Raw genomic sequence first — 144,179 nt, 5'->3', positions numbered from 1 at the left:
AATGAGATTCTTGAAACTCCCTACAAAAACAAAGCAGATTCAGTTCAATTCAGCAACCAAAGACAAAGCAGAACAACATAGCACTGAAGATTTCCAAACCAAGAAAACTTGTGTTCAAATCCCAAATCTGATATGTAATGGCTGTGGGATCCTCCTGAATGACTCTGGTAGCCTCCCAGAGTACACCTTCTACATTGAAAAGAGTTTCCTCACTGAGGAGTGACCTACACCAAAGAGATCAGAGGTCCTGATGCTACTTGCTGGAGGTTCATTGTGCTCGGTAGGTACAGGAGATAGCTTTTTAATCTCTTCTCCAACACTTTTTGGAGAAAATAGTCAAAGGCCAAAGGACATGCCCAATCCATGGATCCAGAAGGAATTAATTAGATAGTGAAGAGTAATAAATGGCTATTCATTAGCCCTGCAAATCTTATCATTTTTAGAAGCTTATGTCTCAGTTTGTCACAGTAAAGCAATAGTTATGCTACTACATCCTGTTTTAAGTCTATCAATGAATGCTTGCAAGTCTTTTGTATTTAGCATTTCTTTTACAGAAAAGAAATAGATAGCTACCCTATATGCCTGATCTACAGTATACTTTGAGTAACTTTTCTCTTCTCTCCTTCAGCAGACCCTATTCATGAGCCAAAATCAAAATTTTAAGTAATTTCCCTGAGTCTTTGTGAAGATGGTAAAGAGCCAAAGAGTACAAGAAATAGAGTCTACCCTTTTTTAGGTGGTTAGAACTCTCTAAAACTAAACATAATTTATGCATGTATAGATCCAGAGCTGAGAGAGGCCCCTTAATGAAGAGAAAAGAGAAATGTCCCAGGTCCAGGGACCTATCAATTATTCATATTGTTATGGCATATTGTATAGAAAGATCATTTCAACACCATTTCATTGCCCCCATGATCTATTGGTATGCTAGAAGGAGCAATGGGGACTCTTGAAAGATTCCAGTGACCCATTAGCTCATTTTGGAAGCCAGATATATCAAATAGTAGACATTTTACTTCATTCAAAATTTATCCTGCCACTTTAACCCCCTTTGAAAATACAACAATGTCAGTTTTCTACTGAACTTATTTATTTCAAGGATCTATGGGGCAGCGAGATGGCACAGTGGATAGACTGAAGTCAGGAAGACCAGAGTTCAAATCTAGTCTCAGACACTTAATACTTCTAGCTGTGTGGCTATGGGCAAGTCACTTCACTTCAATTGCATCAGCAAAATAAAAAATTAAAAAAGAAAAAAAGGATCTATGATTTCACTAGTTCCCCATTTAGGCAAATCACAACTTCTGTAACTTAGTAGCCTATTTTCAAGAGCTTCCATTCTCAGAAAACTCATTACCCTAAGGCCATTTTCAGAAAACTCATTACCATACTCAGAAAACTCTTTTTTTTTTGCTGATCTTTATCTTGGAATTTCACTCAGAAAACAGACATGCAGTCCATCACCAGGTCGGCATTCAGACCCTTTCCAGCCAGGTAGGACCTCCTCTCTACTTTCATGAACTCTTGAAAAGGAAAGATCAACTCTGTGCCATGATGAGTCAGTGGAAGAGAGCTTTAGTGGAAGTTGCTACTGAACATAGTGGAAAATTGCTTTATCAGTCTTCCTACACATGGGTTATAGATTCAGTCATGTCAACAGCTACCTCCTGCTTCAGCTCGAAGATGAACTCTGATGAAAAAGTCAGAGAAAGAGCTGAACAAGAGGTTGCAGAGATGCAGATAGGAATGGGACTTCCACTTTATCTTTGCATTTAAGTTACTAATAATGTGTTACCTCTTTGTAGAGTAGTTTATATGATTATGGGATGCCAAGAATGACATCAACGTCTATTAAAAACCTAATGTTTCACCTTTGCAATTATAAACATTAACATTGCTTAGTTTCCAGATATAAACTCAGAGTCATTCCCAGGTTGAATGTAGTTTTTTCCAAGAAAGTTGGTGTTTCTGTAATGAAATTTACCTAATTAATCTTTTTAAAGAAGAAAGGAATTCAAAGACGACTGTTAACAAAATCCCCAGTTTTTCTCATGTATGCAGTGTGCCAGCACTGTCTACGTTCATTTTGGTAGAGACTACACATTCCAAATAAATCTTGGCTAAGCTTTATAGACAGTTTCTCTGCATGGTTGGGCTTGCTAGCAGTCTAAGTTAGTCACATAAAAACTTCCCTAGAGGCCCTGAGTACACACCACCCTCCCTCCCCAAATTCTATGGTTCATCCATTCTGGCCTACCTGCTTTTCCTCACAGATGACACTCCTTTTGCCTTGGCACTGACTTTCCCCTCAGCCTGAAATACACTCCCTCCTCCCTTCTACCTCTTGGAATTCCTGGTTTCCTTCAACTGAATAGTCAAGTTCCACCTTCTACATGATATCCTTTCTACTCCCCTTAATGATAGACCCCCTCCTTTCCAAAATTTTCTTGTAGTCTTTTTGTATATATTTATATGTACTCCATTCAAATGTAAACTCCTTAAGCATAGAGTATTTTATTTGGTCTTTGTATCCTGAGTTTAGCATGTTGCTTAAAATGTACTAGGAAAGTCACAAAGATCTATTGATTGATTGCTTATAATCACCATGGACCCCAATCAAGAGAATGACTGAATGTGGAAAACATATTGACTATACCTTTTTGAATCCCACAATGACTTTCTTTTCATTAGAACTATGGGGAAAAGACAATGCATTAGGATCTAGAAGAGCCAAGCTCTTTAGAATGGCTTTTAAAATGCATCAAAAAAAAGTAATGATAAAGAAAACCAAAGAAAAGAGTTATAAAGTCCTCTATATATTACAGAATTACACAAAAAGTCTTCCAGAATCCTGCAGAAACTGAGAGGAGACTCAAGTAGATAAGTGAACAGTAAAACACAAACTCAGAGCAGGGAACAGGGCCAGATGAGCACAATAGTCTCTCAATGACCTGTGGCCAGGCAGGCTAGAGGGAGATATAGTAGGAGACTGAGTCATACCAAAGCTTGGAAAATGCATGTCAATCCCAAACCCCATTCTTTGCTCTCTCAGAGCCCTGCAATTCTTTCAGCCCTCAGGCCCTTCTCAGGCCATTACCCCTATATTGGCCCTTCCTAGTCTTAGTGAAGCAGCTAAACTCTATACTGTCACCTCCTCTATAAGTCCTTCCCTCTAGTTCTGTCACAAATCTTACTGTGATTTACTCCCATCATCTCTAACTTTGTTCTACTCACATGCTGCTGAATGAAGTTAGAGAAACTCACAAGACCGTATTTTCTGGATCTAATACAAATTTATGTTACATAATCTCAACTGGGCCCTCACTATGGCAGGGCAATCCTATTATACCTCCTTAATGTACTCACTTTCCCAATCATCACAATGATTTTTCCAAATATTTTCTTCTCTTCAAACTTCCCCATGGCTCCCCCTTTCTCCACTCTCTCAGATGAAAACCTTGCCTCACATAATTCAGTGAAAAAAATAGTAAAGCCATTCACCAAGAACCCCTCTTCTCTCCTCCACATCCCACATCAATCAGATACTTTCCTACTACTATCTCTGTCTCACAGAAAGAGATGACCATTTTTCTGGCAAGCTCTTCCACACACACAAATGATTCCATTCCATCCCATCCTCTCAGCAGATTGCCTACTCTACCATTATTCTCACTTATCTGCAATCTCTACCTACTGAATGTTTCTCTACTGCCTACAAACATGCCCATATCTCCCCCATCCTCAAAAAACTCTTACTTGATCCTTCCATTCCTGCTCACCATATCTCTCCTTTCTTTTGTGGCTACTCCTTGAAAAGGCTGCCTGTAATTGGTATTTTTATTCTTTCCTCTCTCTTTTTTTCTTAACTCTCTATACTCTGGCTTCCAACTTCATCATTCAATTGAAATTATTCTCTCCAAAGTTCTTAATGATATCTTAATTGCAAAATCTATTGGCCTTTTCTCAATCCTCATCATTCTTAAAAACTTTGACATTGTCAATTGCCCTCTTTTCCCTGATTCTCTCTTCTATCTAAGTTTTTGTGGTACTTCTTTCTCCCATTTTTCTTCCTCCCTGTCTGATTGCTCCTTTTCAATCTCTTTTGCTGGTTTTCATACAGATCATGCCTACTAATCAAATGTATCCCACCAAACTCAGATCCTTTGAAATCTGATAGATTCTAAAACATATCATTTTTTTTCTCAAAATTATTTCACCTGGTAATCTCACAGATTCAGTTATCATCTCTATACTAATGAGTCTCAGTTCTACTTATCCAGACTCAAATTTCCAATTGACTAGCAGAAATCTTGAACTAAATGTTCCATGTATATCTTAAACTCAACATGCCCAAAACTGAACTTATCTTTCTCGTTCTTTTTAAATTCACTATTACTGCACCACCTTTATCCCAGTCACTTGAGCTCATCCTCATTTCCTCATTATCTTTCTCCATATCCAATCTAGTGCTATAAGCATAAATAGGATCAACTCACTCATAAAACAGAAAAAGTAGTAAAAAAATAAATTAGAATCCAAGAACATGTTGCTTATAAGAAATACATTTGAAACATAAAAACTTACATGTAAAATTAGGAGTTCAAATTATATGAGCATGCATACACACATACATATACACACAAATGGTATAGTATGTAAATATTTAAAGAAAATTTTTATCAAATTGCAGGGTGAATTAAATAGAAGAAAACCTCAAATTTATCCCTTTCAGACCTAAAAAGAAGAGATAAGTTAAATATCTGAATAGAACTTTAGAACATTTTGAGATTTTGGTGGCTATTAATTAGAAAAAGAAAGGAGTTGGCAGTTTTTTTCTCAGATATATTTTATTAATTTCCTTGAGAGAAGAATCTATTTAATTTTTTGTTTTGTAACCTCATCATCTAGCACAATGCTTAGCACATGATAACTGCTTAATAAATGCTTGTTGATTGATTACCTACAGAAGTTCACTGATACCTACTCAACTCTTAAAGTGCAGATGGCATGTAATTTTGGACAGGTCTATGGGACTGATAGGAATTTGTAGATGAAATATGTTATAAACACCCTATCACTTAACTAACATTCTCCTCCAAATTCCTATGAAGTTGCTATACTGGACTGAGTATCGCCCTCATACATGACAAAAATATGGCATAGGTCTCTGCTTAAATCTTGATCGCCTTCTGACATATTGTAAGCCCAGGCCTGAATCTGTCCTATAGTGATTTCACTTTAGAACAATCAGGTCTGTAGGTACCTGGAGAAGAAGGGTTCCTTGGAATACATTACCCCAGAACTGAGGGACTATTATATCAGCAGAATGGAAACTTTTCAAAGGCAGGAGCTGTTTTGAATCTGCCTTTGCCTTATCTTCTGGCACATAGTAAACACTTAACAAATACTGTTGAATCCATTTCCTTGATACCTGAATATGACTGAAACATGCTTAAGAATATGGTTTAACCTCTAAGTCAGGAACTCTTAATTTTTTCTGTATATAGACCCTTTAGGTGGGCTGATAAAACATTTGACTCCTTTCTCAGAATCATCTTTTTTTTAATGCATAAAATAAAATATGTGGAATTGTAAAGAAAAACAAAAACCAAGTTCATAGGTTCCAGATAATAGAACCCCTCTTAAACAGAGTAAAATTCCTAGGTATCCCTTGCAATCATAGTCCTGATGATGTGTATTGATCTCGGTATCTAATATGCCAAAAACAAGTAGTTCTACACTGAGTCTGCTAAGTACCAAGGAAGCTAAATGGTTAACAGTGAGGGCTGCTTAAAATGAAACACCAAGTTTACATATCACATTTTAAACACCCATAGTTTTAAAATAAATACTAGCCCATAGATGTTTCCAGCCCCAGTTCCCTTGCTTAACAAAACTAGTTACTTGCCAGGGGAAATTTCTGCTTTTAAATCCTAGTGCTACTGTATTTCTTAGGAGGGTATAGTCTTGCCTAGAATCTGAGAGTTAGATAACTCGTTTCTAAAAATCTTCTTCATAATTAATCTAGGCAGTATTTCTCTTCAGATTACTGTGAACAGAAAAAAAAGGAAATCACAAAAAAGAAAGAGGTCCAAGAGTTATATTGGAATCTAGTAGAAGTTATTATTTACTGCATTCTATGTCTACAGGATATCCACACCTCTACTCCTTGAGGGCTGGGATTGCTGCAGTTTTGTATGTGTATTTTTAGCATTTAGCACAATGCTTAGAACATGGTAAATGCTTAATAAAAGCTTGTTCATTTGTTCATGCATTTATTCATCCTTCCATTCATTCATCCATCCTTTTTTTAAAAAAAAATCAGTCAGTTTTCTAGATATCAAGTATTAGTGTCATCTAGGTGAAAGGCTATATTTTTCCACTAAAAAAAATAATCTGGATATATGGCATCCTTTAAACACAGCCATTTTGTACAGACAAGTTACCATGTACCTCAATTTCCCTATCAGTCAAGTGGTAATAAGAATACTATGAAAAATCAACAGAAGGACTTTTTGAAACACCATGTGGTACCCTGCTGCACAGAACATCTTTGAAAAATTAACTTCCAATTATTAATCAGTAAAGGGACAGTAATAGCTATTATAAATGCTATTCAAAATCATTTTGACAGATTTCAAAACATATAAGCATTTTATCAATGGAATATTTCTCTTGCCCATAAAAGCAATGGGAACACAACACTATGAAAGGTCAAATCTGTAGCAAAAGCACATAGGTCAAGAGCTTGCATTTGGAGAGAAAACAAAATCTATTAAGCATTCATGAAGCAGAATGGAAACCTTCATTTTCTAGGCCCCTTCCAAAATTTACATTACCTTTTCTGAACAACAGGACAAATTAAAGCAATGTTAAACTGTGTCTTTCTTCAACTAACAAGTGATTGATTCTGCCTTTTGATAGCATCTAGCACTGCTAAAGTTTTGCAGATTTCATATATTTTTCATCGCTGGATATTATCATTCCCATTTTAAAGAGAGGTACATTGAGACACAGTGAAGTACTCTTTTCCTCCACTTTTTTGCCTTAGCTAACACTTACATTTCTGTTTGGGGAGACAATGCTATTGAATATAGGAGAAAACAAAACAAAACAAAAACAAAATATAGACAATAATCTTTAAAGATTGTGATTTGTATCACTGTGCCATCTAGTGGATAAAAGTTGCAGTAACTCTCACAGACCCCAGACAGCATTGTCCGGCTCTGTGCCCTGGAGAGGATGCTGTCTCGTGGCTTGTCCTTCCAGCCAGTTCCCAGGTGGTTTCAAATAAGCCACTTCAGTTCCTGGACATCCTCACAGTAGCTAGCCATCTGGGATGCCAGAAATCCCTCTGGAATGGTAGGCAGCTCTCCTTTCAGTTCAGGTTGTCCATCTGTCACTCCAATCGCGAGCATCTCTCTAAAATCACTCAGAGGGTAAGAAATGAAAGCTGACATGGCTGTATTTAAAAGAGGCAGAAAGAATTCAGGCAAGGCTTAACATATGCTTTAATAAGGATATTCCACGAGGGCTTGCCAGCAAGACGTGCTAACTCTTAGTAACTTTTGACCTGTATTTCTGGCTTCACTGAATCTTGGCTCGCGGCAGCCTGCAGGCTCAGAAAGTATGGTGCAGACAGGACTGAATCCAACTTTATAGAAGTGTTTTTAGAGGGGGCCAACCACTCTTTGTAGATGATTAAAAGCCGAGCCTCGGAACGCGTGTAAGCCCTACCAGTCCAATTATTCAGCTCTGGCACATAGGTCAAGAGATATTTGCAGCCATAGAGGGGAGGGAGAGTATCCATGTAAAAAACAAATCAAAGACAAGATGGACCCTTGAGAGATGTTTGCAGACCCATAATACATCTCGTTTTCATTTTTGCTCTTAGTTCCTGGGCTTGCTGACCAGAGCTGACCAATATTAAACTTTAAAGCCTAAGGGATTGGAATCAATCACGAAGGAAAATCACTAGCTTGGGCCTAGAATCAACAAAATACATGAGCCCACATAATTAACCTATGAAGGGGTTTACTTTGCATAGCAGCCAAAACACAAGGGGTTCAGATGATTGAACTCCGACGCCATCATTAAAAATTCCACAATATAATAGAAAATTATAATGTTCTAGGACTCATTTCCTCCTTGGCTACTCAGTTTCAGATGGAAAGAAATATTTAGCTATAAACATTCAAATTATATTTCTGGACCTTATTGAATTGTAGACTTAGAAAGGAATAGCATATAACATCTAGATCAGACTCTAATCAAAACATGAATTCCCATAAATATCACCAATATACCTCTGTTTGAAGTGATAGGGAATTCACCACCTATCTCTCAGTTCTGTACATCAACTCTATTTTTGTGTGTGCATACTTGTGCATGTTTACACACACACTCACAGAGATAAAACACACACACACTAAACTAAAACCTGTTCAGAGGAAAGTTCCTGGAATGGGGATAGGACCACACCAGCCAAAGATTGGTTGAAGGAATTTAGAACGTTTAGCCAACAGAAGACACAACCTCAGGTGTTTAAAGGACTACTTTGTGGATGAGAGATTTGGTTGCTTTGCTTATCCGCAAAACTGAATCAGGAGTAATGAGTAAAAGTAACAGAAAGGCAAAGTTCAAGTCAAGACAAAGAAAAATAAATAAAAAAGTATAATGTGATATAATATAATATTTTTGTAAAGTTCTCCAAAAGTGGGAGGTACTGGGCTTTTCTTCACCAAATAAATTCAAATAAAACATGAATTGGGGAGGGGGGAGCAGCTAGATGGTGCAGTGGATAGAGCACCAGCCCTTTAGTCAGGAGGACCTGATTTAAAATCTGGTCTCAGATACTTAACACTTCCTAGCTGTGTGACCCCAGGTACTTAACCCCAGTTACCTCAGCAAAAAAACAAACAAACAAACAAACAAAAAACATGGATGGTTGCTTGTTAGAGATATAATAGAAAGCATCCCTGTTCTGCTGAGGTTTGAACTAGATAACCTGGAATTTCCTTTCTAACTCTCAGAGTCCATGATTCTGTGAAAAGAAATTTTTGGATAGAGAAGGGACAAGGGGTCAGAGATCACAGAGATGACCTCAAATCCCAAAGGCACTTTTTGTGGCTCTCCTTCACTAATGTAATCCCTGTATGTATATTAATGCAACACTTCCTCTGGGATGCTCCTCTGGTTCATACTTGCACTGGCAGTTTGGGTCACCAGAGGGAAGCTGTTACTTCAAGTTCTACAGGTAGTCTGTGAATCTTTATCCCCTATGACTAAAATTCATGAGCCTCATCATTTTGTTTTCCCCTTCAGTAGTAAACAAGGAAATACAATAAGTTCAAAGCAAATGAATTTGCCAAAATGCCATAGTAAAAATAGCAGCTACAAAATATTCCCCCTTCTCTAATAAATCTAGATTCGTTCGCCAACAAATACTAAAACCATCTGTGGGCAAAGTGGGCCCCCAAAAAGATGAAGTCAGCCATATGTATGGGGAGCACATGTGGCCAAAGTAATTTATGACTCCAGGACTGCAGGACCTTTGGGTTCTTTCTCTGCTAGTAGCATTCTCACTAACTCCTCTTTAGGCAGTGTCTCCCTGAGGAAAAGATGGGGGGAGGCTCAGTTGAGCTTTCATCGTTTACCGCTTCTGCTACTCAATTCTTGATGACCAGAGCTAGTTCTTCCTTGAGCCTAAGATCATCTTCATTTCTGTGAGAGGTCATCAAAGATACTTTCAGTTTCAAGTAATTCTCTTTAGATTCCCCTATTTCTGGAAAATCTTGCTTCTACTGGCTCTAGGACTCCTTTGAAGGATTCTTTAACTGCTGAACTAGGTGACTTCTGGTCTGTGAGCAACTCAGCTGCTGGATATCATGGCTCCTAGGGGCAAAGGAGAGGATTATCTCTTTAGTTTCCTGCTGGAACATATTCCCCAAAAAACTTCTGACCTGGGCTGACTAAAGTTACCTGACTTCAAATTCTCTGAAAATGTTCAACACTAGCTTTTAAGGAATAAATCATACAGAGTATTTTCAAAAACTAGGAAAAGCTTGCTTCTTTTCTATCTTTTGTTGCTGGGTGTTTTAGATCAAGCAGATTAGCGATGTTGTGGGGGGGGTTGTTTTTTGTTTTGGTGGTGGTGGTGGTTTTTGCCCACATATCCTGCATGGCAGAAATGCTAGATTAGTTCCATATTGAGTTGCCTGATCATTTCCCTGGGAAAATTCATATATTTGGTTCATTCTGCCACTGCAAAACCCAATTCCTGGCTCCAATTTATATCTCATAACTTCATATCTAAACTAAAGCATTGTTGATGTTACTGCCTTCTCCATATATCTCCCTCCCACCCCAAAACTCAATCTTACTCAGCCCTCTAGCTGAAGAACAGCACCCTACTACCAATTTAAATGTAAAGTTGCACAAGCCTTTTTATATCTCACATATATGTAAAGTAGCTCAAAAGAAATGGAAGATGAGCAAAGTTAAAGAATCCTCCTCGAATGTTCACATGGACTATATGTGCCCAGCTTGTGGTAGAGCATTCTAAGCTTGTATTGATCTGATTAGCCACAATCAGCCACACTATAACTTGATACTAATATAGTGATGTCATTTTGGTCCTCTTCAAGAACAAAGGACAAAAACCATTTCATAAATCACAGAACTGAAAACTTAGGTCAATAATAATCATTCAATGTGCCTACTATGTTTCAGATGTAGCACTATGTAGGAAGAATCAAAGATAACACCTATTTCAGCCTCCCATTCAGCTAAGGAATTACCTCTTAATAGAACTTCCCTGGAAAGTATCTATATTTCTGCTTGATTTGTTTGTTTGTTTGTTTGTTTGTTTTGTGTGTACACTGAGAATTCACTTCCTCACAAATCAATCCAATCCCCTTTTGGAAAATTCTAACATTTATAAAGTTCTTCCTTATATTCAACTGCAATCTGACTCCCTGTTCCTTCTAAACATTGCTCATGGTTTTATCCTCTGGGGCCAAGAAGAATAATTCCTTCACTTGACAACTGCTCAGGTATTTGAAGGCAGCTCCCTGGAAAGGGGAGAAAAGAAAGAGAAGGGCCAGGATAGAAACAAAGAGAAGGTAGGGAAAACTAGAGGCATTCCAGGCTAGTTTATACTCTCTTGGAAATGAGAATGAAATTAAAATTCCCCCAAAGCCCCAGAGAGTCATTGCATTGCCTTCCTTTCATCTTGAGAACTGTCTGTTATTGAATAGTAAATGCCTCTGTTTTCTAGGGTGTTTTTTTAAAGATGGTATATGCACAAGAATGCAGGCTGAAACTCATCAAAGCATTCTTAACAAGTCAGATTCCATGCACAATCATTATTAGAGTTCCTATTGTTTTTTGGAAGCAGAATTCTCCACTCCCAACTCCACTATATATTATGTCCTCACTCTTGTATTTAATTTAAGGCAGGGAAATTATGCCAAGCTTACAGAAAATTCTGACACTATGTACACATTATTAGCAGCTTAAAGTGTCACTCTTTTTCCATAGAAGACTATTATATTTCCCAGTTGCTCCTGTTATACTTACAGTCCCCCAGTGATGAATCAGGTGTCAACTCTCAAACTCTAGTGCTAGCCCAGAATTCTCTTCCTCATATATAATCAAACATCTATGATAATCTAGAGCCCAACTTCTTAAACTGTGGGTTGCAACTCCATATGAGGGTCACATAACTGAATGGGGTGGTCATGGAATTATGATTTATTTTCAGTAAATGTTTAATTTGTGTACCTATTTTATATATCTATATATTGGTTGGGGTGTCACATAAAAATTTCTTAGACAAAAAGGAAACACAAATGGAAAAAAGTTTAAGAAGCCCTGATCTAAAGGCATTTACATGCTGTGTCTCTACATTTTAAGAAGGAACTTGATGCTGATTTATATTCCCTAATCCATGGGTTCTTTCAGCAACTATATAGACACATATTCTTCTCTAAAAACAAGTCCTTCTTACAATATTTTCAGTAAAATGCAGAACCCCCAGTCCCTCAAAAAACATTTACATCTCAAATTTTGACACAATCATAGAATCATTCACTAATTTAGAACTGGAAGGAATTTTAAAGGTCATTCAGTTTAAACCCTTAGTTTTGTAGATTAATTTAAGGGAGTTGGACTGAGATTCAAATGCAAATCTTCAGAAAGAAAAAGGATGGTGATGAGTAGAACACCAAAACTTATGTGATTTTCCTGGATGATGAGTTCTCCCAATAATGAGTTTCCTGGGGCATGGCAGAGAAATCAGAGAAATCCCAAATTCTGTAATGCCTCCCTCCCATCCCCTTTCCCAAAAACAAGCCAACAACTACAAAAACTACCTTATACTCCAAGGGTGAGCAGAGGGTGATATTTCAATGGAAAACTTTTTTCCCCACTAGAGAAGTGATAAGTCAAGAAGAGAAAATAAATCTTTGATACTTGAAAACAATTTAAAAGAATAAATTGAAATATTCTTTACACTGAAGGGTGGAAATAGAATGGAGGAAGGTAGAATTCTTTTATGAGAATGACTCAGTACAGGGTAGCTTCTTTCTGAAGATTTGCATTTGAATCCCAGCCCAACTCCCTTAAATTAATACCTCGCAATTGGGGAATGGCTGGATAAGTTATAGTATATGAAAGTAATGAAATATTATCATTCTATTAAAAATGACGAACAAGGGGCAGCTAGATGGTGCAGTGTATAGAGCATCAGCCCTCAGGAGGACCTGAGTTCAAATGTGACCTCAGACACTTAAGGCTTCCTGGCTGTGTGACCCTGGGCAGTCACTTAACCCCAATTGCCTCAGCCAAAAAAAGAAAGAAAGAAAGAAAGAAAGAAAGAAAGAAAGAAAGAAAGAAAGAAAGAAAGAAAGAAAGAAAGAAAGAAAGAAAGAAAGAAAGAAAGAAAGAAAGAAAGAATGATGAACAAGCTGATTTTAGAAAGGTCTAGAAGGAATTTACTAGAACTGATGCTGAGTGAAACAAGCACCAGAAATACATTGTACACAGTAACAGCAAGATTGTGGAATGATCAGTTCTGATAGACTGATTCTTCTTAGCGGTTCAGTGATTCAAAGCAATCCCAATACTGAATGTAAACCACAACATAGCATTTTCTCGCTTTCTGTTGATGTTTGCATGCATTTTGTTTTCTTCCTCAGGTTTTTTTTTCCCTTCTTGATTCAATTTTTCTTGTGCAACAAGATAACTGTATAAATATGTATACATCCTTTGGATTTAACATATATTTTAACATATTTAACATGTATTGGACTACCTGTCATCTAAGGGAGAAAGTGGAGGGAAGGAGGGAAAAATTTGGAACAGAAAGTTTTGTAAGGGTCAATGATGAAAAATTACCCATGCATATGTTTTGTAAATAAAAAGCTTTAATAACTTTTTTTAAAAAGCAAAGTAATCCCAATAAACTTTGGATGGAAAATGCCTTCTGTATCCAGAGAGAAAACTATGGAGACTGAATATAAATCAACACATTCTATATTCACTTTTTTTCTTTTTCTTCTGCTTTTTGTTTATCTCATGGTTTTTCCTTTTTTGTTCTGATTTTTCTCTCCCAACATGATACATAAGGAAATGTGGGATTTTAAAAAAAATCTTTATTTTCAAAATATATGCAGTTTTCAACATTCACCCTTGAAAAACCTTATATTCCAAATTTTTCTCCTTCCCTTAGACAGCAAGTAATCCAATATATGTTAAATATGTGCAATTCTTGTGTACATATTTCCACAATTATCAGGCTGCAAGAAAAATCAGATCAAAATGGGAATAAATAGAAAGAAACATTATAAGCAAAAGGCAACAACAAAAAAGTAAACATATTATATTGTGATCTACACTCAGTCCCCACAGTCCTCTCTCTGGGTGTAGATGGTTCTTTCCATCACAAGACCATTGGAACTTGCCTGAATTGCCTCACTGTTGAAAAGAGCCATGTCCATTAGAATTGATCAGTGTATACTTTTGTTGTTGCCATGTACAATGTTCTCTGGTTCTGCTCACTTCATTTAGCATCAGTTCATGTAAGTTTCTCCAGGCTTCTCTAAAAGTAGAGATCCTCCTGATCATTTCTTATAGAACAGTAATATTCCATAACATTTCTATACCATAACTTATTCAGTCATTTTCCAACTGATGGACATCCACTCTGTTTCCAGTTCCTTGCCACTACAAAAAAGGCTGCCACAAACATTTTTGCACATGTGGATCCTTTTCTCTTTTTTATGATCTCTTAAGGATGCAGAATCAGTAGAGACAATGCTGGATCAAAGGGTAAGCACAGTTTGATAGCTCTTTGGGCATAGTTCCATATTGTTCTCCAGAATGGTTGGATCAGTTCACAACTCCACCAACAATGTATCAGTGTCCCAGTTTTCCCTCATTTCCTCCAACATTCATCATGATGTTTTTCTGTCATCTTAGCCAATCTAAGAGGTGTGTAATGGTACCTCAGAGTTGTCTTAATGGTTTGAAATGTGTTTTTTTAAATGAATATATACATGTAATCAGAAACAAAATCTAAAAAAGAAAAACACATATTAACATTATTTAGCTTCTGTTGTATTTTAATTTATTTTGGTCAACATTTACTAATTATATTTTAATTTGGGCAAGGAGTCTTATAGGCTGGCACCATTTTTGACATCTGTGATTTTTAGTATGTTTCTACTTTTTCTCTTCTCACTCACCTCTTTGCTCTTTGAAATCTAGATTCTGAACTTATCTTCAACAATGTCCTCATGTATGGGTTCTCTCTTCCATGTTTTTTATGGCATTACTCTCTCCTGATTACTCATTATTTGTGTGATTGCTCATTCTCAATTTCACTTTCCAGCTGATCATCCATATCATTTGCCTTATTCTCCAAGGTTGATCTGGCTCCTCTTCTCTTCTTACTCTATATTCTCTCTAGAGAACCACATTAGTTCCTATGGGTTTAATTGTCATCTCTATGCAGATGACTTCCTAGTCTAGGCAACTAGGTGATACAGGAGACAGGATGCTCCATCTGGAGTCAGGAAGAGCTGAGTTCCACTATTTCTTCAGATGCTTAATAGCTGTGCGACCTCAGACAAGTCAAGAGGCAAAATAAATTATTATTAAAGATAAGTACTTATAGAAAAAGAGGAAAAAACAAATTTCAAAAAACATTTGATGGTGAGATTCCAAACATAATAATAATTTAGAACTATTTTTTGTAATGTAGCTCTACTAATGAGAAGAATTCTCCCTTTTGGGGAGGAATAACATTTTGCCTTATTGTAGTTTAAAATTAATGTTCCTTATCCTCATATTCAATCACAAATTATCTGGGAATGCTTTTCTGTAGTGAGATTTCATTATGTTTTTCATTTTTGGAAATATTTTTTCACAGAGTTACTACCAAATACTGAGTATCAGTTCACAAGCATATGATTTTAATTGAGCCAAAAGGCTTAAAACATGGTCATAAACAAGTTCTCCTCCCCACACACATACTTTCTATACTCTTAACCCCCACATTTCTTCAACTATTGCAGTCAAAAATGATTTAATTAACTCATCACAGGCAAATAGCTTTCCTTGACGGGTTGAAAAAAAAATGAGTCATTCACAGACTTACATTGGTTACAGCCTTATTTTCATTTTTGTCAAAATGTCTTATGTGACATGATTTTTCATTTAAAATTTTCTTTTTCTTTTCTTATTTTCCTTATACTATTGCTTTCATGTGAGTTGGAAATATCAGTACTTAGGTCTTGTAATATCAAAGTATATTATATTATTTTAGCATAGCTCTAATGCCATTACATAATAGACATAATGCTTTGCTATTTAAATCTATAATCAAATAATCGACACTCCACTGTGCTTTAAAAATACATTCAAAGGCCCCATTTCTCTTCTTTTCTTTTTTTGATATGATAGATATTCATTGGTATTTTAAAAAATTGCTTTTTTTAAATTGTGGTCTAACAATAGTCATTGTAATTTCTAATGCAAGGATTAGAAGTGAAAAACAATGAATGCCACATCCCATCTCTATTGCTATTACTCCACTTAGAAAAACTCATTTTGTGGTGTAAAAACAATCATAGAAAATGTATGAACAAATGAATATGTCAATTTTATAATAAAACTTTATGTACACAAAAATTTGAATTTCATGTAATTTTCATGAATTATAACATAATTTTTTGATTTTTTCTCAGCTATTTGAAGATATAAAAACCATTCTTAGTTTGCAGACCATACCAAAACAGCAGTGAGCTGGATTTGGCTTACTGGTTATGGTTTATAACCCCTGAAGTGGTATGATAACTTTAAGTTTATTTTCTTTTGAGGGGAGTTGAAGTCTTTAGAATAGTGATGCAATGACAGGAGATGATATAAGCCCCTAAAGTGACAGTGAAAATTGGCAACATTCAAAGGCCCCTTTTCTCTTCTTTTCTTTTGATATGATAGATATGTACTGGTGTTTTTAAAAAAAAATAATAAAATATTATAGTAAAACAATAAGCAGCGATTAAAAACTATAAATTGTTTATGAAGTTTTCATATTGTTCCTGGTTTCCAGGGAAATTCTGGGTGAGGGCAACACAAGTCCAATGAGAAATAATTTTTGAGAAAAATGGCCCTACCCTCTCCACTCCAAGATTGAGCCTAGTTCATGTAAACCTAGAATGTTGAATGCTGGGCCATGGGTTACACAGTCAACAAAAAGTATGTATACATGAGGGTATTTTATTACCTACATTGTTATACCATAAGAATCATAATAACTAAAGAGTTAGGAAACCTGCATTTTAGTTCCAGCTCCCTGACTGGAACTTCTTGGGCAAGCATTTCCATTTCAGTTTGATTCAGATTCCTCATCTGTAAAATGAGATGACGATATTAAACCAGTTTCACCATCAGTAAATATTTATTGGCCCTTATTATGTCCATATAGGAACATTGTTTGGAGTAAGTGTAATAATTACTGCTATAGTTCTTTGAGAAGTCTAATTAGAATATAAAATATGAGGTATTGTTATGAAAAGGACACAGGTTCTGTTACATAAATCCACAAATATGGAACCAAGAATAGAGAAACTTTCTGCTTTTTTAGAATGGCTCCTTTGTTCTCAGATATTTTCCTAGCCATTCCATTTTTGCTTACCCTTTTGTAGTTAGCATGCCTGTTCTGAATTACTGAAATATGTTTAAAACTCATAATCATGTCTTTTGTTAGGCTCTTTAACACATTTAATATGGAAAAAACTCACTAATGAGAAAATTTGAAAGAATGGAGATAATGAGCTTCCTTCCCCTGTGGTTTTGACAAACTAAAAAACTACTCTTCAGTGTAAAGGTCTAATTATTCTTTAGTAAGCTGGTCTTGGGCAAGTCTGGAAGTACTGCTCCCCTACCAGTGCTGATTTTATTCCAATTTTTTGTAGCTGCTGAAGTCTAATGAGAGAAACATATATTAAGGGGTTTAGTATAACTCTAACTTTTTTCACCTTTTGACTTAAAACCAGACCTGTTTAAAGAAGGAAAAATCTTAAAAGTCATCTGGCCCAACTCTCCTATATGAATTGTTTACAATTTGTATTTATGTTTTTTGTTATAACAACAGCTTCATTGAAAGATCAGTGAATTTGGAGTCAGGAAACCCTAAAGTTCATACTGCTCTTTTACTACTTACTTCCTATGTGACCTTAGATAAGTCATTTAAGTTCTTGTGCCTCGATTTCCTTATCTATAAAATCCTAATCTATAAAAGATGCTTTATAGCCTCTGAGGTCCCTCCTAGATCTTTCTGTTCCCAACAAGTCACTCCTTACAACAAAAAAATTTTAAAAAGAAAAAAAAATGAATAAAATCAAGAAATACAACCAATTGTGTCTAAACGTATATGCAGCATTCCACACCCATAGGATCCTACCTTCCTTCTGCAAAGAAAAGGAATGTACATTTTCCCAACTCTTTTCCAGAGTTAAGTTTCATCATAATAATTATACAGAACTTAGTTTGTATTTATTGTTCTTTCTCTGTATGTTGTTGTAGTCATTGTGTATATTATTTTCATGTTTTGCCTATGTTACTCTGTACCAGGTCATTTAAATCTTTTCTGAACCACTTTCAGCTTATCAATGTTAGTCCTAAATATGGTTCTCAATATAGAACATAATATTCCAGACATGGTCTGACCAAAGCATTGTACCATGGAATTACACCTCCCTTGTTTGGAATAGTATGTCTTTTGATGCAAACTAAGAGCACCTTCATTGGGGGGCGGGGGGACTCGTACTACTGTGTTTGACTTATAATGAGTTTGCAGGCTACTAAAACCCTCAGAACTCTTTAATGCAAAATACCACATAGCAATATCTCCTACATTTTGTCCTTGTGCAATTAATTTTTTGAGCTCAAGTGTAGAGCCTTCCATTTATTTTGACTAAATTTTATTGCAAATGATTGTTCTAGTTTATATGCTATATTGAGAACTTCTGCTCAGTTTGATCAATCCTCCAAATCACTTGATAAGAGTATGGTGTATAGAACTTTGTCAGAAAGCAGCTGGACTTTCATCATAACCCTTTGTCTAAGGATATTTGTACAGAAGCTTCTTGCTGGGAGGATGCAAGGAATTCTTGATTGGTCTCAGGGTATTGCACAGCCTTATTTAATTTTTGTTTTTTAAATTTTCATTTCCAAATTCTCTCCCTTCCTCTAGCTTTTCTCCCATCTACTGAGAAGGCAGGAAATACAATACCAATAATACATGATAAATTAAGCAAAAAAAAATCTATATTAGCTAAATTCTAGAAAAAAGAGAGAAACAAAAAGAAAGTCCATCAGTTCTCTATCTGGAAGTAGATAACAATATATAACGTGTTCTCTGAAGTTATGGTAGATCTTTTTTTTAATTAAAGCTTTTATTTTCAAAACATATGCATGGATAATTTTTCAACACTGACCCTTGCAAAATCTTGTGTTCCAATTTCCTTCTCTCCCTTAGATGGCAAGTAATTAATATGTGTTAAACATGTTAAAATTTATGTTAAATCTAAAATATGAATAAATATTTATTTATTTATTTTTGCTGAGGCAATTGGGGTTAAGTGACTTGCCCAGGGTCACACAGCTAGGAAGTGTTAAGTATCTGAGACCAGATTTGAATTCAGGTCCTCTTGACTTCAGGCCTGGTGCTCTATCCACAGTGCCATCTAGCTGCCCCCTTGCATACATATTTATGCAACTATCTTGCAGCACAAGAAAAATCAAATCAAAAAGGGAAAAAAGAGAAAAAAAATAAAATGCAAGCGAACAACAACAAAAAGAGTGAAAATGTTAGGGTTCTCTCTGGATGTAGATGGCTCTCTTCATCACAAGATCATTGGAACTAGTCTGAATTGTCTCCTTGTTGAAGATGGCCAGGTCCATCAGAATTGATCCTCATACAGTATTGTTGTTGAAATATATAATGACCTCCTGATTCTGCTCATTTCACTTAGCATCAGTTCATGTAAGTCTCTCCAGACTGAAATCATCCTACTGCAGATCATTATTTTTGATGAGGTATACAAGAAGCCATGAAAGTGGGGAGTTATCTAGAATGAATTCACAGACTCAAAACATCTTCAGATCAAAGGGAAAAGCTTTATTATAACACTTAGCAAATAGGTGAGGTTACCCACCTTGTGATTTATAAGGGAAAAGGTGAGATCTTTTAAGGGAAGGATCCAGAGCAAGGTGTGCTAACTATGCTAATTATGAGCATCAATAAATCAACTGGTGGTCAGAGCTATTCTGTTTATACAAGAGAGCTTTAGGAGTTAACATTTATAACTTAGCCTGCAAGTTGTATAAGATTACAATGGGTATCAGCATAGAATAGTTCTGTCTGCACAAGATAATTCTATCAGCACAAAATAATTCTATCAGTACAAGATAATTCTAGAGGATCAGTTTGCTCGTCACTGTATCCACTTAGATACTGGGTTGCTACCTGGAAAAGATCTTTTACTGGAGTCAGAATTACTCAGTCTTTCTCAGATGATTACCTTTACAAAATCACCATTACTGTATGGACTATTGTCTTATTATCATTACTGTATAGACTGTTGTCTGGGTCTTGCTCACTTTACTTTGCATCAGTTCTTATAAGTCTTCTTAAGTTTTTTTTTAAACCATCCCCTTCATCATTTCTTAAAGTATAATAACATTCCACCACTTTTACTGTTCAAAAATTGTTCAATCATTCTCTAATTTATGAGCATCCCCTCCATTTTCAATTTTTTTGCCATGACAAAAAAAAATCTATGACAAACATTTTTGTACACGTGACTCTTTTTGCTTTTTATTTGATTTCCTTGGAATACAGACCTAGTAGTGGTATTACTGGCTCAACAGATCATAGTTTTATAGCTCTTTGGGCATAGCTCCAAATAGTTTTTCAGAATGATTGAATTAGTTCACTGCTCCACACACAAGTGTACAATCTCTTAATGATTGGTGACAAGATTCAGGGGGAATAGACTGTCAAATAAAACTCTTCTCTCTCTGTGTGGTCTACTCAAGGACAAATGGCTCCATGCTTTTTGGGGACAGTTCATTCATATCCAAAGTGTTGAATCCCTTGGACTTCCCGCAAACATGAGAGAGAATTTCTCTCCCTTTCTAAACAGAAGTAGTGAAAACAGATAACAGCAGAGGCATATGGAATGGACAACATGTGCCTTCTGGGTAAGACTAAGAATAGGATTCTGAGATCTCCCTATAATGTAAACCACTTTCTTTAAAAGAACTTTTTTTTAATTGGTAGGTACTAAATATGAGTACCAAATAACACCATAAAGAATTATTAGTTTATTTGAATAGAGAATAAAAGTCATTGTTAATATGAAAATTACCCCTGAAGCAGTTGTGTGTGTATAATCAGACTATCAATTAACTGGGGGGGGGGGGGAGAATTAAAATGTGTAAAAAACAAGAATTAATATGATGAAAGGCAATAGATTTCAATTAAACTCATATTCTGAATTGCTTAAATGAGTAATAAAAAAGGAGAAATGGAAATAGAACTGATATTAGAACTGAAAATAAGATTTCACTATTTTCTTCTGCCTCTCTATTTCCTTTTCTGATAAAATTCTAATGACTAACATTCTTTGAAATGAACATTTCCAGTTTCATGGATTGAGCCTCAACCAACCAGAGGAAGACTTCCAGAATGAAATATTTCTCAGATGGGGAGGGTAGGAAATACAGTGTCAGGATGCTTATGTAGCTAGATAACTGTCATTTGGTGAGAGGCTGTGAGATAAAGGACTTTGTCAACCCTCCATAATAATTGCTATGAATTGCTCAGTATGACATACAAAAAGTTTGAAATAGTTTCTGTGTAATTAATCATTTTATTAATAATGCTAGCAATAATTAATAAAAAGGGATCAGTGACACTCTTGAATGTCAAAGATCCTTCATGGAACCCAACCAACATAAACCCTTGGAAGGTCAGAGAGGAGAGGAGAAGTGAAATGAAGCCAGAAGTACCATTTCCCTCAAATCCCCAAGGATTAAAGGTTATATTAAGAAGTTCTTGTTTTTTATATTATTTTTTATTAAAGCTTTTTATTTACAAAAGCTATGCTTAGGTGATTTTTCAACATTGACCCTTGCAAAACCTTGTGTTCCAAATTTTCCCCTCCTTCCTCCCACCCCCTCCCTTAGATGGCAGGTAATCCAATTCATGTTAAATATGTTAAAATATCTTTTAAATCCAATATATGCATACATATTTATATAGTTATTTTGCTACACAAGAAAAATCAGATCAAGAAGGAAAAAAAAACCTAAGGAAAACAAAATGCAAGCAAACAATAATAGAAAGAATGAAAATGCTATGAATGAACCACACTCAGTTTCCACAGTCCTCTCTCTGGATACAGATGGCTCTCTTCATCAACAAACTATTGAAAGTGGCCTGAATCATCTCAGTGTTGAAGAGAGCCACATCTATCAGCATTGATCATTGTATAATCTTCTTGTTGCCATGTACAATGATCTCCTGGTCCTGCTCATTTCACTTAGCATCAGTTCATGTAAGTCTCACTAGGCTTTTCTGAAATCATCCTGCTGGTCATTTCTTACAGAACAATAATATTCTATAACATTCATATATAATAACTTATTTAGCCATTCCCCCACTGATGGGCATCCACTCAGTTTCCATTTTCTTGCCACTACAAAGAGGGCTGCCATAAACATTTTAGCACATGTGGGTCCCTTTCCCTCCTTTAAGATCTCTTTGGGATAGAAGCCCAATAGAAACACTGCTGGGTCAAAGGGTATACACAGTTTGACAATAAGTTCTTATTTTAAAAAATAACCAGGCAAAGAAGAAAGAATCCAACCATAAAAAGTAACTATGGGAATAAGGACAACTGAGTTCATCCTCAGAAAAGGACATTGAAGTTTAAAAAAAAAAGAAAAGAAAAGAAAAGCCTCTCCTATGACAAAGACTAATGTTTTTTTTTAATTTTTATTTAATAATTACTTTATATTGACACTCGTTTCTGTTCCAATTTTTTTTCCCTCCCTCCCTCCACCCCCTCCCCTAGATGGCAAGCAGTCCTTTATATGTTGGATATGTTGCAGTATATCCTAGATACAATATATGTTTGCAGAACCGAACAGTTCTCTTGTTGCATAGGGAGAATTGGATTCAGAAGGTATAAATAACCCGGAAAGAAAAACAAAATGCAGATAGTTCACATTCGTTTCCCAGTGTTCTTTCTTTGGGTGTAGCTGCTTTTGTCCGTCATTTATCAATTGAAACTCAGATCTCTTTGTCAAAGAAATCCCCTTCCATCAAAATATGTCCTCATACAATATCGTTGTCGAAGTGTATAATGATCTCCTGGTTCTGCTCATTTCACTTAGCATCAGTTCATGTAAGTCTCGCCAGTCCTCTCTGTATTCATCCTGCTGGTCATTTCTTACAGAACAATAATATTCCATAACATTCATATACCACAATTTACCCAGCCATTCTCCAATTGATGGGCATCCATTCATTTTCCAGTTTCTAGCCACTACAAACAGGGCTGCTACAAACATTTTGGCACATACAGGTCCCTTTCCCTTCTTTAGTATTTCTTTGGGATATAAACCCAATAGAAACACTGCTGGGTCAAAGGGTATACACAGTTTGACAATAAGTTCTTATTTTAAAAAATAACCAGGCAAAGAAGAAAGAATCCAACCATAAAAAGTAACTATGGGAATAAGGACAACTGAGTTCATCCTCAGAAAAGGACATTGAAGTTTAAAAAAAAAAGAAAAGAAAAGAAAAGCCTCTCCTATGACAAAGACTAATGTTAAACAGCTACATGCTCAGAAAGGACTTATAAAAGAACTCAAAAAAGACTTTAAAAATCAAATAAGAGAAACTGAAAAACAAAACAAAGACTCATCCAAGAAAAATAATAGGAATATGAAAAGAAAGTCAACCAACTAGAAAAAGAGATCCAGAGTCTTAAAGAAGAAAATGATTCTTTGAAAATTAGAAATAGGAAAAGGGAAGCTAGTGAGACTCTAAAAGACCAAGAAATAACAAAATAAAATATAAAGAATTAAAAAAAAAGAACAGAATGTGAAACAACAGATCAAGAAGAGAAAACATAAGAATAATTGAACCTGAAAGCTGTGACCAAAAAAAAAGAACCTTGACACAACAATTCAAGGAATAATTAAAGAAAATTGTCCTGAAATGATAGAACAAGAAGGAAAAGTAGAAATTGAAAAAAATCCATTGATCATCTCCTCAAAGAGACCCTACAAGGAAATCACATAGGAACATTATTGCTAAATTTCAGAATGCTCAGATCAAAGAGAAAATTTTACAAGAAACAAACAAACAAACAAACAAAACCAATTCAAATATGCTGGACTACAATTAGAATTATACAAGATTCATCAGTAGTCACAATAAATGACCACAGGTCCTGGAATATTATTTATTGAAAATCTAAAGAGCTAAAGTTGTAGTTAAAATATTATATTTAGCAAAATTAAGCATAATATTGAATGGAAAAAATGGACATTCAACAAACTTAAATTTTCAGTATTTTGTCTCAACCAAATCTAAACTCAATAGAAAATTAACATATGAGAGCCAACATCAAAGACTACTTTCAAAGGAACAAGGACAAACTGTTTATGTTTTATATGTGGAAATGTGAACCATATGTCTAAGATTGACATCAGTAATTGAGTAGTCACAAAGGAAGATGGGGGCAGAGCTGAATATGGTCTAAGTCGAAAAAATAAAATTGTCTAGGAAAAGGTAAAAATAATAATTAAGCTATATAATGAGGTGCAGAGGAAGAACCAATACAGATCAGGGAGAAGGGCTAGTAATTCTGAAAACCTATTAACATTGGGAATGGGTTAAATAGAGAACAAAACAGGCATATACCATGAAGGTCATAGCGCCCTTCAAAATCTATAAAGAAGTAAGGGGGGAGGGAATAGAATAAGGTGGGGTACAGAAGAGTGTGTAGATTAATGGGAGTAAACTAAAGAGGAAGGAGAAGGTGGGGGAGAAGATGAGGAAAGGATCCTTGAGTAGAGGGAGGTTAAGTAATAGCAAAACAAGTTAAGAAATAGAACTAAAGTAGATGAGTTAGCAGGGATAGGAAATAAGAGATATATACAAACATAATAACGACTATTAAGAGCAGAATTTATTAGGAAAAAAAAAGTAATCATTGATTTCATAGTGAAACTTAAAGATTCAATCAAGAGTGAAATCTCCATTATACGTCACTGTATGTGATAAAGCTTATATGTCATTCTACATAATTTTAGATACATGTCTATGTGTGTATGTTAATTATGCACATGTATAATTGTGTGTGTATGTATGCATGTAGTTTTGTGTATTGTATAGAGAGATATGGGTATGTATGCATGTATATACATATACATACATGTGTGCATGTGTGTGTACGGGCAGAGATGAATCACATCAATCTTAAAAGTATTGCTATAAATAAAAACAGAAGAAAAGATGAAGTTGAAGCCAATGGTAAAAGTGGATCACAGGTACACTTTGGAGAAACAAAGAAAAAAGTGGTTGGAGTGTTTTTTGTCGTATTCCAAGAACTACAAATAATATTGTTTTATGAGACATATTGTCATCATGTATTACAATACTAATGATAAGTATTAACCAAAAAGGAAAAAAAACAACCCACCATGAAAATAGTTTCACTTTATGGACTAATATTTATTGGTGAGGATGAAAGGCTAAGGAAAATTCTATGAAAAACTTGAAAAATCTTCTAAATAAAATTACCATATATTTTGATACCTGGTTACTTTAGTGTAACTATGTTACAGTGTTGAAGAGAGCCGCATTCATCAGCATTGATTTTTTTTTGTATTTATGTTTTTGTTATGTTTTTATTCCCATTGTAAAAGTGGGAAGAAGGTGAAGATGGAGAGAGATAAATGAGAAAGTATAATTCAAGAAAAAAAGATAGATGAAAGGTAAAGAATCTTCATGTTATAGAAGACTTAGCCTGTTATATAGAACATGTTATTGATATTGAATTGTCTCTGAGTCAGATGTTTTTGATCTTAGTTAGTTAGAGCTAAGATCAGAATTTAAGCAACCAAGAAGAAAAAATAAATGAGGAAAAGGAATGGATTTTAAAATGATTTAACCATGAATTATTCAAACAACTCATTAAAAATAAAAATGGACAATGGACAACAAAACTGACATTGACAATGACTATAATAATATCATCCAGAAATTTAACAAAAGTAAATGAGCTGCCACAAGAAGACCAAAAGACTTTAAGATATCCTTAATCAGCAAATATCTGTCTTACTTGAAGAGAGAAACAGAGACAGAAACAGAGAAAGAGAGCTCACAAAGGCAATAGCAAACTAGAATATAAATTCATTTGTAAAATGTTATGATAAAGAATGTTATTGAGTGTTTACTATATGTCAGATACTGTACTAATGTTTAGATATACAAAAAAGGGAAGGGGAGGTTGGGTGCAAAAACAGTTCCTTCCCTCAAGGAATTTCTATTCTATTGAAGGATATAGCTAAGTACCTAAGTAATAAATACAAAGTATTTACCAAAATAATGTACCTAAATAATAAATATAAAATACATAAAAATGTCAAGTGGGAAATAACTTTACAAATCTTGATAATGAGGAGTAGAAGGATCTACTTGCATGGTGTGGCATCTCAATTGTACTTTGAAAAGAAGTCAATGATTCTGAGAGGATAGAGTGCATGATGTGCAAAGTCACAAAAGTAAGAGATGAAATGGTGTACATTAGTAATAGCCAAGAAGTCAATGTGACCGGAAAGGAGTGCATGAAGGAGAGTAATATGAATAAAAGCTTGAAACAAAGGATATAAAGGACAAAAGAAAGTTGTGGTTAGATCAGAGTTGAAGAACTAAAAATTATTCTTTTCCTAAAATATCTTCACACTTTTCAAACATAAAACAAATATTGAAGTAATAGTGTGATAAGACTCTCCTGCTCCAAATCTTGTCTGTCAATGTGTTCTTTACAATCTACCTCCTCTGATTTTCCACTTCTTTGAAACTCCATCACATTTGTACAGCTTTTTAATGTTTACCACACATAATCAAGTACTGTATTTATTTGTGTGTTTGTTTTATCTCCATTTTCTGAAAGTTTCTTGAAAACAATGTCCAACATCTTTGTATTCATTCTTACAATACTTAGCACAATAATGGGCATAGAGCAAGCCTTTGATATACATGAGGGAATTAATAAATGAATAACAATTCACATTTCTACAGTATTTTAAAGTTAATCAAGTTCTTTCCTCAAAACAACCTATTGAAGAAAGCATTTGTTGTTGCCTTTAACCTTCTTTCAAAAATAAGGAGAGGAAAGTTCATAGAGGTACCCAAATTCACATTACTAGTAAGTTATGTGGCTTGAATACAGGTTTCTTTGATTCTATGTCCAAAATTCTTTTCTATTTCTTTTTACTGCATCCAAAGAATGAATGAATGAATCTAGTGGAGCAACAGCATTGTTCTGAAGCTAGGATTCTAATGTTCTCTATAAGAAAGATCAGATTTCTGAGCAAAGAACATGGTTTTTCCTGTGGGCGGGATTAGAAACCCTTATTTATCATATACTGTATGAGAAATAACTCGTGTCTTCTGAAACATCTTCTCTGAGACAGAAAGCTTTTCAATGTGAGTGAATGCATATTTTCTTTTATATCCTCAAAAGCAGAAAAACAAGTCCTTAATTTTCTGAGACTTGGGCAACAAGCTTGTTCCCAGGGCATCCTCAAATATCCTTATCAAAATGGTCTCTGGGAAAGTTCTGTTCCTGTTCTCTCCACAAATTCAAAGATAACTCAGACCAAGGGAACATTGTCAAGTGATATTCAGAATTAACATAATTTTCTCTTGATTTTTGCCCTAATCACAAGTGAGTCTTTACCTAGAATTAAAATAATAATTATTTTTAAGTAACTGGACATGTGTATGATGCCCTAAATTTCAGGAGTACTACTTGAAGTCTGTGGTTCATAGGCCTATAGGGGAATAGCAACTTAAATTGTTAGCATATTAGCAAATGAAATAACAAATGGTCATTGGCCACCTAAAAGGAGGTAATAGAACAGTGCTGGAATTAAAATCAATAAGTACCAGATCTGAATCCTTCTGATTTGTAAGAGCAATATGACCCCTGCCTCAAGCAGTTTCTTAACATTTAATTCCCCATGCCAATAAAATCACAAATTATCTTTATTTTAATTTATTCTTAGCCATAAAGGACTAGACCTTTTGTAAAAGAAAAAAGGAAGAAAAAATAAACCTGATGATTTCTGGCAGAAGTATTGAGTATTAAAATAAAGACATTGAGGCAATAATGAATCACTATTCATGACTAGAAGTCATGAAATCTGGGTTCTAATCCAGGTACTATCATAAATGGTTTGTAACTTTGAGTAAGTCACTTAAATTCTCTGGGTCTCAGCTTTGTGGGAGTTATAATTGTCCAATCTGCAAGAAAAACCCTTGAGCTCTGAGATGATGGCAATATTTTAAGTAAACATAGTATCCTCTAATGAAGTGGATCTCTGATCTTCCTCATGTTTAAGATGTCCCTGGTCCCTAGGACCTTATTTTGCTAGGTTTTGGTACTCAAATATACAGCCTGGTAAAATATAGAATCTCACTGATTGAATTTGAGGGTCAAAAATGATGAATCAGGGACTGGGGAATCTTTGATTGAGTGAAGAAAAGGGCATCTTCATTGACAAAGTAGTCATCAGATATTCATAGTTTTGTCACCTGTTCATGTTAGACAAGAGAGAATGGTCCAGATATACAAAAATAAGTTGGGAGAATTTCCAAAAAATCAAGGCAGCCCACCCATGGATTTGTTTAGGTTTGGACAAAGAATTAGGGGGAGGGAGAGGAGAGAAAGGAGCAAGGGAGAGAGGAAGGGAAGAAAGGAAGGAGAGAGAGAGAGAGAGAGAGAGAGAGAGAGAGAGAGAGAGAGAGAGAGAGAGGAAGAAAGGGAGGGAGGGAGGAAGAGAGACTGTCAAGCCAATAAAAAGAAACTATTTCCACTTACAGGGAATAGGAAAATGTCTTTTCCACAAATTGGGTCCCTGCCATCTCCCCTACATGGATGCCTCTACCTCCAATGCATGAACAAAACCCCATTATGTTTGTTTAAAAAAAAAAGTTTGATTAAAATCTCTAACATCTCTTCAAAATTCTGTTATTTTGTGATTCCATATCAAAATATTGGGTGTCATCAGAAATAATATTGGAAAACAAATAAAAAGGAAAATATTTATCCAAAACCACACGTAACCTATTATAAGAGACTGCATATTGTTCCAAGATGTGTCAAAGATAGAATAGAATCCCTGGTGCAGGGACTCTGCAGTATAGTTGAGAGTTGTGATTTGACTGTGAGACACAACACAGTTCCATTATTCATCCATAGAGCTTTTCCCTATTTTTCCCAAGTGTTCACTTTCTGATTTTCTCCACTTTGATGGAAGTTTCCTTGAGAATTAGATTTCAAAAAGTCTCCGTCTTTTCCCATGCTGGGCAATTTATGTTTCAGCGCCAATCTCTGCTAAGACCCAGAGCATTGCTACTACTTGTTGCTGTTGCAGCCTGAGCAAATTTTTGCCCTTTGGATCTCTGCAGCATTTGTTGGCATGGAAACCTGTGTTTCAGGGTTCAGTTTTATTATAAATCCGTGTGTCAGCTTGTGCAGCCCTGTTGCTGGAAGCATAGTGCTTGTGGGTGAAGGGGTGCTGAAAGAGCATATTCAGGATTAGATTAGCCTTCTGTATCGTAAATTCATCAAATTTTTTGCCTTGTTTGGGTTGTTGACATCCAAGATCATGGAAACAACTGAAGTTACTTTTATCTCTTACAGAAAATTTCTGTTGTGGAGAGGTTTGAGTGATCATGAGGATAAGAAAAAATTCCTGGCCTTCCATCTTGCTGGTCATGTTATTCAAAAACATGTTGTTTTGGTAGTACTTTGAGGTTTACAGAGTATTTCCTTCAAAATACAATGCCAGCCTTATTACTTCCATTTTATAGAAAACCAAAACTCAGATATGTCAAATGATTACTTGGGTTTTGTTCTTTGGGTTCAGGTTTTTTTTGGTTTGGGTTTTTTTTTTTTTTTGTGAGACATTGGGGTTAATTGACTTTCCCAGTCACACAGCTAGTAAGTGATACTGAGGCTGGATTTGAAGTCAGATCTTCCTGTATCATTTAGCTGCCTTCAAATGACTTAATTCTAATAGTCTAGCCAGTAACTGTCAGAGCCAGTACTCAACCCCAGATTTTTTTTTACTCCATATTTATTGTTCTTTTTTCAAAATCCTGCATTCTACACCTTCAAATAGATTAGGTTTGCTTGGTGTCCAAACCCTTCAGCACAACCCTAATATTCATTATCAATAACCATGTAGGAAGAGCACTGGACTTAGAATTAAGAGAACCGAGTTGGAATAACACTTCAGATACTTACTAGACAAATAGTTATTATTTCTTAGAATTTTAATTTTCTCATTTAATTTTCTCATTATCCTCAAGTGCGAGAATAATACTAGTAGTGGTTGTTGTCCATGTTTGAAGAGGACTAAAATGGCCCAATATTAAAATCACCCAGAATTATGTTTTCCTTTTTTAGCTCATTGATGATGAGGGTCTCCAAGGCTTTATAAAATTTTTCTCTAACCTTCTCAGGGTTCATCCTGGTGGAAGCATACACACCGATGATTGGTGACATGTTGCTTTCCTGCAAGTGGCAATTACATTGTCATGAGCTTTCTTTTGATAGGCACACAAGCTTGTTGACTAGATTAGTTTTGATTTTGCCAGCTTCATGGCACTCCCCATCACTGTAGACATGTAGACGTGACAGAAAAAAAGTGTAACTAGCTCCAGGTAACCAGTTGCTTTAGTGAGCTGACCTTCATTTGCCAGCCTTGTTTCATTGGAGTTACTATTTGGATGTGATACCTGCTGAGTTCTCTCATAAATGCTGTTTGCTTTTCAAATCTACTGAAGTTCATGTTGTCCATAAATGTGCAACAATCCATGTATTGATGATGAGTGGAAGCATTTTTGTAAAAGTTCTTGTACATTTGGATGTGGGTATGTGTATAACAATGGGGTAGGATCCCCTCCTGCCACAGTGACCAGCCCAAGGTTAGCTGAGTGAAGCAATTTTAGCCCCTTTTTCTAGCCCCTTCCCCAGGAAAAGGCTGCTGAACTACCCAGCAGGCTGATGAATCCCACCCACTGCTCAGTGAGTGATGATCCTATGGCTGGGCTGTCTATGTGCAGGTTGTGACTGGATTTCCCAGTGTATCTATACTTACTGCTCCATTTCTTGCCTATTATCACAGGATTTTGAAACAAGTAAAAATGATATGAGTGATGTCTTTATATTTGTTCATAAACTGGATTTAAATGAAGCAGAATTGTGCCTTCTCTCACTGTCTCTTCCAAGGTCATTGGAGTCCAGAGTCAAGACAAAAGTTAAGACCACTGGCACTGGCCTGGGATACAGGGCATGACGTCAGCATCTTCTATACCTAAGCAAGCTCTAAACACTCCAAACACCTGCTTCCGCTGGCTTCATGGGTTACTGGAACACACTGTTCACATCTGCCCCTTCCACTGGGGAAAGGCATTGTGTGTTTGGGGTAGATTCCTCCCTAATTCAGCAATAAGTTCGAGACCTTCATTTCCTTCAATCTGGCCAAAATGGTTTGCTGGAGTGTGGCTACTCTGCATGCTGAAGCTTCTTGGAGCCACAGGTGAAAATTTGATGGCAGGTGGGCACCAAAGTGGGAAAGCAGCCCTGAGAAGCTTGGCAGCCTTACACCAGATGCCAGTCTTTCTTAAACACCAGTAGACCCAATATTAGTGTACCTACCTCACGAGTGTCAGTATGACACATAGTTAAGAGGACTGATCTTCAAAGGATAGGAACAGACAATTTTCAGATATAGAAATTGAAATTATTTCTAGCCATATGAAAAGGTGCTCTAACTATTGATCACAGAAATGCAAATTAAGACAACTCCAAGGTACTACTACACACCTCTCAGATTGGTCAAGTTAACAGGAAAACATAATGGGGAATGTTGGAAGGGATGTGGGAAAACTGGGACACTGATACATTGTTGGTGGAGTTGTGAATGCATCCAATCATTCTGGAGAATGATATGGAACTATGCTCAAAAAGTTATCAAACTATGCATATCCTTTGATCCAGCAATTTTTCTACTGGGTTGTATCCTAAAGAGATCTTAAAGGAAGGAAAGGGACCCATATGTGCAAAAATGTTTGTGGCAGCCCTGTTTGTAGTGGCAAGAAACTGGAAACTGAGTGCTTGCCCCTCAATTGGATAATGGCTGAATAAGTTATAATATATGACTCTTATAGAATATTATTGTTCTGTAAGAAATGACCAGCAGGATGATTTCAGAAAGTCCTGGAGAGACTTACATGAACCGATACTGAGTGAAATGTGCAGAACCAGGAGATCTTTGTACATGACAACAATTAGATTATAAGATGATCAATTCGGGTAGACATGGCTCTTCTCAGCAATGAGATGACTGATGCCAGTTTCAATGATCTTGTGATGAAGAGAGCCATCTACACCCAGAGAGCGGGCTGTGGAACTGCTTGTGGATCACAACGTAACATTCTCATTCTTTTTATTGTTGTTTGCTCACATTTTATTTTCTCTCATTTTTTTTCTTTTTTGATTTGATTTTTCTTGTGCAGCAGGATAATTGTATAAATATGTAAACATATATTGGAATACTTGTCATTTAGGGGAGGGGGAGGAGGAGGAGGGGGAAATTGGAACACAAGATTTTGCAAGGGTTAATGTTGAAAAATTATACATGCATATGAAAAATATCCATGCATAAAGTTAAAAAGCTTTAAAAAAAAAAAAGGACTTGGAGTTAAGAAGACTTAGTTTAATTAGCCTGAACAACTTATTTATTTATAGAATTGCCCCAGAAAGTGTCAGGAACTCTGTCAAGACAAGTCACCCCCAAGCACTTATTTTCTACGGAAAAATTAGTTGGACTCTCTGATGAGAAGAGTAGAAGTTGTGGATAATTAGTTTGCCAGATGTTGAGTTTAAAGAGTTTTTTTTTTTTAAATCACCTACCAGTGATCCAGAAATTGAACTAGGCAATACCTCAGAAGTGATGTTTCAAGTTTAAAAGACTTTGTATTATAATCCAACAACCTCCATCTTGAACTGAAGAAAACGCCAGTTAAAAGAAAATAGAAGACTGAACCCAGAGGTAACAAATTTCCTACTTAAAAATGTATTATTGAAAAAAAATTACAGAGCATAGTTCTTCAATTCAAAATTAGGAATGTATCTTTATGGTTCTGATGTTTGTTAAGATTAGCCCTTATCTTCAACTAGTTCAATTACAAAAGATGGTAGATCAGGAAGGCACAATCCAATTAGATTTATTTGATAATGTCATAGCAGAAATCAGAGAGGAGGTTACACATGGAACAGACAATACAAAGCTTACTGATGTAATATATGCTTTGCATATATTGAATATGTTCATTCATGCCTATTATTGTATGTCTCAAGTATACTTATCATTTATCATTTATTTGTTTATATGCTATTGCTACACATTACTATTGCTGCATTTGCCTCTGAATGATGCAGTATTATTTGCTTTTATTTGCATAATTGCTCATGCTTTTGGTATTATTATTATTATGAAGATATATTCTTTATTTTGTTTTGCTATTATTTGTTTAGATATTATGGATATGGATGTATTATCATGAAATGTGTATGTTATATGCCATGAAAGTAATGTAGATATAATCTACGTTAGCTACAATACAGTCTGTCAAATAATAGTTTATCTTGAAATTTTTAACCTGATGCATGAACTTGGTTTTATATAATTACAAATTTACGTCTATGTGTGTGTACATGTGAAAATACATATATAATTATTTCTCTTTTTTTAATAACTTTTTATTGACAGAACCCATGCCAGGGTAATTTTTTTACAGCATTATCCCTTGCATTCACTTCTGTTCCTATTTTTCCCCTCCCTCCCTCTACCCCCTCCCCCAGATGGCAAGCAATCCTTTACATGTTGAATAGGTTACAGTATATCCTAGATACAATATATGTGTGCAGAACCAAACAGTTTTCTTGTTGCACAGGGAGAATTGGATTCAGAAGGTATAAATAATCCGGGAAGAAAAACAAAAATGCAAGCAGTTTATATTTATTTCCCAGTGTTTTTTCTTTGGGTGTAGCTGTTTCTGTCCATCTTTGATCAATTGAAACTGAATTAGCTCTTTTTATCGAAGAGATCCACTTCCATCAGAATACATCCTCAAACAGTATCGTTATTGAGGCATATAATGATCTCCTGGTTCTGCTCATTTCACTCAGCATCAGTTCATGTAAGTCTCGCCAGTCCTCTCTGTATTCATCCTGCTGGTCATTCCTTACAGAACAATAATATTCCATAATGTGTCTATAAATAGTTTCAATTTCTTTGTCTGAGAATTGTCTGTTCATATCCTTTGACATATATAATTATTTCAACATAATTGGTCTCCTTTGTAATCCTAGGTGTTTTATGTTATGCATTTAAAAACATTATTCTGAGAAAGGATCTTTAGGTTTTAACCAGACTGCCAAATTCCCATTTTACACTGTACTGTATCTAATTCATATCTCTTGTATGACACCCTAAGATGATTACCTGGGGTTCTGCTTTAATGATTTTTATTCTATTAAGTAAGTTTTGATGTTTAGTTTGTGATTTTTATTTGCAGATATCAAGTATATCTCAGGATTTTGTAAAGAACAAAAAATTTCCAGGCTCAGGGTAGAACACACACTTTCTCCAAGGATCCATTAAAATGTTGGCATTCTGGGAATGAGACAGAGAGCACAGACATTTTTGTCTGAAGGACAAAATGCTTTCTTGATCTTGGGAAAGAGACAAGTTCTGGTCCCATGAAACTGAAAAAGATGGCCATTGTCTTGACTTTGAGGATGATAGAGAATGGCAAAGAATGGAGTCAGCATGTCACCTTCAACAAGATCCTTATGTTGAAAGTTTTATCTTGGGGTCAGCTGCATGGTGACTGAATTACTTCAGGACTAGAGCACCAAAGAAGAACTTCTGCCCTCACAAATGTGAGGTTAGCCCAAAACTAAAGAGCATCATTTGACATGCAAGAATTGGAGTTTGTTGAAGAGATGAACTTAGAGATCCCTCCCTTCCATTCATTTTTTATATCTCTCATACTCTCCTTGCTCTTGTCCATTTCCCAGCAGAGAGCAGGAATCTAACCCTGTTATTTCTTCTTTTCTTGCCCACTTGTGAATTCAAACAGTGAGGTCATACTTATAACTGTTATTTCTTTAAGTAAATCTTGTTGATTTTTTATGCTTGTGACAATATTAAAAATCCAGATAGCCCTCTGATTCCTTAACAATGGTGCTCACTTGAATGTACAATGAATATGGAAAAGAACAATCCCAAAGAGAAGCACCTTTAAATTTTTGTTGAACATTCAAATTAGAATAGCCTAATTAGAGATTCATGAGTTGTCTATTTAACTGAAATGAGAATGAATCTTAGGGATAAAAAAAGACCAGTGTTGAATGCCATATTCTCCTGTGATGTAAGCTGGTTAAAAAAATGACCTCTAGAGTTCTGAGCCTAGAGGAAAGAAGACTCATCTTCCTGAGTTCAAATATATCCTCAGATACTTGCTATATGATTCTAGGCAAGTCATTTGCCCTTATTTGGCTCGGTTTCCTCATCTGAAAAATGAGCTAGAGAAGAAAATGGCAAACCACTCCATTATTTGCCAAGAAAACCCCAAACTGGCTGTGGAGTCAGGCACAATGGAACAACAACAATAAAACAACATAGTTAAACTTTAAAGTATTACCTGTCTGGATGACCCAGAGAAGGAAGCATTTTATAACAATCAACAATAAAAAAAAAAAAAAAGATCATTGGATTTAAGTCAGATGACGTGGATTCAAATATAATTCTCTGCTTCTCTGGCCTTCAGCTTTCTCATCTTGAAAATAAAGATATTTTACCAGGTAATCTATAAAGTCCTTTCCAGTTCTAAATCTGCACAATCCCAAAATCTGTATTAAGCAGCAAGCTCCGAATTAAATCAGACTTTACTGTTTGTGCTCTATGTTTCTGCTCACATATTCATATATATTCATTTAATGTCTTATAGAGATTTAGGCATCCTGGGATTCCTCCATTGTTATTAATTAAACTAGACAAGGTAAATTTGATCTAATAGCAAAGTAACTCTTCTAAACAAAAACTATGTGGGATAGGCAGGTAAGCCTACAGGCAACTTGAATTGAAATAGCCTTTATTCATCTTAAAGCTCATAATTGGTTCCTCTTCATTAAGTGCTATAGAGGTAGGAAATATGTTTTTGTTTACCTCTTCACATTTCTTAGCGTATCTTTGTGCCAGAATCCTTATATTCTTGCTTTTGCTCTCGTTCTGAAAGCCTGAAGTAGAGCTCTGGAGGCTCTCTCTATACAGATCTCATTTTTAGAGCTTATGAAACCAATAATTTTGAAAATTCCTAATGATCACTGAATATTTATAAAGTGCCCTTAGGGTGAATGGCACCGTACTAGGCACTGTGAAGTTTATCCTGCTAATTCCCTGGCTATAATGTCATAACTCACGGATTGTTTCCTTTTGATAGAGCAAGTAATTAGAATTCTAAGTAAGTGCAGATTTCTATATTCATAAAGATCATTTATGTTAGGAATAGGCAGCAACATCTAACACTTGGGGATTCCAACATGTTCTCATAATTGAAATACTTCAGGGAAGGCTGGGCGACTTAATGGATAACAGCACTGGCCTTTCCACCCTTTGCATTCAAATGCAATTTGTCATCCAGAGTGAAATGAATTTGGTCATGTGTAATCCTTCAAGATGGATCAGCCTCATCCCAGAAAAACTCATAACTGTGAAAGGGGCATTGAAAAAGGAAATCCAAAAAAATGGTTGGGAACACACAACAATATGCAAGTGATGAATTCCATTTCTGAAATGTTGGGCAACTGTCATTCTAGGAATGGTCAGCTTAAATAACAGAACACGCACAGGGCTGGACAGCATAGTCATAGTTCATTTTCTTTTCCCCAACTTTGCAAGGAGGCCACATTTGTTTTTCACTTTTTCTGCCCATAATTGAAGTTCAATCATATTATAACTTCATGACTGTGCTTGATTTCTCATTCTGACCTTCAGAGAAAACATTCCAACTGTAACAGATTCACTTTGATAATGCGATCACTCTACATTGCAAAGACAAGCAATTTGGAAAGATTTAAGAATTCCAGTCAATGCAATGACCAACCATAAATCCAGAGGACTGATGATGAAGTTTGCTACCTGTCTCCTGACAGAGAGATGATGGATTCAAGATGCAGATGTATATTTCTGGATGTGACTGATAAGAATTTGAGTTGTCTGACTATGCATATTTGTTACAAGAGTTTTGTTTGTGTTTTCCTTTGGTCAATGGAGAGGAAAAAATGGAGGGAGAGAAAAGAAGTGCTCATTGAATTGCACATGTTTAACCTATATTGTATTACTTGTTGGCTGGAGGGAGGGAAAAGAAAGGAAGGGATAAAAATCTGTAACACAAGGTTTTGCAAGGGTGAGTGTTGAAAACTATCCTTACATGTATTTTGAAAAATTATTACTATAAAAAAAGAAATGCTTATTAATTGAAAATAAAATAAGAAATAGTAAAAATCACTATGACTTCAAAGAAACATGGACAAATGCCTCTAAGAGGGGTACATGGAGTAAAGACAACAATGAATCTGACCAAGAAGCTATAAGTGGTCCTCAGGGGACAAGAGTCAGTGATCAAAGCATCCTGATTTCTCCAGGCCCGCTAGAGAGTCTTGTGACTCATAAAGAATTGGAATAATTGCTAGAAAGGGCAGAAAGCAGGTTGTGAAGAATTTACCAGAAGACAGTTCCAGGACCTCCCAGAGCTTCTTAAACCCAGAGAGTATACAAACTACTTAGCACTAATTTAACCCAGGTTACCAGAGTAAATTTTTGGTCTCTACTCTTGGTTCTAACCTTCTTAACTGTCATCATTAATTTAGTGTTATATTTGTAACACTTTTTATTCTGAAAAAATTACAAAGATGGCATAGACTAGACCTATTATTAACCAATAAATTAATGATGAATAAAAGTGATTTAAATTTAATTAATAAAATTAATTTAAAATTAATAAAGACTTATTTATCTATACCAATTTAGGATTTACAAAAGAGCAGTAGCACATAATAGTAGATGATGAGCTAGTCTCCAAAGAAGACCTGGGCTCAAGTCCCAACTAACTTTGACATATAGAAGTTTTACAACCAGTGTCATTGCCTCAGGGACTTTAAGACTGATGTTATTCCTTTCACATAGACATTTTCCCTAACCAGGTTTCAATATATCATGACCCAATATATCATGGGTCAGCATAAGAAATTAAATGAGAATTTTGGGGAGTTTTGCAGAAACAGAGCCTGTGACCAAATATTTAATCCAGATTTTACAATAAGGTACTCTAAACATCCCATAAAAGAAAAGGAAAAAATTCAGATTTCTTCTCTGATACAAAGGGAGGGCCAAAAATTTTTATATGGATTTTCTAGATTGTGGGGATGCTGACCTTTAATCCCTGTGATGTGGAAGGAATTAGTGTAAAAGTTGCAAAATGAATACTGATCTATTTTGATAGAATCAATTTACATACCAGGAGTTCCTTGTGCCAAAAAAAATCCCAGACCTTATCAAAAAAAAAAAAAAAATTAGTGTCTTCCCTCATTTATTCCTTTTCTATTTATCCTGCAGAGAGCTTGTTTATAAAAATCTGTCTGCTTATTTTCTCCTTCATTAGACTGTGAGCAAGGGCTGTCTTTTTGTTTGTTTTTTCATTTCTTTGTATTCCCAGGATGTAGCACATAGTGCTTGTAATGTAAATGCTTAATAAATACTTGTTGACTCACTGACCACTGAATTGCCTTCTAATTCTAAAACTGTATAGTAAGGGGCAATAGAATGCCACAAAGAAATGCCTAAGCCTTAGGAAGCCTACTTTCTGACTTAGAAGATATTTTTATGATCCATAAGTTCACTTCTGGTAGCCTCAAAAAGCTGGTGAATCTTTAAAAGTCTCTAAAACCTTCATCAAAGATATTTAAGGACACAAGTTTTCTTTTATTAGATAATGCTTTAGAGGTCATTCATTTAAGGACATCTTCATTTTGAAATGATCCTTAAAGTACTGCCTTTGTAAAGGTTTAGAATTGAAATGGTCTAGGAAAATGAGTGCCTACTTTGGTCTTGTCATAGCCCATTTCCTAAAATGGATTTTGAAGTTATCTAAGTAATTCAGATGCACTGCTAGTAAAAACAAGCAAACAAAAAACAGTTATTTCAGTCAGATTGAACTTTTTAATGACCTCATGTTAGAGTTCAAATGTTGGAGTTTGTTCTTCTCATGGCACAGCCGGTTTAGAGGCTTGGAGCCCTTCGGATGTCTCCAAATCCAAAGGTCCTTCATCTCTGTCTTGGTTGGAGGCAGAAGAAAGCAGAGTCAGAGGCTGAAAGTAGGGTCCTTGGGGCATTGGGCCAGAGAGCACTATGGGAGATGTAGAAAGTGTACTTTGTGAAGCTAGCATACTTGTGGACTCCAGTGAGTAAAGGTGTGAACACAAGCCTTGTCTTAATTAGTTCTACTTAGTACCTTGTTTCAGGTTCTGGCCAAAACAACTTCTTGTAAGATTAGATCAACTCTAATTACTTAGCAGTTAGTAAGGATTCCAACAACCTCATTCGCGGTTTTCTTAGCAAAGACACCATTTCCTTCTCCAGCTTATTTTACAGATGAGGAAACTGAAGCAGAGTTTAATTGATTTGCCCAAGGTCAAATAGCTAGGGAGTATCTAAGGCCAGATTTGAACTCACAAACTTAACCCCACACCTGGCACTCTAACCTCTGAGCAAAGATAAAAATTATATCTGCTTTACCTAGAATTGGTGGCTAAGTAAAGATGGACATTGAAAAGAAATTCTTATGCTCATAATCAAAATGAAATCATTTATTAAGTACCTGCTGTATTATTAATTGCCAAGTCTGGTGTTAGATACTAGGTATATCTTTGAACACAGAAATATTACTGAAAACAACAACAAAAATCTTACTTTTGAGCTTCACTGCCAAGAGAATAAATCTAAAAAATTTAGCAGGAAGAGAGAAAGGGCTGTACTCCTTCACCACCGCAATTCCTTGCTCCCATTTGTTTTCTTTCCCAGGTTCCCCCACATCTCGTTGAGGAAGTACTGGAAATTTACTTTCTACCAGGGAAAAGTCTAAACATTGTCAAATAGGGACAAGTTTGTTCAATTGCTAGTCCAGTCAAGTAGGGAGATAAACAGGTTTGTTTTCTTTCTACTTTTTTTTAGTCATCCCTCTATCTTCAGTTCCATATATATTTTTCCTCCTGTTCCTTTGTGACATGACCCTCTGTGACTGTTCTTCCTCATCCTTTCCATGGCCAATTCAGGTCTTTTCCACAATGGTAATACATGTCTGGGAGAGGTCTTGGACACATCTTTCTTATATATATATATATATATATATATATATATATATATATATATATATATATATATATATATATATCTTTGACATCTGGTCATCCTTGATGTTATCAAGGATGGACAGAACCAAGAACCTTAATAAACCAGAGCAGTGTCACTATGATCTCTCTGAACACACCTTCATAGATTGAAGCGATTCTGCAGCCTAGTATCAAGTTAATAGATGTCCTTTCTTAGGTCTAGGGTGAGGTTTTAGATTTAGTTTGGTTTTATTAATTTGAAAATGAAAAATGAGAAGGGACAAAAGAATGCAGGACTGAGTCTTTCTGTGCCCAGGATAAGTTCCAAGAACTGCTTCTCCAATTTATGGACTAAAACCCTGGGGAAATAATCCTGGGATTTTAACTGCATTTGTAAATCTCAAGCTTTATGGGATACTTCCTCCCCTCCCCTTCCCCCATGTGTAGCTCTTTTTCATAGTACAGCCAGAATGTTCTTTTTCACAAAGGAAATCAAAGAAAAAAGGATTATTATAACCACAGACCAAAAAATCTGATCCAAGATGTGGGCCCAGGCCCTAGGGTTCCCCTCACTTAGGCTAGAGTTCTGTACCCCCTGCCATATTGTAGCTGGGGCAATTCTCTTCTCTTACCACATCTCCCACTCCAAGTTATTGCTCCTAGAGACAAATTGGGTCAATGACACCTCAAAATAGGACTACAAACTGGAATTACAAGATTACTCCCTTACCCCTCCTTTGCACACTGAAGAGCAACACCAAGTACCATTTTCTAGTACCTGAAATATACTTAAATATTAAACATCTTATTTTTCATTCTTTCAGCAAACAGAATCTAAACCACCTTTCCAGACCCAGCTCTACCAGTGTGTATCTTTCTTTCACCTAATATATACAAAGTCTATGTATATAACTTCTATCTAACTTTGTCTATATTTAATCGTCTTGGCTGTTTGCTTGCCTACTGTCTGAATTGGAATATAAACTACTGGAGAACAATTATCGTATTTTCCCTGTAGTGTCTACCATTATGCCATATATCCAATGTCCACCATATAAATGCTTCCATGAATTGGCTCTATCCCCTTCTCAAAAATCACCATGGAAGGAGATACCACAATCTTTCTTGGCAACCTCCTAACTCTTCTAGGCTACTGTAGGAAGAACATTCGTGCTAACCCCATGACAACAGAGACAAAAACAAGCAGCAGTTTTCGTGATGGAGACAACACATTCTCCATCACCGTGGTGATTCTCAGTTCTAAGGGCATTTAACTTTCCTGTATCTGCTTTGCAGCACACTAACTATGTGCATGTGTTCTGAGAAGAAGAAAAAAAGTACTTTTCATGGCAAACACACCATAAAGAACTCAGAAAGAGAAACACAAGGGTAGAGAGACTAAATTTATCAAGTGGTTGTATTTTGCAAAATTTGCCTGTAACTAAGAAATAAATTAACTGTTGGGCATTGGCAACTTTTTTCTAGGAAAGAGGAGGGAGAGTAAAAATAATCAGATCATTTTCATTCTGAGCATTTGTGTATAATCTTTCTAAGAGCAAACCAGAGTGCTAGTTAAATTCTAAAAAGAGATGTAGTTTTTAGGGGTGGTGGGGGCAACTAGATGGCACAGTGGATGGAGTGCCAAACCTGGAGTCAGGAAGACTCATCCCCATGAGTCCATATCTGGCCTCAGACATTTATTAGCTGTATGAATCAGGACAAGTTACTTAAACCTGTTTGCCTCAGTTTCCTCATCTGTAAAATGAGTTGGAGAAGGAAATGGCAAATCACTCCAATGTCTTGATCAAAAAAAAAAAAAAAAAAAAAACCACTAAATGAGATCATGAAGAGTCAGACACAAATGAAAAATGACTGAACACCAATAGTTTTTTTTTTTCCTTCTGAGCCAAATATTTAGTCTTTATTAGATCATCTAGAAAAATGGGAACTGTCTGAGCTGCACAAACTACTAGTTAAGGAATCCCTGCTAAAGCTTTTCTAATGTAACTTAGGCAAGTAGGGTGCGGTGACATGATTGATTTACTCAATCAACTCCACCCTTACACTAAAATACAGTTCCATCTTCAAACCCAAACATTAGCAAAGATCACAAGGAGGACTTGGGCTGAATCCCTTCTAGGTTTTTTAGATAGAAAGGAAGGGCTCATTAAAGTATATAGGTGTAATCCTCTGACTCTGCAGCCTCTGCAACAATTAGGATTCTTTTAATGGTTCAGATAAGTCTAGCCACACAAGAGAATGGTCTGTGATTTTCTCTGTTATCAAAAAACCTGCAGACTGCCTTTCATCTTACTAAAATTATACCCTTTCTGCAGTGAGTGGGGGGGGGGGGGAAAGTCAGGAATTGGTAATTGTACCTCACTCTACAAGTCTCTAAAGAAGAGAGGAAAGTATCAAGGACCTGATTCCAGTCATTCTCAGTTTATAATACCACATACTCTGCTGTTTTTAATAAAGTCTGCTGAGATCTCAACACACATAATATTTATATTTTCTGAAGCCCATAGACTGACACCACAGTTTTAGCTCATTCCTTGAAAGCCGTGAGCCAGACAATGCTTTGATTTCTCACCCTCTCTTGTTCTCTGAAAGCTTCTTGCCCAATCACTAACTTACTATATGGATAGAATTTCTAAATTACATCTACTTTGGATAGTCAGGTAATTATAGAGTCAAGCCATAGCCTTTTACCAAGTTGCCAAATGTTCTTAAACATTCTGAAGGTAAGGATGAGACTTGAGACCACAAGGCCAAATGGAAAGCTGGGCAACTTTGTGCTGCAGTCTTGCCGGAGCAAGGCAAGATAGCATCCCTAAGGTCTCTGATCCTCCTTGAAAACAAAAGATGAACAACAGCATTAAGTTTTTTTGCTTCCCAAAGGAAAGAACTAGAAATAATGGGTCTTGTTGCAATAAAACAAATATAGTCTTGATGTAAGGAGGAGTTTCCTAATATTTAGAGCCATTTATAACTAAAAATGAAATTCCTTGGGAGGCAGTGGGTGCTGACTCACTGAAGGTTTCAAGAAAAGGCTGGTTCACAATTTGTTGAATTACTGATAAGTGGTATGGCATATAAAATGACGCACTTGGAGTCAGAAAGACCAATGTTCAAATTCCTTCTTATTCATTAACTATACTCACATAGTATATAGTATATAGTATACTCACAATCTCAATTTTCTTAACTGTCAAGGAACGTAATTGTACTAATACTTCATGATATTATGAGGATCAAATAGAGATAATATATGTAAAGCACTTTGCAAACCTTAAAGTGTCATATAAATGTTATTAATGTTGCTATAGTAGAGAAGATGATTTCTGATTTCCCTGCAAAGTATAAATTCTGATACAAATATGTATAAATAAATATATGTTCTAATATATATGGATTCCTGACTGAAATCATACAAATAGTAAGGTGTATCTGTACCCAAGAGGTATTTAGGAAATTCATTAAGAGACTATCAATCAACATATAATTATTAAGTGCCTCTTATATGCCAGATATGGTACAAGAAACATAAAAATAACGAAATAATTTTTACTTTTAAGAAACTTACAATCTTACTTATAAAGGAATCTCTCTTTTTTTTTTTTTTTTGGTAACTTAATAAAGCATTAAACAGAAATAATTTATATAGGCTTGCTTCCTTCCAATTTTAGATCAGTCTGGTTAACAGTAAAACAAAAAGAAGATTGTTGAGGGAGGGGACATTGTTCCCCAACATGCTTAATCTCACTTTCCTCTCTTTGTCTTTTTCCATCTCTATCCTCTCCTATATCCCTTCCTCCCTCTTCTCTTTTACTCTCTTTGTCTATCTCTCTGTCCTTTGTTCTTTCTGTTTTCCTCTCTCCTTTCCTCCTTTTTTCTCTCTCTTTATGTACGTGTATATAATCAAACAAATGTACGTATTATCAATTTGCAAATATGTATACACATACACACATATATATGTATGCACACATTATATATAGTACATACATAGAAATTCAAAAAAGAATTTAAGCTTGCAATTCCACCATTGGGTGTACCTATCTTTACTCAACTCCTATTCAATCTTACCCTCCTTCATGGTTTCATTGATTTTTTTTTTTTTTTACTTATAGGGTTTACATGTATATTTCTAATTAGTGTCCCAAAGTTTCCCAAAAGTCATAGTTCAATTTTAAGCTTTAATAACTTTATATAACACAAACACAATAACTTTACAATATAAATCTACATGTACCCACATCTACATTACATGTGTAAAATACACACATGCACACATGCTTATACATACACATATACAGTATACAATAGTGAATAAAGAATTAGTTGCCAAGTAAGGATGTCCTAGGTTTAAATACCTCCTCTGACACATACTATCTGTGACTCTGAGCTAGTCAGTGCCCTTGGCAACTATCTGAAACTACTAGCATTTACTAAGTGCCTCCTCTGTGCCAGACACTGTGCTAAGTACTTTATAAATACCCCATTTGATTCTCACAACAACTCTGGGAGGTAGGGCTATCATTATTCCCATTTTACACTTGAGGAAACTGAGGCAAACAGAAGTTAAGTAACTTGGCCAGGATCAAATAGGACCAAACTAGAAGCAAAAAGTGAGAAAATATAGTATGCAATTAAAAAAAAAAAAAAAGCTGAATTCTTAAATGAACTCCAACCTGACACTGAAAATAATAGCAGACATCAACAGATTTAAAATTTCTTAAGGAAGTATTACTGCTATAAAACCAGTCACCACAATTAGGGTTCTAGTAAAGCCTTGTGATTACCTGAACCAGCTCTTTCCAAGTAGAGAATTAGAGCATCTGAAGGCAACAATGGTTTAGAAAAATAAATCGTATTATCAAGAAGGATGGTAGAAAATTATCTCATAAAATAGTAAAAATTCACTGAGAAAAATAAATACTAGATGAACTAGATGAAATGAAATACTGAGAATTCCTAAGACAATTCATCCTGAGTCCATTTAAAAATAAAAATGAAAAGATCGATGGAGATCTTTGGAGCAAACTCATTTCTCTACTAATGGTAAAGGAGTTGCACATTTGGACTTGGTTGTCAAAGTAGATGTACTGTATAAGGAGATAGAAATAGAACTGAAAAAATGAATATGGAAATGATGGTCAAACTATACCATGACTACAGAGAAAGTCTATGCTTAAGATTATGAAGGCATTAAAGGATAGGAAACCAAAACATCTGAAAAGTGGGAGAATAATAAATGCTTGAGGAAAACCAAACATATTACTATTAAAAAAAAAAAAAGACAACCAAGAAAATACCAATAATTCCATGCCTGTTTTCCTTACACTAATTAAATCAAAGGTCCTATAGCAAATACATAATATATTGATGTCAGAGGAAGTACTTAAGTCTTGAGATAATATTTGTAAAGTACTTAGTATGGTGCTTGGCACATAATAATAAACTCTGTAGAATTGTTAGTTATTATTACTATTATTATTATTATTACAAGTTTTACAGTTTACCCAAAAAATTTACATGGAAAAAACATGAATATGAGAGTACTGAATATTAGAACTAGAAAATATTTTAAACACTCCCTTGTTCAGCTCCCTCATTTTTCAGATGATGAAATTCCTATCTAGATTTGAAGTTACTCACCCAAAGTCAATAAGCTCTTCGAAGCCACATCTGAGATTAGAACTCAGATCTCTGGTTTTCCAATTTAGCAATAGAAAGCCAGGCAGAGAATCGAATGCATCTTATTAATAGAGGGCAACATTGTTCATTCAAATTTATTTATCCAACCATACAAGTAGATAAACATGGGACCTTTTTCTACCCACATTGGCCCACAACACAGAAAACTAAACAAATCGAAATCTTGTTTATCTTCAATAATATAATAAAAGATAATACCATGTCAGAAATATTGATCCTAAAAGTTAAGAAAGGCTTGCTTTTTCCTTTTGTGAACTGACATTATGCATTCATCAGTGGAAAGTCAAAAGAAAGTAACTGTGTCCCTAATTGTGAAATCAGGCATTTTCCTAGTTTAGCTAAAGCTTTTAAAGTAACCTGTCATCACTTTAGTGAGATTACCAATTCCTGCAAGTAATTACTATACTAACCCAGGGCTCCATTCTTTAAACATAAGCATCAATCAGTGTGCAGACTCCAAGCATCCTGAAACTGATAGACATTAAAAAGCAAAAGCTGCTTTCAGAATCACAAATATTTATTTTAAGGTAGGTCTTAATTCAGTCTTCCACAGACACAAGCTTGCTCGCTGAGCCAAGCAACCAGCAGTTGGCATGTTTCTGTGACATAAGCCATTTATTTCACCCTTATTAAAAAATGATTCCGTGCCAAATCACCTGATGAATGAAAGCCAGCTGTTTATAACCGTGGTCAGCCCCTCTCCCTTCTTGTTCACATGCTAGCAACCCAGCTAAAAAACCCAGAATGGTTTCTGTATTGGAATTACTTTGCTGACTGTGCGAAATCTGAAGGAAGCCAGCACTTAAACTCTGAAGTATAAATCACATATTGGTGGGCAGTTAGGTCGAAGCTGGACTTAGAGTCAGGAAGACCTATCTGACCTCATTTAGTAGTGGTGTAATTCTGGGTAAGTCACGTAACCTCATTTTCCTCACCTATAAAATTGTAATATAAAATAGTAGCACTTACTTCCAACGTTATGAGGATCAAATGAGATATTTGCAAAGCACTTGGCAAACCTTAAAATAGCACATAAATGCTAGCCGATAGTGTTATTATTCCTACAGGGTATTACATCCCCTTGACTGTAAGAGGATTCTCTGCTGTCCACATAAGGGGAAAGAAAAATTAGGTCATGTTCTATTTCTACTTGTTTTTCATTTATAGTTATATCATACTTTAATGTGTACAAAGCACTTTCTTTATAAAAACCCTGTAAGATAGATTTCAGTATTATTTCCATATCTGTTTGTGTGTGTGTGAATATGTGTGTATGTATATATTTGTGTATAGGTCTGTACATATACACGTGTATGTATGTATGTGTGTATGCATGTACATATGTGTTTGTATATGTGGGCATGTGTATTACGTGTGTATATGTGTGCATATGTGTATAGGTCTGTGCATGTGTATATATTATGTATGTGTTATATATTACTGTGTTTATGTCTGTGTGCATGTATGTGTATATGTGTGCATATGTGTTCTCTCTCTGTGTGTGTATATGTGTGCATGTGTGTATATATTATATTATTGTAATATATATATATATACACACACTGTTATATATCACTGCATATGTATATATATGCATGCATATTTATGGATGTGTATATGTGTATATATGTGTGTATTGGGTATAGGTCTGTGTGTATATGTTATATATTATTGTGTATGCATAGGTGCATATACATGTGCATATGTGCACATGTGTGTATTCTGCATGTATGTGTGTACATGTCTATGTGTGCATGTGTGTGCATGAGTGTTTGTGTATGAGTATATGTGTGCATGTGTGTATATAGGTCTGTGTATATATGTGTGTATGTCTATTTTAGGGGTGTGTGTTATATATCATTGTGTATGTGCATGTATATATGTGCATATGTATGCATATGTATATACACGCATATTTAGGTATGTGTGCATATGTGTGTGCATGTGTATTTATGGATTTACTATATGTGTGAACATAAGTGCATGTGTGCGCATATGTGTTATATAATAGTGTGCACATATACATATATGTGCATTGTGTACATGCATATTCACGTGTGTGCATATGTGTGCAGTGTGTATTTGTGTGTAGGTCTGAGCATGTATGTGTGTATGTGTTATACATTGTGTGTGCATGTATGCATGTGTGCATATACGTGTACATGTGTATTTATGGATGTATAATATTTGTGCACGTGTGTATGTGTATCTATGTGTATGTTATATATCATCGTGTATGTTCATGTATATGCATGTGTGCATACATGTGCATGCGTGTACATATATGTGTATGGGCCTGCGTATACACGTGTACATATTGTATTGCTGTGTATACATATATGCATGCATGTATGTGCACGTGTGTATATATGTGCATAGGTCTGTGTATATGTGTGTGCATATCATGTGTGTATGTGTTATATTAGTGTGTATATCTATGTATAAGCATGTGTGCATGTGTCTAGGTCTTTGTATACATATGTGTATGTATATATTATGTGTGTATATATGTGTATTTGTTATATATTGTGTTTATGCATATGCATATGTACATATATGTGTTCATGTGTATTTATGGATATTCATGTGTGTATTGCATACACATGTGTGTATAGATCTGTGTGTGCATATATATATGTGTGTGTATGTATATAGTATTGTGTGTGTTATATATTATTGTGTATGTGTATATGCATGTGTACATATATGTGTGTACATGTGTATTTATGTATGTATATGTGTGTATAGGTCTGTGTGTATGTATTTGTGTGTGTATGTATATATATGTGTGTGTGTGTGTGCATGTTTGTATATATTATGTGTGCATATGTGTGTTATATCTTATTGTGTATATGTATATGTATGTGTGCGTATTATATATAATTGTGTGTGCATGTGTGAATATACGTGTACATGTATATACATATGTGCGTACATATGTGTATAGGTCTGTGTGTGTTGTATATTATTGTGTATATGCCTGTGCATGTTGTGCATATGTGTGTGCATGTATATATGTGTACGTATGTGTGCATGTGTATATAGGCCTGTGTATATGTGTGTGTATGTATATAGTATTGTGTGTGTTATATATTATTGTGTATGTGTATATGCATGTGTACATATATGTGTGTACATGTGTATTTATGTATGTATATGTGTGTATAGGTCTGTGTGTATGTATTTGTGTGTGTATGTATGTATGTGTGTGTGTGCATGTTTGTATATATTATGTGTGCATATGTGTGTTATATCTTATTGTGTATATGTATATGTATGTGTGCGTATTATATATAATTGTGTGTGTGCACGTGTGAATATACGTGTACATGTATATACATATGTGCGTACATATGTGTATAGGTCTGTATGTGTTGTATATTATCGTGTATATGCCTGTGCATTATGTGTGCATATGCGTGTACACACGAGCATATGTGTGTATGTGTGTGCATGTATGTGTGTATTGTGTGTGTTTGTGTATTGTGTGTGTATATATGTGTATATGTTTGTGTGTCTCTGTGTTTGTATATATATGTATATTGTCTTTTGTATATGTATATATATTGTGTGTATATGTGTGTATATATGACACACCTACGTTTTCTCCAACCATGACTTTATTTCTAACTCAATATGTTCAAAACAGAACTTATCTCAATAAAGAGTTCCCATTCCTATGTAAAGTCCATCATTCTTCCAATCATCTAAATTCAAAAACTTGGAATTATTATTTTACTCCTTATTCTCCCTTATCCTCCATAGGCAAACATACCTGTCTTTGAATTCCTTAGGAAATGTACCCAGTAAGGGAATCTCTGAGTCAAAAGATGATATAAAATTTTAGTCACTTTCTAGGCATAATTCCAAGTTTCTTTCCAGAATGTTTGTACCAATTAAATGATAGCTCTACCAAGTATGTGAGTATGCTTGCCTTCCTGTAATCTGACCAAAAATATTTCCATTTTTTATCTTTGCCAGTTTGCTAGGTGTGAAGTAAAATATGAAAATTTTCTTGATTTGCATTACTCTTATTACTAATAATTTTAACGATCATATGGTTGTTAGTAGTTTGAAATTTTTTTGAGAACTGTTCATATTCATTGATTCATTGTTTCCTCAAATAAATTTTTGCTTTTATTTTCTCCAGCTCTTCAAAGTATATCTTTCATAGTGTGAGCAGTATAGAACTACACCTGTAAAAATAATTTAGGTTTTTTTGTCATTTTAATTAAATTGGTGGTACCTAACATTGTACATGCCTCATGTACATATTGTTTTTTTCCAATACAATCTAAATATCCTGAAGGCATTTGTGAAACTTTAGTGAAATTCAGTCACAAGATTGAAAATTACAATTTTGTAATCATTTGCTTGATCCAAAGGATATAAACATTTGACTGTCTTTTCTCTAGTAGGCTTGATTTACATACCTTCATAATACCTACCTTCAAATCCTTTTTGTCGATAGATTTTTTTTTCCTCATTGAATTTACATATTTTATCCCAAACTTCCATTGAACCATTACAGATTCAACAAAACCTTAGTTCAGTACAGTCAATTCAATGTTAGTTAGGAAGGCCTTTTCTGATTACAGACCCTTCTTGGGCTAAGTAATTCAGATTAACTAAACAACTATTTCCATCAAATAATTGCTTAAAATTTTATCCCACTGTGCCATTGCAAAGAAGATGCAAGTCTCTGCAGGGGTGTGTGGGTGTGTGTGTGTGTGTGTGTGTGTAATTGTGTGATTCATGGGCAAGCTATAGACCCTCTTTTAAATTTATGAAATTAATCAAGAAGCTAAAATATTTTTGAAAAAATTGTTCATCAGCAAAAATTTGTCTTATCTATTTATCCCATTGCTCTTCCCCAACTCAGAACATGGATAGTATTCCATCACATTTATCATAATTTTTCAATTTATAGACACTCCATTTTCCTATTTCTTCTCACTTCAAAAAGCTATGAATATTTTTGTCACATAGTTTGTATTTTATTTAGAACTAATACTTCCTTTTTTTCTACTTTCCCTCATTTTCTCCTCCCTTTCCCCCTCATATTTCTCTGTTGAATGAAAAGCATTTCTGAATTCTTTCTCTATCTCTGTCTTTGTCTCTCCCTGTGTACTCTTTCTTTTGACTAATTCAGATAAAACATGGGTCCCTATCTTTTCTCCTTGAGCAATATGCTTTGTTTTGCTGGATAAGTTATTCTTAGTCATTAGCCTATATATCTCTAGCTTTCTTTAAAGTTACTTCCAAGTAACTATGCTCAAAAAGCTATCAAACTGTGCATACCCTTTGATCCAGCAGTGTTACTGCTGGGCTTTTATCCCAAAGAAATCTTAAAAGAAGAATGTTTGTATGTACAAGAATGTTTGTGGCAGCCTTTTTGTAGTGGCCAGAAACTGGACACTGAGTGGATGCCCATCAATTGGAGAATGGCTGAATAAATTGTGCCATATGAATATTATGGAATAGTATTGTTCTGTAAGAAATGAACAGCAGGATGATTTCAGAAAGGCCTGGAGAGACTTACATGAACTGATGCTGAGTGAAATGAGCAGGACCAGGAGATCATTACATACTTCAAAAACAATACTATATGATGATCAATTCTGATGGACCTGGCCCTCTTCAACAATGAGATGAACCAAATCAGTTCCAATGGAGCAGTAATGAATTGTACCAGCTACACCTAGGGAAAGAACTCTGGGAGATGACTATGAACCATTACATTGAATTCCCAATCCCATATTTTTGTCCACCTGCATTTTTGATTTCCTTCCCAGGCTAATAGTACACTATTTCAAAATCTGATTAAATTTAAAAAAAAAAAAAAGTTACTTCCAAGTTCTCCCTTAATAGTGAGAGCTTCTAAATCATGTATGATTCTGAGAGTGACTTCTCAGTATTTGAATTCTTTTTCCTTATTTACAGCATTTTTCTTTGACCTGGAAACTTTGGATTTTGGCTATGATGTTGCTGGAAGTTTTCATTTAGGGGTTTCTTTCAGGAGATGACTTGTGAAACATTACTAGTCCACCTTATTATCCTCTGGATCCAAGAGATATGAGCAATTTTTATTGACTTCTTGAAATGGGACTATGTAGACTTTTTTTTTTAATCTGACTATGTAGACTTTTTTTTTTAATCATTGTGACAGATGGTCAAATGATTGTTACATTTTTTTTTCCTTCTTGATCTGTTTTCCAGGTCAGTTACTTTTGTTATGAGATCACTTATATTTTCTTCTATTTTTCCAGTCTTTTGATTTTAATATTTCTTGTTGCCTCATAAACTCATTGGTTTCTATTTGGCCCATTCTAATTTTCAGGGGATTTGCTGCTTGACCAAGGTTTTAAATCTCTTGTTATCAAACTGTTGGCTCCAATTCCTCATGTTATTTTTTTAAGTGCTCTCATTTCATTTGTCAAAACATTTTATAACTCTTTTTTAACTCTTTGCTTCATTTCTTTGAGAATTCTAGTTGAATTTGTGCTCAGTCTGTTTTTTTTTTCCTTTGAAGCAATACTTATAGATGTTTTGAAGTCATTCTTGTCTTTTGGTCTCCTGTCTTTAAATTTCTCCACCACCATAATAGCTTTTAATGGTGGGATTCTTTTTGTTTGCATATTCTTCTGGCTTCCTTTTCCTTCCCAGCTCTGCAAGTTCCTGACTTAGAGTAAGATTCCCTATAAGTTAACTGGAAAACCCTCTTGGTTCAGAGAGATAGAACTGTAGGCTCTTCTTTCATCTGGGATTCCTGCCTGATTAATCCTTTGCTCACTGGCCTAAATATTGGAAATGAGACCTTGCTCTGTGCCTGGAATCTGAGCCACACTGCTGCTGCTGCTGCCTTCTGAACATCCTCCTTTCCTAGTACACTATCCAAGACCTCCTTACTTGGAAACACCATGGTACTAGCCCCTTTTTCAGTCTACTCTGGGTTTGTGACCCAGAACAGGATAATGGACAACACAACTGTCAATTGCCACCTGTCCCTCTCACAATGCTCTAAAATGGCTCTGGTGAAGTACTAGTGTGGGTCTGAAACTTCATTTTGCCCTGGGGCAAAGTCTTTTCCTGGGTGCTCCAATGCTCTGTTTGAAACATACTCCTGGCCTGGCCCTATCCTTGGGCCACAGCCCAGTCTCTCTAGGCTGTACTGCACTGGAGGAATGACTCATTGGGATTTTTCCTAGAGGAATTTGGTGTAGTGCACTTTCTAAATGTGTTTACAGGGGTTTGCAGAGGAGAGTAAGTTAGCTATAGTGGTTCCTAATACTTGTCATTTTGGTTCCCAACTAAAATCAAAATTATTCCAATTTTTTTCTAATTGCTTTCTCCATCAATAACATGATTGTTGCATATAAAAAATGAGTATTGATTTGAAGTCTGAAGATCTGGGGGTTGACTATGGCATGCTGTAAGACTGGATAGTTCATTCCATTTCTCTAGGCTTCAGCTTCCTCATTTATAAATGAAGAATTCAGACTGCATGCTTTTTAAGGTTCCTTCCAGTTCCAAACATAATAGAAGAATGCATAGAAATGGTTAGGAGGTGGATAAGGAATTAGTTATCATTCACAATTCTGATATTTAATGCAAATACATAGTAAAAGGTGAAAAAGTCAAAGGCACTGAAATATAAAATAACATTCCACACTTCAGGAAGGGTTTGAGGCTTGAATAGCTCAACTGCATATTAAGAAGCCAATAAAGATGATGAATTTCTCTCCCAAGTTGTATTCCTTTTTCTGTCCCTAGTGACTTATCTGCATAAGACCCCAGGAAGTCTAAGTGTAGTCACCAGAGAGGAGGGTGGATTATCTTTACTAAGGGAACTTGCTCTGAACCTAAAATGATTGCTCTCCAGGAAAGGTTAGATGACTCCTGCCTCCTCCATGGAGTAAATAAACCTCAGAGTTAACACTCTCAGAGAGTCAGAGGCTTCTGCCAGTCTCAACAGGGTGAGTAACCAGCAGCAATGTAACATTCCTACCGTAGACTGCAGTACTGACCAGCTGAACCAGGAGCTGAAAATGGGGAAAGACTATAGCTCCCCAGCAAAGAATGAGCCCCAAGAATTTCAGAGGATCAATGTATCCAGCAAAGACACCAAACTGAGAAGAGCCTGGCAGTCTGACAGCAGCAGTGCCTACCAGTCAAGCAACCAGTTCAGTCCAACTGACCGATGATTAAGGAGACAGTCAAGCCCAGTAGTAGGTTGACCTATCCAGCCAAGACAAGACACCTTGCTCAAATACACTTAATAACCGTAGACTGAGGTACAGACTCGAGCAAAATCACTTTATTAACAGTGATATGTATGGCTGTCAACAAAGTGGGTAGATAGCACCTCAGTGAGGGCTGACAGAATTTTAAATCTAGGTATCTTCCTCCTGATTGTTCCAACAAAACATCATTTGAACTTCCCCTGACAAAAGTGGACAATCCCAACTAATAAACATTTTAATGAAATTCCTTCATTTGTGGAGTGGTGTCTTGCCTTGGCCATAAGTGTTTCTTAGGTGTGTGCCGCAATCACTGTACTCATGACCACTTTTCACCCCATGTACTTACTGTGTACTTGTAGAAGAATGTTCCCTTGGTTTGGGAGGGTTGGTTTGCTTTGAACTTATTCAATTCAATAAACATTTATTAAATGTCTATTATGTGCTAAGTGCTAAATATACAAAAAAGAAAAAGACAGTCCCTGCACTGAAGGAATTTACAATCTATGGGGGAGAAGTAAAGATGGTGGAATTGAATCCAAGTATATATCTGGTAGGAAAGGATTGGGATGGAAGCTTTGAGAGGAGTTTTTTGTTACACTTAAATCTGAAGGCCAGAAGCTACTTACTACTAGTTCTGATGAAGCATGAACACTAAAGCTTAATTTTTGATTACACTTCACAAAGCATTTGGGGACTAGATTTTTTTTCCTATTATATTTATTCCATAATTTTTTTGAAAAAGCTTTTCAAAAACTCTTTTTCTTTTTCTGGAAAGCTCTTTTGTCTCATATAGTTTCATTTTTTGATTTATTGAAATATAGCTCTGAAAAACCAGGCTTTGTTGAAGCCCATTGTGACTCAAATGGAGCTACTTGTAGTCACAACTCTAAATCCAAATCACTCGGGTTTTCATTGACTGGCCAACAATAGATCCCAGCCCAAGCTTCACTTGCTCACTATTTGAGTTTTGAGCTCAGGGTGAGTGCAGATGGCAATTGTTTTCTGTTCTGGCCAGAAACACTAAAGGTCTTCCCCTCCCCAGGTTGATTCTTTTGGGAAGGAAAATTAAGCCATCTTTTGTCTCAATTCTAATCTTTTGTCACTAAATGAGTGTTGCCTCAGACAAACTGAGATTTGGGCCTTAAAAAGCCAAGGTCTGCCACTGTAGTGAGGCTATTATAACCAGTCGTCTTGACCTATATCTCACCACTGGTTCAGATGACTCTGGAAGAAAGTGAAGCTGATAACTTTGTACAACTTTGCCTCATTTATCCAATTCAAGAGACTCTCCTGATATCATTGGTCCCCTTTTAAAACAAAGGATGAACAACAACTGAACAAAGCTGGAAATGGGGAAAGACTGTAGCTTATGCAATTTCAAAGCTTATGCAATTTCTAGAGTGACAAGTACTGTTTTTGCTGTGATATCTGAGTAAATCCCTTTCTGAGTTTGCTAACTGATTATTAGGAGAAAGCCCACCCATTGGGGTTCATGAGGTAGTGTTAAAAGGAGAGCCTCCCACAGGATTATCCCTAGAAGTAGCTCTGGGAATCCAATGTCAATGCCAGTATGAGATGGAGGAGTGAACCTGATGGAGGTACATTACATGTGGCCAAAGGATAATTTCCCTTAGAAAACCATATACTAAATATAATGCTTACAAATACAGCTATACTAATAGTTCATTTATAGGCATTACTGATAGCAAATAAAGTATAGTGAATGTTTATCCTAAGATATATGGATTTCCTACTATATATATATATATATATATATATATATATCTTCCCATGAGACATAAATTTAAATATCTTCTTGTAAAGTTCACAAAATATTTCAATACTGTTCAGTATATAAACATATAAAATATTTATTAGCTATTTACACTTCCATTTTTAGGTAAATCATTGAACATCATATTACACATGACTGCAAAAAAAATCCCCACACACACACATATATCAGATACCGGTGTAGAAACAATATCACTCCAAACAGTATTCGTCAGCAGTCTGACAACTCTCGTTTCTTGACTTTTTTAAGTTTTTTGCCTGTTTCCTGACGAATAGTATCATATTCTAATATGGCCAATTCAGAAAGTCTCTGTAAATATTCTGGTGATGCTCCAGTGAGAGGACTTCTAAAATTAAAACCTTAAAAAGAAGACATAATAACTTGAGACTTAAATCAGGCATGTATATATATTTGACAAATCTAATTAATAAGTGAAATACTTGCTTCACAGCTAAACTTCAACTATGTCTCCACAGAACACTCACAACAGAAATGCTACTACTTACCACTTATCCAATAAGATCAATATAAGGAAATTGTAAGAAAATTTTTAAAGAAGTTATTAATTCATCATGGTGATTTTGTTATTATGCCTTTATTACAAGTGACAAGGAGGAGGGAAGGAATGCAAAGGGATGGCATATAATGAGTATTTTTTTAAAAATGGTAGAATTCCAATAACATAAAATTGTAAGGTACAGTTATCTCTATGACAATCACTAACTCACTGATAGTTTTTGTTATTTTTCTTCACTCTTGACCCTTTCTGGTCAACTTAGCTGGCTAAAGGAAGAAGTAAAGTGGAACATGTGAAAAAGCTTGATAATTGAAATTATATTAATCATGCCCCTTCTGTAGAATTTGGACAAATTCAGCCTTAAGATACTTGCTAACTGTGTGACCCTGTTCAAATCAATTAACCTATGTCTGCCTTAGTTTCCTCAGCTATAAAATGAAGCTATTAATAGCATCTATTTCTCATAGTAGTTGTGGGAATAAAATGAAATAATATCATAAAGAGTTTTGCAAACCTTAAGGAATTCTATTAATACTATCATCATAATTATTATCATTTGATTTTAAGAGCAACTGGTAGCTGAAGAAGAAATGAAGGAAAGAGGGCAATTAAGTGATACAGTGGATAAAGCACTGGCCCTGGACTCAGAAGGAACTGAGTTCAAATCTGACCTCAGATACTTGACATATATTAGAGGTATGATCCTGGCTAAGTCACTTAACGCCAATGATGTTTACACCTTATTGTTTTAAATTAATGGTAGAAATAAGTGAAAAGCTGGACACAATCTAACATATTTCTAGATTGTAGAAGATCGAATATCAAAGTATTTAAAGTAAAAAAGACGAGCTAATGATCTACATTTCTATTGTATAAACTATACCCAAAGAGATAAGAATGACATTTGCAGTCAGAAAAGTGACTAGGACTGCAAATATCACTGGCATAAAGAACATCTAGACAGATAACAAACTCTATTAAAGAAGATAAGCACCTGTTGTACAATTTATAGCTTTAGAGATCTGTCTAAAGCACTGTTGTGTAAAATGCCTTGTCAGGTTTGTACAAGTGATAAATGTATATGTCAGGGGCAGGACTTGAATCCAGGTCTTTCTGATTCTGAGGTCAGCTTTCCAAGCACCCCAACAAAGCTGCCTCTTGTGTTTGAGGGTGCTGCAAATGATTACAAAGGAGAAGCAAAAGAGAGATGGCAGTATAAGGAGACTATAAACAGGGAACTCATAGTCTCAAACAGTTTTTCAAAGAAATTTATTGAAGATGAAAGAAAGGGCAAGTGAATGAGGATGAATACAAAATAGTATTACATAGTAATGTAATGTAGTGATTATAATGTAGTAATGTAGTATTTATGGGAATAGTGTATTCAGATTTAAAGCTGAGAAGAACTAAAGTTGTCAAGTAATATTAAAGAAAATAGGATTTTGTTAGCTATGCAGGAGCAGGAGGTGGGTCAAAGAAGAGGCAAGAAAGCTTGAATAAACAAGATGAAGATGATAAATGATGATAAGGCTGAAATACCCAACTTTTGTCTTGCTTCTCTTTTCTTTGTCAATACTAATAGTCACTTTTTACATTATCTCATTTGAATCTGAAAATAAGAAAGGTACTGCAGCTAAAGTGTCAGAGAATTTGTACTAAGATTTAAATGTTAATAGCTATACAACTAAGGATAAGTCACACACGTTTCATTTTCCTCATATTTAAAATGAGATAGTAATACCTATAAATCTAGAACACCTATATGGCACAGTAGATAGAATGCTGAGCCTGGAGTCAGGAAGATTCATCTTTATGAGTTCAAATCTAGGTACATATACTTATTAGTTTTGTGACTCTGAGCAAGCCACTTAACCTTGTTTGCTTTAGTTTCCTCATTTGTAAAATGAGCTAGAGAAGGAAATGGCAAACCACTCTAGTCTCTGCCAAGAAAACCCCAAATGGGTTCACAAAGAGTTGGACATAATTGAAAAATGTCTGAACAACAATTCTTAACTCCAAATCCAGTACTTGAAGAATGAACTTGGAACTAGGAAGAACAAAAACTATGAACAAATAAGTGAAGGTACAATACATGAAGAGATGGTAACAAAATTTGATTAGCCCTTGATGAGTTTAGCTTACTAAGCCCAGGCACACCACAACCTAGAGCAGAAAATATAAATAGGAAATATTTAACAAAATAAATAAAAATGCAATAAAACATAGATAGTATTACATCTGGAAATTACATCAATATGTGCCCTATGGTATTTTTATCCATGATTTAGTAGCCTGTTTCTATTTAAATTTGATATCTTGGCAAAGGACTGGCAAATGTGACCCTTAGGCTATTCTTTTAAGTTTTTAAGTAATGAATTTTTAATCATCTTCACTTTAGAATATATCTCTCCCTGTTAGCCAATCATTCAAATAGAAAAGAAAAAAAAATAACTCAAAACAATTTAGCAAAACTAACCAAAACATCAGCTAAGTCTGATACTATATGCAAATTCCATACCCAAAATCCTACACTTCTTTAAGGAAGGAAGGGAAAAAGGTTTACTCAACTCTTCTGATGAACCATTCTTAGTGATCTTTGAAAATTTTTGGAGAGTAGAAGAGATGGCACAGGATTTGTTTCTTTTAGAAGAATACAAGGTCGAATAGTATTTTTATCTTTGTATGATGAGCACTTCACAATACAACATTTAGCACAAAGTAAGCACTCATAAATTCTTGTGGAATTGAAATGTAATTTTACTTTTCTAAAAGGAAAGAGGATTTGGTCTGGAAACTATGGATTTCACCACTTTGAATCCTGATAAAATTCTAGAATACATCATCAAGTGACAGATTTACCATAATTTAGAAATGGGAATGATGATCACAAAAAATCAGAAAAGTTTTGTCAAGGTGGGGCCATACTAGATCAACTTCAATTCTTTTTTAAGAGGGTAACTAAAGGGTAAATGAGAGGAGGACTTTAGATTATAATATATGTAAATCTTGCAAAACATTTGGCAAAGTTTCTCATAGTCTCATGGTCTTAGGTCATAAAACCAAGAAAATTAATAGGTTTATGTCAATTTGGGGGAGGGGTCTTTAATAGAGTGCCCCAGGAATCTCTTCTTTCTCCTAGGTCATAAAACCAAGAAAATTAATAGGTTTGTGTCAATTTGGGGGAGGGGTCTTTAATAGAGTGCCCCAGGAATCTCTTCTTTCTCCTATGCCATTTTTCTCACTGTTTTATAAAGGTAGAGATGGCATATTTTTCAACTTTTCAGACATGAAGTGGGGAGACTATCTAACAAGGATGATAGAAATTGAATCCAAAAAGGATCCCACAGCGAAGAACAATGAGTTAAATCAATAGGATAAAAGTTAATTGGATTCATTGAAAAGTCCTTCACTGCTCTTTAAGTATCAACTTAAATACAGGATGGCAAAACTAAAAATAGACATTTATTTTATTTTAAAAATCTGGGGAGCAGCTAATAGATGGTACAGTGAATAGAATATCAGCCCTGAAATCAGGACATGAGTTCAAATGTGGTTTCAGACACATCACTTATTAGCTGAGTGACCCTGAGCAATTGTTTCAGCATTAAAAAAAAAAAAAATCTGGGAGCTTTGGTGAACTACAAGATCAATACACAACAGTATGACATAGCAACCAAAAGGCTAATGAAATCTAAGGCTTCATTGGGATATATAACGTCCAAAATGAGGTAGACCATGGTCGAACCCAAATCTAGTGTGTTGAATTCATTTATAAGCACAAGTTTAGGAAGAATGTTGACAAACTATAATATATATAAAACCAGGCAACTATACTATATGGAATCTTGGACATTCATTATTCATTCAGTTCCAAATCAACCTAACCATACCAGAAGTCTTCCATTTAGTCTACAAATTAAGCATCAGAAATTTTGTTAAGTGTTTTGCTGAAATCTACAAATACTATTTCTAAAACATCCTTCTCATCTATTCTCTCAAAAAAAGAAATGAGTCTTGGATAAATGAACTGGGAATGTTTAATCAGATTTTAATCCTGTGATTTTACTATTGATATAGGCAATGCTAGAATAAGGAAATTCCCACTGCTGATGAAAGTTAGCAATTCTCTGCAACTTAGGATCTTGGGGAGTCACCTGGAAACACTGACAGATCGAGGAACTTGACTGGGTCACTTAGTATGTATCAGAGATAAGACTTCCAAAACCAGCTTTCCTTGTTACCAGTGGTTCTAAAAGTGTGATCTGTAGACCCCTGGTGGTCCCCAAGTGGAAAGGTCTATAAAGTCAAAACTATTTTCATAATAATATGCTAAGAAATTATTTCCTTTTTAAAATTATCTCTCCCTTTCCAATTACATATATGTATTAAGGCTGGATTGTTTTCGAATACTTCAAACAAAACAATTTATCTCAAAGACAGAATTTTAAAAATCTAGAAAGATATGTATAATAAAGTCTCTCTTATAATGTTTTGGAAAAGCAATTATTCTCCAAAAAATATTGTTGTTAACATATTTACTATTTTTAGATGAATTCATGTCTTTATTGGCCTTAATTTCTAATTTTTAAATAACAATAGATAAAGCTCACATAAACAAAGCTCCTTAGAAGGGATTTTCAACTTTTAAGAGCATCAAGGGATCCATGATTTGAAGATTGTACTACTATATCATGCTGCAATTTAAGTTGGTGTTCTATAATAAGACTATTACGACAAATTTAAAATGTGGAGTGTTGTAACTAAAAGTAGCTTTTATAATTGGTAATTATTCTAAATAGAATTAGTATCTCCTCATGAATTATTCCCTATAGAATAATAATAATCTTAGACTTAACATAATGATTTTTGAAGTGCTACATCTGAAAGTACTACCTTATTAAATTATAACTTCCCCTCTGCAGAATGCACATGAATTAATTCATTTCCTCATTTCATTTCTCCTCTTTTTTAATCTTGGTACCAGAACTACTGCTGGAGGAAGCATATTTGTTAAAATAAAAGTATGTGTTTTTTTCTCCCTAAACATGATCTGGCCTAACTATCTCCCAACAAAACACAGTGTGACAGCCAATATCATAAGAAAAATCTAAATTCCTGGCTTCAGTAGAATAACAAATAGATTCTTTAGGTAGATTATCAAGCAAACAGAAGATTCTTCTCTCAGAATATTAACCAGTTCTATTTTATTGTCCATCAAAAATTGTATATTTACAAATTCTGCTAGTCACTTATTACAGAACTGTTATATGAAGAGACAAAAACATATTTTATGGGCAGTCATATATAATTGATCCTGATTTCATGAAAAGAAAATTTATTAAGAATTTTCTAAAAGAATATATTTTGTCAGACTATATGCCTGAATCTTTCTTTCAAAAAAGTCAACAGAAACATGGTTCATCTTACCTCATTTACCCAGTGACTCAGGACGATATTCAGGGGTATGCTTAAGCCAACTTTCACCGGCTTGGAAGAACTGATCATTAAATTTGCAGTGGGATCACTTACATTTAAGAAACTGAAAATTACACATCAGGATTTGATTGTTTTGTTGCCTGGCCAGACTTAAGAAAATGCTAATAATGCAGATTAAACTTAAAAGTTTATGTAAATATATTCTATCCTTTCCAGTCCAGTTGTTATAACATTTACCAGCAAACCTCAGTATTCCTTTATTAAAACTACTTGAGCTTAGTAAGAGTGCAGTTGAAGGCCCAGGGAATGAGGTTATCTCCAGACTGGAAACCTGATGATCACAGGTTAATGAAAACAACTGGCATTTATATAGTGCTTTAAGCTTTGCAAAGTGCTTTACATCCATTCATGCATTTGAGACTCACAAGATGGCTTGCTATTTCTGTAAAAGAATAGCACATAAGATTACAGGAAAAAATAATGATGAATGTTGGAGGGGATGCGGGAAACCTGGGACACTATTGCATTGTTGGTGGAGTTGTGAACGAATCCAACCATTCTGGAGAGCAATCTGGAATTATGCCCAAAAAATTATCAAATTGCGCATACCCTTTGATCCAGCAGTGTTTCTATTGGGCTTATATCCCAAAGAAATACTAAAGAAGGGAAAGGGACCTGTATGTGCCAAAATGTTTGTAGCAGCCCTGTTTGTAGTAGCTAGAAACTGGAAAATGAATGGATGCCCATCAATTGGAGAATGGCTGGGTAAATTGTGGTATATGAATGTTATGGAATATTATTGTTCTGTAAGAAATGACCAGCAGGATGAATACAGAGAGGACTGGCGAGACTTACATGAACTGATGCTAAGAGAAATGAGCAGAACCAGGAGATCATTATACACTTCGACAACGATATTGTATGAGGACATATTTTGATGGAAGTGGATTTCTTTGACAAAGAGACCTGAGTTTCAATTGATAAATGACAGACAAAAGCAGCTACACCCAAAGAAAGAACACTGGGAAACGAATGTGAACTATCTACATTTTTGTTTTTCTTCCCGGGTTATTTATACCTTCTGAATCCAATTCTCCCTATGCAACAAGAGAACTGTTCAGTTCTGCAAACATATATTGTATCTAGGATATACTGCAACATATCCAACATATAAAGGACTGCTTGCCATCTAGGGGAGGGGGCGGAGGGAGGGAGGGAGGGAAAAAAAATCGGAACAGAAACGAGTGTCAATATAAAGTAATTATTAAATAAAAATTAAATTAAAAAAAAAGAATAGCACAAAACTATTGAAAACCAACACACTAAAATGAATATAGAAACTGAAGTGACTTTTCAAATATTTTTATATTATTTCTTCCCAGGAGTGGTAAAAATAAAAAACTGATATTGGCAAAATTAAATGAAAACTCAGAAACAAGACTAATAGAAATAAAAGAGAAAATGAAGTCATCTCTCAAAACTGCTCTCAGATGGAAAGCAGAGAACTTCAATATTTTTTTAAAGTACTTAAAAAAAATTTTAAGTGAAATTATAAGTAACATAGAAGCCAAGATTCCATAAGGCACTTGAACAACAGCGGGATAACTGGAAAGTACAGGTGGAGAACATGGACTGAAATGACAAATTTTAAAATGCCCCTGACTGTAAAGACAGCAATAGAGAAATAGGCATGTGTGCTATCCTCTAGGGATATAAACACAGAAAATAAATAGTTTCTACACTCAAGGAGTTTACAGACTACTAGGGGAAGATAACATATATTTTAAAAAGGGATATACAAAATCTGTACAAGATTTAAAAAAAAAAAAGGACAAGAAGAGCAGCTAATGAGACTGGGATGGAAATCAGGAAATTTTTCAGGTAAAAGGTGGCTTATAAACAGATTTTTTTTTAAAGAAATGAGGGATTCTAAGAGGGGGAGGGAAAGAGGAAAGATGGGACTTGCTAAGTACATTTCAGATATAATCTCTCTTGGTCTTCAGATCAATCCTGTGAGGGAAATACTATTATTGCTCCTATTTTATAGGTGGAGAAACCAAGGCAAAAGTTAAGTAACTTGTCCAGAGTCATGCAGGCCAGATTTGGACTCAGGTCTTCCTGACTCCAGGCCCAGCATTCCATTTGCTGCCTTAAAGGTAGGAAGGAGCACATCCCAGGCATGGAGTGAGAGCCCATGATGATTATAAGAAGGCCCCTGTGGCTCAAAGTGCTGGAAGGGAAGTAATGTATAATAATGTTGAAAAGGTAGATTGAAGTACTTGGGTTGGGATGGCCTTCAAATGCTAGGTATGTATTAAAGGACACATTTGTCTCCAAATCCCCTGTGGCACATAGTAGTATTAGGTGCTAAATACCTGTTCATCAACTGATCCAATCTGATTCAAGAGGAAGTAGGGACCACTGAGCTTTCTCAGTAGGGGACTGAGATCAAACCTTCATTATAGGAAAATCATTTCACTGCTTATAAATGCTATATACAAGGACAGATAGAGTGAGGACAGACTTGAGATTAGAGACCAATTAAAATGCTATTTTAACACTCCTGGAGAGAAGTAATGATGATTTATAATAAGGTGATGATTATGAAACAAAAAGGGTAAGATTCTGCAAGATATAGTGAAAAAATGATAATTGTATCAGTAGAGATGTTAGGGGTGGACCTGAGTGCCTGAAAGGATGATGGTGCCCTGGATAAAAAAGGAAAGTTTGGGAAAGTAGTGGGAATGATGTGTGTATGTCTGTCTGTGTGTGTGTATCTGTGTACATGCATGTGCATATCAGTCAACAGGAGATGCTTTGAATTCAGGAGAAAAATTGGGATTAGGTATATTGATATGGGAATCAGCTACTTAAAGGTGATAATTAAATTTAAGGGAGCTACTAAAGTCACAAAGGATAAAGAGAAAATAAAAGATATTAGAGCTTTGGGGAATGCCTACAATTAGAGGATATATGATTGATGAACTAGCTAATGAAACTGAGGAGTAATCAGATAGGTAGGTGGCAAAAATGCTGAGGAAGAAAGGGTAGTCAGCAGTATTAAATGAGAGAGAGAGAGAGAGAGAAAGAGAGAGAGAGAGAAAGAGAGAGAGAGAGAGAGAGAAAAAGAGAGAGAGAAATGATAGAGAAAAGAACTATTAGATTTCCTTCCCGAACGGCTGCTTGAGAGGCAGACCACCCAGTTCACCTAAACAAACTCTAGCAAAAACACCAAAATTCACAGCAGACTGAATAATGATCAAGAGAGCTAATGACAGAATACAGTGACTTCTTCCAACCCAGAACTGCATAAAAGATCAGCTAAAAACCCAAGAATAAAAGGGAGCAGGAAAGTCAGTGCTAATATAGGGTAATCTTTCAGGAGAACCAGAGAAGACCAAAACCTTGTTCTGAGAAGAAATAGTTGAGAATTCCCCTAAGAAAGTCCTAGGATGAGGATGTTGGAAGTGTTGGTGGCAGCAACAACCAGCATATGCTAGTTTATGCTAACCAGAACAACTGTGCTGGAGATAGCCCAGATCCAAGACTCTTAACTCTTCATGCTTAGTCCTGAGATGCCAGGGAGGAGCCTAAAAATCTAATACTCTAAATAAAAAATAGAAAGGGATACCTAATGCTGGAGATAGATGTAAGCTCAGGAACCAAGGACATGATCAAACTCGGCCAACATTCCATCTAAAAGTACACCAGAGGATATAACTTAGCCCTAACACAAAACCCTAATTTAGCTACTACACCTGAAGAAATGATTATATCAAAGAAAACACTGACTTTTAAAAAATGACTACAAAACTAGATATTCCCCAAAAGTAAAGAAAAACTACATAACGATTAAGCAGAAATTCAAAGAAAAAAAATTAATTTTCTACAAGGTCTATACGAATACCCTAAAGGGATTAAGTAAAAACTAAAAGAAAGAAATAAAAATTCTTGAAAAAAGATAGTTAACCTTTCCCAAGAAACGGACTTCCTGAAAACTAGAATGGATGAAACAAAAATTAATGAAGCCATGAGACAGTAAGAAATATTACAGCAATATCAAAAGATGGAAAAAGTAAAAGAAAATGTAAGTTATCTGACATAAGAACAATTGATATGGAAAACTAATCAAAGACTAGTTTTAAAATTTTATGCCCTGAAACCATAGTTTTAAAAAATCCAAAAACTACATTTCTTTTCTTTTTTTTTGTGACTAACTCTTCCTATCTCTCTCACAGGCTGCAAATTTAGTAGATGAACATTCATAGAATGAATCCTACTGTTAATCAGTGCAGCAGCTTTTATCTGCTATGTTTCTGGCCTGGGCTATTTGCCCCACTTTAAGAAACACAGTAACCCCAGTAGCCAAGATTAGAGGCATACATCAACTTCTCTACATGTAACAGGATCATTTTTTTCACCTAAGACTAAAATGCATTGAGATCTCATCAATGTGCATAATTCCCTCAAGGATGCAAAATGAACCTATTCAAGTTTGTCCATCCTTATCCACACCCTCCTTGAATCTCTCAGAAGCAATCTACACAACAAGCTGGGGACCTTCCATATTTTTTCTTGACATCACCAGGAAATCAATGGCACAAATCGGCTCTTCATTGTTTCTTCCTGACTTTTAATGTAAGACCAGTCTCAATATCTTTTTCTATCCATTTGATCATTTTACCAAGTCTTCTCAAGCTTTCTACAAGGATGATTTTTCTGACCCATTGGAGTTGACTGTTGCAGCTCTGAGATAACTCAGAACTACGTAGAAATATTAGAACTTTCAAAGAAAAGCTATAGAAAGTAATAGCAAATTGTTGGAAGATATCTTAATCTTTCTAGACATACAAAGTGTGACTATGAAGTGATATGATTGTTTTAACAACCAAACCAGAATATCTAAATAACTATTCACCTTGAATATTCCACTTCTTTTGGAATTGCCTTCACAATCCATGAGCGGTCATTATCTGACTACTTTTCATGATGATTTAAATCTTCATCCTTTGAGGGTAGTTTTGATTTCTGAAAAGAGTCAAAAGTCATTCTGACCCACATCAGGTGAACAGTATTCAAACTGAATAAAACTATATTTTGGTCAAAAGTGAAATTTTGAGTACAAAGCAATGAGATTGATTTCCTAAGAGCATTTCCGAAGGCAATTCAAAGAGGTCCTCCAAAAATATATTTAATAATAGTAGTATCATTAGAATAATTTATAGCATTTTAGAATAACTACTTTGAAAGGGTCAACACTTATTTAGATGTAACAATCACATAGAGGCCAGTAAAGGCCACACTGCCCTCCTCCCTACTAAATTGAATTATTTAAGGGCAGCATATAATCATAATCTCAGTATCTAATAATGGCAGAATTATAATGGGAAGATCAGAATGAAAGTAAAAAATGATAGTAAAGTAAGTATTGATAAAAAAAATAAAGCATCTTTAATTTAAAAAAAAAAATTTATGTATGTATGGGGGCAGCTAGGTGGTGCAGTGGATAGAGCACCAGCCCTGTAGTCAGGAGGACCTGAGTTCAAATTTGACCTCAGACACTAACACTTCTAGCATTGTGACCCTGGGCAAATCATTTGACCCCAATTGCCTAAGAGGAAAAAATGTACTGTATGTTTTCTATTATAATTCTATGTAATTATTTTTCAGTACACATCTATATTTTTTACTTTCTAAAATGATTTTATTTTAGGGGTGGGGTCAATATTCAGATCAACACAGTTCTGGTTTGTTCATTAACAAGATACATAATCAATCTCTTTATAGTCACACTTGGTCATTAAAATATTAATACTTGGATCTTGCAAGTTCTTTAAATATTTTCAGCCATTTTTTATTAGGCTTGCTAAAACATGCAATCCAGGCATTCTGGATATCATGTTGGCCAACTGGGAAACTGGCCAGATTTTGAGTGGAAATTCATGGAAATTTTAAAATTAATTTCACTATTTTATTTGTTGCAGCTTATTAATCTACAAAAGTGTTTACAATCTGTTATGCTTCTTTGATATTTATATTGTTCCATCTAATTTTTTTGAGGTTATCATTGTAGAGACAAGAAAAATGAAGCTCAGAAAGTTCGGGTGACTAGAAAGTGGCATAGCCAGGTCTCAAATCAGACCTTCTACTAACAGTTTACAGTGTCATTTCAATATGTCTCAAATAAAGAAAGTAAAACTATATTAAAAATCAAAATGAGAGAGAAGTAGGAAATAATAATTCTGCTCACTTTTTGTTTTCTCCTGAAGTGATAACAGGCTGCTTGTTTGATTACTCTTCATTGACCTAAATAATGACAAATAATAATCACTTTTATATAAAAGCAGGGTTGTATACTAATAGATTAAATTCTTTAGAGCTGAAGAGTCTGCTTAAAATGAAACTCACTTAAATGTTTTGTAATGTACTACTGAAATGATAGCCCTGAATTCAATCCAAAAAAAAAACAAAAAATGATAGACATGAATGAGAATTGCAGCTCATCAAATACTTAATCAGTAGACTACAAACTTCTCCCAAGAAAATGTAAGCTCTCTGAGAGTAGAGACTGAGGGGTTTTTTGGTATTTTTATTTTTAATTGCCTACACCTCATACATGCTATAGGCTCTTAAAAATACTTGTTGAATTAAATCATAATCATCACTGACAATAAGATGAATCTTAGAGACAAAGCGATCAGGCTTCTAATAGTAGAGCTATCCTTATCATCTTTCATTTAATTGGGTGGAATTCAGTTAATAATTAATTCAACTAATTTGAATCTTGGCCTCTTTCTCACTCTCTATTTCTTTTCTTTTCCTTTCCTTTCTTTCTCTTTCTTCCTCTCTTCCTTTTTCTTTCTTTTCTTTCTTTCTTTCTTTACTTTTCTTTCTCTTTTTTCTTTCTTTTTTCCTTTCTTTCCTCCTTTCTTTCCATTGCAATATTCCTTAAACAAGGTATTCTACTCAGTGAGAATATTGCATGAAAAAATGTAACTGTTCTAATTTGGTAGAAATAGTTTCTAGGTTTAAGATTGGAAAAATCCAGATACAAATCCTGCCACTGAAATTTTAACTAATTTTCACTATTTCACTTTATGAACCTCAGTTTCTTCATCTATAAACTAAGAATAATACCACCTGCATTTTTTTGTGAAGATAGAATAAGATCAAATGTAAAGTGTTTTGAATATCCTAAAGTCAGCTATTAACTGTAATAATTCATGTAATGAAATCATATCATAATACAAGATTTAGGACTAGAAGGGACCTTATAAATTCTCTGATATAAACTTTCAATTTTACTTATGAGGAAGCTGAAGTCCAAACAGCTTGTGTAAAATCTTCATATTCACACAAGTAGTAAAAAGAATCAGACTGGTTTCTACTCTGTAAACAGCGTCCAGAGAAACTTGTTTTATTTCTGTGATGTATTTCTTTTGGATATCTAGGTAGTATCCTGGATAGCGTTCCTAGCCTGGATTCGGAAAGACTCCATTTTCTGCATTCAATTCTGGTCTCAGATACTAATTAGCTATATGACCCTGGTCATGTCACTTAATCCTGTTTGTCTCAGTTTCCTCTTATGTAAAATGAACTAATGGCAAACCTCTCCAGTATCTTTGCCAAGAAAACCCCAAATGGGGTCACAAAGAGTCACGTGATTGAAAAATGATTGAATAAAAATGCTATTACACAAATTTAAAAAATGTTAAATGGTCATGAGAAAAAAATTCTTATCTTTTTAGTTAATAGATCTAATTCGTGTTAGATGTCTTCTCAATAACTTCAAATTTATTTAAACTATACTACCAATATGATATCAGAAGTTGACCACTTGATTTAGAAATATTATTTTCTTTTAAGATTACCATAACAATGTTAACATAAACATTACCAGAGAATTATTATAAAGATCCCATTATCACTAAAAAGAACTTCTGAGAAAGATTTTTTCTCAGAGTTTCAAAAAAACAAAGTACTCCTGTTGTGAGACTAGCAGTGAAAATAAACATGAAATATATACTTTCCTGTTTTTTAAATTCTCTTCTTTTACAGACTGTTGACGAGGTTTCTGAGGTAAAGAAAATGATGGTAGGCAAGTGGACATATCGTCATTCGAACTAAAATAAAATTAAGAAACATTTTAAAAGATATTAATAATATACCTAAAATGCAATTTCTTCATATTTCACAAAGTTGAGAGTATGTAAGTCAAGCTAGAATTCTAGGAAATAACTTCACAGACTAGAACAGATCCAAAATAAAGTGAAAACAGCTTAAGATTTAGTGTAGTAGACTAAATGGACAAGATGCTTAATAAATGTTTGCTCAATGAAAACTTAATAAATGAGCAAATGGGAAGGACCTCCTTATAATACTCCATTTCCTTTAGAATATGGGGGAGGGGAGAATAATATAGTACAAAAGTAATTATAAGAGGCAAGAAGCCTACCAAGTAAAGTTAGGCTGTGCCTCTCAGGTCTACCTCAACATTTGGTTCTTTCTTGAAATTTAAAAAAAAAAAAGTTGAGATTTAAAAAAAAAAAAACCTCAATGTTAAGAACTAAAGCATAGTTTAATTTTAGATCACCTTTATTAAGGAGCAATTGTGGTTTTAAATTGATCCTTTACTTCTTTGTACCCTCACCCTCTCTCATTGTTATTGTGATCTATACTTTCAAACTTTTATCTATATTTCTATCTTTCATTGATCTGTGATTCCTTTTTATTGCTTTGTAAGTTTTCATAAAACTTATTAACATAACTGGAAAGGTAATTATTAAGATAGAGCTTTTGTCCTCTCCCTCAATTCCCACAACATATCTAATATATATATATGAATAACTATTTCATTGTTAGTATAATTTGGATATGAAATAGTATACAGGTAAATCTATAGGTATAATTTCAAAATTAGCTTGGTTGCACTGGTTTTGTTTGTGCAAAAACTTTTCATTTTAATATAATCAAAATTATCTTTTACATTTCATATTGCCTGCAATTCATTTAACTTCTTTAAGAAATTGCATGTTATGGTTATTTTTTTTTTCCTTTTTGGTCTTTTTTTTTAAGCACAATGTGACAAATGTGGAAATATGTTTTAAAAAGTTGCACATTTTTAACCTATATCAGATTACTTGCTGTCATGGAGAGGAGGGGATTAAGGGAAGGAAAAAAGTTTGAACTATAAAGTCTTATAAAAACAAATGTTGAAAACTATGTTTACATATACTTAGAAAACAAAATACTACTGAAAATTTAAAAATAAAATAGTAAACAAAATATCAGGTGGAGAGAATTTGCACGTTATACCATTTAATACATTTATGTTTAGTATTGATGTTCATTGTCTATGGCACCTTTTAGTGAGAGTGTAGTTTCCTTCTTCCTTTTAATTAGGTGTATTTTTGCATTTATTTTGTGTGAGATCAGGATTGCTACCCCTGTTTTTTTATTTGTTTTGTCTGTTTTAGTTCAGTTGATGCAGAATAGATCCTGCTCTAGCCCCTTATCTTTATTATGTGTATGTCTTACTGCTTCAAATGGTTTTTTTGGTAAATAATATATGGTAAGATTATGGTTTTTTATCTATTCTACTATCTGCTTGCACTTTTTGGGAGAGTTCTTCCCATTCAAATTCACAATTATGATTATTGTGTATTTCCTTCACCCTATTTTTCTTCCTGTTTTGTCCTCTTCTTTCATCCTTTCCCTTTTCACCAGTGTTTTGCTTCTATCACCTCTTCTGATCTGCCCTCCTTTCTGTCATTTGCTACCCCGTTTACTTAATTTCCTCCCCTAGTACGTCCCTGTTGGCTAAAATAGATTTCCATATTCAACTGAGTGTGCATTATTCTCTCTTTGAGCCAATCTGATGAAAATAAGGTCTAAGCAATGCCCATTTCGCGCCCCGCCCCCATCTTACAATTCACTGTAATAGGTCTTTTACACTTCAAGTGAAACAGTTTACCCTATTTTACTTCTCACTTCCCTTTGCACCCAATATATTCCTCCTTCTCATCCTTTTATTATTTTTAATGCCATTCTCTCAAATTCACCTTATAAATGTACTCTCTGTTCATGTATACTTCTTTTAGCTGTGCTATTAGTGATACACATTTTAAGAATTACAAGTATCATCTTCCCATGTTGGGATGTAAATAGTTTCGTTCTCTAAAATTCCTACCTCTCTTTTCTTTTTACCTGTTTGTGCTTCTCTTAGATCTTGATTTTTGAAATTAATTTTTTAATTTAATTCTCTTTGTCTCCTTATGAAAGCTTGAAATCCTTTTATTTCCTTAAATGACCATTTTTTTTATGTCCTATGCTTAATTTTGATTGGTGATTTTTAGTTTGAGTCCCAGTGGTGATTTTTTAGTTTGAGTCTTAGTTCCTTTAACTTCCAGAATATTATTTTCCATGAACTCCAGTCTTTTAAGGCTACAGCTACTATGTCCTATGTAATCCTGATTGTGGTTTCTGAATATTTGAATTGTTTTTTTTTTTAGTCACTTGCAATATTTTTTCTTTGTCCTGAGAGTACTGTAATTTGGCTGTACTATTGCTTGGAGTTTTTATTTTTGGTATCTCTTTCAGGAGTTAATCAGTGGATTCTTTCAATGCCCATTTTCCTCTCTGTTCCAGGATATAAGGGCAATTTTTCTTGATTATTTCCTGAAAATTGCTATCTAGGTTCTCTTTTTGATTATGACTTTCAGGTAGTCCAATGATTATGATATCTGTTGGATTTATTTTCCAGGTCAATTATTTTTCCCATGAGTTATTTTGTATTTCCTTCTATATTTTCATTCTTTTGAATTTGATTGATTCTTGATGTCTCATAAGAATTGCTGGCTTCCAATTCTAACTTTTAAGGAGATGTTTTCTCAATTAGTTTTTGTATTTTTTTTTCCATTTCACCAATTCTAATTTTTTAAGCTATTTTCTTTGTTCTAAGCTGTGGATTCTTTTTTTTTCCCATAATTCTCTTGCATCACTCTCTCTTTCCCCAATTTTTCTTCTATTTTTTAACATTATTTTTTAAGTTCCCTTTTGAGCTCTTCCATGAGTTCTTTCTAGGCTTGAGACCACCATCCCTTTTTCTTTGGGATTTTGCCCAAACATTTTAACACTGTTATCTTCTTCTGAGTGTGAATCTTGATATTTCCTGTCACCATATTAAGTTTCTAAAGTCAAATTCTTTTTATGGTTGGCTTTTACTCATCATTTTTGGGTCTTTTCCCTTTTTTTAAAATTTGATCTCGGCTCCTGGAATGGAATGACCACTGTTTCAGGCTTCTTGTGCCAGAAGCTGCAGTTTCATGGTGCTGCACTGATGCTCTCAGAAGCCCAAGGGGACTGATGGGTAGGTGAAGGCTGGAGGGGCAGCTTATCTGGTGCTAAGCAGGAGTCCTAATAGTGATGTTGGGGGATGTTGAGGTCAGTTGGGTGTTTCTGCATTTTCTCAGGTCTATGCTGAAGCATCTGATAGTCTCAGAGCTGGAGTCTACCAAGTACCCTGGTTATACTGAGGCATGTGGGGGATCTTCATGATAGCATTTCCCTATTCCATTTCCCTCAGGCTCAGGCTCTACCATTGGTTTGCTGAGGGGGAGCTTGCTGCTGGCTTGCTGGGATGCATCCTCTGCCCTGAAGTATGTTCCCCTTTTACCCAAGTGAGAGAGACATTCCCTGCTTTTCAAGTTTCTTAACCTCAAAGGTTATTTCAAACCATCTTTTTGCTGGTTCTGCTCTTCCAGGATTTCTTCTTAGGGTGCTATTTTATGGTTATTTGGAGGTGAATATGGGAGAATTACAGCAATTTATTGCTTATTCTACCATCTTTACTCCCAGAAGTTGCATTAAGTTCACAATTTAAAATAAATTTTAAATCATTATGAATTTGGGAAGGAATATATAGCATCTCATTATTTGAAGCAATTAATTTTATAAGCCATAAATAAGAACATTTAGAAAACATCACCATAGAGCATCCTCTGATTTGGACATGTTCAGGACATCATTAATAAACATGGTAAATGCAAAGGGTAAATAAGTATATGTCTTTCCATTTTATGTTTTCATGTTGAGATTCAACAGATTATTTAATAAAAACTATGTCCATGGTTATGTCCAGGGTGCTCTGGGGCTCAAATAAAATGATAAATGTGAAACACTTTGCAAAACTTAAAGCACTATATAAATGTCAGCTATAATTATTTTTATTATTAGCTTACAGTCACCAGACCTCCAGTAGTGATGACTTCATTCCCTGAGCCTTCTACTACTCTCCTGCTGTGTTCAAACATTGTTTACAGAACATACAGAGGTGTGCTGGTAAGTGTCTAACAACCAGGTTCTTTGGGGAGGAAATATGTCCACATACACACTTTTAAATTTAATCAGTCTTATTAACACTTTCTTAAATCTAGACAATCCACAAAACAATAAATCAAGCTCTGATTTCTTAGGTGTAAATGCTCACACTGAAAATATAGAGCCATTAGAGTTCTTCAGCTCATCCTTGGTCTTATCTGTCAGGCTTATATGGTTTTAACACATACCTGAGAGATACTTAATTTTAGGAAAATACTTAAGATCGCATCTTGTTTTGCCAATCAAACCTTTGTTTTTTTAAAATAATCAACAAATAGTAGACACAATGAGACCTTGCAAATTTCATGTCTCTTAGTCAGTTATAAAACCATAATGATTTGTTTCAGAAAATTTGTCTAACATTCATATTTTCGTAATATGAATTCATAGACTATTCTCGTGAAAATTTTATGTATAGATGGGGAAACAGGCAAATGAAAAAGTTAATATCTTTTCAGCTGTCTTTTTTGGTAAAGAACCCATTTTTCTTGTTGGAGCTCATCCATACTAGCCAATCTACTCTAAACTTCACTATTTCTGTTGAGGGTACCACCCTTCTCTCACACACGCAGGTTTAAAAGTTAAAAATCATCCTTGATTCTTTCCCTCTCCATTTCTTTTAGGAAGAAGAGCTGATGTGTATACTATTGCCTATTTCCTTTTTAAGTTTCATTTTCCCCCCTGAGGCAACTGAGGTTAAATGACTTGCCTAGGGTCACACAGCTAGGAAGTATTGAGTTTCTGAGGCCACATTTGAACTCAGGTCCTCCTGACTTTAGGGCTGGTGCTCTATCCACTGTGCCACCTAGCTGCCCCTTAAGTTACATTATTTACTTTTGTTTTTATAGTAGCCATTTCTAGATAATGCTCTTCTTCACCCTGACTATAAGGTTTCCTTTTAATAAAGACAAAGCAACTGGGTAAAACCAACTAATACAGGGACCACATCCAAAAACATACACTGCATTCTTACAATCCTCACCTCTTGAAGGAAAAGAGGGAAATATATTTCTTTACTTCTTCTCTGGGGCCAAATTTGGTCATTTCAATTACACAGAGTTCACCATTTCATTGTCACTTTTGCATATTACACATACACACACATACACACACACACACACACACACACACACCTCTCCCACCCCCACATTTCACTGTATATCATTTTCTTGGTCGTTCTCTCAATGCATCACTTCATTCTAGTCTACATGTGTTTCTTTTAAATCCTCATATGAATAATTTTTTATAGTTCAATAATACTGCATTCCATTCAACTGCTAAAATTTGTTCAACTATTCCCCAACTGATGGGCATTCCAATTTTCTGCTACAATCAAAGAATTTCTATAGCTCTTTCAGCATATAAAAGATCTTCCTGACTTTGACTTCTAGTAACACAATCCTTGGGTCAAAATGTGTGGACAGTTTAGTGATTTCTTTTGTATAGCTCCAAATTATTTTTTAAAAATAAATTATTCAAGACTAATGCAGACAAGATTAGAAGGGAAACAATAAACTGGGAAAACATCTTTACAATTAAAGGTTCTGATAAAGGCCTCATTTCCAAAATATATAGAGAATTGACTCAAATTTATAAGAAGTGAAGTCGTTCTCCAATTGATAAATGGCCAAAGGATACAAATGGACAATTTTCAGATGAAGAAAATGAAACCATGTCCATTCATATGAGAAGGTGCTCTAAATTACTATTGATCAGAGAAATGCAAATTAAGACAACTTTGAGGTACTACTACACACCTGTCAGATTGGCTAAAATGACAGGAAAAGATAATGACGATGTTGGAGGGGATGTGGGAAAACTGGGACACTGATACATTGTTGGAGTTGTGAACTGATCTTACCATTCTGGAGGGCAATTTGGAATTATGCCCAAAAAGTTATTAAACTGTGCATACCCTTTGACCCAGCAGTGTTACTACTGAGCTTATATCCCAAAGAGATCTTAAAGAAGGGAAAGGGACCTTTATGTGCAAGAAGGTTTGTGACAGCCCTTTGTGTGGTGGCCAGAAACTGGAAACTGAATGATACTCATTAGTTGGAGAATGGCTGAATAAATTGGTATATGAATGTTATGGAATATTATTATTCTATAAGAAATGACCAGCAGGATGAATGCAGAGAGGCTTGGAGAGACTTACATAAACTGATTCTGAGTGAAATGAGCAGGACCAGAAGATCATTGTACATGGCAACAAGATTATATGATGATCAATATAATATTATCATTAGCTATTAGTAATCATTTCTCTCATTCCTGATTCCATATGTTTATCTTAAGTAAATTACTATGTAAATAGGGATACTTTTTTTTCTTGTTTGTGAATGTTTTTCCCTTAATTTCTTTTTTTTGTCTTACTTCTTTCACTAACATTTCTAGATCCCTTTTTGTAGTGGCAAGAAACTAGAAACTAAGTGGATGCCTGTCAGTTGGGAAATGCTATGGAAGGGGCAGCTAGGTAGCGCAGTGAATAGAGCACCAGCCCTGAAGTCAGGAGGACCTGAGTTCAAATTTGACTTTGGACACTTAACACTTCCTTGCAGTGTAACCTGGGCAAGTCACTTAACCCCAATTGCCTCAGCAAAATCAACAAATAAAATAAGTTAAATAAATAAATGAACAAATTAAATAAATGAATGAATGCTATGATGAGATATTGTTTTCTATACGAAACAATCAGCAGGATGATTTCAGGAAAGCCTGGAGAAATTTACATGAACTGGTGCCTACTGTACACAGCAACAACAATATTATATGATGACCAACTGTGATGGACTTGGCTCTTTTCATGAAGGGATTCAGTGATATTCCAATCGACTTGGGAGGGAGAAAGCCATCTCCATCCAGGAAGAGGACTAAGGGATCTGAATGTAGATCACAACATAATATTCACCCCTTTGTTCTTGTTTGCTTTTTTTTTTTTTCTTCCTCATCTTTTTCCCCTTTTTGATCTGATCTTTTAATGCATGACAAATATGGAAATATGTTTAGATTACCTGCTGCCTAGGGGAGGAGGAAGGTAGAGAGGGAGGGAGAAAAATTTGAAATACAAGATTTTGCAAAGGTGAATGCTGAAAAGTGTCTTTGAATGTATTTTGAAAAATAAGCTATTATAATATTTCTAGAACTATGTAAAAAAATTGGGCAGGAGATTTTACATCTATATTAATATGGGAAATTAAATGAATTTTTCAATGCCAAAAAAAAAATCTTGCAGATAAATGACTTTTTATTATATAAAAAGATCTCTTCAATGTCCTTTTAGAACTGTACTTTTAATTTACATTCCCCATACTAATTATTACTTTACTGTAAATGTTCTGTAAACATTACCATATCTGTCTTTTTTCTTAATTGTAGTTTTCCATTGCCTTGGCACAAGATCCACTTTTGTAAAGATATCATATTGATGGGGGCTGAATAAAATCCCCCGGTCTTTGGTAGCAAGGAGTGGTATCAGGAGACAGCTTGAGTAATCTGGAAGTCTAGCTACTCTGAAGAAGTAGGAAGGAGCACTGGTAGGATCACCTGGAGTTTAAGTGGGCCTTTTGTTCTGCAGTAGGCCTTTTTTCCCTGGTGACAAAAATCATCTTAGCCCCACAGTTACTGTAGGGTTAGGCCATCATTGTAATCCCCTACTTGCCACACCTCATGTTTTCTTTCTCCTTGTTATGGCTAATTCCTTTTTGGGGTTCATTTTCTTGCTAAGTACCACAATACCTAACTCCTATTATGATTCTAATTCCTTTCTGAGGGTTAGCCCATGAGTCAATGGCATAATCCCCCACATGCCATGCTTTTCCCCTCATTAACTGCTAAAACTCCTTTTGGATTTAGCCCACTATTCATAGCATAATAAAATCTTTGCCTCTTGAAAAGGTCTAAGCTTACAAGTTCTTTTTGCGACAACTCCACACACTGACTGTGACCCCAATATACTTTTGGGGTCATGTGTTGAGTTATAGGATGATACTCCCAATCCTTATTAGGGTTATGGGCCAGCCATCGTAAGTTGTCTCAGAAAAATTTGTTGGCTTAGACAAAGGAGAAAGATGCTATTAAGGAGAAGATGCCATTATGGTGGGCTAACCCCAAAAGGAGTTAGCTCTAATAAGGAGTATAGTGGCAGACTAGAATCTATAGTATGAGCAGATCTTTTATAGGGGAAATATGACCTCAGGGAGTTGACAGCATAACTTGGGCTTTTTGATTAGATACATTAAGGTGGAATTACTAGAGATTTCCACCTGGGATAGAACTATAATCAAAAGTCCACTTGAACGAAAGGCCTAAACAAAAACAAAAGGATCAATTTATTAATCCTATCAGTGCTCCTCTGTGCTTACCTCAAAGAGTAGGTAAGATTCTAGATTGGCAGAAAAAACCTGAATCTCTGTAAACAATGCCCTCCTGGTTATCCAAGATCTCATCATACATACCTCCCTCTCTCTATCATTTGATGGTTAAATCCCATTAAATGACATAAATATTATATTTTTAATGCTTTCATTCAGAAGAGATCATATTTTACAAACCTAGATTTTTTTCCAACAGTGTACTCAGTTTTCCAACAGAGTATTCAGTATATTGTCCTGTTTTTAAATCAATCTGTTAAATTTAACAAGTTCTGAGAGATTAAAATCTTCTACAATTGTTTTTGCTCTTTTTGCAAGTTAATTCATTTTTACTTTAGATATTTAGACTCTATGCCATTAAGAACACAAACTTTTAATTATGATGTTATTTCCTTGTCTGAAAAGATACTTTTGTTTCTTTATCTCATTTATTGTTATGCATTTTGACCTGTTAGATAACATATTTGTTATTCCTACTTTTTTAAGTAATAGCTCGATGCACAGTAAATTTTCCTCCAATTTCTCATTATCATTACATAATGCATCTTTGTTTTTAAGAGAAATTTATGACATACAGTAAATTACTGAGTTTTATTTTTTATTTATTTTGCTATTATTTTGTGAACTTTTTAATCCATAAACATTTAAGATTATAATTGATAGGTTTGTGTTTTTCTCTAATTTTTTTTGTATTGATATTTTCTTCTTAAATTAGTAATCTGACTCTGTTCCTGTGCTTAGTTTTATCTGTACTAATGTGACTGTGACCTTAGTCTATTCCTACAAGTTTTCCTGTGTCCTACTGCAAATTCCCAGTAGTTGCTCTATCCAAAATTTCTTTAATTTATTTAAAGTTTTAATTTCTAGGGGCAGCTAGATGGCGCAGTGGATCGAGTGCTGACCCTGAAGTCAGAAGGACCTGAGTTCAAATCCTATCTCAGACATTTAACACTTCCTAGCTTTGTGAGCCTGGGCAAGTCACTTTAACTCAATTGCCTTGCATGGGAGGGGAGGATTTTAAAAATTTCTCTTTCGTTCTTCTTTATTTCCCCCTCCTCCCCATTTCATTTAACTTAACTTTAACTTAACATTCTTTGGTGGTATTCTTTTCCAAGAAGTATTCATTTACTTCTTCTTCCTTATTTTATTTCTGGCTAGATAACTGAGTTTTGTTCTCCCAATCAAAAACATTTATACGACCTATTTTATTCTGTATCTCTCAAGTAAATTAGTGCTTCTAGTGATCAGAGCTATCTCCTCTATTTTTCTAAGAGAACTTTTAGATTTCACTACATCTTCACTTTTTTATTTAATTTATTTAGATTGAGATTTTTTTTCTAGGCCATATCTTCAAAAATTATCAATTTAAAAAAGGCCACAAAGTTTCATGGGAATCACTTTAAATCACATAATGAGATCCACTCAATTAAATACCTTTACAAATCACTTCTCAGACCTACATGAACTTCTTTGGCAGTGTGGGGAAGCCTGCAGGCTTTTAAATGTATAAAATAAATAACATTACAAAGAAAATTTATTATGTTGAAATGCAAATATCAAAAGAAATTTTTTAAGTTCATAAAACTTAAAAAACTGCTATCTAGGACTATCCATTAATACCTACAAACTTTAAGATACATACACCCTATCTCTTGGGGCAAGAGACAGTTCTGGGACACACAACCTTGCTTCAATAGATAGTAGTCTCCTAAAATTCTCATTCCCCACAATGAAGTCCATTATGGGGCTTCGCTCCACTCCTCAACTCTGTCATGAGAGCATGTTACAATGATACCATTTCATATCCTCTTCCTGACTTGAGTACCTTGATTCTTCTTCTCTCACCCTCCTCTCCCAGAGTTCCAACCTTTTTGAGAGATTGAAAAAATTATCATCCCTTTTGTTGATTACATTCAGGTGAATTAAGATTACATTTGCAGCTCTCCTTTGCCTTTTGCTTCCACCCACCCCACTCAAATAATTCTTACTGTGTTATTCTCCCAATTTAGAAAAGATGCTGATCCACTTAAACAGAAGAAAGAATAGGACTTAATCCATGTAATATTAATTTGATTCTTCTTGTTTCGCTTACTCTTGTTCTTTGATGATTACTCTCTCTTTCAACTCACAGATTTTTTAATAGTTAATGAACATGTAAGAATTTCATTTTCAGGAATGGTTCAGATACTTCTCTCTAAAAGGTCTGTTTTATTTTCAGTGAAAATTAGGTTCAACTTTTCAGGCATATTTTTAGGGGTACATTCCTTTCTCCTTTGTTTTTTTGAAACTATTTTGACAATACCAGATATTAAACTTTATTAGAAGGCAGTAATTATTAAAAATTATCTGGGACTGACTTAGAAAGATGAATCAGTGGAGCATAGAAAACATACAATATATGATAGTAAATTATAGTAATCTTGTGTTTTGGGATAACAATACACTATATGGTAAAAGATACTGGGAAAACTGGAAAGCAGTCTGGTAGAAACTAAATATAGATCAGTATCTTACTCTATTTACCAAGATAAAGTAAAAATGGATACATGACCAAGATATAAAGGGAGATATAAGCAACATGGAACACATTACCCATGAGACTTTTGGATTACAGAAGAATTCATGAATAAAAAAGAGATGGCATGTTAAGATGAGAAATTAATATTTGACTACATTAAATTAAAAAAGTTTTATACAATGTTTTTGTGCAAATTAATGTAGTCAATATTAGAAGGAAAGAAGAAAGTTGGGGAAAATATGTTACAGACAGTTCCTCAGTTATATAAAGAGTTTTGTCAAACTTTTAACAACAGGAGTCATTTCCCAATTGATATATGGTCAAAAGATATGAACAGGCAGACTTTCAATGAAGAAATCAAAATTATATGTAGTCATATGAAAAACTGCTCCATATCACCACTGATTTGAAAAATGCAAATTAAAACAATTTTGAGTTATCATCTTACATCTTTCAAATTGGTTAAAATGATAAAAGGAGAAAATGATGTACAACTATGAACTGATCCAACTACTCTGGAGAGCAATCTGGATTTATGGCCAAAATGTTTGAACCAGCAATACCACTATTACATCTACATAGCAGCGGTTTTTTGTGGTGGTAAAGAACTGGACATTGAGGGTATACCTATCAATTGGGGAATGGCTGAATAAGTTGTGAGATATAATTATGATGGAATATTATTGTGTTTTTAAAAATGATAAGCTGGTTGATTTTATAAAAACATGGAAAGACTCATGAAATAAAAAGTGAGCAGACTCAAGAGAATGTTGTATTCCATAACAGCAATATTGTTCAATAAATAACTGAACTACTAAGTTATTCTGTGTTATGGAATATTATTGTTCTATAAGAAACAAAAAGCAAGATAATTTCAGAGAGGCTGGAGAGACCTACATGAACTGATGCTAAGTGAAATGAGCAGATCATTGTACACAGCAACAAGACTATACAATGATCAATTCTGATGCACATGGCTCTCTTCAATAATGAGATGATTCAGAGCACTTCCCATGATCTTGTAATGATGCGAGCCATCCATACCCAAAGAATATATATAATTCTTTGACATTTGAACTCACATTTCTTCAAAACTGAAAGTATTTTTTTCATTTTTCAAATATATTATTTGCTCTAAAAATTCTAAAATTCACCATTACATACCTTGACATTTCATTCCGGGAGTTCTTCTCTGTTGGCAATCTATAGAATGAGTCAAATGATGAAAAAATATATACATATAAGAAATCGAGAATAATTAAAGCTGGATAAAAAAAAAAAAGCATATAAGAGAACAGAAACACCATCATGGTTTTAATAAGGTTCACTTTTTTTTTTTTAACTTTTCTTCTTATCTCACTTAACTAGCTAAGAAAGCTGTAATGTTTCTTCACTATATGCTGGGTTCTATATTCAATGAACTGGATAGTTACAAGAGAAATAGCAAAAATTATCCTTTATCACTTCAGATAAATAAGTCATCAAGGAAATTAATTTTCTACCTCTATTGCAACCTGAGGTCTATGTATCCACAAATTATTCATGGATATCCTTTCCTTCAAGGAATCTGAATTTAGATAGGAAAAAAATTACAGCTTTGTTTTTATTAACCTATAATTTAAATGTAAGCATTAAAAAATATTCTGAGGGGGAATCCACTGGTTCCTGCAGAATGCCAAAAAGGTCCATGTCTCAAAAAAAGTTAAGAACTCTTGCTCTCAAATCACTGCAAGTATAAAATTTCTTAATATTCATTTTTAACTATTTTTCTTATTATTTGTGAGTTTAATGTTAAAATCTCTAATTCTCTCATGAACAAGTTCCTATGTACATAGTTTCTCCAGACTAATCATAAAAGCCATCAGTTTCTAAAGAAAATTACATAACTCCATCCTGTCTACCCAAATTTGGAAAAGGAAGAAAAACACTTAATATGTAGAAATTGTCAACTGAAGCAGAAAATTTAAAATTTTTATTAGAATATTTTTATTTATAATTGGCAAAAAAGTAATTTAAGGCATTTCTACAAAGAAACCCCTATATCACTAAGATTAAATAAATATTCTACTAAAGTACATTGATTTTTATAAAATCTACCTGATTTTAGATGTCTTCAAATCAGCAGATGGATGTCTTTTAAGTACATCTAAAGAAGCCTCTGTGTTTGTTCTATATCTTTGGACTTCTGGTAGAGATGGAATTGTATCCACTTCCTTGAAATCTTTCAGGCCAAATATTGAAGAATATTCTAATTTAAATGTTTTCAAAGAAATATGTTATTGCTTTATCATAAACACAATACTTTTATATTCAAAATAATATGTGATAAACACAAAAATATTTTAAATCGCTCCTTTAAAAGTAAAAAATATCTTGAATTCATGTAACACTTTTATGTGGAAGATTTTTATTTCCACATATAATAATTTCATTGAAGTAATTTTGATTTTTGTCATTTTAGTGTTTCTAACCCATTACTGCCACAGAACAATATATGTAAAGTTTCAGAATCACAAGCATAGTTGAGAGGTAATAATTTAACTTGGGAGTCCCCAGCTTCAGTTTGTATCACTTTTGGAGTTATTAAAACAATAAGAAAATTGAACAATTCCAAAAGTGAATACACAGATATTCTATGAATGTTCAAAACTGAAATAAAATCATATGAAGAGACACACAATAACTATAGTCTTACAAAGCTATGTTTAATAAATACTATTTCAATAAATAGGATACCTTTGCATGTTTGAAAACTGTCTTAATTCTTGTGTTGGTCTAATGTGACTTTCAATGGACTAAATATTCCTTCTCCAAGTTATAGTTGAGGCACCTCAATAATATATCTTGTTTTTATCATTTTTATATGTATTCTCATGTATTATGTCCTGTCTCTCTAACTGAAGCATAAAGATCTCGAGGACAGAGATTATATTAATGTATCTCTAAATTTGATATGATTCTTTTTATATATAAAGGCATTCAATAAGTATTTATTACTGGTGGTAAAAATAACTTTATTATTGGAAGGGGCCTTAGAGCCCTTTTAACTGAGGGGTTTCTCAAGCTGGGATCTGTGAATTTAAAAATCATTTTTGATAACTGTATTTCAATATAATTTGTTCCTATGCAATCACATTATCCAATTCCATGCCTAATCAGTTCTATTATAAATTTCATAATGAAGGCATGAATTGTATTTTGTTTGTTGGAATCCTTACAAAGTGTTAAGTCATTAGAATTGATAGAGACAATAATTATCTAATTTAGCATGGTTCAGTATGATTGATCTGATCCTACAAGGAGATGTTATGGGCCAGAACTTAAAACAAGGTACTAAGTGGAATTGAGGAGACAATGTTTAGCATTGATTTAATCCTACAACAAATAATGGTTTCCCAGTGATATAATGATTGGTGTGTACTCAGTGTACAGCATATAAGCAAGAAGCTCTCAGGCCCAAAGAGCACTCTGGAAGATACAGAAGCCGACTTTTGGAGGCGGAGACAGATTCATTCATATTCCACCTTTGTGCTGACTGGAGACATTTGGAGGGAGCTAGGGGCTGAAGCTCAAGACTTTGAAGGACTCAATAAAGGAATGGATTTTAACTCCTGGTTGCATTTGAAGTAATTATTACTCTGAACTGAAACTAAGGCTGCCTCCAGAAACCTCCCCAAGAAACCTGCTCTCGCAGAAAACCATCATATATTATATAAAAGAAGAGAACACCACATTGTTTATATTTGTATCCTTGCCATCTTCAATATTCTTAATATCTAGCATGGTCCACTGTATATAGCTGATGCTTCCCCAGTTGTAATCAAAAGCAGATATTAAGTAAGAACTTTTCCCAAGGATTAAATATTACAGAAGCTAGGCCTAGTTGTGCATGAAGGTGAGCTTTCATACTATTTGGTAAACTTGTCAGGTTATTAATTGGATGACTGGGTAGCATCAATGATGTGAATGGGCATGTAAAGATTTTGACTAAAATTATGGAGATCTAACCATTGTCTCAAATTTGTGTAATTATACATAGTTACTTCAATACTTCAATTCACTTGAGATTTTCCACTAACATGGCTAGTTCCTTCACTAGCATATCTTATAACCAATTCATTTATTCTAACCCAGTAGAGTTCTTGTTCATGTCTTTCCATAAATCCATAATGTACCTAATATGCTAAAAAGCTTTCTCTATATGTTTTAATATAGCATTCTCCTTACCTAAAACCAATGTGGTTCCTTTCTGATCATACATATTCAAACATTTTTGTTGTCATTTCTCATGAAAAAGTTATTATTGGTGATATGCTTCAATATATTTATAATTTCACTATGCCTTTTCATTGCATTTGGGTTACATAAAACTCTATGATTCTTCTGAAATTGTCACAATCCAGAAGGGGCAGCGATATAGGATAACTGGTAGAATATTGGTATTAAAAATGTGTTTCTGGAACAAGGAACATCTTGAGATCACTGAAAGCATTGCACAGTTTTTCCTTACTCTAGCTCATCCTCCAATCAGCTATCCAATTGATTATTCTAAAGTGCAAATCTGATTATATCACCTTACTACTCAATAAACTTCAGTGGCTTCTTAATACCTCTAGGATCAAATATAAAACCATCTGTTTGACTTTTAAAACTCATCCACATTTCCTGCCTTTCCAGGTTCCTCATACTTATTTCCCTCCACATACTCTGTGATTCAGGAAAACTAGTCTTCTTACCATGTGTGATACATAATACTTCATCTCCTGACTCTATGCCTTTTAATTGGCTGTCTCCCATTCCTGAAATACTCTGGCTCCTCATCTCCATCTCCTGGCTTCCATCAAGAGTCAACTCAAATCCAACCTTTTGTAAGAAGCCTTGCCCCATCCCCCTTAATGCTAATACCTTCCTTCTATTATTTTCTCCAATTTTTTATGTATATATTTTATTTGTATATAGCTGTTTGCATGTTATCTCCCCAATTAGATTGTGAACTCCTGGAAATCAAGGGCTGTTTTTGCCTTTCTTTGTATCCCCAGTGCTTTGCAGAGTTCCTGGCACATAACAGGTGCTTAATGTATGCTTGTTGACTTACCTTCTACAGAAGGCCTTTACAAAGATCCCTCCACCCATTCCCCATCCCTACCCACACTGCTAGTGTTTACCTCTTTTCTTCTATCAAGATACTGTGTATGTATATTGAGTATATATATGTGTATATGTAGCTACCTATCTGTGGTTAAAAGTGTCTTTCCCCAATTAGAATGTGAGTTTCTTGAAGTAAGTACTGTATTTTTGCCTTTCTCAATGTGCCTAATACAGCAGAATAAATGCTTAATAAATGCTTGTTGCTGATGATGCTGATTTTGTCTACTATTCTTCCAGTTCTATTTGTATTTATAGGTGAAAAAATTTACAAATTATTTTATCTATGTCTATGCTACCAGGATAACTTATCTTTATTGGATCTCACGTTAAGCTTCACACATAATCATTTTCCCCTCTATTAACTGTCATACTTTGTGACACATAACCTACTCTAATCCTTTCATCATCTTCTCCATAAAGTTGTCCTTCGCTGCCATGTTTCTCAGTTTTAATAAAAACAAATGGTTACTGACCAAGATGGTTTCTGGGTCTCTTTTGTGTGGGGGACAACTGCTTTCAAATGGCTTAATATCTTTTTAAAATTGTGAAAGAATCACTCTTTACTTTTATCCATTTCCCATTTCCGGAGTGAATAGTTTACTTAAATTAGACTAAGTTGTAGGCATTGTACCTACACATAGAATAATGTACTCATCTTAATCTTGTTTTCTAAATGTAGCATTGATTTTAGTCTTTGATGTAATCAATGGATGATTTGATTGTAGGTAAGCTAATGATCTGAAATAACTTTCTTATTGATAACTAGGTGCTTCTTAGTCTGAGAAGAGACAGTTGATTATGATTTTTTTGTGATATTTGATGTTCACTAAGTCCTGCACCTCCAATTCTCTCCATGAAAAAAAATTGATGAAATATACATGTAAGGTTTTTATATAACCTACAAGCCTTTAACCTCTTTCATTTTTTAATATCAAACAATATTTCCCAATAATTTTCACTTCATCTTCCTCTGTGATCACCAATATATTGAATTCAAGATATATATTTTACTTGGTTTTTAAAGATATAGATAAATTCTTGTAAAATTCTTCTACGCAGCAAATCGTTGCCCCATAAACTATTATTTTATGGTAGTCTTTTGGATTGTACTCAACATGGGCTTACAAAAGGAGACAACCAAAAGAAATAAGCAAGTGTTAAACAGTTCCTGGCCTCGGGAAGTTAACATTTTAATGGGTGAGATTATGTAAGTAACACTTCTTACAAGATATAAACGAAATTGACAGAAAGTATTAGCAACTTGGAGATCGGTTGCATGCTAAAGAAAATAGAATTTGAACTGAGCCTTGAAAAAGTCAGGAAAACTCAAAAACCTATTAACAGGGCAGAGCATTTCAGAAATGAGGGCTGCCAATGCAAAGGCATGGTGGAGGTAGAGTGCCCTGTTTATAATTTTTTCTTTGGGAATTATAAGCCAATGTATCTACATTATAGAATGTGTGGAGGGAAGGTAAAGTGTAAGAAGGTAAGAAAGGACCAGTTTATGAATTTTAAAGTGTATCTCTTCTTCTAAGACTTTTTACCATTAGTCATCCCTTCTCTCATTTTTATTCTCTCTCTCCCCATTTTCTTTTTCTTTCATTAATTTCCTCTAAAAAAAAAAAAAAACCCTTTTCTCAAACTTATTGTTCTTACTCCAACAAGATACCATCCCATGTGTCTCTTTCCTTTCATAGACAAATTTTTAGAAAGAGTCTCAATTCCTGCACTTCTTCATTACTTAATCAACCTTTTGCATTCTAGCTTCTATGTCCACTAAGAATTTGAAACTACTTTAACACTCCATCACAATCTAATTGCAAAATACCAGAATCTTTTCAATTCTGATCCTCCATTATCTTTCTGTGATATTGGACACTGCTAGTCATTATTTCTTCCTTAATATTTTCTATTTCCTTGGCTTCTACAGGATTATACCTTCCTGGATCTTTCACTTCTCTGATGACTCCTCCATTTCCCTCAATAATTCTTGTTCTTCCTATTAACTCCCAGGCATCCCCTCTTCCTAAGGAGCCCTTCAAGATTTTTTTCCCTTAGCTATTGTGATATAGGAGCCACCTGCCAGAAGCTTCTGGAGGTCTAACTCAGATCTGTAGAATGGATCTCTTCATATGAGAGAATGATAATGATACAAGGAGACTGAGAGGCAGTTGTGTTCTCTGACCTCTCTCCTCTTCCCTCTACCTCCAATTTATTTCATTCCTAATCCACAATGAACATTCACATTAGTAAAGACTGCTTTGCAACTCCTTCAAGTTTGATTCACAGCTGTGGAGGCTCTTGGAGAATTGAGCTGCCCCTTCACTTAAGCATAGTTCTTAACACTTGGCCCAGGTCCTCTTCTTTTTCTCTAAACTGTAAAGTACAAATAGTACCAGCCACTAGAGAAAAAAGAAAGTTTCTATTTCTGGTCCTACCACAGACAAACTCACTGAATAACCAAAATATATAACCTCTATTCATTTCTTTTTTTTCCCCTAAAATAAGACTATTTTACTTGCAACATTATAAGGTTAATCATAAAATGTCTGATATTTAAAATTTTACTTTGTAAATTTGAGATATTACTAAGTATTACTTCTGAAGCATAAAAAATAATAAAGTAGCATTACCTTTTTTCATCTTTTGTGTTTCAAGAGCAGCTTTCTTCCAGCTTTTTTCAAAAAGAAAACAGCCATCAAGTGAACTTTTGGTGACTCTTGAAGTTAAATATCTATTTTCAGGCGTGAGTACTGGCATTCTATTTTGTTCTTTTGAAAATGAAGATATGTTCCTAATGTGAAACACAAAAGAAAATATTAGTTAGAAAAATGTATTTGTATATGCAAGCAAAAGAATAAAGCTAAAATTTATAGACAATGATTTTTTTTTAATCCTTTTCACCCTCGTCCTGACCAGGGGCAATCAGTAGTCTGGCATTTGTGGTTTGGCAGAGCATAGAGTTATGGATTGGGTTCATCAGCCAATTAACACTTATTAAGTGACTACCATGTGTCTGAGGGATACAAAAAAAAAAAGTAAAAGAAAACCCTTACTCTCAAGTTGTTCAGAGTCTAACAGGGAATACCACCTGACAATGAACTAAGGAAGAGTCGGGTTTTATAGGTATGAAAATACTCAATAGGAAAAATCAAATAAGTCTATCATGTAAAAGAGGAAAATAACAGGTCCATATAATAAAGAAATAAGCAGTAGGTTTTCAACAGAGTCCAAGTGAGACAACACAAGGGGCTTGTCTGAATACTTTAGAAAAGGTATAAAGGAAGTATTAGGATAGAGGGATATTCCATTTGGGAGTTCATAGAGCTTACCATATGAATGATAGACAAGAAACCTCTGGCCAGACTTCATTGAGTATATATCTGTGCAAAAGTCATTTTCAGTCCCACATATTTAGAGAGACCCCATGGGTCTATGGCAGTTGGACCTCCCTTGATGGATTGTACCATTTCCTCTAAGTTGGCATGAGCCAATTTGGGTTCCTTCAGGTAGCTACTTATCACTGGTACTACAGTGTGAAGAGTTAATTCAGGCAATAAACTGGGACTGAATCTTTCTCTGTCTTTGTTTCTCTTAGTTTTAGTCTATTCCTATCAATATATTCATTATGGCTTCCAAATATCCTCAGGTCTCTGTCCTTTCTAATAAATCACTGTCCTGGTCTCCATTTTACTAAAAAGAACCATTTAAACACATTTCATCACTATATTTACTTCTTAAAACTGCAATCTAATTTCTGTCCTTACTATTTTATTGAAACAGCTCTCTCAAATTCTTTGAATATACTAAAATATTCAACTCTTAATCCTCTCATTCTTTCTCTCCCTACTTACTCCTAGCTACTTTCTTCCTTTGGAGCCCTCTTCTCTTTTCACTTGACAAGTTCCAATGATTTCTTAATTATCTTTTTGCTGATGATTTGCAAATCTATCTTTCCTGCCCCAAACTCTAAGCTGACATCTTGGACTAGAATGTCCAGTAGATTAAATTCATTATCTTCCCCTTAAACTTCCCACTCACCTACTGTAGAGGGTAACATCATTATTCCAATCCCTCAAGGTTGCAATCTAGGAGCCATCCTGAATTCCTCACTATCTCTTACCCCACATATCTAATCCATTAGGCCAAGGTTTTTGATTTCATCTTTGCAACATCTCTTCTATACATCCCCTTTCCTCCTCTGGTACTGTCAATATTCTATTACAGGCCCTCATCACCTTAGGTTATTATAATAGTTTGCTAGTGGGTCTGCTTACCTCATATTTCTCACCACTACAATCCATCCTCCATCTAGCCAGTAAAATGATTTTCTCAAAGTACAGGTTTTATCCTAATCAAACTGCAGTAGCTCTACCTATTGCCTTCAGGATCAAATACAAAATGCATTTTCTCATTTGTAGTCCTTCATAATTTACTTAGCTCCCGCTTACCTTTAATGCTGTGTTGTTTTCTTAACCCACTTCCTCCCTCCAAGTATTCTTTGATGCAGTGACTGGCTGTTATACAAACAAGATACTCCATCTCTTTACTCCAGCCATGTTTTCTGGTTGTGCTCCAATGCTGTCCTTCCTGTGCCCCAACTACTTACCTCTTTGGCTACCTTAAGTCCCAATTTAAAGCCCTTCTTCTACAGGAAGCTTTCTCCAATCCTCCTTGATTTCTATATTTCCATCATTAATTATTTCCTATTTATCCTGTATATAGCTTGCTTTGTATATATTTGTTTGCAAGTTGTGTCTTCATTCTCCCCTCTCATCATTAGATTGAAAGCTCTTTGAGGGCAGGGATTGTCTTTTGTCTCTTTATATATCCCCAACGTTTCACTCAGTTAGTGCCCAGCTCATAATAAATGTTTATTGATTAATCTTTGAAACTGTTTCCCAATGGTTCTCTTCAAATCCATTTGAATTATTTTGGTTTTGTTCCTGGCTTACCATCCTCTTGCTATCTTCTAAATGTAGATTATCACACCCCACCAAAGCTCTTTTCTGAACCATCTTTAGTCTCTTTCAACACTTACTGATCTCAACCACTTTAATGGTTTTAAATATTAGAGATAACTCTCAAATTGACAGATACAGCAGTAATGTCTCTAATGAATTGTAGCCATTCATGTTGGACCTGGATGTCCTACTAGCATTTTATCTTCTTTCAAACTGCCTCCCTCCTAACTTCTGTATTTATATTAAGGATAAGACATTTATTATATTAAAACACACTTTCACTCACCCAAGGTCAAATCTTACTATCATCTTTGATTTTTCCTTCTCCCTCACCTCCAAAATGTAATTGGTTGCCAAGACACTACAGCCACAGAATTTTTCATCTGACTGTTTGAGGATGTATTCTGATGGAAGTGGATCTCTTCGATAAAGAGAGCTAATTCAGTTTCAATTGATCAAAGATGGACAGAAGCAGCTACACTCAAAGAAAGAACACTGGGAAATGAATATAAACTGCTTGCATTTTTGTTTTTCTTCTCGGGTTATTTATACCTTCTGAATCCAATTCTCCCTGTGCAACAAGAGAACTGTTCGGTTCTGCACACATATATTGTATCTAGGATATACTGTAACCTATTTAACATGTAAAGGACTGCTTGCGATCTGGGGGTGGGGGTGGAGGGAGGGAGGGGGAAAATCGGAACAGAAGTGAGTGCAAGGGATAATGCTGTAAAAAATTACCCTGCATGGGTTCTGTCAATAAAAAGTTAAAAAAAAAATGTGCAAAACTTGTTTTGAACATAACTGAGGAAAATATTAAATAAAATAAAACTAAAATAATAAAAATGAAAAAAAAAAAAAGACTCTTTCCTCTGTCTCCTATGCTCACTCTGCTCCACCCTATATTTCAGGTCTCCATCACCTCTCAGCTGGACTAATGCACTAATCTGAATTTAGCTTCCTGTTTTCTTCCAGTCTCGTCTCTCTCCGATTTATCTTCCACATAGTTGCAAAAATAAATTTCATAATGGATCTGTCTGACATGTCACATACAAAAAAACCTATCATTGGTCTTTATTGCCTATAGATCAAATGTAATCTTCTTAGCTTGCATCCAAAGATCTTTTACTTGACCTTCTAGCCTTACAACGTCCACTGCTGTTCCTCAAACTCAAACTCTTGTTTCAACTCTTGTCTTTATACAAACCATCCACTAAGCCTGGAATGTACTTCTTCCTCATATTAGAATCATAGGTTTTTCTCTTCTTTTAATCATCTGACCAGTTGTCACCTGTTCTGTGAAACCTCTAATTCCCAGATTCTAACCCCCACCAATACACAACTAAAAATTCTCTTCCACTCCAAATTTTCCTAACTTCTGATGAGGTTCATGATAGTAATGAGGCAGACTTTAGCAAAGAAAGCCCTTATAGGATTATGCTATTCCCTAAGGCAAGCAGGGATGGGTCTGGCTGGGATTACCTCAGTTTTAAGTATGCCTTTTGTTCAAATATTTTTTATTATAGTTTCATTCCAGGTGGAGGACTCTAGAAACACTATCTTTACCATATACAATCAGAAAGCCAAGTTATATCAAACCCCTGAGATTGTATTTCCTTTATAAAAGATCTGCTCATATCTGTCAATGACCAAGCCTCTTGATGTTTTTCCTACTTCCAGTAAGTAAAACCTGTTAGAACCCTAAACTCTTTTTAGAATTAGCCCCACAATCACCAAATTGCCATACTTTAATGGCATCTTCCTCCTACTTAATTGTGAGTTCCACTAGGGAACTTGTCTTTCCCTTGTTAATTATTAAAACTGCTTTCCTTGCTAACTTCTCTTAGAATTTAGCCTTCTCTTAGTAGTACAATAAAACTTTGCCCCTTGATTTGGAGAATGTCTAATCCTATGAAATTTTCTGAGACAATTCGGAGTACTAGCCCATAACTCTTATCGTTTTATATATCCCATTATTTGGTGGCTGAACCAAATTATTTTGATGGCCTGATGCAAGAAAAGTCTGCCTGCACCCTTGTAACTCTTTTTTTGTTTGTTTTTTGCTGAGGCAATTGGGGTTAAGTGACTTGCCCAGGGTCACACAGCCAGGAAGTGTTAAGTGTCTGAAATCATATTTGAACTCAGGTCCTCCTGATTTCAGGGCTGGTGCTCTTAATCCCTTTCACTTAGCTTATAGTACTTTTCTTTGTTCTAATAATTCTATTGTCTTAATAGCATACTCATTTGTGTACCTGTGGCAGTAGCCTGTAGGTAAACTATAAACTTCATGAAGTTTGAGTTATTTTTTGTCTTTGTATCACCAGTGACTTAATGCTCTGTATACCGTATACTGGAGTTGTTTAATAAATGCATATTTAAGAGCCACCCAGGGATACTAAAGTGTGTTCAGAAATGTTGGGATTTCCTTTACTGGTATAATAAGAGTGCTTTTTTTTTTTAAACTAATAGAAATCCCCCAGAAATGATAGGATGTGATTGGAGTTGTGTTTGTTTTGTTCAAGAGGCTTCTGCCAGAGAAGAACAGCCAACCTATTAGTCTGTGCACTATTGAGGATAGGGTTCCTGCAATGGCCTCAGTTAGATCCTCTTCCTACTTACCTTTTTCCTCACCCCTTTTCTCTTCCTTTCTCAGCAACCCTGCCCTGAACTTTAGAAATCAGGCACAACTCTGGCTGGAGGTGTTGGACTGGTTCTTTAAAGGGGTGGAGAGTCTGGTGGAGAAGGTACAAAAAGGCTTAGCATATGGAGAAGCCAGAAGTTTCATCTGAGCTTACTGCTGCCTTCCAAGTACTTCTTTCTGATCTAACTGATTATTTGCTGTGCCAATTCTGCAGGAGGAAGGGAGTAATGTTTTATTTTGACCCTTTTAAAAAGGGATTTTTTAATCTATTATTAGTGAAGTTGGTTTTAATTATATTTTATGATTCTTGAGTGCTTTTTAATATGTTTTAGCCCTCGAGTCTGAAATTATTGAATCAACATCTTAAGCTAGGCCCAGAATAACCTGGAAGTAAACTTTATAGGATTATACAAGTCAACTATCATTGTGCCATAAATGGAGTTATCAGAATTCCCCAGAATCCATAAGCCATATCTTAAGCAGCCCTTTTTGTTGCCCACTATGCTATAATGGCATAATTGTAGAAATGAGTAGACCACCTAATAAGTATATGTAAAATCTTAAAAGAATTTAAAAAAACAATGTCACCAGTTTGGGTTGGGGGAAGGCAGAGTTAAGACAGCAATTCAATTTTTTTTAAAGGACATTTAGCATATTGCAACCCAATGAATGATATGACTGCCAAAACAGCTAATGATGTCATGATAATTATGGGCTGAATAAGAAATATTCATTTTGATTTTTTACTAAATATTTTAAAATGTACAATTATCTTAATTCTTGGTCTTTTCAGTTTGCCAGTGGACAAGATCAGCTTCACCATCAAATATTTAAATATATTAACTCTTTTCTCTCTCAAAATAATAGTAATTAGATATCTTCGTGTGGCCCTTAATCTCCTAGATTTAATGATGCTTTTTTGAAAAAGGTTTACTCCATTACTATCATTAAATTCAGAATTCTTATAATACTTTCATATGACCCATAATCCTAACTCTAGTAAGAGCCACTCAAAGATATTTTATCAAAATGCATCTTCTACAAATCTAAGATAAAGGTACTAGTCACTAGTTTCCAGTCCAAAAATTACTTAACTTTGATTCACACAAATGCTAAATATTACATACATCAGTGATCAAAAATAATTTTATTTACTGTAATTTAATAAGCCTTCAAACTTTTGTGAGAAACATAAATAAATGATGCTATTTATTTAAATATATGGATATATGATGGTATGAGTAATAATATATTCAGATATAAAGGAATGAAACTTGGAATAGAACTCAAAGATTCTGGTCTCTCTAGAACTCTAATCCCCAGACTATAATGAATTCAATAATGATGATCTTTAGAAGTTTACTATAGTTGAAAATTTTATCCCTTGTTTCCTTCACATTTGCATAGTAGTAGACATAGGACATGTAGTAAACATAGTAGACATGCTTTTTAAAAGTCTGGTCCCTTCTTCAAAATATAATCAGGGACAGCTAGTTGGCATAGTAAATAAGAGAGCACCAGCCCTGAAATCAGGAGGACCTGAGTTCAAATTTGACCTCAGACACTTAACACTTCCTAGCTCTGTGACCCTGGGCAAGTCACTTAACCCCAATTGCCTCAGCAAAAATAATAATAATAATAATTTTTAAAAATAATATAATCAGTCACAGGCATCAAGGTAAAAATTTTTTTTTCTGAATGTGTCAGATTAAGAAATCTGGTGAAAATTAAAATGATACATGGTAATTTATTTTTAATACTGCAATAAAAGAACCTAAAATGGACTCATCAGGTAGAATAGGTGATAATTTCTAGTGTAGATACTTACACTACCACAAAGAAAAGGAAAAATGGTTTATTAAAATAGTTTGAATATAATATGCTCTTAAAATGACTCTAAATTCTGAAAATACCAGATGTTATTTGCCCCGGTGTTATATAATAATCTTAATATGAGTGTTTCTTTGTAGACCAGTCACTTTAAAATACTAAAATCCATAGACATGATTTTGCAGCTAGTTGGTACACTGGGACTTAACGTCAAAAAAACGTGAATTCAAATCCAGCCTCAGACACATTAGCTATCTGATTCTAAACAAGTCACTTAACCTCTGTTGGCCATCATCTGCAAAGCTGAAAAAACTGGGGAAAATAATAACACTAAAGGGATCAAATGCTATACAGATCAAATGAGGGTTGCAAAACACTTTGCAAAGCAAAACAAATTATATAAATGCTATTATTGTCACTATTGCTATTCTCAAGTAAAGTTTCAAAATGCATTGTTTCCTAGTTAATATAACTTATACAATTGGGAAATACACAATTAATAATTATAACATGAACACAAACAGAAAGAACATGAAACAGAAAAGGATACCAAAATAGATTAGAAACCAGAATTGAACAATATATTGCTTATTTATAAGAAACATCTGAAACAGAAAAATACATATATAACTAAAAATAAGGTGTTAGAGCAATAACTGTATGCTTCAACTGAAGTTTTTTTAAAAAAAAAGGCAAACATAGTAAAGATTACTAAGATAAAGATAATCTTTATCTCAGACAAAGTAATAAAGAAGAAAACTACATTTTGCAGAAGTATATCACAGTCAATGAATTAATTTCAAGATTAAAAATATCAATTCTATCAACACTAAACATATATATACCAAATAGCCCGCATTTAAATACTTAAAGAAAAAGTTAAATGAGGTTTAAAAAAAAAACAAAACTTAAGAGCAGGAGGCCCAATTTGACATTTCCAAGCCTAAAAAGAAATTTAACCCAAAAAACCCAAACCCAAACAAAAACAAAAACAAAACCCAAGAAAGAAGTTAAGGACCTGAAAAGAAAAATTAAATATGATAGGCTTCTGGAGACTGCTGAAGAGGGAAAAAAAAGAATTGTGTATATTTTCAGCTCTATACTGTACCTTCATAAAATATGATCACATATTAAGAATATAAAAATTTCACAAACAAATGCAGAAAAAGAAATACTAAATTCATCTTTTATGGACTACAATACATAAAAATATATTCGATAAAAATGCTACTAATAAAACAATAGGACACTAAACATTTTAAATCTAAAGAAAGGGTGAGTCAGGGGCAGTTAGATGATGTAATGGATAGTGAATCAGCCTTAACACTTACTAACTATGTGAGCCTGGGCAAGTCAAACAGGCAAGTCATAACTATCTTGGCCAAAAAAACCCAAATAAATAAATAAATAATAAACCCAACGAGTGGATCAAAAGAAAAGCATCCCTTCCCCCCCCCCCCAAACAATCAATTTCATTACAGATAATGACAACAATATAAAAACATAACAAATTTTTGGGACTGGGGAAAATGTTTCTCTCTAAATACTTCCACTAATAAAATAAAGAGCTAATCAATAAAATGAGCAAGTAACTTGAAAATCTAGGAAATCAATAAATTAAAAGCCCAATTAGGCATCAGACTAGAAATCCAGAATATCAAAGAAGAGATTAACATTGAAAGCAAAATCAAAACAAAACCATATTGAATAAAAAAACTAAGAATGGTTTTTAAAGAAAAAAATTGATAAATAATTATTAAACTTGATTAATAAAAGATAATAAATTTATCACAATAAAAAAGTAAATTCACAACAAATGAAGCAGTTAAAGAAATTAAGATTTATTTTATCCAATTACATGTCCCCCAAATCTAACACTAAATTAAAGATGTATAATGCCCAATTTAATAGAAAAAGAAAAAGAAGATTTAAATAACTCAATCTAAGAAAAAATTGAAAAAGCCATAAATGAATTTCAAAAGAAAATAATACCAAGACAAGACAAAATGATAAGCAAATTCTATAAAAGCTTTAAAGAAAAATTCATTAAAAATTAATTGTGTTTACTATACAAGCTGCATGGAAAAAAAAAAAACAGGGAAAGGTCCTATGAAATTCCTTGTATAATACAAATATGGTCTTAGTATAAATCAGAGAAAATCAAAACAGATAATTTAATATTAGGAAAACAATAAATACAATTGGTCATATTAACAGGGAACCAAAAAAATCACATGATTAAAAAAAGTTTTTGCAAAGATACAAAGATCATCACTTTTAAAATCACTAGAAAGCATAGAAATATAGAGCTTTTCCTTAATATGATAAATGGTATCTCTTTAAAATCAAGTACCATTATTATAAAGAATGGGAATAAATCAGAGGTCTTTTTCAATAAAAAGAGAGACAAAGAAAGGATGTCATTATCATCATGACTATTCAATATAGAATTAAAAATGGCACCTATAACAATAAGATGAGGAACTGAAGGAATGAGCACAGGCAAAGAAAAAGCATTATCATCATTTTTTGCAAATGATGATTTCCTTAGAAAATATTAGAGGCCACTAAAAAAATTAACTGAAACAATTAACTACTAGGTACAGACCAATACCAAATATACCAAGATAAACTCCAAATAGATATATGACTTAAACATAAAAGGTGACATTTTTTTTAAAAAGAGGAAAAAGGAATAAATTAGCTGTCAGATCTATGAAGAGGGATAAATTAATGACCAAATATATATACAAAATGACTAAAGGTAAAATGAACAATTTTGATCACATGAAATTTAAAAGGTTTTGCACAAGAAAAATGAATGCAGATTAAAAAAAAGAAAAGTCAACAAATAGAAAGTCTTTGTAATAAGTTTCTCTGATAAAGGTCTCATTTTCAAGATACATAGGAAAATCATTCAACTTTGTATGAAGAGGAGCCATTAGCAAATTAATAGTCAGTGTATATGAGTATGTAGTTTTTAGAAGGAAACCATTTAAGCTATCAACTATGTGGGGAAAAAATGCTTTAAGGGACTTCCTACATTGTACTTGTGTAACTGATAATTATGCTGTTAAAATGGTAGATAATATGTACCATTATTTTCAACTGATATTCAACTATTCAACTGATATGATGTGATGATTTTCAATTGATTTTCAATTGATTTCAATGATAGTTGCATTTAGGTAAACATATAATAAGGCAATCTTCAAGGTCACATAACACACTGCTTCACTGCTGTTTGCATTCTGCTGAGTTTTGATTTTTATTTTGTATTCTGCAACTTTGCTAAAATTATTTCAATGTTTTTTGGTTCATTCTCTAGAATTCTCTAAGTATACCATTATATCATCTCCAAAGAATGATAGTTCTGTTTCCTTATTCACTTAGTGAAATTCTTTCAATTTCTTTTTCTTCTCTTACTGCTATAACTTACATTTCCACCACAATATTGAACAATAATGGTGAAAATAAACATCCTCCCTTCACCCTAATTGTGTTGGGAAAACTTCTAGTTTACCCATCTTATAATGCTTGCTACTAGTTTTAAATAAATAGTACTTATCATTTTAAAGTAAGCTCCATTTATTCCTATGCTCTGTAATCTTATTTTTTTAAAAAATAGGTATTATATTTTGTCAAAAACTTTTTCTGCACATATTAAGATGATATAATTAGTGGGTTTTATTATGGTCAATTATGTTGTGTTCCTATTATTGAGCCAGCCCTGCATTCCCTGAGATAAGTCCCTCCTGATCATACTGTATACTTCTGATGTATTGCTTTAATCTCCGTGTTGGTATTTTAAATTTTTGGCATCAATATTCATTAGGGAAATTAGTCTAGTTTTCTCTATTTGTGCTCTTCTTGGTTTAGGTATCAGCACCATATTGTACAAAGAATATGGTAGGACTCCTCTTTGCCTATTTTTCAAATAGTTTATCTACTATTGGGATAATTTTTTATTTAAATGTTTGATAGAATTCTCTTTGACTCTATCCCTGAAGAATTTTAAATTCTAATAGCTTGCTCAATTTCTTTTTCTAAAAATGGAGTTAAGTATTCTCTTTTCTCTTTTGTTATTCTGAACAATTTTTAATAGAAATTAATCCATTTCATTTAGATAATTTATTATCATATAATTGAGCAAATTAGTTCCTAATAATTGTTTCCATTTTCTTTTCATTACTAGTGAATTCACCCCTTTCATTTTGGATACTGTTAACTTGATTTTCTTTTCTTTAGTTTATTTTCTTTTCTTTCATAAAACCAACTTTTAGTTTTAGTTATTCAATGGTTTTCTTACTTTCATTTTATTAATTTCTCCTTTAATTTTCAGGATTTCCAATTTAGTGGGCGTTTTTAAATTTGTCTTTTTCTAGTTTGTTTTTTTTTTTAGTTGAGTGCTTAATTCATGTTTCCCCTCTATCACTTTTTTACTGATGTAAGCAATTGAGAAAATTTTCCCTGACATACAAAGGTGCTCTAAATAATCAGAGAAATGCAAATTAAGACAACTCTGAGGTACCATTGCATATCTCTCAGATTGGCTTTGATGACAGGAAAAGATGATGAATGTTGGAGAGGATGTGGGAAAATTGGGACACTAGTATACTATTGGTGGAATTGTGAACTGGAGAGCAGTTTGGAACTATGTTCATATATCTTTGTTAACATACTCTTTGATCCAGCAGTGTTTCTACTATCCCAAAAATGTTTTAAAGGAGGGAAAGGAACCCACATGTGCAAAAATGTTTGAGGTAGCCCTTTTTGTAGTGGCAAGAAACTAGAAACTGAGTGGATGTTCATCAATTGGAACAACTGAATAAGTTGTGATATATGAATATTATGGAATATTATATTCCATATACAAAATATATGGAATACTCAGCAGAATGATTTCAGAGAGGCTTGAAAAAACCTACGTGAACTAATGCTGAGTGAAATAAGCAGAACCAGGAGATCATTGTACATGGCAACAAGATTATACAATGATCAACGCTGATAGTTTAAAATGAGATGATTCAGAACACGTCCAATGATCTTGTGATGAAGTGAGCCATCTATACCCAGAAAGAGGACTGTGAGAACTGAGTGTGAATTATAGCATTTTCACTCTTTTTGTTTGCTTATATTTTGTTTTCTCTTATTTTTCCTTTTTGATCTAATTCTTCTTGTGCAGCATAATTGTATAAATATGTAGGCATATATTTCATTTAAAATATATATTTAACATGTTTAACATATATATTGGATTGCTTGCCATCTAGGGGAGGAAGTGGGAGGGAAGAGGTGAAAATTTGGTTTTGCAAGGGTCAATCTTGAAAATCTATCCATGCTAAGTTTTGAAAATAAAAAACAACAAAAAGAAAGAAAATTTCTCCTAAGTACCACTTTGGCTGTATCTCACAATTTTTGGCACATTGTCTCACTATTGTTTCTGGTTTTTTTTTTTTTTTTTGACTCACTACTTTAGGTTTAGATTATTTACTTTCCAATTAATTTTTATCTTTACATGGTCCATTATTAAATATAATTTTTGTTGAATTATGATTTGAAAAGAATGCAGTTAAAGTTCTGCTTTTCTGCATTTAAATTAACACAGGTTAATTTCTTTCTAGGTGTTATGTGTTGCTGAGAAAAAGCATATTCTTTTCTATTTACCTCAACTTCTTTCTTGTTTATTTTTTATATTTCACTTATTTTTATTCAATGTATCTAGTTTTGATAGGAGATAGTTGAAGTCTTTCACTAGTACATGTTTATGTTCTATTTCCTCCTGTAGATGCAGATGTTACAATATTTGATGCATGTATTAATATTATTTCATTATCTATGGTACCTGTTTCAGCAAGATATAGTTTCCTTTCTTATCTTTTTTAATCGGATGTGTTTTTGCTTTTGCTTTGTCTGAGATTATGATTGCTCTCCCTAATTTTTTTGCTTCAGCTAAAACATAATAGATTCTGCTTCAGTCACTTACCTTTACTCTGTAAATGTTTCAGTACTTTATGTTTCTCAACAGATTCTAGGATTCTGGTTTTTAATCCATTATGCTACTTCCATTTTATGGATGAGTCATTCTATTCATATTTATAGTTATGTTAACTGTGTACTTCCCTCTATCCTATTTTTCATTATTCTCTCTCACCTTTATTCTATTCCTCCTTACAAATGTTTTACTTCTGATTATCACCTCTCCCAATGGTGTCCCTTCTATTAGTCTTTATACTTCCCTCTGTCCTTTCTTCCCTTTAAAATAATTTTTGTATCAATACATATGCTATTTCTTAGTTGCGCCAATTCTGATTAAAGCTTTGTCCACTATCTCCTGCTCATCTTCCTCTACCTCTTTCACACCTCTATTATATAAGATAATTTACTTGATTCTGTATCTCCCCCCTTCTCCTAGTACAATCTTCTTTCTCACCTCTTTATTCTGTTTTTGGTTTTTTGGTATCCCATCAAAGTCACCTTATATCTGCACCTTCTGTCAATGTATATTTCTAATTGTCTTTATAGTAATAAAGTTAAAAATACAATCTTAATACATTTATAAGTTTAATCATATTGAATCTCTTGTTTTCTGTCTTACCTTTCTATGTTTTTCATTCTTATATTCTAAGATCAAAAAATATTTTTTTAAATTCTGCAGTGGTCCTTTAATTAAAAATGCTTGAAAGTCATCTCTTTTATTACATATCCATTTTTTCCTCTGCAAGATTATACTTAGTTTTGCTGGGTGAGAGTTGTAATCCTAATTACTTTGTCTTTCAGAGAATCATATTCTGATTCTTTAGTATGGAAGCTGCTAAATCCTGTGTAATCCTCACTGTAGTTCCATGATAACTGATTTTTTTCTTTCTGGCTGCTTGCAGTATTTTCCCTTTGATCTGGGAATTCTGCAATTTGGCTATGATGTTCCTGGGAGTTTTCAGTTAGTTATATCTTTCAAGTAGTGATTAGTAGATTCTTTCAATTTCTATTCTGCCCCGATTCTAGGATATCACAGGGCACTTTTCCTTAATAATTTCTTGAAAAATATTGTCCAAGTTTGGGGGCTTGGAAGGGAGTTCAGGGGTTTGCTTGTTTTTTGTTTTGGGATTGTTGGTATGGTTTTTTTTTTTTTTAATAATGACTTTTAGGTAATCCAGTAATTTCTTAAATTCTCTCTCATCTCTATTTTCCAATGAGAAATTTCACATTTTCTTCTCTATGTTTAGTCTTTTGATTTTATTTCATCATATCTTAATGTCTTATAAAATCATTAGCTTCCACTTGCCCAATTCCAACTTCTAAGGAATTATTTTCTTCATAGAGCTTTTCTATCTCCTTCTCCATTTGGCTTTAAGAAATTTCTATATGTATTTTTCCATTATTTGTGTTTCTTTTACTAAGCTATTGACTTTTTTCTATGATTCTCATATTTCTTTCCCCAATTTTTTCCTACTTCTCTAATTTGCTTTTTTAAACACTTTTTAAGCTCTTCCAGGAAAATTTTTGGGGCATGAGACCAAATGACATTTTTCTTGTGAGATTTCACACATAACTATCTCAATGCACTTATTCTCTTTTAGGTTTGCACTTTGATCTTCCCTGTCACTATAGTAACTTTATTGTCAAGGGCTTTGTTTGTTTTTTTTGCTCATTTATGTATACATACACATATGCCTATGTACATACACACGCATAGATACATGTATAAACACACACACACCCTCCTATCCTATTTTGTGACTTGGTATTCTTACATAAGAGTTGGGCTCTGCTCTTTCACTGTCCCAAGCTTCTTATACCAGGGCCCAGGAGTCCTTGCCATTGGCTTTTCACTGCAGGCTTGTAAAAGGGCGTACCTTTTGTGGGGATAGGATTCCACTGCTGTGCCAGGACAGGGCCTTTTTGGAGGATTGCTCTAAAGGCAGAAACTCTCTGCTGGCCAGCGCTGGGGATGGAATTTTGATGCTGACTGGTTCTGGGGACATGGTCTTGTTTTTGGCTGTCAATGAGGCCTCCCTGGTGGCCTGTGCTGGGGATAGGGCTGCTCATGTGGAGACTGGCGGTGCAGCACAGACTTCTGGCTTGCCTCAGGAGCTGCCAGCTTGTATGGGGGCCTCACCAGAGAATTGCCCAGGGCTTGGAACCTTGCTGCAGACCCCCTGCTCTATTGTCTGCAGCTGTTGGCCTTCTCCTCAGTTCACTCTCACCTCAATGAAACAGACTTTTCCTGCTGCTTCCCCACTCCTAAATCATCTCTGAGGGGATTTTCAATGTTGTTTGAAGGGGAATTTGGAAGAGCGTCATGGAATTCCTGCCATTGTCCACCATCTTGGCACCAGAAGTTATTATCTCTTAATAGTTTTCAAAGTGACATTTTTTATTTCTCCCCCTTCTCCCAATCTACTTGATATCCTGTACCCTCATAATTTCTGGTCCACCAAAGAAGAGATCTATATCAACTGGCTCTAACTACATCCAATATATCTTTGTCAACACCTCATTACTAAAATATTTATTGGATTCAAAGTGAAATTCCAACATGAAACTCATAAGTCAGACAGCATCTGAGAACTTCACTTCATCTTTCAAATGTTTTAGAATAGGTTCATTATGTTTCTAAGGAATTCACTTAGGGTCTTCTTTTTCCTTCATCTTTTTTGTTCTCCTCTTCAAGCCTAGACTTCTTTTATCTCCTCTGAAATTTCTTCATTATCATCTGGTTTCTATTCATATTCTGCTTTTGTAGATTCATAAACTGAATTAATTTCACCTCTTTTATCAAAAAGTCACCAGTAAAGAAGAGCACATTTTGAAGGGCATGGACTTCCCCATAGAATTTGGCATCTCTCTGCACATTTAACTTAAAGGTTTACAAGGGCATTGACACATTGCTTAATTAATTTTGTCAAGCTTTCAATGTAACCAGTCCATGATCCCCTAAGTATATCAGCAAGCATTTATTACATATTTACTTTATGTCAAGCAGGCAGGTAGGTGGTGAAGTAGATAAAAGTGCAAGGCTTGGAGTCTGTAAGACTCATTTTCCTGAGATCAAATCTAGCCTCAGACACTTATTAGCCTGTGTGATCCTGGACAAGTCACTTAACCCTGATTATCCCAGTTTTCTTATCTGCAAAAAAAAGTGGAGAAGGAAATGGCAAACAACTCTAATATCCTCGAAAGAAAATCCCAAACAAAGTCATGAAGAATTGTATACAACTGAAATAATTCAATACAACAAAAATATATTAAATGTTAACTATGATTAATAGTAAACCTATTGATAGGAAAAACTTCCTAACAATATCAGTTTCCTAAAAGTGGACTTGGCTGATTCAGGAGGTGATGTATTCTCATTCCTTGGAGGTATTCAAGCAGAGACAGAGGGGCCATTTGTCAGGTATGTTTTAGAAAGAATTTCTTTTAGGTTATGGGTCAGACTAGATGGCTGCTAAGGTCCCTTTCAGTTCTATGATTCTGTAGTTTTAACCTCTCTGACTGGCAGATTCCTTCTGCATAATGGTAGCTAGTTGGATTTGTATGTATAAACCATGGACTTGGTATTGTCAAAACAAGTTTATAAAGTTGAACTAAAGTATACACGATTAAATATTCTCAAGTTTGGGCAGCTAGGATTAGGTAAAAAGTCCATATTTCAGATTCTGAAATAAAGATCACTGTTTGTAGCTTTGTGAATTATAAACAACTGTAAAATTAAAGCAACTAAAGGAATGGTTCACCATATTTGCTGCAGATTCACTTTTCAAGTAGAGTGAAATCAATGTGGTCAGCTAATCAATAATAAAACTATCCAGAGGTGCCACATCTTGAATGTTATTTTGATGGCAAGTCCTTCTTACAAATGGTATGATTCCATTCAGGAGCTGTAAATCTATGGGAGAAATAGTCAGAAAGCTGTAGTACTTTAGAAGTCTCTGTATTTTAAGTTCATGACCTGTCAGAAGGCAGCATGTTTCATCTTCTTTGGGATTATGATTTAATCTTATCATTGTCAGAATTCTAGTCTTTCAAAGTTGTTTTAAAAACAAAGTGAAGGAAGATAACCTGCAAACAAATTTGTACAAACAAGACATATACAGGATAAATTGGGGGGAGGGGTAGTCTCGAGGAAAGGCAGTAAGATTGAAAGACTAGTAAAATTTTCTTTCAGAAGGTGGGACTTAGTTAAGAATTGAAAGAAACCAGCAGGGTTAGGCGGTGAAAATGAGGAAAGAAATCATTCTGAGCATGGGGAGCAGCTGGACTGTTATCTACGAAGAACAGCAAGGTTAGTATCCCTGAATCACAAGAATATATGGGGAGGAGAAAAATATAAAGAAATACAAACAAGTCATCCAATTCAAGATGTCTAATAGCTGGAGGTGTAAAACAGGAAGTGAGGAGAAAGATTAAGGCTACAAAGTAGATATGGAAATCATTTGCAGGGAGATGAAACTTGAAACCCTGGAAGCTTGGGGAATCTCCAACAATTAGGGGGCATAACATGAATGAAGATTCTGCAAAGGAGACAAAGAAGCAAATGGGCAGATAAGAAGAAAACCAAGAGAGAAGAGAATCCCCCCAAAATGAGAAAGAATATCAAGGTGTTATTGACAGGGGCAAAGGCTGCAAAGCTGACAGGAAGGATGAGGATTGAGAAAAAGCCATCTTTTTTTTTAGTTAAGAGATCAGTGGTAACTTTGGAGAAAGCAACAGAGTAAATAATGAGGTCAAACATCAGAATGTAGAACATTAGGAAAAGAGCAGAAAGAAGTATTGTATATGGTCTTCTCAAGGAGGTTAGCTACAATATATTTATGAAATGTTTTAAGCAATTTAGATGAAATAAAAATATTTTTGAATATATAGATTCTTTCATTGGAATACAGACCTAGTAAATAGTAGTACTGATAGTGATAGGTCAAAGGATAGGCATAATTTGATAACTTTGTAGTTATAATTCCAAATTGCTTTCCAGAATAGCTGGGCCAATTTTCAGTTCTTTCAACAATATTATACTACTATACTTTTTTTTTTCTCATAGTCTCTCCAACATTTGTCATTTTCCTCTTTTGTCATCTTTGTCAATTATCAGTTACTTAATGCATTTTTTCCTTCATCACTGAAAACTTGGATTTCTCAAAAAATTCAGAAAACTGCATACTCCAAGCCTTTACTATGCATTAGAGAATGGCTCTTATAAATGGTTTTATATCATATTATATATTATAGGTCTTGGAAATGAGACCTTGATCAGAGAAACTTGTAAAGTTTTTTCCCCACAATTACCTGTTTCCTTTCTGATTTTATCTTATTAGATTTGTTTGTGCAAAAACTTTTAATCTTATTTCATCAAAATTGTCTGTTTTATCTTGTGTGATTCTATCCGATTTAGTCATGAATACTTCCTTTATCCATAAGTTTGAAAAGTAATTTCTTCCTTGCTCTTCTAATTTATAATTTTTTTATATCCAACTCATATATATATATATATATATATATATATATATATATATATATATATGTATATAGACCTGCTCTTGATTTTTGATAGTATGGTTCTAAACCTAATTTCTGCTAGACTATGGTCCAGTTTTCCCAGTAGTTTTTGTCAAATAGCAAGTCCTACCCCCAGGAACTAGAATATTTGGGTTAATCAAACAATATGTTATTATTTATTTTTATATATATGATGTACTTAAGGTGCTCTGCTGTCTTTTTTTTTTTTTTTTGGCTGAGACAATTGGGGTTAAGTGGCTTGACCAGGATCACACAACTAGGAAATGTTAAGGTCTGAGGCCAGAATTGAACTCAGGTCCTCCTTACTTCAGGGCTAGTGTTCTATCCACTGTGCCATCTAGCTGCCCCCTCCTCTACTTTCTTTTTTTTTTTTTAACCATTTTAATAAAACTATTTTTAAATCATTTATATAATTTTAACTAGTGATTTGTTGTATAGTTTAAGATCTGATACTCATAGACCTCCTCACTTTTTTTTCATGATTATCTTTGAACTTCTTAGACTTTTTATGCCTTCATATGAATTTTTTAAGATCTATAAAATATTCTCTGGTATAGCATTGGATAATTAAGTAAATATCAGTAATATTGCCAATTTCATTATGATGGCTTGACCTATTCATGAGTGGTTACTATTTCTCTAACTATTTAGACCTGTCTTATTTTATAAATGGTATTTTGTAGTTAAGATTCATACAGATGCTTGGAAGATACATTCTCAAGTATTTTATAGCTTCCATAATTATTATTAATGGAATTTTTCTTTTTTAATCATTTTGTTCAGTTTTGTTGGTTATACACAGGAAGGCTGATGATATTATATAGATTTATCTTATATCCTTTAAATATGCTGAAGTTATTAATTATTCCAATAAACATTAGTTGACTCTCTTTCAAAGTATACTATATCATCTGCAAACAATCTTTTTTTTGTCTATGTTTCCTTTTTTTTCTTGCTATAGCTAGCATTTCTAGGACTACATTAAAATAATAGTGATGATAATGATAGTCATCTTTGCTTTATTTTTGATCTTACTGAAAAGGCCTCTAATTTTTCTACATTACTGATGTTTGCTTTTGGGTTTATGTTAATACTATTTACCATATTAAGGAAAGAACTATTTATTCTTATTTATGGAATTTTTACTCAAGAGTTGGATTTTTTCAAAAGTTTTTTCAGAATTCATTATGTAGTTTTTATTATTTTTGTTATTAATATGGGTTATTATTTTATGGCCTTTCTTATATTGAAACAATTCTACGTTTCTAGTATAAATCCAACTTGGTCATAGTGCATAATATATTTCTTTTTTTTTTTTTTTTTTTTTTTTTTTTTTTTTTTTTTTGCTGAGGCAATTGGGGTTAAGTGACTTGCCCAGGGTCACACAGCTAGACAGTGTCTGAGACCAGATTTGAACTCAGGTCCTCCTGACTTCAGGGCTGGTGCTCTATCCACTGTGCCACCTAGCTGCCCCCATAATATATTTCTAACATATAGTTGTAGCCTACTTGATAAAATTTTATTTAAAATATTTGCATTGGTGTTTTTTATGGAATTCTCTCTTTGTCTCTCCCTGGTTTAATATCAAGATCATATTTGTACCATAGGAAGAAAATGGAATGGTATCTTATTATTATTATTATTGTGAACAGCTTATATAATATCAGAATGCATTGTTCTTTGAAATCTTGATAAAATTCACTTGTGAATCCATTTGGTCTTGGAGATTTTTTTTCAAAGTTCATTTATGGCTTGTTCAATTTCTTTTTCTGATAACAGTGTATATAAATACCTTATATATTTTTTGCAAGTATTTATGTATTTCTTTGTTATCAGTTTTGTAAGCATATAAATGAGCAAAATTTATTCCTTATTTAAAACAAGTTTATTGATTTTTTTTAACATTACCTTCAATTCCCAATCTTACTCTGCTCTCTACCTTGAGCCATATCTCATGAGAATTTTTTTAAAGGGGGGGGGAAGAGGAAAATTCTGTAAAACTACCTAACATCAACTGAGTCACAGAATCTATATTATTTTACATCCATAGCTATCACTTCTTCAAAGATAAGAGGGTGGGTGGTATAGTCTCATTTCTGTTACTCTGAGTCAAGCCTAGTATAATAATTATATGCTGCTCTTTGGGGGTAAGATGAGAGCTGGGAAGAAAGCCATTCACTTATATTTTTGGTAGTTTTGTAGTTATTTCATTTTGTATTAGTTTGCATAATATAATATAAAGTTATTATTATCAGTTCTTATGCTTCTCTATGTTCTTTATAATTTTTTCAAGAATAGGAGTACCTACTACATTCATTTACTATAATTTGTTTAGCTATTATTTCCCTAGCAGTGAGAATCTACATTGTTTCCGAACTAGATATAAATTCTTATGGAATTTGTTATAAAAGCAATAGCAGAAGGGTAGTACAAAATAAATAATTTACACCTTCCCTCTATTAGTGGAAGCTGCAAAACATCACCTCAAAAAGTAATGTTGCTCCTCCTAAATTCAGTGTTACCACATTTAACTGAAAACAATTAACTGCTGGGAACAACATTTATACTTGGGTAACCTAAACTACTTTAACTCATTTTTAACCAATGAGCAGTTCCATTTATTGTGAAAGTTCAAACTAGAGGTTTAGGATGATCAGATCATACCTAGTACTCCTCAGAAGAGATAAAACAGGCAAAAATGCCACAAAAGTCAAAGGCTAAAGTTAATATACTACTGACTCTTAAGCTATAAAGATATATAGGTCAAAAATGCCAATAAACTAACTCCTACAAAAGCAAGTGATGTAATAGTGATCTGAACAAGCCTGCTAACTCTGCTTGAGAAAGAATTTTTATTGAAAGAAACAAAATCTCAATAAATTGTTAAAACCTTTAATTGATTCATAAAGCTAATAGTTAATCTAAATCCACATTTCTGATAGTACTAAAAAGATTAAAACACTATCAATTCCTGTTCAGAGATTGAACACACTAAAGTAACATTGATATATTAATAGAGTAATTGTTAAGGTTAATGTAAGAATTAATATTTTTTTTTAAAAATAGGGTCAAGAAAGTCCTTAAGATCTTAGTGAATAATAAAAGAATCATTAAATGCAATGCAAATAAATAAAATTCAAACATCCTCATTTCTAAAAGTAATCTCTATCAAATCATTGTGAAATCTCTTATGAAAAATATTTGCATCAAAAGATGCTCTATCTGTATGAGGACATATTTTGATGGAAGTGGATTTCTTTGACAAAGAGACCTGAGTTTCAATTGATAAATGACGGACAAAAGCAGCTACACCCAAAGAAAGAACACTGGGAAACGAATGTGAACTATCTGCATTTTTGTTTCTCTTCCCAGATTATTTATACCTTCTGAATCCAATTCTCCCTACGCAACAAGAGAACTGTTCGGTTCTGCAAACATATATTGTATCTAGGATATACTGCAACATATCCAACATATAAAGGACTGCTTGCCATCTAGGGGAGGGGGTGGAGGGAGGGAGGGGAAAAAAAAAATCGGAACAGAAATGAGTGTCAATATAATGTAATTATTAAATAAAAAATTTAAAAAAAAAAAAAAAGAAAAGATGTTAAGATCAAAAAAAAAAAAAAAAAAAAAAAAAGATGCTCTATCTCAATTCCCAAATTTAAAGGGAGAGAAAGACCAAAGTTGAAAGTCAATGAAATTTAGCAGAGAGGTCTTTCAAAACCAGGATAAAATATAGCCTACCTAATTTCTCCCTAAATTTTAGAGGATAAAATATTTAATGCTGCTGTCTGCTCAGTGGTTCTTGCCTGGAATCTTGAATGAAGACAGAAAATCAAATAACTTTCAAGCTGGAAGGGATCTTTTAAAATCATCTCCTTCCAACTCTCCAATTCTGCAGATTAGAAAAGTGAAATACACAGAAGTGACTTAAGTCACTTAATCTAGATCACAAACAAAAGCTAAACAGGTTAATAGGAAGGTCAAAGAAGTTATCAAGGAGCAGGTAAAATCTTAGGTCTTGAAGAATGGGGTTTCAACACACATGGTGACAGGATAGTATTAATTTTAGAATGGACAACGGTATACGCAAAAATGAAAGAGCAAAACAAGAACCCAAAGTAATGCTATTTAGCTAGAAAGTAAGGAAGGCAGTGTGGTATAATGAAAAAAATCTGAAGCCAAAGGACAAAACTTATCCCAGTTTTACCATTTACAACTTTTCTGAGACATTAAGCAACTTAGTTAACCTCTCTAGGAATCAGTTTCAGACAAGGAGTTTAACTTATGGTCCATTTTAGCAATAAAGATCTTAAGGGGGAAGAATATAAAATATGACTGGATAGGTAAATTGAAACTAGATTGGGGAGGTTCTAGAACAATAGTGACACCTGGTGCCTGGGGAATTACTTGACCTAAATTTAGCCCTTTCCTTCCCTCCTGGAGGATTTTATAAATAAAAAGCAAATGCCATAAATTTCTAGTGGAAGTACCCAAAAGTCCCTTGGAAATCTCCACAAAAATCCCCATCTATCTCCTAACCTTCCTTTCTAATTTAACCTGCTTTTCCTCAAGTAACAGTAACCAAGATGAAGAAAATTAAATTTTTTAAAAAATTTGTTGTTTAATAATATTCAAATTGTTGTTTTCTTTTTTTATTGCAAAACATGTTCCAGCTTCCGCAGTCCTAGAAACCTATATATGGCAATCCTTTCAATAATTTCAAACATGTAATATACAGATGACATATCTACCTGTTTGCAAGAAGGAGATATTTATATAGAGATTTATCTTTGCTATAGTGTATGTAATAAATCTTTAGAAGAAGTATATATAAAATCTGTGAAGATCTGAACAATTTTTATGTTAGTACCTAATGTATATATTAGTATTTGGCTTGACAAATTTTTGTCTGGTTTTGATTTATTGTTGGTAGAGGTAAGAGTTGGTCAAACTGGCAATTAAATGTATCTCCAAAATTCAAAAAATCAATTATTAATAAGGTCATTTGAGATATATATGTATTTGAATCTATGTAACAATGTGTGTATATATAGATATATGTACATCTATCTATATAGACAAGTATATATGCACATATATATATTTTTTAATGAATCATGTTATTATTTAACTTATGTTACAAAATATATTCTTAAAATTTTGGTCTGTTAAAAAATTCATTATCATTTCTTAATTTAAAAACATGGAAAATAAGGTTTTCTTTTCCTTCCTTATTAAAAATAATAATATTACACTTATCAATTAAATGGTATGACTTAGGCAATATGCTGGAGTGCACAAGGCTAAACTTAAGAGTTAGGAAAATCTGAGTTCAAATTCCAATTCAGAAACAGATATATATAGACAGATATAAATATTCATTGTTGTTTCAATTGTATCTGATTCTTCATGACTCATTTGGGATTTTCTTGGCAAATATACTAGATTGGTTGGCCATTTTCTTTGTCAATTCATTTTACAGATGACAAAGCTGAGGCAAATGCGTAAGTGACTTGCCCAGAGTCACACAGCTAGAATGTCTGAGGCCAAATTTGAACTCAGGTCTTTCTGACTTCAGACTTGGTACTTCATCCACTGTACCACCTAGCTATAAATATATTCAAACTCCATTTCAGATAAAGATAAAAATATATACATATCTATAGATAAACTGTGAACCCCCAGGCAAAGCACTTAACCTCACTTTCCTCTTCTACAAAATGCTGATGATGAAAATAACACCTATCTCACAAAGTTATTAGGAAGTTAGTATGAAAATTGTTTGCAAACCTTACAGAGTTCTAAAATCGTCTGAGGGCAGTTAGGTAGTAGACTGCGGGGCCAGGAATCAGGAAGACATCTTCCTGAGTTCAAATTTGACCTCACTTACTTTTTGTGTGTGATCCTGGGCAAGTCTGCAAGTAACCCTGTCTCCCTCAGTTCGTCATCTGCAAAATGAGCTGGAGAAGGAAATGGCAAAATGGTTTTCTTTGTGAAGAAAACCCCAAATGAGATCACGAAGATTTAAAACATGACTGAAAACGACTAACCAACAATTATAATGTGAGCTGCTAGTAGATTGTGAGCTCCCCGAGGTTAGAAACTCTCTTCACTCTTTGTATGCCAATGTCCATCATATATAAGGCTTAATCAATGTTTACCAACTATCATGCTCCATTTTCAGTTGCACTTTTAAAAGTGAGTCAAATTCTAATGACTAGATAGGGTCTACAGAAACAAAGTGAAGTAGAGTACAGAGGCAAATGTCTTTATGATTAGTAGGTACAGATGAAGAAAGAATACTTTAGACTGCCTAGATATTTCAGATATGAGTATTTTTGATATGAATCATCTGACACTGAATGTCATTTAATAGAGTAGAAAAGTAATGTTCTAGATGCTGCCCCAATAGACTTAAAAATCTGGTTATAAATGTCAAACACAGAGCTAAGAAATAGTTTACTCACCTTTGAGAATCTGTAACATTATATTGCAGTAAACTCGACCTGTCTTTCCTGTATAAATGAATCAATAAATTAATGTACTTACTGACCACTCACTATATGCAAAGCACTGTAGAAATTAGGTGGAATTATGAATAGAACAGAAGACTTAAGGCCAAGAAGTTCTGAGCTAAAATCCTACTTCAGACACTTAGTAGCTTTATTTATTTAACCTTTTTATATCTTAGTTTTTCCATCTGTAAAAGACAATAAAGTTAGTACTTACCTTGTACGGTCATTGGGAAGATGACAACATATGTATTAATTACTGTTGTTACTATTATTATTATTACACTCAGCTTTATGGAACAAAAATTTGTGTGTGTGTTATGGGATTTTTAAAATTCATATTTTATTTTTTCAAATAAAGATAGTAAGTAAAAAAAAAAAAAAAGATAGTAAGTAACTTTTCATAATCTTGCGTTCCAATTTTTCCTCCCTTTCTCCTCTCTTTCCCCCACTCCTAGACAATAAGCAATCCAAAATAAGTTAAACATATAGTTCTTCTAAACATATTTCCATATTCATCATGCTGTTCAAAAAAGGTCAGATCAAAAGGGGGGAAAAACACAAAAAAGAAAAAAAAAACAAGCAAATAATAACAACCAAAAAAAAAAAAAAAGATGGCTCTTTCCATCACAAATCTATTATAATTGCCTTAAATTACCTCATTGTAGAAAAGATCCAAATCCATCAGTCTGATCATCACATAATCTTGTTATTGCTGTGTACAATATAGTCTTGGTTTTATTCATTTCACTTAGCATCAGTTTATGCAAATCTCTCCAGGCTTTTCTGAAATCAGCCTGCTTGCTATTTCTTATAGAACAATAATATTCCATTACATTCACGTAACATAACCTTATCCAAGTATTCCCCAATTGATGGTCATCCATTCAATTTTATAGAACAGATTAGCATAAGACTAAGCCTTGGAGCTTAGAGGAGAGCTGAGATCTATATATGAATGAATATACTACAACAAAGTGGTATCACAATGCCAAAAGAGTGATAGACTGTGCACGTTAGGAACACATTATCAAATGGCCCTAACAGCAGATCTAGAAAATGACATCTTATCAGTTCTCTGACAATTCTATTTCCCAAAGTAATGTGAAAACTTTGAATTTAAGTATTTAAACTGTGATAATCAATACAGAAACATCTTATTAAAAACATTAATAACTGAGTCAACAGGTATCATACTCAAAGAAAAAAACCAAAAGTTCTTTTCTTGTAATCTGGAGAATATAAAGACTTTGAACAATAAAATACAAACTATAGGTGTTAAATGTTTTTCACATTAATTAAATGGCAGCCTCAACATACTACCAAATGAATACAATGTTACATACAGCTCTTTTACTGAGAAAATGCATTTTCATTTAGATTAAAATTCCAGAAGGGAATTATTTGTTTACTAAAAATGGATCACACTCCAATTGATTATTTGTTGAAATACTCAGTTTTGGACTTACCCATAGTAAGTCCAGAGTTTAAAGCTTACTATCTAAATCACTTCATATACTATATTTCATTTACTATTCACCTACTCTCATACACTATTGCATTAAATAATGACTATCTATTTTGGCAAGTTCCCAAAGCTCTCTTTGCTATAGCAAAGAGTAAATAAAAGTATGATGAATAACACTTTTTCTTCTGTTTCCCTATAATATATTTGCATACTATGTATAGATATGAGCAATCATGTATGTGTTAAATGCTTGTCAACACTACTTGACTATGAGGGCAGAAGGTAACAGAGATTACAATCAATAGTGGATGGAGAAAATAGAAGGATGAGAGAATTTTTGAATATAGAAAAAAATGACTGTTAACAAATGAAATCTAAAGGGAAGGAACTGGTACCCAAAAGAAATGAGTGTATGAGTACAGGAATTGAAATTGCATTTACTCCATTCAATAACCTTTTATTAAGCATCTACAATATACAAAGCATCAGGGACACAAAAGTAAAAAAAGAAACAGTTTGAGCCTTTAATAAGCTTACATTATTATATTGGATATGGATATAGATATTTATGGACATACAGATTTAAGTAAATGCAAAATATATCCAAAGTAAAAACAATTGGCTATCTCTGAGATGATTAAAAAAAAAAAGGTCTAATGTACAAAGTAGTACTTGAGCTGTGTCTTAAAGGGAACAAGGGAGTTTTAAGAGTCAAGTGAGAAATTAAAGTATTATGATCATAGCAGTCAGGCTGTGCAAAGTCACATAAGTAGGAGATGAAATATTGTATACAATGTAAGTGGGCAACTGTTTGGAAAATATGAAGTTAAATAAATACTTAATATACTTATTCAGCCCAGAAAGATTGATGAAAGTCATATTGTGAAGATTATTAAATACTAAACAAACTAAATTAATACTAAATAATTTTATCCTAAAAGCAATAGGCAGCTACTGAAACTTCTTGACCAGAAGGATGAGATGGTTAGATAAATTATTTTAGAAAGATAATCTGGCACTTGTGTGGAAGGTGCACTGAAAAAGGGCGAGACTGGAGATAGGGGGGCCAATTAGGAGACTATTGCAATAATCTGAGTCCAAGTTGATGAGAACCCAAATAGGATGTTATAGGAAAAAAGGGATAAATATGATGTGTTGAAGAACGAAAATCAATAGGATTTGGTAACTTACTGGACAAAGGGATGAAGGAGAATGAAGAGTTAATGATAAGGTTGTGAATTTAGATGACTGGAGGGATGGTGGTGCCATAATAGAAATTGGGACGTTAGAAGCAATCTCTATTTGTTAGGGAAAGATAATGAATTCTGTTTTAAGCATTCTGATTAGTGATATTTATGAGGACATTAAGTTAAAAACAGCCAACAGACACCTAACAACCAGCCCTGGTGTCATTTCTTATAGTACAATAATATTCCATTACAATCATATACTCACTCAACCCTTAATTGATAAGCAACCCCAGTTTCCAATTCTTTTGGCACCACAAAAAAACTGCTATAAATATTTATGTAACTGTGGGTCCTTTTACTTTTCTTTTGATTTTCTTGGGGTACACCCCAAGCAGTATTGCTGGGTCAAAAGAATAAACACAGTTTAATTTTGGGACTCAGTTCCAAATTGTTCTCCAGAATAGTCAAACTGGCTTACAGTTCCACCAACACTACAATACTGTATCTCTTTTCCTACGTCTTCTGTAGCATTTGTAAATTTTCCTTTCCTGTCATCTTAATCAATCGGATGGACATAAAGTGTTACCTCAGAGTTGTTTTAATTATATTCCATTACTTAGTGATCTAGAGTATTTTTCATATGATCATTGCCAGCTTTGATTTCTTCCTCTGAAAACTTCCTGCTCATATTTTTTGACTATCAATTGATCTTATTTTCATAAAATTGGCTCAGTTACCTATATATTTGAGAAATGAGACCTTAATCAGGAAAACTTGTCATATTTTCTCCCAGTTTCCTGCTTTCCTTCTAATTTTGGCTGCATTGGTTTTCTTTGTCCAAAACCTTTTAAATGTTATGTAATCAAAATTGTCTTTTAGCTCCTATAAACCTATCTCTTGTTTGGTCAGGAACTCCTCACTTATCTATCTATATCTATATATATGTATATAGATATATATATATATATCTATATCTATATCTATATACATATATATATATATAATATTTTTCCCTTCTTCCTCCAATTTGCTTATGATATAACCCTTTATGTCTAAATCATGTACCCATTTTGAGCTTATCTTGGTATATGGTATGACACATTCATCTATGTCTAGTTTCTGACTACTGTTCAATTTTCCCAGTAGTTTTTGTCAAATACTGAGTTCTTATAAATATTTTTAAACTTTTTTATGTTAACAGATAATAAAGATTAGTGAAATTTATAAAATAATGTTTTTAAATGGAAAAAAAACACAACTCGAAAGGAAACTATATGAATTATACTGAAATACAATATATTTCAATCAAATGTTATAACTAAAATTCTATTCTCTGTACGTGCAATCTAATCAGGACATAGTAAAAATTCAAATTCTAGGTTGAAGTAGATTTGGTTTCAGTTGGCTTCTTCCAGCTGAAACTAGGTGGGCTGTGGACAGGAGATGTGGGGAGTGGGGTTCTTCCATGAGGAGGATTTCCTCTTTGTATCTCAAGGTCTTTGATTGTTTATTATTTTTCACTGTTTTATTTCAAAGTCATTGAATGTATTGTTGTTTATGCTCCTATCTTTGTTTCAATGCTTCTGAATACTGGTCCAAACAGGTAAGGATACAAAAATAACATACTCAAGAACATCCAGATAAAAAAGCATGAAAAATCATAAAGCAATGAAAAAAAAAAGATAATGGCAGTTCTAAAATAGGACAAACCTCTCTATTATTTAGTCTAGTAAAGAATACTTTAATATAAGGCTAGAACAATGTTAAGTAAGCAATGCCTCAGGAGGCCTAACTGGTAGCAAGGGGACTGTAAAGTGGGGTTGCTTTGAAATTCTGACTGCATGTACTGTCATCAGGCTTTAGTACAGGTATATGTCCAATACTTTTCTGATGTTCCCAGTCACACTATATATTCCTCTGAGGCATAATCTGACTGTAAAGGGGGGATTTACAACCTCCTATTTGAGCAATGACTTTCATTCCTGAACTTATTTTAGCATAAGAATCAAGTGACCACTGCAGTTCTTCTCTCTCCAATTTCTCCTCTATTTCCTATTCATTATCATCAACCAACAGGCTCAAAGGACAAAGCCAAATTTCCCTGTCCCCTCCAATTTCTCTATGATCCTCTCCATCAATATTTTCTCAAAATACTGATCTCCATCCCAATTTTCCCTGTGAGTATTGACAACTGCCTCCAAGATGAACTGTGAAAAATTTAGAAATTTGCAAATAAATCATACTGGAATTTTTTAATGATTAGGAAAGAATAAACTAGAAGATAGTAATTCTTACTTCTTTAAAAAGGAATTGAAAGTTAGCTTGCAAATCATTATTAATCAGAGAAATGCAAATTAAGACAACTCTGAGATACCACTACACACCTGTCAGATTGGCTAGAATGACAGGGAAAGATAATGAGGAATGTTGGAGGGGATATGGGAAAACAGGGACACTGATACATTGTTGGTGGAATTGTGAAGACATCCAGCCATTCTGAAAGCAATTTGGAACTATGCTCAAAAAGTTATCAAACTGTGCATACCCTTTGATCCAGCAGTGTTTCTACTGGGCTTATATCCCAAAGAGATACTAAAGAAGAGAAAGGGCCCTGTATGTGCCAAAATGTTTGTGGCAGCCCTGTTTGTAGTGGCTAGAAGCTGGAAAATGAATGGATGCCCATCAATTGGGTTGAGTAAATTGTCGTATATGAACGTTATGGAATATTATTGTTCTGTAAGGAATGACCAGCAGGATGAATACAGAGAGGACTGGTGAGACTTACATGAACTGATGCTAAGTGAAATGAGCAGAACCAGGAGATCATTATATACCTCAACAAGGATACTGTTTGAGGATGTATTCTGGTGGAAGCGGATCTCTTCGATAAAGAGAGCTAATTCAGTTTCAATTGATCAAGGATGAACAGAAGCAGCTACACTCAAAGAAAGAACACTGGGAAATGAATATAAACTGCTTGCATTTTTGTTTTTCTTCCCGGGTTATTTATACCTTCTGAATCCAATTCTCCCTGTGCAACAAGAGAACTGTTCAGTTCTGAACACATATATTGTTTCTAGGATATACTGTAATCTATTTAACATGTAAAGATCGGCTTGCCATCTGGGGGAGGGGGTGGAGGGAGAGAGGGGAAAATTCGGAACAGAAGTGAGTGCAAGGGATAATGCTGTAAAAAATTACCCTGGCATGGGTTCTGTCAATAAAAAGTTATTAAAAAAAAAAAAAGAAAAGAAAGAAAGTTAGGTTGCTTACTACCCCTAAAGGATTAAAAAATTAGTTGAATAGGAGGTATGAAAATCACAAGGGAACCACTGACCAACAGTGGGATATGGCCTCCAATTTCATTTCATCTGGCCCAAGGGACAATAACCTATGATATTATCCTTATTTTGTAACTAAGGCCTCTTAATTTTTGAGATGTCAAGAAGCAACCCCATTGGTCACGCAGTACATATTTGAGGTACAATGTGATAAACCTCACTTTACCAACTCCACATCCAGGATTCTTTTCACCACAATAATCTGCCTTTCCATTTCCATTTATATTTGTAAAAATAGAACACAACTTTTTTAGCCTTTAACTGTATATAATGTACTAAAAGGACACAAGATTAAGATGGCTCTTCCTAAAAGTCCATTTGTAGCTCCAGTATTTCTTTCAATGCTTTGTGTGCGCTTCTCTGGGTTTTGGGGGATTTATGGATCAGTTTTTTTATTCAATATTTATCTATCTTTTTGTTTACTTCTCTGCAACGTCATTACCTCTCAGTCCTTTTCAGTATTTCTGAGTATGCATGTGTCCCTTCAGTCTCTTCTTGCCTTCATTTCTCCTTTTTCTCCTCCTTTTGACCAGTCCCAATATAGAATAGTATAGTTTGGTAACTGGGTTTTGGTGGGTTTTTTTTTTAAGAGATGTTTGTCATTTTTAATATATAGTTAAATGGAGCATTCTGTATTTTTATTTAAAAAAAAAAACTAAAATTATACTGATGCTTTTTTGTTTGTTTCTTTATATGACCTCTTTAACAGAAACAAGGCTCCTAGTCCCCTCCTCAGGAGACCATAAGTCAAGTATTAGATAAAATACTGGACTAGATTACAATACTAGCTCTACTGGTTAAAGTATGAGCTGGTTAAACTTGGACAAGTTACTTAACTTTTCTAAGCCTCAGTTTCTTCATCTGTACAATGAATTGTGGACTAATTAAAGCAATACATGAGGCATTACATTCTAAATCAAAGTACTTGAGGTGTCTCTGGAGTAAATTCTTTTCTGGAGTAAATGTATAACCTTGGGAGCAGTAAAGTGGCCATTGGGACAGCTAGATGGCCCAATGAATAGGATACTAGACCTGGAGTTAGGAAAATTCATCCTTCTGAATTCAAATCTGGCCACAAACATGTAGTAGGTATGTGACCCTAGTCAAGTCATTAATCCCATTTGTCTCAGTTTACTCTTCTCTAAAATTAAGAGGAGGAGGAAATGGTACTATTCCAGTAACTCTGTCAAAAAACAACAACCACCCCCCCAAAAAAAAAACTTTAAATGAGGTCACAAAGAGTTGAACATGACTGAAATGACACAGACACAATAAAGTGTAACCTTGATTAAGTGGCTTAGCCTCTCTGGATATCGTATCTATAAAATAAGAAAGGTACCTATAATTCCTAAAGTACTTTCTAATTCTGGATCTTAAGGGGATTAAATTTTTAAATAATTTTATGTTTTACATTTAGGTTAAAAAGAATAATAGTACAAGGGTTTAGAAGCTATTCACTTCAGAGAATATCAGTGAACTAAAAATTCAATAAGTCTGTTATATGATATTAGACTAATGTGATTATTAGGCAGAATTAAACTATAGTGATGAGAAAGAAAAGTGACAATAACATTCATATTGTTAACACTGCATATTTGGAGTATTGAATTCAGTTCTGGGAACCATGTTTTAGGAGAGACACTGACAAGGTCTCTCTTTTAGTGGACTTAATATACAGGATAATGAGGGTATTTAATACCATATTCCATCAGACTAAAAGAAACTGGAAGAGTTTAAAAATGAAAGAAAGAGGACTGAGCAAACGATGTGATTTTTGTTACTGTTCAGTAGAGTCAAACTCTTCATAACCCTGTGGATCATAGTACACCAATGCTGTCTGGTAAAGAAACTGGAGTGATTTGCCATTTCCTTCTTCAGTGGATTAAGGCAAAAAGAGATGAATAGGACGAATAGCGTGTTCAGGGAGAGTAGCATTGTAGAGGGCTGGAACTATGCACTGAGATTGGGACTGCCCAGCGCTTGAGGCTAACTTCTGATTGGACAATACTCTATGGATATATGCTTGGAAAATGGTCCTTTCCACTATCCGTACTGGCTCAATGATTGGTATAAAGAGGATTGTAGGAGGGACTAGGGGGTGGAGAAAAGCTATCCAGGGACACATCCTTGGAGGTAGATGAGAGAGAAAGAGGTTGGGTTGACTTCTGCTTCCATCCTGTTCAATCCCGCATCTGGGGACTGAGAATAAAGATTAAGGACTTTTGCTTATCCTGACTACGGCTGATTCTGGGGTGTCCTGGGTGCTAGCGCAGTCGTCATATAGCACTTCTGGCATGAGGGCTGCCTAGCCTTTTCAGGGCTGCTATCCAGCTTTGTGGAAAGACCTATAGTGCATCTCAACAACTCAGTGCCGATGGAGCCACACTAATCATTTAGTAAGGACTTCCACAGGGTTCTCAACAAAGCATCATCAATCAATGCTGAATCCCCCTAACTCTTACCTATGGCCCTAAGAAGCTGCATGTAGCATGCACAGCAGCCATACCCCAACCAACCGCTTTGGCAGGTGAGTGAAACCAGGTTGAGTAATCATAGGGTCTCAACCCCCTTGGCAAACTGGGGAAGCATCTACCCCAAGCATGAGAAAATTTTCTCTGGTGGAATGGACAGATGAGAACAATTTCTTCCAAAGGCAATGAAGACAGCTGCAGTAGAGGCTGTGGAGAAGCAATTAGAGCTGGTTAGAAAACACCAGCATCTTCCACTACACTCTTGGCCACTCCCCAGTCCTCTTGACCTTGTTCTGCTGTTGTTCTGCAACGACTCTGGAGAGTGAGGCCACCAACTTCCTGCAACTATGTCTCACTTAAGTCCAATTTGTTAATGAATCACAAAAAAATCCCCCAAATGATTATCATTTCTACCCATCTCAAAGTCCTGTGGCAACAAGCAAGTGAGGCAGCAGCAGATGCAGATACGCTGAGAGGTCTAGTCACAACCCTGCACACAGGCAGGCTAGGTCATAGGGTCATCTCTCTGGACTGAAGCAACAGTCGAATTCAGCAGACTTAACTTTTTTTTTTTTCTGTTAGGTTGAAGTTTTGTCGTTTGTTTTCATATTCTCTTTTTTTCCCCCCAGTCCACATGTAAAAACTTTTTTTTGTTATACAAGTGAATTCATTTACATATTTCTATTGTGATCTTTTTCTTCTCAAAAACGCAGCCAGGTGATAAAAGTTCAGATCTTTTATTATCCCAATATAGCCCGGTTAGCTTAGAGGCCTATCTCTCTGCTTGGTTCCAAGAGCTCTCTCCAAATGTCTTTAAATCCAAAGGTCTGGTCCTTCAGCCTCTGCCTCTGCTATCTTCAGCCTCCAGCCAGCTCCAACTCTTCATGTCATTCCGGTGAAATCTCGACTTGTAGCGTCTTCCTCTCTCCGAAGAACACTTCTGCCACCAGCCAGCCAAGTGGAAAATATTCTGCCTTGCCTCGGAGAGAGGGCTTCTGGCGTAACTCTACTGAAATCTGACCGAGAGCTTCTGTCTGTTTCTTTTATCCAAGAGGGAGGAATTGTGGGATACGAGAGAGAGGGATTATGGGTTTTCTCCCATAGTGCTCTCTGACCCAACGAGCTTCAAGGGAGGTGTGAACTCATTGAACTTAGTTCTACTTAGTACCTTGTTTCAGGTTCTGCCCAAAACATCTTCTTGTAAGATTAGATCAACTCTAATTAGTTAGCAGTTAGTAAGGATTCCAACATCTCCCCCTTTCTTTTGTTTTAAAACATAGGGGGTTTCTGAAGGGGTACACATAAATCCATCAATATGGGCCAGAACTTTGTAACAGATATACATGGTATACATAAATCCATCAATATGGGAGGCATTATACATAATTTACAAAAGCACACAGCAATATAACACAGGCTAGTGGTAATGTAACAAATAACATGAATCAACATGAAAATTTAACTACTGCAAAAAGTCTCATCAACAATCTTTCATCTCAAGAAATCCAATGATTCTTGCAATTGCTTAAAATACATAAGCACATAGTAATATAACACAGGCTAGTAGTAATGTAACAACATAAATCGACCTGAAAATTTACAAATGTCCATAAGTCCTAGAAATAGTCCATAAGGAATCCATTGTCCATTAGTTCATGTGCCAGGAATCTAATAATTCCTGTAAGCTCTGAAGTACTGCAAAAAGTCTCATCAACAATTTTTCATCTCAGGGAACCCAATGATTTCTGAAGATTTTAAGAATCCTTTTGACAGTCTCATTGTCAGCCATCTGATTCTTTCTTCATCTGTGGAAATATAAGCAGATCCTCTTCCCCAAGCAGTTAACCTATTTAATTCTCTTCTATTTACCAAGTTTGGGATTTCTCCTCATCATCTGGTAATTACATTGGAGTTGTTTGCATTGGATATTGTCTTGTTGTCTTAAAAGGCCTGTATTCTTCCCAACTGTAATCCTGATTGCTTTTCTGTTGGTTGATGACATCAGAATCCTGAATTTCTAAAGTCTCTCTGGGTGTGACCTCAGCTGCTATCATGCCCCACCTGTCCTTTGATTGATACTTTAGAGCTGGGCCCTGCCTCTCATTCCTCTGGGTCAATATACATTTAGAGGCCCAGTGAAAGCCTCTGTTACATTTTGGACATGGGGTTTTGGGTTTTCTCTCACCCTGTCTTCTCACTCTATCTCCATATCTACAATGAGCTCTCAAATGTCCAATTTTTCCGCACTGAAAACATCGACGAGTTTCTCTAGAATTCCTCTGCCAAGAAGGGCCTTGTCTTTCCATGTTCATCATAGTCTGGGCATAATAAGCATTTGTGCCCACTGTGGCACAGTGTCTAATGATTTCTTCTAAAGGAGCATCTTTGTCTAGCCCCCATATAATTCTTTTGCAAACCTCATTGGCATTTTCCTTAGCCAAATGTTTAGTCATTATTTCTGTTGCTGCATTGTCTCCAATGGTTCTTATTACAGCTGTTTGTAAATGTCCCACAAAATCTGCAAAAGGTTCATTGAGACCTTGCTCTATTTTTGTGAAAGCATTATTTCCATCTTTCTGTCCAGGGAGAGAATTCCAAGCTTTTATTGCAGCCTTAGACATTTGCTCATAGACTGTTATGGGATAATAAATCTGTTCTGAACTCTCTGCATACTGACCTTCACCAGCTAGTTGGTCAAAAGTGATTTGTACAACAGCTCCTTTTTGCCTATTGCGTCCCAAATTAAAAGGAGTGTATTTTCTCTCTTTTTGACCTGAGAAGTTGAGCTCTTCAATCACAGGATATGCATTTATAAAATCAGATATATCTTCTCCTTCATTTTTTGCTTTAATTAATGCTTTTTCTAATCTTGTCAAATTCTGCTTTACAGGAGAAGCTGACTGTGTTTCTGTCTCTCTCCCTCCCCCTTGTTCCACCCATGAAGGGTTCATTGTGGAGGGAGGGTCATGAGATGTGGAATCACCTAATTCCTCCTGCTGTGAAATATCATACTCAGAATTGTAATTAACTCCATTCTCATCTGATTCGTCCTCCTTTTCACCTAGTAAAGTTGGCAATTCTTCCTCCTGTACTTTCCTTTTCATCATTCTATCACTTAAATAACTTCTTATAGCCAATTGTATTACATTATATGTATTAATTATTGAGTTAGGCCCATTTTTATCATAGAATTGACAAAGATCCTCTCCAACCAATTTCCATTCATTTAGATCTAATTCCTTATCAAGAGAGAAACAAGGACATATGTCCTTTACAGTTTGTAAAAATTCAGTGATTTGCTGTAAACTTATAATTAAACCTTGGCTTTTCATAATTTTGACAATGCTCTCTAAACATTTTCCTTGAACAGAAACAGGCTCTTTTCTAAATATCTGTCCCATCTTAGCTGAAATTCTACTTTAACTCTTTTAACAAAATTTCTTTGTTGTACTCACTCTAATTTCTGGGTTGAAGAGTCTTTTCCACTGGATCAGGATCAGAGGCTTTTCCACTTGAATCAGGATCGTAGCTTTTCCACTGAAATCCACTGAGGGGTCTGTTTGTCCCACGTTCAGGGCGCCAAAATATTGTGATCTTTTTCTTCTCAAAAACGCAGCCAGGTGATAAAAGTTCAGATCTTTTATTATCCCAATATAGCCCGGTTAGCTTAGAGGCCTATCTCTCTGCTTGGTTCCAAGAGCTCTCTCCAAATGTCTTTAAATCCAAAGGTCTGGTCCTTCAGCCTCTGCCTCTGCTATCTTCAGCCTCCAGCCAGCTCCAACTCTTCATGTCATTCCGGTGAAATCTCGACTTGTAGCGTCTTCCTCTCTCCGAAGAACACTTCTGCCACCAGCCAGCCAAGTGGAAAATATTCTGCCTTGCCTCGGAGAGAGGGCTTCTGGCGTAACTCTACTGAAATCTGACCGAGAGCTTCTGTCTGTTTCTTTTATCCAAGAGGGAGGAATTGTGGGATACGAGAGAGAGGGATTATGGGTTTTCTCCCATAGTGCTCTCTGACCCAACGAGCTTCAAGGGAGGTGTGAACTCATTGAACTTAGTTCTACTTAGTACCTTGTTTCAGGTTCTGCCCAAAACATCTTCTTGTAAGATTAGATCAACTCTAATTAGTTAGCAGTTAGTAAGGATTCCAACATATTTCTATATGAATCACGTTGGGGAGAGAAAAATCAGAACAAACGGGAAAAACCACAAGAAAAAAAAAAGTGAACATAGCACGTGTTAATTTACAAGCTCAGTATTTCTTTCTTTGGATGTAAATGGCAGCGCTTTCCATACAAAGTTTATTGGGATTGCCTTGGTTCCCTGAACTGCATTGCTCTGTATAATGTTTTCCTGATATTGCCTACTTCATCACAATGCTCACCTCCTGAAGTGAGAAAAGGGCTAGAAAAAGCCCTGATACTGATACTGCAGGAGGAAGGGATTCCACACTGCAAATGAATCACAAAAAAAGCTAAATACTCACATTCAATTAAGTAGTGGCTCAAGGCAAAATGACTACCAGAAGAATTACTGTCAACAGATCAGAGTGCTTCTTTGAGCAAGAACAGTTTTATCACTAACTTAGAGGGAAAGTGGAGCCAATATACAGTTAGCAAGAGTGCCCAGAAAAATGAATGGGCAACTTTCAGAGATTTGGTGTACAGCACTGCGTTTGTTCATCTGGGTCAGAATACTCACACACAATCAAGACTGATCTGCTGAAAATGATAGGGAAATTCACAAGTTGCTAAATGAAAAACAAGAACTCCACAGAGTCCACCAGCAAGCTAGTTCATCCATTTTTAAGAAGGAAGCATTTAATTCCATCAAAAGTAAAGTACAAGTGAAGCTTAAGAGAGACGCAGGAATTTTGGTTTAGTAAGGAGGCAAATGAAATTCAGCTTTATAAAAATCCAAAGCACTTTTATGATGTCAGGAAGACTATAGGCCAAAGGCCTAAGGTGCATATCAGCAATTCAGTGCTGAGAAAGGAGGCACTGATTAGTAATAAGAACATGATCCTAGAAAGATGGGCTGAACACTTCCATAGTGTTCTCAACAGATCATCATCAACGAATGTGTGAAGCCTCTGACCATTTGCCTCAGGTTGCAGTCAATCCTTCCCTAGCTGAAGTTCCAACTGGAGAAGTTTTAATGCCTTTAGGCTCCTTTCATGTGGCAAAACAACTGATGCTGATTCTTTTCCAGCAGTGATTCATAAGGTAGAAGCTCCATTGCTCCTATAAAAGCTGACTAAAATTTTCAAGGATATTTATAAAGGTGAAGGGAATACATTGTCCTATGACAATCATGGAGAAAGGGAAGAGATCCTTTTTCTTAAGTCACTAATGGAAAGATTCTTGACAAGAGTCCTCCTTAATAGGCTAATCTTTCATCTGGAAGATGGTCATCTACTTGAGTCAATATGGCTTCAGAAGGGGCTGAAGAACAGTCAATATGCTATTTGCTGCTCAACAACTCCAGGAGAAATGTCAGGAGCAGAACAGAGTAGAACACAATAATTATAGATCTGTCCAAGCCCTCTAATACTATCAGTCAAGAAGGCTTATGGAAAATTTTATTGTCTAGTTAAGTTCATCAGTATTATACATCATGCTTACCCAGGTTCTGGATACTTTTGTATTTTCCTAATCACCAACAGAGAGAACCCCACTATGATTGTCACAGGACAATGTATTCCTTTTACCTTTATAGAGAGAAACAATGATAATCAATCTAATACCTCTTTTCTCCCACACTTTTCTTTGGAGCCTCCCAAACACCAAGCTAGCTCTGGCAATGCAGGTGTCAACCTTATTATTAATGAGTACATCCTTGGAAGGCATATTGTTGAGATAAGTGAACTTATCCACAGGATTCAAAATTTCTCCATTTGCTGTAACTGATGGATGGTCTGGTGCTTACTAGTGGAGCATCTGTGTTTCCTTGGTATTAATTGTCAGGCTAAAATTAGCAGAAGTAGCAGAGAATAGACCCATACTTTCTTGCATTTCACATTCAGAGACTGCACTGAGTGTACAATCACCTGCAAACAAAAATATCATGCACCAAACACTCCCTCCACTTTAGTCTTGGCTTGTAACCTTTTCAAATTGAAAAAGTTGCTATTAGTGTGCTAGCTGACCTTGATGCCATGTTTGTCCTCATTGAAGGCATTTGACAAAATGGCTAAAAACGTCAGGTTAAAAAGCATGAGAGCAAGCACATAGCCTTTTTTCACTCCATTGGTGACTGGGAAAGTGTTGAGAGCATTGTCCATTATCCAGAACTGAGACAAATATGCCATTGTGAAATTAACATAAAATAATGATGAACTTTCCCAGGCAACCAAATCTTGAAATAATTTTCCATAAGCCCTCACATGACTGATGGTATCAAAGGGTTTAATGAGATCTACAAATGTTGTATACAAACCTCTGTTCTTCTCCTGGCATTTCTCCTGAAGTTGCTGGGCAGCAAACACCATATATCATCTGTTCCTTGGCCCTTTCTGGCTCTCAATTAGATGATCATCTTCTAAATAAAGGATCAACCTCTTAAGGGCTCTGATAATGAGGTTGGAGGAGATAATCTGTCCCAACACTAATATTCTAAGGTAATATGACTGAGTAATCTCTAAGACCTCTTTAGCTCTAAAATCTTGTGGTATTATTCCCAAAGCTTTCTGTGAATAACTAGAAAAAAAATGTGATGGTAACTGGGCCAAGGTCATATAGGCATGAACCATGTCTTCTGACTCCAAATCCAGTAGTTTTTGTCACTACACCATACTTGCTTCCCCTCTCCATTGGCAAAAGTAGCAGGATTTATTATATTTGGAAATTAAAAAAACAAAACAAAAAAAAAAAAAACAACCTGATGATTTGATGTTAAATGTTTTGTCCAAGGTCTAATATCCAACTGATTTGCAGAGCCAGGACCAGAAGCCAGGTATCCATATTCTTAGCCTCTTCACTGTAGGAAGATATTCAACAATTAAAACATTGACAGTATTCCCCAATTGATATATTGGGGATAAAAAGGCAGTTTTCAGATGAAGGAATCAAAACTACATATAGGCATATGAAGAAGTGGTCTAAATTTTTTTTTTTTGATTCAAGAAAAGCAAATTAAAGTAACTCTGAGGTACCAACTGACACCTATCAGAGATTGGCTAATCTTACAAAAAAGGAAAATAATAAATGGTAGTGAAGATGTAGGGAAATTGGGATACTAATGAACTGTTGGTAGACTTGTGAAGTAATACAACCATTCTGAGAGTAATTTGGAACTATGGCTAAAGGATAAGCAAACTGTGCATACCTTTTGATCCAGCAATATTACCACTACGTCTGTATCTCAAAGAGACCATAAAAAAGAAGAAAGGGCTTATATGTGCAAAAATATTTATAGCAGACTTTTTCGTGATGGCAAAATATTAGAAATGGAGAGCATGCTCATTAACTAGGCTGAACAAGCTGTGGTATACGAATATAATGGAACACTATTATACAATAAGAAATGATAAATAAGCAGATTTCAGAAAAATCTGGAAAGTCGTTTCTGAAATGATATAAAATGAAATGAGCAGAATCGGGAAAACATTGCACACAGTATCAGCAACATTGTGTGACGATCCACTAGGAATAACTTAGCCCTTCTCAGTAACACAATGATCTAAGACAAGTACAAAGTACTCATGAAGGAAAATGCTTTTTATATCCAGAGAAAGAACTGATGGACTCTGAATGCAAGATGAAAACATATTTTTGTCACTTCAAAGAAATATGTTTTATATAATAGCACATGTATAACCTATATCAAATTACCTGACATTTTCAGAAGAGGAAAGGGGAGAAAGGAAAGGAGCAAAATTTGGAACTCAAAATCTTGTAAAATGAATGCTAAAAATTGTCTTGACATGTGATTGGGGAAAAAATAACATACCATTAAATAAATAAAAGATTAGCAGCATAACATGTCTACCTACCAGTGTCTGGCTGACAGTCTCAATTCATAATCCAAACAGTTTGAATCTAGAATAAAGATTTTTCTCCTCATTTGGGAAGAAAAAAGAATCCTAGTCATAATATTGCATTTATGTAATTAAATGAAAAGGAAAACTCTCTGATCTTAAGTTCCTACTGATTTCAACAACATTGAGAATATAAACAAAGTGTAGACATTTATTCACAGTGTAAGGAAGAAAAAGGTTTTTATGCCAATAAATTTGTTCAACAATGCAACATTTAATAAATCACAATATGCAATGCTCACCTTCTTAGGCTGCATTCGGACAGCAAGTAATTTAATTCTGATGCATATGATTCTAGAACATAAAAATATAATAAAAATTTCCAAAAGACAATTATAATTTCTCTATTTCTAGAGACAAAAGACAAAAATTCTGTGCTCAACATCTAGCTTTACTAATCATTAGCTGGGTATTCCTGTTAATGCTTGATAATTTCATTCCAACTCAATTCAAAATTATAGCTGGACTGGTCCTCCAAGTTCATCTAGTCTAACCTGTATCTGAAAAGGAATCCCATTTTCTCAAACAATTGCTCACCTCCAATGAGGGGGAAAGCTACTACTCTAGAACCAACTTATTACACTTTTGGTCATATCTGTCACAAAGTTTTTCTTTAAATCAAGCTTGAATCTATCTCTTTTCAACTTCTACCTCTTACTCTTAGTCCTAGCCTCTGGAACCAATCAAAAATAATTATTGATATCATAGAATGCCAAAACTGGGACAGAATTCATTGACTATCCAATTTTAAAGCATATCTGAAGAAAGAATTCCCTACACCTATAATAAGGGGAAGTTTTGCCACTGGTCTTAGAAATACATTCCACTCTGAGATAACTGTAATTGTTAGAACATTTTTCTTTATACTAGGCCTAAATGTGCCTCCTGGCCTAAATCTATACATCCAATGTTCCCTATTCCACTATTTGGGGAAAAGCAAAATAAACTTAATTTCACTTTCACCTGATGGCACTTCAAATACTTGAATACTATCATGTACCCCTTAAATCTTCTCTTTTTCAGACTAAATATTCCTAATTACTATAATTAGTCCTCACTTGGCATGGTCTCCACATCACTTGCTATCTTAGTAGACCCATCAAGGTCTTTATAAATGTGCTTCCTAATATGTGGTACCAAAATTAAATAAAAATTCTTTATATGTTCTAACCAGGATAGTGTATAATGTCACTATTAATTTCTTTGTTCAGACTTATTTTTTTTTGTCTGACATATTGTTAAATCATTCTTCAGATTAAAGTTTCTTACATTTAAAAAAAAAAGGTGGCTTATCCTTGAATTTCAGATCAAAGGCATAGAAAATGCCAAACATTGACTATTATCACCTAATCACAGAAAAAGAACAATGTACCATACTTCTTACTGTAAGTCATTTTCAGCCTACTTAATACATAGAGGAAAATTCATAGTTTTCTGTTTATTATCTTAATATCTAATTGCCTTTTGGAGGGTATAAGCTAGTATGCATACCTTTAGAAAGAGGTCAATGTTAAAACTTTCAATTCACAAAATAAAAGAGGATGATAATAAAGATGTACTTGTGAGAGGGAGTAGAAAGATCACAGGATTGGGAATTAAATTCATTGTATGACCCTGAATAAGTCATTTCACACAATTCTGAGCTTCAGCTTCTTCTTCTAATGAGATAGATGAATAAATTGATCTAAAAGTCCTCCTACTTCAAATATTCTAAGACTCTATGATTATATTTTTTATGCCCTAATCTCTCTCAATTTATCTTCTAGACAACAGACAATATTTGGTTTTTAGAAAACAGGATTTCCCATCTTGTGAAAGTTACAAAACAGAAGTTTTATTTCTGCTCCTCTCCAAAGCAATATTAACATTACACAATTGATTTAATGGGAAGGGTGACCCTTATTGAAGAAAAAAATATCCATCCCTTTAGCACCCGTGTCTTTATAGGTCAGCCATACATTTAATGACTTAATATAAATTAGCAACTTAAAAATTAGATAAAACAAGAGCTGGCCTGAATCAAATACATCATATTAAAACAAACTACAGGTCACTACCTTCCCAGTAATTCTGACTTTTTTAGCTTTTATTCTTTTTTAAGGCATTTGTCTTATTAGCTTTTTGTACTTCCTTTTACACCACTCAATTCTTTTCCTAATTTTTCCTGTATCTTTCTTGATTTTAAAAATCCCTTTTGAGTTCTTCCATGACCTGAGACCAATTCTTATTTTTCTTGGAGACTTTAGACATAGGAGCTTTGACTTTGTTATCTTCTGAATGTTTTGATGTTGCTTGTCACCACAGTAACTTTATGGTCAGAAACTTTTTTTGTTGCCTGCTCATTTTCCTAGCCTATTACATGGCTTTTAACTCTTTGTTAAAGTAGGGCTCTGTTTCCAGGGTGAGGGCGCACTGTCCAAAGCTTCAAAGATTTTGTGCCAGTTATTTTCAGAGATCCTTCTAGGGATCTGATCACAAGCACTCTTTTCTGCCCTGAAACTATTAGGAGTATCCCAGCTCCACTGTAGCTATAAAATCTAGTTCATTAAAACAACAGAGTCCTGCTTTGCCAGTGCTGAGGCTGAGGCTGCGCTAACAGGGCCTTAGCGGGGGATTGTGTGCTTGGCTCTCAAAAGTCACAGACTTTTTCTGCTGACCTGCCACGTCCCCTGCCACCTCCTTGACCTTTCTGGGATGAGAGGTCTGGAAGCCACCAGAACTAGTGCAGATTCAGGACTCCCTAGACCCAGTCCTGCTTTACTGGTATTGGGCTGGGACTTTACTGGCATGTCATTCACTGAAACTGCACAATGGACTCCTACCCTGACCTTTTAACTGACCTAAGTTGTCTTCAGCAGGAAAATGTTCTACTCCATCTTTTCGAGTATTCTGATGCTCCAAAATTTATTTATGTAAAGGAATTTGAAGTAGTTTGAGGAGATGTTGGGCAACTTCCTGTCTCTACTGTGTCATCTTAGTTTTACCTCCTTAGCTTTTATTCCTAATTCAAACTTTTCCTGAGTCCTCCATCCAAAAATCCATCCATACTTTATGTGGTCCTGAGATGAATTTGCCTATTTTACCCATGTCTATACATTTGTTGTTCTCATAACTTTTCTAACCTGCTTCCTCCCTTTTATACCTTCTACTCCTCCTCTCCAACCACATCTACTAGTAGCTACGTCTTATCTCCAATTTCAATATATCTAAATCTATTGATCATTACAAAATTACCCTGTCATACTCATGCATCTCTCTCCACTCATCATCTTAAATATTATTTTCCTGTAATTTATTCACCAATTCTCCCATTTGATTTGAACTTTTTTCAAAATTCACCTGGCCAATTATTTTTGCCTATTCTCCCTTTTGACACTTCTACCTTTGTTCCCTCTCAGTTTTAACTTGGGCTTCCTCTAAAAATTAAACTTATTTCTATATTCCTGCAGGGACACCTGTATTCTTCTTCCTCATCAATGAATCTAAATCTTCCCAAATCTTTAGGTATCTGAATGTAAGGGTAACACTAAATTTAGTGAAGTCACCAGGATTCCCTTATTACCTCCTAACACTTCAATCTATTTTATCTTGACAGCAGAACTACAGTTTCCCTTTCTATGTGCATATACCTTTCTAGAAATATAGTGTATCATGAAAAGTATGCTCAACTTGGACTTAGAAGAGTCTTGTGCTGGAATTGCAGTTCCAATGCCAAAAGACTCATATTGGAAAATGCTATTCGCATCCAGAGAAAGCATTGTAGAGACTCAATGCAGATAGAAGCATACTATTTTCACTTTTTTTTTCTTTCTCTTGCTTTTTCCCTTTAGTTTTGATTCTTCTTTCACAATATGACTAATATGGAAATGTTTTAACATGATTGTACACTTATAGCCTATATAAAAGTTTGTGGCTTTGGAGAGGGGAAAGCGAAAAGACAGAAGGAAGAGAAAATTTGGAACTTAAAAATCTTACAAAAATGAATGTTGGAATTGCCCTTCCAATACTTAGTGGCTATGTAACCTTAATTAAACAAGTCACTTACTGATTTCCTATCCCTGTAAAATGAAGGTAATCCACTTGTATCTCCCAGGATTGTTAAGGAAAACCCTTTGCAATCCTTAAAGTATTATGAGTGTAGTGTTGCAGAATCTCTATCAAGCTATGTGTGGATCTCCACTTAAATTCTAGCTATTCTTGTTTCCAGTTCAACATATTCCTCCATCCACTCATTACCAAAGGTCATCAAGATGCCCATCCAGCATCCAAAATCTGCTTCAGCTTAAAGGTTAAGGGCTCATCCAGGATCTTCCCTCCGGTCCATAGCTCTTGGGAGTACAAATTATTGAAAAGGGGGAAGTGTTAGCAGGATCCACATGTTCACATCCCATCCTGATCATTATCTGTGAACATGGAAATCAGACCACCTGCACTTCCAATCCTCGCTACGGAGCGAGGTCTGACTCAGTTTTCTCCTCTGGAAATAAACGGGAGCTAATATGCTCTGCGACTGTATGGATCACCTGCGCCCCGCCCCACCGCTGCTCCTCCCGGGCTCAGACCCGAGCTGGCCCCGCCCCACTCCGCTCCCTTTCTTCCCCTCCACACCCTTGTTCTCCCTCCTCCTCGCCCCGCCCCCGCCCACACTCACCGTCCCCGCTGCTCCACAGAGGGCCGTCACTCCTTCTCATCCCGGCGCCGTCTCCGGCGGGCCCGGGTCGGGTGACTCGGGCGGGCAGCTGGGTCCCCGCAGCTAGCGGCGTGCATACGGTCACGGTCGCCGTTCCCAGGGTGGCCATGCCCCCCGGCAGGCGACCCGGGGCCCCATGGGGAGGGCCAAGAGGCCTCCTGGGGCCCGATGTGTCCTCCCTCACCCCCAGCTGCGCTAGAGCCGTCGGGGGCGGAGACAGCGGCCCCCGCCCGGAGGTGGCGGTTCCGCGGGCAGGCGCCCCCGCCCGCCGCGCTTCCCCACCACCCTGACAAGGCGCGCGCGTTGCTAGGGGCCCAGAGCGCAAGGCCAAGGGCGCGAGACCCGGAGGAGGGTGGGAAGGCGGGGCCCGAGGGCCTCCAGACCTGCATTAGGCCACAGGACTGAGGACCAGTGAAAGGCAGCCTCTGGGGATTGGGGGAGGGCGGGTGCGGAGGCTCGGAATTTCGCTGCAGGTTAATAGACCCGAGGGCAGGGGAGAGCAGGGAGAGCTCGGGTACTGGGACCTTTTCCTGCGGCTTATAGATGTTCACCATGCGGGACCTGAGTAGTCTTATAGACCAAATGGCATCAGATTTAGAATTCGACTTCAAGTGATTAGTGCTCCCCAAAATAGGTCTGAGCAACTCTCCTTTCTCGGCTCTTCCTTAACATTTGCCCCGAGGTCAATCTTATATGAAATGAAAACCCACAATAGTAGTGGAAAAAATGTCACAGCCAAATGCATGCTCCAATGGTTAGTCTACTAAAGAATATTGCAATCTTTCGACCTATTTTGTACTACTAATATAAAATGGATTGGACAGCACCTTGACCTCAACCGGTCTCAATCCAAAATTTAGCTGGTTTAAAAGACTGATGACCTTTGCCGATAAAGACAATGGCCCTTTCCCTTTTCTTAACATCCCAGCCGCCTCAGGATTATCACTTTAAATAATGGTCTTTTAAACTTCTCCTTTGGCCACTGGTTCTTGGATGTAGCCTCTTTCCCATGATCCTGTTTCTGTCTACTCTTCTTTATAATCTTCTGAAGTCTTACTCTTTTAACTTCAATTATCACTTCTGCAGATTACTTCAATGATTCACTATGAATCAAGCAGTTTACTAAGAACCTATGTGCCAGTCACTGAAAATTTCAAACAAAACCAAATCTGTCTAGATATACCAACAAACTTAAAACTTTAAAATACATACAAATTCCCACTGTGCCAGCATTAACAATTGGAGAGGTGGGAAAGCAGTAACGGTCTCATAAGACGTGGCAACTTTGTTGAACTTTCAAAGAAGGTAGCTTCTGAGACGAGTTATCTAAAAATCTGGTCCCCATTTGTTAGTCATAATCTGATTTAGGACAGAAGAAACTTTTAGTCCTAATACCTTTTTCAGTAGAAAAACTGATGCCCAGAAGTTACTTGCCCAAAGCACACAAGTACTAAGTGGCAGACCTAGGGTTCTAAACTCCAAACTCAGCATTTTCCATTATTATATCACACAGGCCAGTCCCTTTATTCCTAAGACCCCTCTTGGTTGAAGGATTGGCAGTTTAACTAGAACTCCAAGAAGAGAATCTAGGCTATCTTCAATCTAACCTAACTCAGTCAAACAGATACCCTTAACCCTTTTGTGCATCCTTTTATATTTTTCTTCAATTATATTGTAAGCTTAGCAACAGAAATAGTATTTCCCCGTTGTCAGCTCTAAGAATTGTGCCTACTATGTAGCAGGAGCTTTAAAGATGTTCACTGACAAGTACTCCAGATAATCACTCCCCTTTCAGAAAAACTTGTCTTCAAAATCTCCATATTCCCCAGATATTCTGCCAACATCTGTCATTGAATCTTAGAAACTTGCTAGTCACCAAAGCCAGGCTTATTCTTTCATGTTACACAAGCACTGTGACTTAGGGCTCACCCAAGTTTTCTTGTCTCCCCGTTCCCTCCAATTCAATCTTTCCAGTCAATCTTACTAAAACTGGTTTTCAGCCATTTGTTTATATCCCAATGTCTTTCTTATAGCCATATACTGATATAGTTCTTCAGGCTTGAATCCTTTCAACATCTTATATTCCTCACTCCCATCTTAAAACAATTACTCTTCGGTTTATACTTTCATTATTCCCTTCCACCCATGGTTTTTGAATACCTATTGTATACATATAAGAGGTACATATACCTTGTCCCATGAGGTTAAAAACTTTTAGAATGTGTATTGATAACACAAGGGAAGTGTAGACCATAAACTAAAAGGCCCAAATAATATAAGGGAGGTGGTAGGCCTACTATAGGTAAGATTTGGAACTGAAGCTACATTCAACTAAGGAGGATCCAATTATTCAGTGATTTTTTTTCTTAATTGTATCATTCTTTTGGCTTTAAACAAATTACAGTGTATAGTTTGCTAAATGAATGAAAAGCTAAGTGTCTAGAAAAATAAGTCTCTAAGTCTAAGAAAAACAAGTGTCTAAAAAAATAAGACTACAGGACTAAGAGGCACAAATAATTATTGATTAAAATTATGTGTCAAATGTTTAAGAATACAAAATGCCATAGAAGATTTTAAGATCACTTCTGGCGAGGACAGGTAATCAGATAGTTTCCAGTTTCTAGCATATTAATTGGGCCAAGGGTTCTTAACCCAAAGGTCCATAAATTTAAAAAATAAAAAATTATTGCTATTTAATTGGTTTCCTTTCATAATTCTCGTTTACTTATTGCATTTACTAAAAGTAATCTGAGAAGGGGGTAAATTGCTTTCATCAGATTGCTCAAGGTATTTTAATACAAAAAGAAACCTCTTTTCTAGGCAAGAGCCATAAACTTCAAAGACTAAAACAACTGCATATGAATAATTAATTCCCTGAAATTTAGCAAAAAAGTGAAAAATGTTGAGGAAAATTCCAGAAATCAGATATATACCTATAAAAGTTCATTTTAATCAACTTTTCTAAATAAGGAATTTGTGTCAATTACTTTGTCAAAACATACAAATTTCCGCCCCCCAATATACTGCAGATGGTAATAACTTCTGCTCAATAAACAAATGTTCTTTCATAAAATACCATCCCCAAGCACTGTCCAGCAGCAACATGCTGATGTGGATCCTAATGGCTTGTATCCATTTGCCATTTGCCATTAGACAAGCCCCTCCCCCTCTCTATTCAAGGGTTTCTCTCTCTAGGTACCTAAAGCCTTCAGGCTTTAATGATGGAAGCAGGCACATAACCTGATTAATCAGAAGAAATGTGTTCAATAAAGCAAATACCAATTTTATCAGAGACATTTTTTATTAACAGACCATTAGAAAAATAATCATGGTAGAGACCTGAAAATAGGGAAAAAGAAAAAAAAATTAAAAACTTATTCAGTTCAAACACACTAGCTCAAATCAGCATTGAAGACTAAATTTATCAGCCACAAGTAATTTTTGGGGGAAATTGCCCATCAGTTTAAAATGTTCTCTTCTCTTCAAGTCTATCCTTTAAGCATGGGACACTAAATATAATCCATCAAAAAAAATTATTGCAGTCAAAACCATCCCTTCAAATAAGACCATCTGACCTAGTGATCTCTGCCCAACTTATACTTATTCACAGGAACTGAACTAAAAATATTCATACTGGTTTCTGCCCCAAAAGTCTGAAACATAACCCCCAATCTAGTCTTTGAAAACTAAAATGATATTTAAGTGTAAATTTAAAAATTTCCTCTAAGATGCCTGAAGCTTACCTTTAGTTCATTCTTCTAATGAGCCTGTTGATCTGGTCTTCCCTGTTACCAGCATCTCCCCCTTCCACAAAATGTGTAGTCTTTTTCTTCATTCCACCTCGTGGAGAAGACAATTTGAAGGGCCACAGGAAGTTGTTAGCAACTTTGAAGTGTTTGCCAACAGTGTAGATCTCATGAATCAAGTCCTCCATGCAGATAATTCCATATTTACCTGAAAATTACGTGGTCTATTACTTTTATAAGCTGGGTACTACTTATTTGAACGTTATGTTTACCATCAGAGATAATTTTAAAAGTTCAAAGCAATGAATATATTAAAATTTTTATACTTGAAAAATGTCATTAGAATTCACTGGTGAATCCAATTCAAAACATTTCATTTTACTGTAACATATAGATATAGGTATAGAGCCAAATCTTTTTGTTTGCTGGGAAGTTTCAGAACTGGGATCTAATTAGAATCCTAATTCTACTATTATTACCCTGTAGAAGTGGGGGCAAGATACTTCTCATATACATTTAAGCTTTATCTTCTGTAAAATGAACCAATAATATCCCTTTCTGCTCTAAATTCTACAAAAATCCATCTAAATAGATCAGACTTACCAAGAGATTTTGCAATAAGGGCATTATCAGTCAAGGCAATTCTCTGTTTCTTGATCTTGCCATAACCACGTTTGTAAATCAAGTCATTCACAGACTTCAGGTTTGGGTAACTGAAATAAATAAAATCAAAATGGGTGTGTATTCATGTGTGTACTTGTCATTAATGGAATTGCTTTAAAAATAATAAAAGAAATTAAAATAGGAAGAACTCTTTACCCCCATGCAATGTATGGCTCCACAATCCTCAGCATGTTAATCGAAGCCTTGTTAAGCTTAACAAAAGTTCCATTGAAGATTTGGCGAAGACGAAGAAGCTGCAAAACTTTTCGGACCTTTGGGCTAACACCATTGATACTAGAGGAGAAGATGGGATTAAAAAAATTGATCAGGCTGTTTTCTTTTAGTGACCCAAAATTATAGCAAAATCGTTGTGGTTTTAAAGAATCTGAGGGGCAACAGTACATGGTTCATTTCAAAAAAGTTTTCTGGGTTTTTTGTGTTTGTTTGTTTTTAAAAAATCTCCTAAATCAGGGAATCAAATCAGTTGGGATACAGAACTAAGTATTTCAAGAACAAACTAATCCCCAAGCCAGAATTCAACTTACCCTCTGATTCTAATCACAAACGCTAACTTGGGTTCAGCAGGTACATAGTAGTTGCCAGCTTTGCGTGCCATTCTAGCCAGCCGGATTTCACTTCTATACATCTGTCTGTACTCCTTATGATAGGCTTTAGCTTTTTCATAGATAACTTTTCTCCGTATTTTACGGAGCTGAAAAAGAAATGTGCACATGTCACAAAATGCCTTTCTTAAGATCCAAAAGTGAACCACCCATTTAAAAATTCAATCCCAAGTATGTCTATTAAAACCTTCAAGGTTTTAAGTTATTTATCATATAAATAAAAGGTGTTATGCTATTAATTACCTTTTTAATAGCCATCTTCTTCTTTAGGCGTTTGGCCTTCAGTATTGCAAAAGCTTTTCGCTTTTTCAGAAGTGATTCTGGAACAGATGGTAACTTCTTCTTTTCTCTATATTTTCAAAATAACAAATAATTCTGACTAGTTTTTCTCTCAAAGAAACAAAATCTAAAAACAATGCCATCCCTAAACACAACCCACAAACATAGTACCGTGGACTATACAAGGACACCTGAGTTCCAAAATAGACTCAGACACTAGCTATTAAGGGATCCTGAAAAAGTCAATTAACCTCTACTGCCTCAGTTTCCTCATCTGAGCACTTACCTCATCCCTTTAAGAACTCAGAATATATTTAACATACATTTAAGACACTATATAGACATAAGCTATTATTACAACTACTATTTCTCTAATATCCTTAAGTCTATTTTAATATTACAGAATTGAATGGATAAGTCAGAAGCCCTCTTCATGACAACTTTTCAAAGGTGCCTTAAATTTGCAAGACATTTTACAGATAGTACTTTATCTTCACAAAATGTTGCAAGATAAGTGTTATTTTTTTCCACTTTCATAGTTGAGGAAACTAAAGCTGAGAGGCTAAATGCCTTGCCTAGGATACTAAACTCAATACTTGAGCTTAAATACAAGTCCATTATTGAAATGGTAGGTCCTGGAGCCAGAAAGAACCGAGGTCATCGAATTCTCTACAAAAGGTACTAGTTATGCCACCCTGGGCAAGGCACATAACCTGTCACAGTTCTAGACCACATACTTCTATCACAAATCTAGTTCCCATAGCCAATGTTTTGTTTTGTTTTTTACCACAGATAAAGAATCCCAGTTACTCTTTTAACTTACTATCTTCCAATAAGGGCTGTATTATTCATTATGTGACAAGCACAAGTTTAACCTGTCTTTTAATTAGCTATTCACTTCATCAAGGGAGTAAACACATATCTATACAAGGTGAAAAACACGACAATGGGAAAAGGGATGCTTGGAGATTTCTATATCTGTAGTCAAAAAGGCCCAAATTTACTAACACTAAAAAAAAAATTCAGAATTGTAAGAACTGATTTCTACCTGGATCCCTTCCAAACAAAAACATTTGGCTTCTGAGTTCTAATTTTCCTACTTACCTATGTATTTTAAGTAACATACCGACCCTGCATCTCAACTCAAAGTGCCCACGTTGTGCAAAACGCTTGATGCTACTCTTTTCTGTAAATATTTTGCAAGACTTAATGGACTTAACACCATGTGGGTTGACTCGGAGGAACGCACGCTCTGGACTTTAGGAAATGCCAGGGGCTTCCAAACACGGGCCTCGGTAAGGCCTTCTAGTCATAAGTCAAGAGCAAAGGAAAACGAGGCTGATCCGAGGCAACGGCAAAGGAGAGGCCCGGGTCTTCGTAGGCCCTCATAAAGCTCCGGCTTTTGCCACCCTAGGCCCGTCCCCGTCCCCAATTTACTCCCAATTCCTCCCGACCCAATTCGTCCTCCACCCCAAAGCGCCTGCATCCCAGCCTGGTTTCAAAGGATCCCGCCTCCAAAAGAAAATAAAGCCATATGAGTAGATAACATATGGCCTAGGTTTTCGCCAGATCGAGGGGATATGGGCAGATAGGCTTCAATTTTCGAGGATGGAGAAGGATTCTAAAGGAGAGCAGCATTTACTTACTCTGCGCCCGCCATGATTCCAGCCGGAAAAAGAGGAAGCATGCGCATGCGTACTGAACACTTAAAGACTAGGCAAGTGTTGGGGTCCTAAAATGTGTAGGTGTCTGAAATAATGCCTGAGTATCAGTGAGGCAGATTGAATTGCTTTCGAAAGCGGAAATCGAAATTCAGATAATGACTGATTGAGGACTCTTCTGACCACACTACTGAAGGATGAACAGGTACTGGGGGAAAAATACAATTGGATTTTTCTATCAAAATGTTTTCATTTTAGTGTTATCCTGCTTGACAATCTGAGGTCCTAAAATGTCTGTAGCATTCATTAACTTTGTTTGGGTAGGGAGTTCTTTTCCCTATTACAAATTAAAAGGAAAAAAAAAAAAAAAGACTTCCCCTTCCTTCGAGCTACCTAGTTTCTCGAAAACTACACATCCCAATATGCCTCTCTCGCGTTCTTGACCTCCGGACAAGAAGCACAGCATGCTGGGGATTGTAGGCAGATCCAGGAGTTGGAAGATAAAGGCCACAACGGTGATTCCATTTTAGGGATGGCAGCGATTAGGCATTGCTGAACGGATGTGCCAGTTACTGTCTCTCCAGCTCTGCCAATACTAGTTATGGGTTCGGCAGGCTCCTGTGGAGCTCGGTCGAAGTCTTTCCTTCCCTGTTCCCTGGCTGGCTGAGGTGTTCCCCTTAAGAGCCTGACCCGGGGCGGGAGAGTAGGAGTGAGCCTAGGCCAGGCCTGCTTTGGAAGCCGGTGTGGCTGGAAGGGGTCGGGTTCGGAGCCGAGAGGCCACAGAGGGGGATGGCGGTGGTTAGGGCTGCGGGCAGGCGAAGGCCGGGGCACCCCCTATCGCGGGGCGTGAGCTGGGAAGGGAGGTACGAGCAGGCTAAGCGGCTGCGATCCGAACCAACTAAAGTGGCTGCCCTGGCTCGGCGGCCGCTGCTGCAGGGCGGACTGGGGGCTGGGCCACGGTGGGGGGCGGGGTGCGCCGTTGGGGGAGGGGAACGAAGAAGAGGGGGCGGGGGAGGAAAGGAGAAAGGCGGGGGGAGGGAACGAGAGCTGCTGCTGCTGCCGCCGGCTTTTCCGCGTCCTGGTTTATATAGCGCAGAGCGTGGAGCCCGCTCAGTGCGCGCGGGCAAGCCTGCGAGTTGCAAGCTGCGCTTTGCTCCGGACTCCCGGTGCCCGAGTGACAGCCGCGGAGCTGAGAGGGGAGCGAGGGGGTGGGCGACACGAGACCTCTGGGGGGCCTGGCAGGTACTGGGGGTGCTTCAAGCCGTTGGGCTACTCCTGCCTCCGGGGAAGGACTAGCCACTTTCTCCAGTCCCTCTTCCGTACCTCGCTCTTTAAAGTTGGATTAAGTTGACAACTCCTCCTACGGCCGGCCTGCGGGTCCCGGCTCTGCACAGCTCTTGCGGGGCCAGGGCTGTGCGGCCACAGCAGCAGCAGCCACAGGGGCAGCTGGAAGCATGAGGGCAGCTTAACGTGTGGCTGTCACCGCTGCCGGACCCGGCGCCCGAGCCTGGCCGAGCGCTCCTAGGCAGGCGGCTAGCCAGCAGAAGGCGGCCTGGGGTGACTGCACCGCCCGGGGGGGAGGCAACAGTGCCTAACTGGGCAAGGGGGTAGTAGAGAGCGAGCGGCAGCCTCTGGAGCAGCAGCAGCGCTTCCGTCCCCCCCAAAAGTCAAGGAGGCAACTTGGGGGAGGGGGAAGTTAGGTGTGGGGTCTTTTCTCGGGTCCTTCCTTCCCTCCCCCGGGAGTTCCTCGGTCTCAGAGGAGGGTGGCACTCGGCCACCTCTCGGGGCAAGGAGCCAGGAGGGTCCCGCAGCCACCCAGCTGCAGGAAAGCAAAAAGGCCGGGGTCGGTCCGTGCGGGTGCTGCTGCTGCTGCTGTTGCTGTCGCGGTAGCTGCGCTGAGCTGGGTGTCGCGATGAATATCGTGGTGGAGTTCTTCGTGGTCACTTTTAAAGTGCTCTGGGCATTCGTGCTGGCCGCGGCCAAGTGGCTAGTGCGACCCAAAGAGAAGAGCGTGGCAGGACAGGTGTGCCTGATCACCGGGGCCGGCAGCGGCCTGGGCCGCCT

General features: G+C 35.2%; 3 protein-coding genes and 1 pseudogene across 5 annotated transcripts in view; 1 reads left to right on the top strand and 3 right to left on the bottom strand.

Moving 5' to 3' along the window:
• Positions 1–56,153: 56,153 nt before the first annotated feature.
• C1H8orf89 (chromosome 1 C8orf89 homolog) lies at positions 56,154–135,351 on the bottom strand. 3 transcript variants are annotated; one of them, XM_051970043.1, is made up of 10 exons: positions 135,105–135,151; positions 130,696–130,747; positions 113,901–113,948; positions 113,324–113,393; positions 89,106–89,266; positions 83,422–83,572; positions 82,489–82,527; positions 70,088–70,178; positions 68,306–68,363; positions 56,154–56,461 (listed from the first exon to the last, which is right to left on the bottom strand). In XM_051970043.1, exons 3-10 carry the CDS (start codon positions 113,917–113,919, stop codon positions 56,313–56,315), a joined length of 738 nt encoding a protein of 245 aa, XP_051826003.1. In that variant the 5' UTR covers positions 113,920–113,948; positions 130,696–130,747; positions 135,105–135,151; the 3' UTR covers positions 56,154–56,312. The 3 variants fall into 3 exon arrangements, with proteins under 3 accessions (XP_051826003.1, XP_051826001.1, XP_051826002.1); XM_051970041.1 differs by lacking the exon at positions 113,324–113,393 and having other exon boundaries at positions 135,105–135,351; XM_051970042.1 differs by lacking the exons at positions 113,324–113,393; positions 113,901–113,948 and having other exon boundaries at positions 135,105–135,351.
• On the bottom strand, positions 98,877–107,408 carry LOC127543768 (nucleosome assembly protein 1-like 1; annotated as a pseudogene).
• Positions 135,352–138,425: 3,074 nt separating the features above from the next.
• Positions 138,426–142,205, bottom strand: RPL7 (ribosomal protein L7). Its single transcript, XM_051970044.1, has 7 exons — positions 142,101–142,205; positions 140,419–140,524; positions 140,098–140,264; positions 139,709–139,846; positions 139,493–139,602; positions 138,887–139,097; positions 138,426–138,482 (listed from the first exon to the last, which is right to left on the bottom strand). The coding sequence occupies exons 1-6, from the start codon at positions 142,145–142,147 to the stop codon at positions 138,889–138,891; spliced, it is 777 nt and encodes a 258-aa protein (XP_051826004.1). The 5' UTR covers positions 142,148–142,205; the 3' UTR covers positions 138,426–138,482; positions 138,887–138,888.
• A 1,173-nt stretch (positions 142,206–143,378) lies between these two features.
• RDH10 (retinol dehydrogenase 10) overlaps positions 143,379–144,179 on the top strand; it is a 36,603-nt gene continuing 35,802 nt past the window's right edge. The window contains exon 1 of the mRNA XM_051970040.1: positions 143,379–144,179. This exon is cut by the window's right edge and continues 137 nt beyond it. Coding sequence (XP_051826000.1) covers positions 144,028–144,179 — 152 coding nt within the window. The 5' untranslated portion in view covers positions 143,379–144,027.

Source organism: Antechinus flavipes, chromosome 1 (assembly GCF_016432865.1).
Source record: "Antechinus flavipes isolate AdamAnt ecotype Samford, QLD, Australia chromosome 1, AdamAnt_v2, whole genome shotgun sequence".
Lineage (NCBI taxonomy): Eukaryota > Metazoa > Chordata > Mammalia > Dasyuromorphia > Dasyuridae > Antechinus > Antechinus flavipes.
Note: the sequence above shows the minus strand (reverse complement) of the source record. Positions and strands in the feature narration are given on the sequence as shown.

Coding starts and splice junctions, on each gene's coding strand:
- C1H8orf89 (XM_051970041.1), bottom strand. CDS start 135,252: ATGGCCACCCTGGGAACGGCGACCGTGACCGTATGCACGCCGCTAGCT. Junction 82,528..83,421: donor TTGAAGACATCTAAAATCAG/GTAGATTTTATA, acceptor CTCATTCTATAG/ATTGCCAACAGAGAAGAACT. Junction 70,179..82,488: donor TCCCGGAATGAAATGTCAAG/GTATGTAATGGT, acceptor ATTTTATTTTAG/TTCGAATGACGATATGTCCA.
- RPL7 (XM_051970044.1), bottom strand. CDS start 142,147: ATGCGCATGCTTCCTCTTTTTCCGGCTGGAATCATGGCGGGCGCAGA. Junction 140,265..140,418: donor AGAAGATGGCTATTAAAAAG/GTAATTAATAGC, acceptor TTTCTTTTTCAG/CTCCGTAAAATACGGAGAAA. Junction 139,603..139,708: donor GAGCCATACATTGCATGGGG/GTAAAGAGTTCT, acceptor TATTTATTTCAG/TTACCCAAACCTGAAGTCTG.